The 144,179-nt window shown below is 44.0% G+C and overlaps 2 protein-coding genes across 2 annotated transcripts; both read right to left on the bottom strand.

Annotated features, from left to right (window-relative positions):
• Window positions 1–1,224: 1,224 nt before the first annotated feature.
• On the bottom strand, window positions 1,225–18,535 carry LOC146185194 (uncharacterized). The gene is made up of 5 exons (XM_084605490.1): window positions 18,198–18,535; window positions 17,086–17,454; window positions 4,318–4,608; window positions 3,915–4,042; window positions 1,225–1,765 (listed from the first exon to the last, which is right to left on the bottom strand). The coding sequence occupies exons 1-5, from the start codon at window positions 18,502–18,504 to the stop codon at window positions 1,571–1,573; spliced, it is 1,290 nt and encodes a 429-aa protein (XP_084461616.1). The 5' UTR covers window positions 18,505–18,535; the 3' UTR covers window positions 1,225–1,570.
• Window positions 18,536–23,035: 4,500 nt separating this feature from the next.
• LOC146185195 (limbic system-associated membrane protein-like) lies at window positions 23,036–65,110 on the bottom strand. Its single transcript, XM_084607768.1, has 6 exons — window positions 65,095–65,110; window positions 64,622–64,987; window positions 45,072–45,182; window positions 32,492–32,698; window positions 24,349–24,645; window positions 23,036–23,088 (listed from the first exon to the last, which is right to left on the bottom strand). The coding sequence occupies exons 1-6, from the start codon at window positions 65,108–65,110 to the stop codon at window positions 23,036–23,038; spliced, it is 1,050 nt and encodes a 349-aa protein (XP_084463894.1).
• Between the last annotated feature and the right edge of the window lie 79,069 nt (window positions 65,111–144,179).

The raw sequence follows: 144,179 nt of genomic DNA on the forward strand, positions 1-144,179 counted from the left end.
AGTTTTTTCATCCGCGGCCCCTTTATGAAGACAAATAATGCTTGAATGTTCTCATATTTAATATTTCCACCCGAACGGTATTCATGCATTCTGGGTCTAGCATTTCAGCTAAGCCTGCTACAGAGCCAGTTGAGTTGAAGCCTACCGTACGCATCGGTTCTAGAAATAAAACTGCAATATAATTATTACAACGTACACGTTAAGGTAAACTTTACGCTGACAGTTAGTTCGTAACCCTTAAGTTGTGTTCTGTGTCTGTGTGATACATGCCAATTTACCTGTTCATTGGAAGACATAAGTTTTTCACGGCTTCAGGCAACAACTGTAATCCATCGTATGCTTAACGGTATAAATGTACAGCCAACGTCATTGTTCTAGAGCGACGACGAAAAATGTGATTTTAGAAATGAAGTTCTGCGCTAATTTCCCTTTCATTTCTAGTATTGTTATTTAGTGTCAAGCTATTGCTGGGCTTTCTGGAACTCAGCGCTGACAAAACTGTTCTTGTGCTCCAGAGTCGGGGACACTTGCGCCTCTTCCGATTCTACTGAAATGAGAGGAAACCTTTCAGAAATATGAAAAGCCTGCAAGGCATTCGCATTAGGGAGTACATATAAAGAGAAAACTCTTCGGCAGTCAAAGTACGAGCAACATTTTGCGATGCGACAGTATCTGCTAACTCAGAACGTTCAAATTAACTGTCGTTGAAATAGAAATCAGGGACTAAATACTGAATAACATCTTCCCTAGAGCAGCCATACTGCTGCAAAAGAAAAGCTTTCTCCAAAACTTCGTAGTTAAAGAAATATTCTTCCTCCTCAACCTTGACCATCATCATCATTAGCCTGACTATACCCACTGCAGGGCAAAGGACTCTACCATATTTCTCCAATTAACCCGGTTCTGTGCTAGCTACATCCACTTGACCTCATCCGCCCACCTAACTTCCTCCCGCCCCCTGCTACGCTTTCCTTCCCTTGGAATCCAGTTTGTTACCCTAAGCGACCATCGGTTATCCTCCCTTCGCACTACATGTCCTGCCCATGTTCATTTCTTCTTCTTGATTTTCACTAGAATATCAGGAATCAACCTTGATGCATTCTCCTAAACACTGGACTATCATCAACAGCAGCGCAATCTTATGAACCGAGTTCTTTTTCTCTTCTTTTTGCATTTCAAGACAACAAAGTTTTTACAAAATAATAGTTTATTTACAAAGTTCCACGCTTTCCACAGAAGATCACAAAGTGAAATGCAAAGAGAATAATGGTCCGTCGATACGCTGGAGACATTAACCACTCGACGACATTGGCCCAGTACTTTTGTCAGTTTTAGTCTGTCGCACCACACTTATTCTTCGGAAACCTTAAAGTGCGAGTTCATCACTTGACTACAGCGGAGCCCGAGTCTTAGCCTTGGGAACTGGGGCGGCCAGCAAAAGCGGTACCCCTGGAACCAAGTTAGTCCGCTCGCGATTCATTCCGCGGCTGCAACTTGCAACATGGGTAAGAGAGGTCAGGAAAGAAGTGGGCAGGGACGGAGACTTGCTGATCCGGCTCAGTGACTCAGCTCACAGCACACTTCCGTAGCACTGAAGTGGGAGCTTCTCCGAGATGTCATGATGGTAGTGAGCGACCACTTCCACAGCGGGGCTGATGTCGTCTCGTTTGCAGTCCACCTTGGTCTGCGCTCCTAGAGGGATGGAAAACATCTCGGCTTTCTCGGCACGGCTAGGAGCGGCGTTCTCTTCGGGCTCGGGTTTCTCCTGCGTTCGTGAAACAAAGTCATGTTGTCAGTTTAGTAATCCAGGGTATAAAGGGAGAAAGATAACGGTTGCACAGTGTGAAATAACAGGGAACATGGATTGAGGTGGAGTCTCAGATCGCAAGCCGAGGAAACGTTTCAACAAGGGGACTTCTCTTAGTTTGGGCCAGACGAAGACAACTCCCCTTGTCGAAACGTTGGCTCGGCTTCAGAGGGAGACAACTCAATTTGGTGTTATTTACACAGGCTTAGGTCAGAAGGAAGAAGTTTGGTAGAGCTAAGACTAGTGGTTGAGTGCATTATTCAGCGTGAGCAGATTAGAATTTTCCGCCGAAATCAGTAGAGTGGTAGAGTACAGCGTATCTTGGCCGGGAACGCAAAGGGCAGGCTTTATTTTCTATATCCATCCTTTTCCATGCAAACAAAGAGTATTCCGAATAGCTTAATTTGTAGTGGCATTGCTTGTGTGTGTGCAGCATTCTGCCCTGTGGTAATTTGTCATTTGTATCTTAGTAATTTGCATAACTTTCTCGTGCAAAAACAATTAATATCACGGTGAAAAAAACCAGCTCCAGCGATGGCCTAATATCATCCGATATAGGAGCCATGGAAGCTCACCTGCCCGCCTTGCTGTAGTGTCGAACAATGTTCGCAGCACTGCGCTATGTATTCTTCCGTTATGTGCTTTATTTATTGTGCACTCATCACGTAGTGCATGGCGCAAACCTCTGACTAGAGCAGAACGGCTACAGCGCCTGTAGGGTTCATAAAGTACATTCTCTGGTGCGTGAACTTTTGTTATACGCAAGTTCTAAAATATTTCAGACGAGCCCGCAGGCTACAACAGGTAGTCTTCGCCCTTATTCGTCGCACCCGCGCAGAACACGCAACGGGGAATATTATAGGGGCTTCACTGCACCAGTTCTCACTGGTTTCTAGAGGAGAGCGTCATCTAAACCGTAACAGCTTGCACTGCAAATCGAGGGGCGAAGCAGGTGCAAGGTAGGCGATTATTATAGGCAAGAATTGAGGACAAGCCTTTAAAATCGGAGATCAGGTATTTACTCGTTGCACATGCGTATAGAGCATTTCAAAACTCACGCGAAAGGACAAATAGAAAGCGAGTAGGATACATTGAGGATACATTGAATTTGGCCTTTGATAGCTAACCGCATACCACTGGCGCTTGTAACAGCGGTCTTAAGAGCTAGAAGAGAACAGTAAATGAAATACGCAACTGTTGCTCCCAATGGCCGGTTTCGCAAGTAAAATGTGGTGCTTGCATAGAAACTTCGTCATTCTTTCCAAAAGGGTGGAGACAGACTTTTGGACAGACGTCGGGAATTTAAATCTCGGGGCGGCAAAGGTTTTTTTTTTTATTTTTTGCGCATAAAAAGCTTTTTCTACTGCCGCACAAACGTCAGCGTAGTCAGATGAAGTCACACGATTAGTTCGCACAAAGAACTGTCATTTGATTAAGTTATCCTCAGTGTTCCCTTAAATGGGTCCGTCTCCTGCATATATAAGTGCTAACGAATCAGAGAACCCTAGCCCCTTTAGAGAGAGGATTGTTCGCAATGAAAAGCTGATGTAGTAAAGAAGCAATGCAGGTCGAGGCGTTGCTACATCCTGCTGTATGCGTCCAATGAGACGCAAACATTTCATTGCAACCTTGCTTCATGGATTAACTAACTCTTCCTTGATTGATTCATTGATTTATTGAGAACGTATATTAATAGGATGCGTCACTCGTGCTTGACATGTGCCTTGTACTCTCGTCCTGTCTGTTCTAATAAGCCTTATGCATTGCGTAAACTACGGGCCTTGCTTACAGCAGGCGATCTTCCTACGAAGGCAAAGCCAACAATTTACTGAGGTGGGCGTTTCACTGCTCCCCAACATGAATGAAGCCCCAATACGTAGAGTAACCACGCAAATAACCATTAAGACCGCCTCATACCTTGTTAAATTTTTCACTTTCAATAATTTAGCCATACTAAAAATTGCAGAAGTGCTCCACAAAGTGGCTGCAGCTTGGGCATACTTTCTTCTAACCGAGATGCCACCATTTTCGTAGCTCCGTCTTTCAAGGAACGTGAGACCGTAATTCGTGGTATCTGCCGTGAGCAGAAAATTTGACAGTGCCCTACCTTTCGCCTGTGATGCTTCTTGCAGAAGCATGCTATGCAAACAGCTGCTCCAAGGACAACGATGCTTCCAGCCAGGGGTCCAAGGATGGCTCCTAGGCTCAGTTGAGACAGCGCTCCTTCTTTTTCTGCTGTGAAGAAATACCGAATTTCAGTACGATTAGAATGTTTATTTTCAAACAAAACTATTCCTGCTGAAATTTAACATATAAGATTTAATAGATTTCTGCTATGACTGTTTAACAGTGGTAACGGCAACACATAAAAGGGCATCTTTATTCGGGGATTTTTGACAAGATTTGAGCACATTAAATTCGTTGTCAGAACCATGTGCCGAGACCACATTAGTCTGCGAGGTAAACTAAAAACGCGTCACTTTGAAAGCGTAAAGAGATTATTAACCGACCTGTCTTAGCCATGGCGGCCTGAGTGGACGATATAGAGATGTTGAGGGTGCGGCTGGTCTCAACGCCGTTGGTGGTGTACACGAGGATGGTGTAGTACGTAGTGGGGTGCAGCTCGCTCAGCTGGAAACGAGGCGTGGCGGAGGTGACCCGGCGCACGAGCAGGTTACTGCTGGCGTCATGCAGCTCCATCACAAACGTATGGTGGTCGTCACTGCGCCGCTGGCACTCGATCAGCAGCGATGTCAGTGTCTTGTTCAGTAGCTGGCACTCTCGAACATGACTGGGTGCCTCTGCAAAAGCGCCAGAAGCCAATGAATGTGGGTTTTCTTCCACGATACATTTATTTTTATTTCAGCGTAATTCTAAATTGCGATGCATGCAAAGTCCGACAACAGTGTTTTAAGGCGTGTCTTTTTTTTTTTTTTTTTTTTTTTTTTGCTTCCAGGACGACATGCGAAATTCCTTGTCTTTCTTACTATTACAGCCTTACGCGGAAAGAGCATGGGGTAGTAGGCCAGCCTTCGTGCAGGGTGAATTACAATACCGGGAACACGGCTTCGCATGGCAGTGCACCTGTGGAGCGTCACTGAACATAACTCGGTAAGTAGTCAATGCAGTGGCACACGAGAAGAGATGGTGCTTCATGTTGTATGTCACGCACTTTGCACGAGTTTGCTACCGGTTTGGGTGTGGTGGTGATTCGCATGTGAGCAGCCACGGGAAGCCGCATTCCCACTAAGTGTGATTGACACTGTACACTATGTGCCCCTTTGTTAAGCCATCTACAAGAAATGGACCCAAATGGTATACATGTTCGGCTCTATCCGTCGCAGTGGTTTTTGCAATGTTAGTTCACGTTAACGAGTGACCGTTTGTCAAAAGTAATCTGAGACCCTCGACTACCGTGCCTTCCGTGTGCAGTGTCGGAACGTCAGACACAACACGTTTTAAACATGAACACGTATGTGACGTGCAGGAGGCATTTGCATTAGGCACATTCTCACATGTTCTGTACAGGTGATATGAAAGTTTGTCCCGCTCATCGCGAGCATATAAACGACATTTGACGTGGTGTGCACAACCTTTGTGAAAGTTTATGGCCTAGGTCATTTGGGCTTTCTTCTAAGCCTAGCGGTGGGTGTCTTGCAGCATCCGTAGAACTGTGAACATTACAGTGAAGCGAACCTAAGTTCCGCTGAGAGATAAGCGATTTTTAACGATGGGGATTCACAACGACCCACACAGCGGGGGACAGAGGAAAACACCCTCTGGTTCTAAACTATTTGTGAAAGGAGTACTTTTGCAAGTGAAGCCCTACGATGATTTTTTTTTTTTTTTTGTCGGCGAAGCAAGCACGACATTGATATACCAATGGCTGCATCTGCGGCCCCACACTTTAAAGACGTGTTCTTTTTCAATCAGGGACGTGTACAATAAATTGAAAGTTTTATGCACTTATTGACCTGTTACACTGATTAGGCTAAGTGCAGTGCGCAAATGTTATAGGGTGAAACACGCAACCATTGTCAAACGGTAACTGTGGGCGTACCTAAGTGTTTTCTACATGTTAAACCAATCAATTAATCAATTCATCAATAAAAAAAAATGAATAAATCAAATGACCCTCTGCTCAGAAGAGTCGAACATATGATTGCATGTAAAACAGCCTCAAATAATTCACAGCCAACGAGAACGGTAAACAGAAAACAGTAAGAGGAAACTTATGAATAAATATTTTGTCCTTTTCGAGCCCCGTAGTACGTACAGATAGGGTATTTGCCCGAATGATTCCACGCGCAAAATGACTTCGTAGCGAAGCCCGGTTTATAGCCTGAGGCGAATTCCTTCTTTCCAGTGCTGCTGTCTGTTTCTGTTTACCGTGACTGATTGCTGTTACCGTTGTTTATATACAAACGGTTCAGTTCACTGCGCTTCATATAGAATTGTTTCCACATTATTTTTCTTCCTAGCTTTGTCACGGGAATTTGCAGCAGCAGAAGCGAACAATAGAAAAGTGACAGATATTTAGGCAAAAAAATAAAGATAGGGTGGCACTCAATGACTATCTAATTGCAACATTTGTGTGCATCAGTTTTCTTTTTGTGGTATATAACCAGATTTAGGCATTTCCGTGAGATTGTCTTGGAGTCCTTCAGTCCGTTTTTTGCACCTAAATTTCTTTCTTTTATAGTATCTTGGCTTCTGCTGAAAAATTATACGATATATCACGCTCAAGATAACATGTTAGTGTTGACGATGACATATTATTTGCAAAGCAAAAAGAAAAGCGATTTTCCAAAATTGAAATAAAAAAAATAGTAGACTGAAAACTGAAAACATGCAAACAATATTTGCAGGAACACGCTGCCTGCCCAGGCGGACATAACTTGCTGCAAAACATCTCTAAATATGGGTGTAATTACCAAAATTTCAATGATTAATTTTTAGTTATCATAATTGGACGCTTAATTCCAATGGGCAGCTTGATGCCGTGCACGAGGTGATGTCAAATCAGTTTTTGAAACTAAGAAAAAATCATTTTCAAGAGCCATGCAGCTTGATGAAATTCGGCGTTTGTTTCCACACGCAACCGAAACTGAGCGCACGAGGAGCGCCGGAAGTATGGCGCAAGTGCAACGTCCGCTAGTGACGTGTCGTGATGGGTGCAGCGTGTAATTCGAAACACGTGTGCTAATTTCCCTAGCTAGGGAGCCTATGCGCTTAAGCTTAGACAGCGTCCGGCGTCATCGCCTACTTCGTCGATCAGCGTAAGAAAAGGATAGTCATCGTCAGCCGGATATCGGTTTTGAAAGCCGCGGTGGGCTGAGCCGCCGTTTTATTTTTGTATATTTGCCAATTCTATTATGACTGCCTGGCGAGCGCGATTTGAGTCGTCATTCTTCATTTACTTATTAGGTTGAGCTTCCAGTTTCCTATAATCGCTGCATATGGGGTGAAGGTGTCCGAAAAAAAATGTATGTCCGTGTAAGCAAGGGGGGTTTGAGCGGCAGTGGCTGTATGCTATCGGGCTGTTCTTGCGGTTGTTCTAAGCATGAATTAGCTCGTTGCTCAAAAGGCCCACATGTTTGCATTTGATATGCCATATGGCATCCTCGAGGCGCTGCAGATGAAATTATGTGATGTTAGGAAGATAGCGAGAGACCGGAAAGCGTGGCGTGATATGGTCCATAGGGTCACGAAGAGTCGGACACGACTGAACGACTGAACTGCACTGATGCCTTTTTTAGGTGTGGATTTGACAAGGCCATTGCAGTGCAAGTGTTTCAAATCACTTCAATGTGTGGAAATGCCACCTGCCACCAGGCCAACGCAACTCCGATACTCCACAGCCGAGAAGGTGGACATTGTGATCGCTCATTCAGCGCAGTAATGTACGCGGAGCTGGCATCCATACTGTATGCTGCCCAACAACCTAATCGCTATGTGCCGACCCTTCGCCCTTTGATATCGATATTCAATCGATTTAAGACTACTGCATCAGCCGATGTTCAGAAAAAAACAAAGACCAACGGGTGGAATGGACGACTTCGATGTCCTCGAAACATTGCTCTCAGGCCGAGAGCAAGTGTTAGGCAAGTTGCCAACGCGTACGGAGCCAGCCCGGCTCCACTGTGGTCATTTCCAAGACACAGCTGCAAACCCTAATTTCAAACGTCGCCATCTCTGAATTTGCATCTGAACTATCAGTGGTCGTGTAGAATAAAATAATGGTTTTAGTCTCAGCATGAAATCGAATCGGGCGCTGCATTCATTACGACACGTCACCAGCGGACGTTGCGCTTGCGTCACGCTTTAGCCGCTTCTCGTGCGCTCTGCTTCGGTTGCGTGCGGAAAAAAACGTCGGATTTCCTTGCACTGCAGGGCTCTCGAAAAGGAGTTTTTCTTCGTTTCAAAAACTGATACGGCTTTGTATCATTCTTGACATCAATTTCTTGGGACTAGTCACCCAAATGCAATAATAAAAACGTTAGGTTTGGTTTGGTTTGGTTTGTGGGGTTAATTAGTGGGATTTTGTTAATTACATGAATACCTACCGAGGTTTTGCAGAACATTATCTGGACCAGGGCAGGGAGTGTGTTTCCGGAAATATTGCGTTTGTATTGTCTACCGACTATTTTTTAAAATTACTTAGTCTTCCTTGTAACACCCTATTTGCTTGGCACTTCAGGCTGCCTCCCCTACAATAATTTGATTACGCTGGAGATCAAGGACTGAGTCGCGTAAGTAGTTTTTTATTGTGCCAAAATAAACCTTCATTCGTCCACGCTGAATGCATAAACCGACGAAAGCTTTGTCTCTGTTTGAACAGAAAGGATGCTTCCTGTCAAGGCGTTTCTAAATCCGTGCCATCGTAAAGCCCGATTTGCAACACCACAGCGGCATCTGTTTTGTCATCGTTTTGTTGTCTCTTGCCGATCACATGTTTCGGCATGGGGCAAGAGTGAAAGGATGCGCGCACGCGAAGACATGTTTTCTGTTACGAATGTGACATCGGAGAAAGCTGTCATGTAGAAACTGGGCCGGCTTGCACGATAAAGTCCGAACTAAGTCCAGACTTAAATAGTGTCTTTAGAAAGACCAAGCTTATTTAAGACGGCTCGTGTTCCGAACGTCGAACGCTTCGGGTTCATGTTCACCAGAGTGGCTTCCCAGAACGGCCTCAGCAACCACTCGGGGCATTTTTCCTCGTAACACAATCTTATGCCGCAAAAAGCAATAGCACGTATTATACAAAACGCAAAATTGACGGAATATGTACATCTTAAAGCAGGGACAGTGCCAGCGCATCCCTGTTTTTCCCTAATTTCTCTACTTAGATACCTGGCGTCCTTGTGTCTTAACCAAGACAGCACTAGAGTCGTAATCATACAAGCGACTTATTCAAGTCAGGACTGAAGCCCAGTCTTTACTCCAGTCTTAAGCCGCCATGCTAGTGGCCTATTCTTTAGACTCCAGTTAAGTCTGGACTTAGCTAAGACAGTCTTAAGATTGCTTTGTGCAAGCGGGCCCAGGACTGCACCTTAGACTCTGTAGATATGTTTACAAGTCAGGCAGTACATTGTGTTGCTGGTAAAGCTTACGACATCTTCTCATCACAGCGGACGTCATCATTTTTAGCCCTACTCTAAGCTAAATGAGCCATTCTTGACAAGCAGTGGCTTCAACTGAAACTTTGCACGCAAAGAAACATATGGCAGCCCGGCATTATTTAATGAACAAAAAATATTGACACATAGCGTTAAAGGCCTCGTTCTCAATGTTCTCAGGCAAAAAGCAATGTTGGAGGATAAACATGCGGAGCGGCCTTTTACCGCTATGGCGTTGCCAATTTGTAATGCATTTAGGGTGGCCCCTAAATGTTTCTTCTAATCTGGAAACCGCGTCAACTTCATAGTTTGAAAGTCGTGGATCTTCACATAACATTAACTATTTCATAACGAGTGGAGTAAGCTTATTCGTCGCACGAAATATCACCCTGCATTTTTAATAGAATCCCCGAATACTTTGGAGAGTCTACTAGGAAAATAGAACAGCTAAAAAAAGGCGCAGGGCAAGAGAAAACACAACCAAACACAGTTCCTAGTAGACATAAAGCAACTGGCCAAGCAATTCACTCTTCTGAAATTTTGACAGTGCTCGGGAATAATAACGCACGGTTCTTCAACAGCTGTTGCGTACACTTAACGAGGACGAGGTTGCAGGTTTGATGGATATGTTCCCTCAGAGACGACGTTCGAGGCCATCCACACATCAACGCAGCGCACATAAGCATAGGTGGAGAGTTTATTTGAAGTCTACACTAAAGCCCCTAGCTTTCCGTTGTATTATCTTTAGCATGTACTCAGTGGTAGCATCGTGTTTGGCACAGCACTATGCACACATGTTTCAGGTGATAATTATCAGAACATGTTCGAAACATTTCTACCACGTGAAGCGTTTCGTTGTAGAATATTCGTTGTATCTCGATTCCTGGAATCTTTCTTTTTGCACTTTCACAATGACGAAAGTGAAGGGGAGGGAGAATACTTATATTCTAAATATATAAAATACTCACCTATTCCCCCTCCCCCTCTTTTATTTATTTTTGCGTCGATAACGTGAAGAGGCGGACGCAAAAATAACACTTTATTTGGCATATAAACTTAGCGAATATCTTCGACAAAGTCTATTACACTGCGTCTGTACATCAAGCTGTGGCGGCCCTCTTCAAACTCAGTCAGACTTCCATTACAGCTGTCGAACAGCTGAGTCCACGATACCTACGACACCTTCTGATCTCCGTCGAATGGTCGCCGATTCCAGTTCCCTTTGACAACACGCTGATAGAATTATTGTCGTTGCTTTCGGACGGCTTTTGGCTTTCTGTGCGGCCAGCTGGCATGTAGTGTCAGGGCGCACCAACACAAGCCGAAGGTAGCGCCGTGGACGCCTCGCTACTCCAACGTCCCTAGCTCCGAGCAGCAAATAACCTGGCAGGCTTGTCTACACTCTTTACCACAGGAGGGGAGAGGAGGGGGGGGGGGGGGGGGGGGGGTTAAATTTCGCGTGCAAGAAACTTTCTATTTTGTTCAGGAAATTGGCGGGAGTCCTTAGAATCGGGAGGTGACTAAAATCGCGCAAACATGGTAAATCTCAGCCTAGGCACGTTCAAATTAAAGCGATGATTGAGAGGTGTGTTGCGGCTTCAAATATAAAATTAAAAAAACAAAGCATAGCATTCGCTGTCAAGTTCTGAGGTTAGTTGATACAGGAAGCACCGTCAACTGTTCGCTATTGAACACACATAGTAGTAAAAAGGAAAACACGAAGCTACCCTACAAAGAGTAAAATTACTCTAGTTATGAAAACGTTCGTCGTGCGCCTAAATAGCTTCACGCTAAGCTCCGCTAAGACTAACAGTCCCACAAAGCTATCAGAGGAAATGTTTATCGAAACCCTTGGTCACCAGAATAAGATACCGTTAAGCGAACCTTCTTTTCACATGAAAGCTCTCTAATGCAGCTGGCTAATTGCGACAAAGGCGTATCACTAGAGCTGGTAAATAGGTAAGTAGCCGCGTATATATATGGTGCTCTGCAGATAATGGGTAATAACAAGGACGAGTGGTTAAGTGTTCTTTCCCTGCCTTCCCCTCGTACGGCAAAGTAGTTATCGGATTGTAGTGAAATAGAATGCGCGGTCTAATCGAAGAACGGTGTCAGGGAGGCTTGTGCAAGGAAAAGATTAGGCGATGCGGCACCATTGAGTTACTGCAATAAAACTTCGTTTGGGCCCAGTTAGTTCATGATTTTCTACTGAACTGAAGAGCGAAAACAGAAGACAATCCACAGAGAAGAAGAGAACACAAGTACAGGCGCTATTTTTATTCTTCATGGCATCAGCGCATATATAGATTTGAGGCCACACTTGTGCAAGCAGACAAGGATCCGGCAAGTCATTTGATCCAAGTTAATACCGTCGCACGCACAGGAACGTATATTCAGCTTCATATAAAGAGACAGAAGTATCGCTAATACAGTAATGACTTGCGGATCCTTGTCTGCTTGCACAAGTGTGGCCTCAGGTCTATATATGCGTTGTTGCCATGAAGAATAAAGTAGTAGTCAGTTAGCGCCTGTCCTTGTGTTCTCTTCTTCTTCTCTGTGTATTGTATTCTGTTTGCGCCCTTCAGTTTCGTAGAAAACCATTGAGGCAGGGCTGTTTTCTTGTGTTGACTGTGAAATTATGTGCTTCGGAGATCGGGAGCATAAGCACTTGCATTGTTAAGATCTTGTTGCAATCACACTTATACGTGCACCTGGAATAAGAGCAACCTTTCAAAATATGCATATCATGGCATATCGCGACTTCACGTCACCAAAATGCGTTCCTGATTACATTACACTCGATTCTACGAATGTAGGGAGCCCTAAACTTTATTGGTTCAGCGGTTCGCACAGGCGTGTGTGCACTTTTTGGCTAGAAATCATCATCATCAGCCGGACTTTACCCACTGCAGGGCGAAGGCCTCTCATGTTTCCTCCAAGTAATCTGGTCCTGTGCTAGCTACATCCACTTGACCTCTGTGAAATGCTTAATCTCTTCAGCCACCTAATTTTCTGCGTTCCCCTGCTACGCTGTCCTTTTTGAATCCAATTGGTTACTCATTTCAGTTGATTACTCTCTCTTCGCACTAGATGTCCTGGCCATGCTCTTTTCTCCTTCTTTATTTCGACTAGAATAACAGTAACCCGATTTATTTATCTGACCCATTCTGCAGATCTCGTATCTCTTAACGTTGCACCTACCATTTTCCGTTCCGTAGCTCTCTGCGTTGTCCACAACTTAAGTAGCACCCTTTTCGTAAACCTCTATGTTCTTTTTTTTTTTTTTTAATAACGTCATTTTTTGCCTAAGGGCATAATGTGATATGTAAAAAATACAGGGGGTACTAAATGAAAGAAAAAAGTTAGCTGTTCGAATAAAGTTCAAGAGAGAGTGATGAATAGGCCCTTGAGTCCGTGCAATCTATGAAGATGGGTTGTTCGGCGAAAGGCCCACTGCCGTCAGGTGCCGAATTCTCGTCGGCTTCAGTGTCGGGCAAACCCCCAACAAGTGGTGAATATCTGCCTCGTGATCTGGTGACTTGCAGACAGGACATCCTGGACGTTGATATAAATATCGATATTGCGGCCTTGTTCGTGTCACCTCTATGTTTCAGCCCCATATTTGAGTCGTGGTAAGATGAAACTTTTATATACTTTTCTTTGAGCTATACCGGTAAGCTGTTAGTCATAACATGCGAGTACGTCCCAAATGCGCTCCATCCCAATCTTATTCTCCTAGTTATTTCTCTTTAGTGGTCTCGATCTGCAGTTACTACCTGTCCTAAGTAGACATATTAGCCTACCAATTACAGAGCTTCGCTACCTATTTTAAACAGCTGTTGCTTTTCCAGGCTGGTCAGCCTTACCTTAGACTTCTGCATATTAATATTTAGGCATACATTTCTGCTTCTGCTCTCTAGGTCATTAATCATTTGTTGCAACTGTTCTCCGGAGTTGTTTAGCAAGGCAACTTTGTCAGTAGAGGCAGCATAAGTTGTTCTGCAAGTATATCTTGTTTTATTGATTATAAGCAGGCTAAAATTTACATCTAGCTGCAGTGTTCCCCAAATTTTTTCTTCTTTTTCGTTTTGGAGTGGCTTGCAAGGTTATATCACTAGTCGTGATGCCTTTGGCTGAATTGCAGAAGCTTTATGACCTCCTGCTGGCGTTTATAATCCTAGCAGTTTGACAGCCGTTCCGCCTCCAAGCAGTTATGAAGTTAAGCAATACTTACAGTAACCTAAACTAGCTGTGGAATATGACTCTTTTGTATAAGGTAATAATTACTCTGTCTTGCATGACCATCAGATGGATTCGGCTCGGAACTAATAGAGTCATTTAGCCCAACGCATACATACTAGAATAAGCGTATACCTGTTTGCCGGACGCCCATTGCGTACACATAGTGTCAGGGGTGGGGGAGAGCATAGTGTCTCCGCATGGAGACGTCCGGTAACCCGGTACACGGCTATACGTCTACGCTAGTTCTTCTCCACTGTGGTTACAGCCTCTAATTTTATCTAACAAATGCAGGAAGGATAAGAGGCACCGTCATGCGACACATAAGAAAGCAATCTAGAGCCGTTGAAGTAAAGCCTAGAATTTTATTTTCTGCCAGTGAATGTGAAGAAATAATTAATCGTAGAATAGGCTGTAAAGTAGAAAAAATAATCATCTTCCGCCGGTGGGTTCTCTACCCGTGATCTACGAATTCAGAGTCCGGTGATCTACAACCGAGCTACGGCGACGACTGTTTAATCTTGTTCATTCTCAGGTATTTATGTTGCGTGTAACCTATTTTTGTGAGTGTTCGCCAGTGTTGGCTCCTTCGTTATGTAATCGTAACGAAGCCTTTCACCTTTCTCGTTTTTGTTTGATGATTAGGTTAGCGAGGGCTTCGTATGTGGTGGCCTTGGCGTCATAGGCAGCGTAAGAGGGCTGTCGCATCTCCTGTCCTCCCCGTCAGATCACGTTATACGTGGCACTCACTGTATCAGAGAACTTTAGGCATCCGCTGCTATAGCGGAGAATGGCGCTGGCAAACACTCTCAATAATAGCTTACACGAAAAGTAAATACACAGGGAAGTGAAAGGTTTAACAGCCGTCGCCGTAGCTCAGTGGTGGAGTACCGAAACCGGAGTTAGGAGGTCGCGGGTTCGGATTCCACCTGCGGCATCTGGCTTTTTTTTCTACTTTCTAGCCTACTACTCTAACAATTAATTATTATTTCACGTTCATCAACACCAAAAAGGAAATTCGCTGACGCTGTTTTCCTTTTCGCCAGTCGCTCGCTGTTGGCTCCTTTCTTGTGCATCTAACGGCATCTGGTGCATATTAGGAGACATGCGAGACCAGCAAGAATAAAATATCTTTTTGTGATAGCATTCTCGTCACAGAGAAAACTATGTACCCCCAAAAAATGGGAATACCAGTTCACGGCAGCAGCTACGGCTTAGTGACAAGAGGAATCTAGGAAAGGATCCTATAAGGTAGGAGGATAGTATAATAGTGGGTCGCAAGTTCACATGCGCTGAACGTTACCGTTTCTTTGTTCTTTACGTGTTTTTTTTTTTTTTTAGTAAACGCTAAACCAAAACTGATGAAAAAACATGATCACTAAAGATGAGATAAGGTCGGGCAGAATTACGGCGTCCGTTGAAGCGGGGCCGATCGTCTCATTATCAGTGATCTTTGCCGCTTCTCTGAGTGTGGTGTTCGCTGCGAATGAACTGTCAACCAAGCTTTTTATGTAATTCCCGCACTATTCTAGCAATGAAACGCATCGAATTTAGTTTTTAAAGACATCTGCATTTTACAGCTGCCGTAGGTCTAGCTTGGTCGCCACGAGGGACGCAAGTTTTCGAGAGCGCGGGACGTTCAGAGTTTCCCGTTGGCAAGAAAAGCGGTCGCCCATTATTGAATTTTGCGTGATACGTTACTTTTATTCTTTATTACTGCTATGTTAGGCTGGGTTCAGTGAAACTGAAAATTAAGTAAATATGTAAAATGTTTCAACCTTTTCAAAATTTTTCAACGCAATCCAGACGAGGCTGGCCTCCTAGTCTAACGCTCTCGCGAGTATGGATTAAATACTGATTGATCGGGCTATTGATTGATTGAGTGATGGATTGATTGATTGATTTATCGATCGATCAGTCGACTGCCTGACTGATTGATCGATCGATCGATCGTATTGCCTCCTAGACAAGGTGCCGGAAGAACGCCTTTGAGCACCGCGTAGGGGGGCCGCTCAGTCTGTTTCGCCAATTTTAATATGCTCTAATGTTTGTTACATAGCATCCTGTTTTGCACTGCCTTGCCGCTATAGTTAAGGTGAGAGATCGTTACTTGTCTCATTAGCAGCGGAGTCCGGCGGAGTTGAGTGCAAGCGATGCTATTAAAACCTCAGATCGGGCAAGAAGGACTGTGACATCCTAACTTCTGATGCCAGTTAGCAACCAGTACCAAATTCAAAAGGAAGAAGTAAAACCGAATGTTTACAGTTGTATAAACGTCAATTAAAGTGAACTACGTTAGACTAAAGACATATTTCGTTGGGTAATGAGGGAATCTATCGATTTTGGTGGGCTGTGTGAATTAATAGCGCAATTTGTGTTATTGATTTCAATTAAGCTTGTTTGCGTTGAATTGAGGGTTTATTTTGTTGGATTCAGGTATATTGTTGATTCTGATATCATGTTGATGATTAAGCGTGGATTCTTGTAAGTTCCGGTAGATTGAGTAAATTACTTAAAAAAAATACGAGGGACTTTAGCGACCAAAGTAGTGAAAAGCGAAAGCCTGAGTGCCACATTCTGCTTCGCAACTGTTGCGCATGTAGCGATGAATGCTGCTACGAGTAAAGTGAGTCAACTGTTTCACATTCTGCTAGTGCATTGAGCTGTCAAGCGGTGACGAGTTTCGAGAATATTCCAAGCATTGTCTACACAACGTCTAGTACCGTCTAATTTTAGATCTATAATTAGTCATTTATTAATTAATCGGTCATTAATTAGTAATTAATATTTGGTCACTAGTCATGAATAATTATTCATTGATTAGAATTGATCTTTAGTCATTCACAATTGGTAACTATAACATTAATTAGCCGTTAATTAGGTACTGAATAAATTAATTAGTCATTATTTAGTCACCACTTTTACTGTTCCAGATCGTCAGTAGATTTTAGAGGACTCAGTAATTTTAACACGATAACGTTACACGCCCTGTTCACCAGAAAATCTGGCGTCTGCGTAGAGAGCAAATAATCACAATCATAGCGATGAAAGCGGTGTCTGGCAGCTGACATGGTCGCGCATTGACTGACTAGCCTGACGTTAGTTTGACAAGAGCTGCCAACTCAGGCGGCACCATTTATGTAGGGGGGTAGCATCAGAATGAGCCTGCAGGACCCTTGTATTCTGAGTGAGGCACATTACCCCCACGTCAAGCAGGAACGTTCATGCGGCTTGGTTAAAGCCGGCCTTTATATGTCTGGTGGCATCCTACGCTATTGCGTCCTATCATTAAAATAGTTTCTTGAGTGCCCACCATAATTCTCTTAACCTATTTTCAATTCTATGGAACCAGAACAGCACCGTCTTTCTCCCTCTGAGAGCAAAGAAAGGTGTTCGGTCTTTGCCACAAAACGGTCTTACCTTTAGGAACAAGTCGGAAGAGGCACGGCTTCTTCTGGATGCCTACGGGGTTCTTGGCCCAGCACTGAAAGGTCGAGTGCAGTTCCTCGGGCAGGGGGACGAACGTGAGCACGCTGCGAGAAGCGAAAGCGCGCGCCATGCCGTCGAAGTCACGCGCAAATGCCGTCTCGCGCATTGCCGCGTCGCCCGGCGATGCCGATGCTGTAGCAATGGCGGCTCCTCGGTGGCTCTCTTTCATGGACCAACGGAAGGTAAGATTGGTGCTCGGGTCCGCCTCCACATCGCACGACAGGGACACCTCCTCGAAGGGAGCCGTGTACACAACCTTGGCACGGTGCTGCTGCTGTGGGTTCTGGCACCTGGGTGAGTCTGCGAGACGAACAGGAGAGAAGAAAGAAAGGAGCGACCTTGATGGTTTCAAAGTATCTCGATACGGTCTTCGTTTAAGGTTTGTTGGGAAAATTGGAAAAAATTGGAATTGGAAATGAAATATTGGTAAGTGACAGGGTCGAAATAAACGTGTGGAGTAAGATAAAACGCTGATTTCGTGGCGCAGCTGAGTCTGGCGATCAACTTTTGCTTTTCCTCTATGTTCCAGCTGAGCATCGCGTATTAAAAAGGTCATGCAGATCACATGCATTCACATTATTACTCGTACAACTAAATCTTCCCTAGCTCCTGACAAAGCTGCGTACAGTGGTACAGCGCCGCTGCAGTAAGAGCAATGAGCATGCTTAAGACGGCATACTAACGATAACAAATTCTCTCTCGATATTTTTGAGCCTTACTGCCACCAAATTATGACGAACATACCACAATATTGTCATTCAGGTGACGCTGATAATTTTTAAAGCTTTATTTCATAGGCGTGCTCATGAATAGTTCCGTGAGCATAATAGTTATGAATACCAACAGCTGAAATATCGTTAGAGAACGATACTCTTATAATTTATATATTGATTTTCTATCTCCGCCGTCTGCAACATTGTTACCTGATATTGAGTCATTTCTATCGTAAATTTTTCTATTGGCTATTAAAGGGTAACATGGCGATAAAATCTTTAAAATAGCAAAGACACGGTTGTAGAATCGAGCGCCAAATTTAAACTCACGCTGTATGCGAATCTGAAGCGTCTTGGATGTGGTCACTCCCTCCGGGTTGGTAACGGTGCACGAGTAATTGCCGGAGTCGGACGACTGAACATTCCGTAGAACTAGGTAGCGCTGGTTGACAATCAGCGGGCCCCGCGCCATTGGCAATGCGGGGGTGATGTTGGCCGCGTGCTGAAGCTGCGACTGGTAGTCGTGCTGCTGCTGGTCTTCTAGTGGGACTCCGTTCAGTTTCCACACTACGTCGGTGATGCTCGGGTAGGCCGAAGCGTTGCACACGAAGAAAATGTCGTGGCCCTCGTAAATCATCGACTCCTTGAGTCCAGCGCCAAACTCCAGCGTAACCTGCGGCTTGTCTGGCGACGTTTCAAAATGGTAAGTTAAACACGCTTAAGAAGAGCACGCGAATAAGTTGAATGGAGCTCTGAACAGCGAAATATTACTCGAGAAAAGATATTACTCCCAGCATGAACAAAACAGTTCAAAGCGCAGAGTGAACATAGTACGTATCAACAAACATCACATTAAGGGTCTTCCTAAGAAGAGGCCGCAACTGAGTTCTTGATTTTATGAAGAGCGGATACCATAATGAGCGTGCTTGTTCGCACTCGCTTGCTATAGCATAACGGTTGTAACGTTTCTTAACACATAGCCATAATCAGTGTTTGCACAAATAGTCCACGCGTCCTATACAATGCACTGGCTCAACTAATGTAAAATAGAGATGTGATCATAGCACTTGTAGTCAGGGTGTCACCAATATGTGTGAAAGGTAAGAGTTTCTAAAACCGTCAACGCTTTTCTGTGTACAATTAGACTGCCGGAAAATACGGGCATAAAAGCTACCTACTGCTCATCTTCTGGGACAGCGATCGCTTCATCGAAAGATCTCCAAGGACTCTTTCACGGCCGAAAATCATCCGCCCTAAAATTGAACACAATTCTTGTTGTTTGAACGTACTCAGAACTTTTATTGTCCATCTTTCTCATCACTTTTCTACTCAGCCGCCAAGATACAAATCTAGGCTAAGTGAATCATAGTTCAGTAAAAAGCAGGGCGATAAAAACAAAAAAGGCGGACACAGGAATAAACAAACAAAAAGTTCGATTTGACTGTTATGTTCTTTAGATCGATTCTTCGTGTGCTTTCCTTTATTCTAGAATTAAAATTCTGTATTGGTGTTATCGCCGCTGTGACAATTCTAGACGTAAACACAGCTGATGAAGACCGCTGCACAAAAGAAACAAAACGCACACAGAAAAATATTATTCTTGGTTTAGCTCCGATTAACAATAGTTGAATTGCGAAAGCAACGGCGGAAGCTTCTTTTGCTTGCTACATTATTCCATATCAGCCCTATCAGTGTAAGGTGCTACATTATAGGGACACAAGCTCATCTTTAAGGGCATGACGCGAGAGGCTAAGCTACCAGCCCTCATATGAAGTCACGCTTCAACCAAGCGGTATAGATGTGCCTGCGTGTCATAGGAGTAACTGAGAGTGCAAAAGGTTCTGGCAGGCTGATTCTTATATCACCCTCCCATATGAAAAGAGCGACTCGAGTTGGCAGCTCATGTCCGTGGCATATGGGTAACGTGAATTCAAATGCCCTGGCAGGCTGCGTTCTAATGAGAAGACCGTACCTGCGCCACTTCACGGCGTAGCTGCACCCCACCTGAGCTCTTGCTTTGGCTGTCGTAGTAATGCTTTCGCAACAAAATGTATTTTAAAACTTGTGCCCTTTAGCGATGAAAAAGATTTAAGCACCGGTCGGAACGAATATTCTCGAAACACAGAAGTTTCGGAAGGCAATGTTCACATGCACATGTATTAGTGAGAAAGCAGTTGAGCGGATTAACGGAAAGAAGAGATGAACTCCACATCTATGATGAATATGTGTTCTCTGCTGTCGTAATTATATAAAAGCTCTACTTTCTTGTTGCTGAAGTTATTTGAGAAAACCTATCACGTTTAAATATATCGATCACTCATACAAATCTCGTTTCCTCTTTACTATTCCACTTTTCCTGATTTATAAGCATGTTTATTGTAGTATTTCTCATCCTCACATATACTTATTATGGTGTGATAGCCGCGTCAAACTTCGCAAGCAGTTCCGAATCCCCAAAAGGTATGTATTTTTTCCTATAAAGAACGGGCACAAAATCGTAATGAATATTTGACAAATGAGAAGGGTTAATCAGGAATAAGCCTGATCGGAAATAACGTTGATGCAAAAGTACATATAGAACTTAGCAAAGACCTTGCTATAGGCTCAGGCTGCAGGAAAGTATTTTTGAAATATTACTGCAGCATAAGAATTAAATTTGCATCAACAGACGCCAAGTAGAAAAACGGTTTTCGAACTCATAGTGGTGCGCGCGTCTCGCTAACGGGAACGTAGCTCTTGCGCTGCAGTTGTGCCTAAAGATTGCTTCAAACAAAGCGCTAATTCCGCAGCTCGAATAGTGCCTTCTGCCGTGACCAAATGGCGTAGGCGTCGCGCTATTCTGAGCGCGCAGTCGTGAGTTCGACTGCTGCCGTGATGACGGCCTTTCGTTGGCGAGGAAACGGTCAACCATCTCTTAGTGCTCTGTTGAGCACAGCGAAAAAACAAAACAAAACAAAGTCTCTCGAATTATTCCGGAGGTCTGATTCATTGGACTTGTTTCATTTCCCAAAGTGCCTCTTCGGCGCGTATAAAATTCGCAAATCATTCATTATCGTCAAAGTTATTTTTCTTAACTCTTATTTGTAATTTTATTTTCATTTTCAACTTCATATTTCATCTTCATTTATTTAGTACGCACAGGCTGAATATTTACTAGACAAATTTGAACGTCTTTAAATTCTATAATATCTATAACAGTAAGATATTCGTGCGAGTAATGTAAGAACACAATGCAAATGTCTGCTCACAGCAAGGTATTTTCTTTTTGCTCGAGTTGGAACAGTGTAGCAAATGCGACCATTTAGACGAATTGCAAACAGTGCGAAAACGTGAGAAAGATACATGCCGCCCCACTTTCAGTGATTTACAGCAAGCAGCGCGGAACACGTTTCAGCCGTGATGCACCGCCGTCTGCAATTACTCTGCCTGCGCATTACGTATACATGACTGCAAGGCAGCGTGAAGTATCTAGCTCTTCGGTATGCATATTTAACGAGTTAGGCGAGGGGCACATTCTTTCTTTACTGCTGCTAAAAGAGCATAAACCATGCACCGATACGACTCGTCAGTGTGGGACGCGTGGAACCGAAACGTATCCCTCGTCGGAAGGCGAAGCCACGTGGAACCAATTCAGCGAGGCATAGGGCGGCATTACATGGTAACTTGTGGCTAACGCAGAGAGATAGAATACCCGCTAGCGACGAGTTGCGGCATTGCCATGCAATCAAAGCAAAAGCCTACAAAATGGTTAGCACATACCGAAACTCCAGCCGCCGTGAACGAAGGCAAATTGAAATATTCTAGAGCGCACTATACTCGGGCTGCAACGTCGAACGGAAACGCACGGAAGCACTGCCCAGAATAGGTTGGTCAGGACAGCGACTGACAAAAGAGAGGAAAGTGCGTGGGTTGGAAAGCGATAGACATTGCCCCGGTGAGGTAGGTCACGGCACAGCCGCTGCCCTGGTGCCAAGCTAGCTACGGCCTTGCGGTGGGAGAGCTTGCGCCGCCCGCTTCGAATCAAAGCAAGTGGCGCTGCGCGGCCACTAAGCTCGTCGTGCATCGTTGCTTATTTCGTGACTCATTAGAAGACGAGGCGGAGGCTACGGCCGCATTTGCCGCGGGGTCCGCCCCTCCCCCCCCCCCCCCCCCCTCCCTTCCATATAGTGCGTGCCACTGGCGCGGTGTCATCAAAATAGCGATGCAAGCGAGTAAAACGAAGACGTGTGTATGTGGTGCGGGAAGAAGAATGATAGGTTGGGAGATGCTTTTTCCGATATTTTATTAACGTCGCACGCGCCGCTTGGGTGAAGCACGCATATTTATGGCGAACGCCCCGTAATGAGCTTAGCCATGTGAAACCTCACTGCTCGATGAGGAGCGCATAACTTGATGAGATTTGTTCGCTGCGCGGTCGTGCTGCTGAAGAAAAGTGAGAAAAACTGTTTCTCTCTTCACTACGTGTCGGTTAGGCAGCATTAGAAGAAAACAGATTACCAGACAAAGTAGGAAAAAACTTAAAACAAGCTGCCTTGTTTATTATTGGAAGCCCATATTATTTATAGTCTGTGTTTCCGCAAGACAAATTGAACAGGCTCGCGTTTAAGCAGCACGGCGTACAGCAAGCAACGTCCTCGCTGAAATGGAAAGAGTGAGAAATTTTGTAGGCAGTAGAGTAATTTTTTTTTTAATTTATTCAGAATGCTAGTGATATGAATCAATTTTTTTCATTATTATCAATCGTTACAGACATACTGCTCATAAATGCTCCTTTTTCTACTTAGAGTAAGCGCAGTCAATATATTTATTCCCGATATTGCTTAAACATAAAGACTAAAATATAGACGACTTGCAAAAGCATCACTATTCTCATCAAATTCGAAGTAAAAATTCTTCTTGAAGCCTACGCCATATATATGGTATTGGTGTTTCCATATTCAGTGTATGTGCCTAAATGTTTCCTTTTCACATATGTTATGCCCCTTCTTTGTACCGCCTTTTTGCACGTCAATTTATATTTGTGCTTTGAAACAGGACAAGAGTTCTCTGTCGCATTCTGTTTTATGTACCCATTATTGGCATTGGCTCGCAATCATTGTTTAGCCGTCAATATCGCGCTCTCTGTCCCATGGTATACTGGTTTGTTTCATATTTAGCCAAAGTCTTCTTTAATCTCCATTGTACTCCCCTTCCTCTCTTTTCCTCTTGTTATTATCTTTCCCTGCGGTGAAAATATCTTGAAATAAATATTTTTAATCTTTTCTACTGCAAAAATAGGAAGCAAAACAGAACTTCATGTCATTCAAGCAGTCGCAATGAAAGAAACGCTCGCTTGTCAATTTTTCAACCCTTTTATGTATACGCTTTGTGTATGGAAGCCCTTGGTAATTGAAAGCAAATTAGTGGGATGGCAGAACTCTAATCCTTTCGTCCTTGCTATGCAGCCAATTATCTCGTCTTTACTTCTGAATAGACGCAAAGCTACCAATTAGTGGAACTGTTCATGGTAGTGTGAAAGAAAAGCTTATTTTAAGATGTAGTGCACACAAATGTATCCAATAAATTCGACATGTTTCCGCTACAAATGCTGAGGTTTCAGCAGTACCAATTTTTCTAAAAGCTCGCAACAGTAATTGGATCCATTTTTCATTAAAAAAAGTATGTGCACTGAGATTTTTCATTGTGAGCAGCTTAGAAAACAGGAAGCTTATATTTGCTCAGCGTTCTTCGCAGCATTCAGGACTACAAGGAACATAAAATCTTTTTCGAAGCTCTAGAGGAGCCCTGCGTAATTCTCAAGGACCCAATATATTTTTTCTTTTTGCATTAATTCTATTATCGCACAAGTATTAAAAGACTTGAGGTAGAGTCGGCACTAAATAAAGCATCCCAGAAATTATTCATAAATTAGTAATGAATTCACGGTGTATGGCAACGAGCATGTCTTCTTCTCCCTAGGTTAAAGGCATATGAAGCCTAAATTGTATTCAACGGTCTTCATGAGCAGAGCACGCGCCCTGAGTAAAAAGTTCGATGACTGTACTCATTGCGTTCTTGTAAAACAGTGACTTCCCTACTATAATGCAGAAACGTCCGCCATCATTTTGGGGTTTATCGAGTGCCAAGTTGAGAAGAGCAGCGGACTTGCTAGCACTCTTGCAAGGTGGAAGAAGGAAGTCTTACATATCGGGCTCTCATATCAGTGCAATCGGATCAAACCTTTAAAACAGTGATTGATAGCATTGGAAATATTTAAGTTAAAAAGTCGGAAATAATCAATTAAGCTTTTCGCTGCGCCAGAAAAAAAAAAAGCATAACTTAAAAAACGACAGCAAACACCGAGAATGAATGTGCCTGTTTATTTGTATTCCTTTTCGAATTAAATATTATTTCTTCATTTGCTTTCTTTTAATCTTCATTAAGCGACATGTTGAAACTGTACTGAGCAAAGGCTGGCAATTTGAGGAAATGGTGCACTCACATTTAATCTCGAGCAATGTCTCCGACGAGAGTTCAGCGCCTCGGAGACTCTTGTTGTAGGCCACACATTTTAGACGCTCTCCGTTACGCTCCTTGGTGGGGGTGACCAGCACGAAACTAGTGGTGACGTTCCCGTCGGTCGTCGTTCGGTAGAGGAGGGGCTCTACCGGCGTCGAACCCAAGAACCACCGAATTTCGGCAGCAGGGCGTGATCCACGACTAGTGCACACGAATTCGGCTGGCTCTTCGAAGTACAGCTCTGTGTGGCTCGCCGTGATCACCGTGCTGGCTGGAGGCACTGCACATGTGGCAAATGAGAGCACTCGCTTTCAGTTCGCATCTTTGTGAGGAACGTTTTTCACACGACTGTCGTTGAAGCCATCAAAGACTGGGATTGATAAGCTTCATATTACGTTTTTTTAAATCTTTGCCTCTGGCAGAGTGCCTGGTAAACCGCGGAGAGCTGTAGCGTTAGTGTGATGTACTGGTTCCAGACTTTTACTTGTGGTGGGCTAGTATAGGGCTCAAAATAGAGCATAAGAAAGGCGTTTCAAGGAGCTCATTGAGTACTTTGACGTGTTATATGCATATGCGAACGACAGTAGGGGCCCCGTGCTCTCAAAAGGCCCCTTACGGCTCGTAAGGCAGCTACGAAAAGCAGCTACAATACCATGCACAGGTAAACGACAAAGGCTCGCAGTTGCGTAGCGCCCTTGCAATTTGAGCACTAAGTAAAATTAATGACTCGTTGAATTTTAAAACGTCAAGTCTATCTTAACCTACATTAAACAAATTTTAAAGTATGGATGCCCGTCACTGCTCTGTGCCGGTAGGCGCGAACAGTAGCTGTAGTTCAGCTCGTTCAGGTTTTCCTCTAACAAAGAAATTATTCGGGAATAGCAGGAGCCTAAATCCAGATAGTTTTACATTTGATGTCTAATTTAATCTCCGCCGGGAAGACCTGTGCTTGCGCCTGCGGCCTTTTTCCGTGTCTATTTAAAATTGCAAGCAAAACACGGTAAATATTATTTGCCTAACATTCCTTAAATATAGTATATTTCCGATCACTCTGAACAGCACAACTTTATTTTTCTTTGTTTATTTTGTAAGGAGCTTTTGCTGTGTTTTCTGAAACGAGGTATCCGCCGCTTCAAAAAGCCCACAATTTGCGCAACAGTTTTTGCTCAGGAAGGACTTCAAAAACTTAAAATTGTTCGTTTATTGCTGACACTGCATGGCAGATAATAAAACCGGCATGTTATTGTACTGTTTCCGCTGGCACCATTCTAGGTCACTTACATACAGTCTGCCATAGCCACTAGGGAAAGCCCTTGAGGTTGCGCCCTAGTAAGAGTGTCGTATTAAGTTATATGCAAATAAAAAGGCAAAGCATGTGAAAATGCGCAATGCAAGTGAACTTTGCAGCAATGACAGGTATTTAATAAAAGGCGGTACTATCAAAGCCTGCATTATTTTTTACAGTGGCTGAAATCTGGAAAAATATACGTCTTTCTTTCTTGTTCCTTTTCTTTCGGGAGAACAAGGAATTAAACTATCCCAAAGTAAGAAAACAACCTAACAAGTCCAGTTATTACAAAAACCTGAGCGTCGTGGCCTTCAGAAAGCAGCACCTCCAGGTCACCGAAAGGGGTCACATAAAATGTGCAGTGCAAGCTAATGAAGCACTTTAGAAGCCACACTCGCCTCAACTGATTCGTTTTTCTTCTTTTCAGCAGGGCCGCGTGCCTGGGAACCGCATGAGTCAGCGCTCAACATTACAACATTGCCGTCTCGTGGGGCGTGTTAGAGCATCGTTGACACGGCAGATTCCAATGTTGCTCAAAGAGCCTGTACAGCGTCGCCTTGTTGACACTGGCCAAACCGTTCCAGCCAGACCATCGGTTTAAGCGCCACAAGACACTCATTTACAGCGTCCGGTGCTCTACGTTTGTCTTTGTTATTGTTCTGTAATCTTCGTTGAGGGCGTATGTACTAGGCCTGGATAAAACCGTGCATTCAGCTGCCAGCGAAAGCATGCGCCACCTAAAGAGCGACTGAGTAGCCAAGCGCTTGAAACAGGAATAGAGTTCCTGGCAGCTTGGCACTTCGCCCTTTTCCGTCTATTTTGATTGGTGAGCACATGCGCTTTAGTCAATCGCAAGCCGTCTCTGTATGGGAGCACCCTTGCCAACTTTGCATGGACATCTGTAGTGACTCTCAGCATAATGCACGGTATTTCGAAGACAGCATTTTGCAAGGCAAGTGCGAGGAGAAGTCACGTGTACAGGTCACATCATTGTGAGGTTGCCAGCTCGACTTCGTGAGTTGTCCTTGAAAGGCTGGTTTGCTGTTTTTTGTGTATGAAATAAACGACTACTTGTTACCTTGACAATACGCAACATCGAGGGGATTACTGAAAACACTTTGAAAAGACAACTGATCGCTGCAGCTCGAGCCTGCGCCATATCCTGAGGGTTTAAGAGGAACCTTATACACTAGTTAAGTTTACGCAGACAAAATGAAAACAAGTTTGCCATTTTAGAAAACTGTTTTCCAATTGCCTTTTTGCGAATTTAGGGATGACAGCGCCTCGTGTGCAAGAATTAATATGCGCAACCACAAGTTGCCAGTGGAGTCAAACTCATGCCCATGTAATCCCGTGTTCACACCTCTACGGCGGCATTTGATTATTTTTTATCTACTTTTCAATCATTTATTTTCTGTATTATTTGCATATTTCCTGTTTTTCAACAGCAAAAAAAAAAAAAAAAAGAAATACCGCTATGCTTTACTTGTTGCTAGTGGCTTTTGACTCTATCTTTATGTATCTCATAACGAGCGCGTCACTTTTCCTACGACTACTTGCTGATAAGCTTAATCAGGATCTCGAACGTGATCGCCTTGATGTCACAGGTACCATCACACAGCTTCTAACTTCACCGTTTAGTCATGTTCTACGCGACACTTACGGTGACAATAAACATTCAAAGTCGTCCACTCCACTATGGACAAGGGTGATTCTGCTTAACTCTCAAGTAGATGTTGATTGCAACATAAATACCTAAGTAAGTAGACGGCGAATAGCCATCGCAGTAGTTCAGTCGGCAAAGCACCGGACACGAAAATCGAAGGTTGTGGGTTCAGGTGCCACCTGCGGCATGTGGTCGTGTTTTCTTCTGCCTTTTGTTCGTTTATCTCCACGGTTACATTATTCCTTCGCATTGAAACAATATATAACAAAAATCGATATGATTCTTTTAATGTCAGCTGCTGTTGGGTTTCTTTGTATATTGTTAGAAATGCGGTGTGTATTAGTAGTACTCAGCTCTACTCAAATGGCCGCAATAGTTTGACCTCTCAATCTAACCTAATATCACACAGATGTAGGACAGGTTTCAAGCCTTATTTACCGCGGGAAGCATTGCTTTTTAGGCGGTATTTCAACGCACTTCGGTATTTTGCGATTTTTAACGCTGGAGAAAATTAGAAACATGTTTACGTGGAACAGTTTGCTAGCTTTATATAAGCTGTGACAAAATAGAGATTGTTTTTACGTAACTCTGGGTCGGGTAGGATTCCGTTCGCTGAAAAGGCACAAGCTTCCTGCCCCAAAAAGATTAAGAACATTTTATTTGCAGTGTCTTGCCCCCCCCCCCCCCCCCCCACCTAATGCCCTGTAATGAAAAACGTTTTCCTCATGGCCTCGAATACCTTCGCCTAAGGTACGCGACTGCCTTATCTGTTTGTGAGTTATTAAACCCAACAGAACAAAGACAACAATGCCTTGATCTTTTACACTGCACATGCATTTTGTTCACATAAGCTGACTTATGCAATATTCCAATGTTCGAGCACGACATTTATTTGCAAAGCATTTAGGTACGCTTCCACAGAAAACTATGATTATTATATATTGCCTCAGCGCACACGTTCCACTTCGCGCTGCTAAAACCAAAAACCATTGCATGGCCTTTGATATGAAATTCGCGTGCGAGATTTCTATATCAAGGTATTTTGCGGCGATTGTATCTAGGTATTATAACTCGGCTTTCATAGTGCTTCAGGGCATGATCTTAGGCTATTTTTGTTTTGGGTTTTCAATTGTTTTTTGTGGATAACTTGTATAGACATGACTTTGCGTCCTCACTGAAAAGATATGCGCATGGACTGATAACTCGTTTCAAGATATTTACGCTTCATTTGATTTAATTTATCCATCCACTGTGCTGCCATACTGCAGCTCCGCACGGTGCGGCATCGCAAGCGTGCCTTTGAAGAAACCGAAAAATAAAGAGCAAAAGCGCAAGACCGCGACCACTTCCCCAAACTGCAGATGGTACTGTAATTTACAGAGTCTTATGGTACCTTAGGCGACAAATTACAATAGCTGATAGAAATTTAAAACTTGCAAGTAGGCATGCTTTTTCTAGGCTAAAATGAAGGTTACTTATTCGAAGCTTTTACTAATATATGAGCAAGTGCAGACCTCGGGCCCCAGAGAAAGCTACATGACAAGTTGCAACAAGGTGCCTAACTGCAAACAATCATTTTACTGTTTAATGTCCGGTGTTGACATTAGGTTTTCTTTTCCGTGAAGGAAAGAACATTTTGTCACAAGGCGTCCAGGATCGTCATCCCAGTCCGCAAGAAATGAATGAACGTCTCCATGGGACAGTGATTTTCAGGCGTGAATTCCAATCTCGGGGTCATTATAAGTACAGTCAGTGACATGCAAATCTACTCGTATATTCAATAATGGGGCTGGAGGGAGGGGGAACGTCGACATGCAAGTAGCAAGAAAGCTCCGTACAGTCGTAGGAACATGAGCCATCATGAATCGCTAACGAGATAAGCACCAGTAAGATAGTGCCGCCAATGTCCAGTTTTGAACGGAGTAACCTTGAGGTGATAACGCTACAAATGGAACATTTGGAAAACGAAGTAAAGAAAGAAAACAATAAAAAAAGTGTATGAGTATAGAAATCACTCAAGGCTAGTTTGCCGAGGTAATACATTAAGGTGCAACCAGGACACTGTCATCTTATCACCTAACACCACGGTAGAGCGATTATGATTACCCATGCGTGCAAACTATGCCAATCAAATGTCAACAGTTCACAGATGGTCTTAACGGATCAAAGCATTGCGCTTTTTAAGAACTTGGTTACATTTAGCGGGGGCCGCTGATATATATTACATTCAGTAGTACTTCTAGCACAAGCTAAGCTCGTAATACAGTATCACTATTTTCACACCACCAATCATCGATAAGCGTTACCAACAAAACGTCCGTAAAAAGTTACGGGAATTCCTTTCGCGCATAGGGTTGGTACTATTATTGTCTTATCTTCAAAATGTGCAATGGGAGTTCCGTGCAGCCATGAGAAGGTGAGTCAAGAATGAGATAAATATCAATGCTTCAGTGTACTGTCAAAGTGTCATTTTGAGAAGGGTAATCCTGTAGCGATAAAGCCTCCGAAAACACATTTGGAAAAGTAAATAAGAAGCAAAATAAGGAAAAAAAAAAGATTCGAGATTGGAAACCATTCATGAAGGCTTTGCAGAAGTAATACAACAAGGTGGAAGAGAAACATGCCCATCTTTTCGCCTAATACTACAGTAACAATTATGATTATCCAGGCTCGCTTGTATGCGGCCTTGTTCAGGCGTTCATCTCTTAGCTGTTTGTATTTCTCTTACTGCATGGTGCCATGGGTGGGTGTTGCTCGTCGCTTCGTATGTCAGGTTGGTTTGTTGATTTTATACACACAAGGCTGTAGTGCTTCGCCGGAGGTATAATTTCATTCCAGGGAGTGCTTTCCGGCATATTCATATCGTGCACCACTTCTATGGCGCCCAGAACGCACCTACCGGGACGAGCTTAAAACATTGTCTGCGAGGGTATCCTGCCTGTTGCAGTTCTTTTTTCGTTTCTCTTTTTTTTTTACTGGATTTTTAATATTGAACCCGAGGATAAACGAAAATAGGAAGATAACATCGTGTGTCCGGATTGTGCTCTTATTTGCGCAAAATAAATGTTGACAGAGTCTTGCAGTTTAGTTTCTGTAATATCAGTAAGTTAAGTATAGTTAGTTTGGTTTATAGAGTTTAAAATGTCCCAAAGCGGCTCAGGCTATGAGATACGCCGTAGTGGAAGACTCCAGAAATGTCAACCACCTGGGGTTCCGTAACGTGCACTGACATCGTAAAGCCCACAGGCACCTTGCTTTCGCCTCCATCGAAAAGCGGCCGCCGCGGCCAAGTTTAGATCCCATATCCTTGGGCACAGTAGTCAAGCGCCATTACCACTGCACCACCACGGCGGGAGGTGAAGTACGTTTGTACTCGTATGATCACAAAATAGCTCAAGATATTCATGTGCCAGGGCCTTTTTTTTCCTTTATTGAAATCAGTGCTGCAGTAGGCTACCGGTTAATAATCTTCGACATAATTTAAGCTCGCGGAAATTCATTATTGAATTAAGCTGTAGGAAATCACCAGTGTCAGTAGGACTGCCGCGGCAGTCGATAAAGAGCGGGCCTGTCTCCATTGATCTCTTTTAACTTATAGGTCAATCCCAAATCCCGCCGATACCTGATCTAGTTATGCTGACAAAATACGCACGCTGACAGAAACCACCGCTCTGTTTCTAAAATAAAAGTCCAATAAACTGGTATAGTTCGTATCTTTCAGAGCGTTGAATAAGAGTCATGGTGGTACCAATGAATAGCCATTGGACGTTGTTCCATATAACTAATTTATCCCTGCTGGCAGGACTTTCAAGCAGGTAGGTTGCGCTTAATGGTGAAGGGGAGGGAGAGAGCGAGGTTATGCCGGTACTAAGCATCTGGGTATATTTGGGTCTCCTAAGAAAAATCATTGACCACAGTCGTTAGTTCAACAGTCACGTTATCTCAGCTGTGTGCACGCAACTGCTGCAAATACGTCACTCTGAGAATACATCTACATAACTCTATAACCATCGGTACGCTGCTGTAGATGAATCTTCTTTGTTATGATATATCACTTGCTTCAGTGACCTATTTCAGTAGGTCTTATGAATACAGTTGAAACAGAAAAATAAAATCCTGGAACATACTGTACATTACGGTGGATGGAGTTTCCGCGAACGATTGTGCTATCTATACAGCTTACCATTCAAAAATTTTATTTACCCAGTTTGATGGTTTGTGTCAGTGTGTCAGTTGGTAGCTCGAAGCCGTGAACAATACGATTCGAAACTCCTTTTTAAACCAAAGTAAACTCATTCTTTAGAGCTTTCTAGCGCAACAAAATGTCGAGAATTTTTCCGAAAGAAACAAAGCAGAGTGCATTCAATGCGCATGAATTTTGGTGAGGTCGTAATGGCCGCTGATGGCGTGTTCCTCTGACTATGGCAGAGCAGAACAACCAAGAAGACGACACTCGCACGAGCAAAAATATTACGCCTACACGCTCATTCCCTCTCCCGATTCCGCTTTGTTTGGGCTCTGGGCCGTTGCACCAGGAAGTCGGCGTTCTCTCCGTAGTGGTAAATAATTTGCCGGGTGCACAAGTGCCTGCGAGCTCTTTCGCTCGAACTGTCTCGCAAACAAATCAAATTTGATGAAGACGACGGTATTTAGAGCATAGCGCTAGAGGCTGATCTGTGCAGCCCAGTTCGTGGCTGGTCCCGCTGTGTGGGTATGTGCCATCAAATTAGAGGAGAACCACAACAAGAACAGAGCACAACAGCAACAAATTTGCAATCGAACAGAATCACTGTAGGGATGGCAGAGTAATTCGAAGCAGCAGCAAACGAATTTGATCTGTTCATGCCGTGGCAGGTTTGGCTTGTGATTATCAAGGCCATAAGTCTGGTAAGTATTTTTTGTTTTGTTCCTTCCTTTTTATCAGCTCCTCATAAGATGAAAGACGCTAGCAGTCTTTCAGTACGTGGGGTGGTTGTAACGCTAACGAAATAAAATACAATATTTGCCATTGTGCTCAATAAGCTGTCTTGCGCGCGAGCAGGCATCTCGTCTGCTATGACTTTTCTTTTCAACGACATCTAGGGCGTTCAGCCGAACAAAAAGCTTCAAGTAAGTCGACTACAATAAGCGGCGGAGCGTGACTATCATGCTGCGAGGTAGGTAGATACTCACAGTGAAGCAGCACATGGACAGACAGGGACTTGCTAAAGAGCCCGTCTAAGATAGATGCAGTGCAGGTAGCATTCAGTCCCCAGTGGTGTCGGCGGAGCGGTTCGATCCGCAAAAAGGTACGATGAACATCATCCTCCTCTACAACACTGCTGACGTTTGCAGCAGCACCCAGGTTGTTCTGCCAGGTGGTCAGGAATCGTGGTTTTCCTGCAAGATGGGACGAGGCATAAGCTTAACCTCAAACGCCACTAGCACCATCTTGATCATTTTTGTGGACTGCACAAGTAGATATGTGTTCAATTTGTCTTCTCTTCAGCATATTCAAGCCCACTACTTTGTGCCTTCATTAGGAGGAGCAACAACTCTGCATATAAATGAGCCTTCAGCAAATTAGAGCTGGTTATATTTTCGTGACCCGCATCATACAGTTGCTGAAACAATAGTGCTGCAATTTATTAAAAAATGGCTTTATACTTGATATTGATGAAGCAATAAGAAATATACTATTCAGTTTGGGTGCATCACATGTAACCAGAAGTCCCGCCGTGGTTGTGCAGGGGTTACAACGCTCGACTGCTGTATCAAAGCACTCGGGAGCGAGCCCCAGCCGCGGCAGCCGCTTTTCGTTGGAGGCCCAAAGCAAGGAATTTTTGTGCTGTGGGATGTCAGTGCACGTTAAACAACCCCAGGTTGTCGAACTTTCCTGAGACCTCCATTACGGTGTATGCATAGCCTGAGTAACTTTGGGACGTTAAACCCCATAAACTAAGCCTAAGTAAACCTGTTATATACCTATACTCAACAAGTTTTTTGGTAAATTAATTGTGTAAAAACTAGGAAAATAATTCATACTCGAGAACCTGCAAAGTGCCGCAGCGAGGAAATCAACTAGGCAGGAAACAGCGTTTAGGTTGTTAGCTAAATTATGTTGTATAGAGAACATAATATCATTGAAATATTTGTCCATGCACAGCGGTTATTTGTAGTCTTTTAGTTTGTAAGAAGAGCTTGCACCTAGCATCCTCAGATAAATTACTGAACTATGTTGGTCAAGGAAACAATGCAATTAGCAAATTCGGTCATTCGTTGAACACTGATGCGGAACAAAATAACTAATCTATTACTATTAGACATTCCTGTTTTGCAGATGTTGCAAAAGAAAACAGCACTATGTGTGCTAAAACGCTTTTCCTGTCCCAAAGTGAAATAGCCTCAAGCCCGCTCACAATGTAGTCTACTCCATATCAGTCACAGAAGTGCTCACTGCGAACTTCTCCACAAGAGCGCACTTCAAGAAACAGGCATTTTGCGGCAGAGACCACACATCAGTACAACTGCCACCTATTTAAAATATATATATATATATATATATATATATCGTTACGAAGCGGCAAGCCGATGAAAGCAGGAGAACAGAGGAAGAGAGAAGATGTTCGTTGGCAGTGAGATGACGTTTATTGAATGTTGCCGGGCCTAGCGCGAGCACTTCTGTCCGCGCCATTGCCCGCTTCAACTTCCTCGCTCGTCCGTAACATGATCCGGGGCCACCGAGCGATCGCCCCGATCGTGGACGAGGAAGTTTACCGATGTTGATGATTCCATGGCATGATGATTGCTTCGGGTTGCCGTAGGATTATGATGGTCGCTGATTGAGGTCTGTACCCTCACAGGAGGACTGCACCTGGTGCATCCTCCCTTCCATCTGACAAGGCAAGGAAGAATAGAACGGCTGCCGGCACGATGATTCCTGATGAACCTTGGCCCAGGACACTCTCGGGCCACACGTTGGCACGAATCCATGGCGGAGGCCAAGGCTCGCACCACATGGCATAGGCAAGGGAGGATGCCTTGACGTGTAGCGGTGTCTTGAGTCGTGGGGTCTTTGGTCGGCACATCTGGTCAGTGGGGTCACATATGATCGTTCAGGTCTCTTCTTGTGTCTTGTGGTCATGTGTGGCGTCTCGGGTTAGTTTCTCCTTCCTCGTGTCTTATGGTTGGGGCGGAGGGACGAGGCGGAGGAACGGCAAGGTCTTGCTGCGTCCAGCAGGCTGGGGAGCAGCCATGTGATGCCTCCTAACCTTCAGCCGACGGCGCAAGATGCCGCAGGGCGCCGAAGCTTCGGACCAGGATGAGGGGGTGATGATGAAGTACCCCGCACCTCCAACCATATATATTTCGTAACACTTGCTTGGAGGTGCGGGGCACCTCATCATCACCCCTCATCCTGGTATGTATGTATGTATGTATGTATGTATGTATGTATGTATGTATGTATGTATGTATGTATGTATGTATGTATGTATGTATGTATGTATGTATGTATGTATGTATGTATGTATGTATGTATGTATGTATGTATGTATGTATGTATGTATGTATGTATGTATGTATGTATGTATGTATGTATGTATGTATGTATGTATGTATGTATGTATGTATGTATGTATGTATGTATGTATGTATGTATGTATGTATGTATGTATGTATGTATGTATGTATGTGTGGTGCTTTCTCTTTGTGTTGTGTTTTATGACACATAGGCAACTATGGCCATCATGCGCCAAAAGCAAGGTTTAAAATCTCTTCTTCATGAAAGGGATTTAAAAAGGTATTGGGACTCTATAGCTTGTTTAAGCACTTTGCTTTCTTTAGGAACGAAAAAAACCCAAGATATTGCAACCAGTGACTTTTCCCCTAAAATTAAGCAGTTTAAGGGGATGTATTTGTTATAAACGTATGGAAAGTAATTTTTTCTTCGTTCTTCGAGGTTTGTTGATGCATTTAGGATGTGGTTAATGGCGACAATCTTTGTAGTAAATAGTACAAAATGATATATTTTATCAATAACGGAGATAAAAGCATATCAACAAGAGGACCTGAAGTAAACAAAGCGTTTCCTCGGTAGGTTTTAGGAAAACATCAAACATTTTGCAACGCGAGAAAACTCGACATTTGAAAGCTACCGAATATTAGCAACATTCCTTACCATAACTGATATCCCATATTGCCGCGAAACCTTCAAAACTGTATTTGTTGTTTTTTAACAGCCGCCGGCATGTGGCCTTATCACTCTGATTCTGGATCGCGTATCAGTTTTGTATTCTTTGTTTGTTAATGCTCGACGTCGCGCATCTTTATCAATTTTATTTTAGCGCAAGATGCACCGAGATCTGTCTCGAAGATTCCGGCCACTCGTGTGTCTTTCTACAATGTTCCAGCTTGTGCTTGTAGCAGTTGCGACGTTATCTAGATTGTTCTGAGCAGCCTTTAAATTGAGCGTTGACGAGTGCGGCGGGTATTCTTTGTTCGACGATCGACGGGCACGTTTGTTGCTATCGCCGCCGCCGAGTTGCTTCGTTCTGTTGCGGGCGCAAGTTAGCCCAATAAAGCGTTTCTTCAGTGAAATCACCGACTCTTCATTTGTGTTATCGACCTTGTCACCACCACGTGACGATATTTCGCAAATACGCGGTTCTCGGGTACTTTTCGAAGAATCATGCATATGCTCTACAGCTCTCGTGGGACGTGTGATTATTGGGTATCAGCACGCTTGGCTATATTGCCGACATGTAATCAGTAATCTAGAGTAAATAATAACGTCAGTGAAATTTCCAGTTGCATAATCCTACTTAGATTTAAGGTATATAATAAAGCTGTGATTAGTTTGCTTGAATTGGGAAAAATATTCTGTGACTATAAGCTTGCTAAGAGAACTAATGTGGATAATATTATTTTTTGACAAAACCTGCTAACAAAACATGATTCGGGGTTGGTCTAATTATTTTGCAATAATTTTAAACACATTTTGTTCATCCTTCCTCCTAACCAGCAAACATGGTGTGTATAACGGGTCGCGTTCGTTATGGAGTACTTCGTGGGCGAGACTCAGAAAAAGATATTTTTTTTTTTGTTTGCATATACGACAACCGGAACTTCTGTCACACACAGGCATGCAGAGAAGAGCAACCGCTGTCATTCCATTATAGTGACAGCTTTCTTGGCGATCTTTGTATCCGGCACCGCAAGGACGGTGTTTGAAAGGATGTTGAACCAAAGATTTTACCTGTCAGAAAATGAACTGAAGATGTTCAAGACCAGTTTCAGAACTTCTGTCCGGATTTTTAACTTTTCCGAGCGCAAAAACCTAATGCACTAAAACCGAAAGCACTAATGCAAAACCCGCTCTTCGATGCGCTCACAGTCAGACGTGTTGCGCTTTGCGTTTCACGCTGAAAATTGTGCCGCTTTTTTTCTGACATACAGGGAAGACCACAGAAAAGCAAGATGACTACCCTTAGAGCAAAGCCTTGACAATTTGGGAGCGGCGCTGTCACAAAACGGTCAAGATCAGCCCGAGGGCAGTTCACCGCATTCTTGTTAAAGTTTCATTTTGGTTGACACTGCATTAGAGACTCGGCGTCGAAATGAGCGATATTGAGTTTCAGCGTCTCTGTGAATCTCTCCGACACGCGAATAAATGGTAAATTAGTTTCAGACCAGCCTTTGAAATTCTGGAGAGTGTTTCGTTTTAACCGCTGGCAGCGCGAGACAGGGATCTAGAAACTTAACGCCAAGTGTTCTGTCTGCGGCTCATGGCAATGCAGTGCGATATTTAAACTTCAGGTATCTTGATATTTTTAGTAAACACTGTAGTCTTCCTATCATGTTTACTATTGTCGAGAACAATAAACGTAGTTATGTTTCCTCACTCTTCGTCGTTCTAAATTACTTCTCCATTCTCTGGAATTTTATTAACCGTTAGTCTTAAAATTAGTCGTTATCAACGCATTTCGTTTCGTCATCGTGATTTCTGGCGCCACTGCGCAACACGCGTACTTCATTCCACATATAAGGGAGTTTTGAAAAGATGCATATGTCGTGTTGTTTTCTTTTTTCAATTCACTTAATCCAAGAAGCTCATATTTCAAAGCAAATATCTAGCAATGATAGTTTTGTCAATTTTTCACAAATTGCCGGAACTATTGTCAAGATATGTCATTGCGTGTCCATTGGGACCCCGAGGCGACCTCTGACATCGCAGACTTTCGCCCTTGTGGAAACGATTTCGCTTACCAGCGTTTTTGTGTTGGGCACAGTTTATACATCTGAGAACTTGAGATTGCGAGTTAAGTGTCTTCGAATTGTTTCGCTGTTTAGGCGCCAGCACAAAAAGCTGCAATTGTGCTCAGAACCCCTTCGATTCAGCTACTAATGTGTTCGATGTCTGCCTGTGTGCTTTCTTCTTAGCCGCATTGTTGTAGAACGCTACCACAATTGTTTAACGTCCGCTTCAGTTCTCTGTCTGATTGTGCACAATTCGCCACCAAGCATCACAATATTGTAATCATTCTTCACTCCATCAAAAACGTCTCTACAAGCCGCTATTACTCCCAGGGCTTAAAGTTATTTTGCCTAGAAGTACCTCTCATGTTATTAGCGTCTCCATCACCGCAGAAAGCCGCGAGGAGTATCGAACATGAATGATGCTTAGGAAAACACCTCTTTCTTTGGCTGTCGTACGGATACATAGAGAGCTTCGCGCATACCCAATCCCCACGCACGATACACTTTGAATTTCTTTGATAACGCCTTAGCAGCAGTGACTGTGGTATTTTCTTAATATTGTAACTCTGAATCTTGCCCCCCCCCCCCCTCTTTTTTTTTTTCTTTTTGAAGTGATGGTGGATTATGCTGCATGGTCTTGAGAGGAGCCTTGAAACATTAAAGAAAAGTTGGGGTATGAATTGAGCTCTGGATTTCTACGGAAATCATCTCCATGGAAAATATGGATGATTTCGTTCTTTGCTTGTAGAATCACTGGGAATCAAAAGTTTACCTTCGCACTCTCCGCACTCTTGTACGTTATTCCGAGGTTCTTTATGTTCTGGAAGCTAGACGGGTCCACATCGACCACATGTAGTGAAACGTCATCGAAGTAATCGTGATATTTCTCGCTTCGCGTATTTGTCTTGTTTAGTAGTTCCGCCCTCTTTATTCCTGTAATAGCCACATTGCTTGCTTACCAATGGGACTCATTAGACGCTACTTTCGTTTACTCGTCCAGATATGGCGCTCCGACTATAGGGCGCTCTGGGTGACGTCTCAGCTAGGGCTTCTGTTCATGGGGCGCCGCATCGCGAAGAAATGGAGAACAATTTCTTGTACTTAGATTTCATGCGTTATACAATCTTTGTTGCTCTTTCTCATCGCACGTGTGAAGCACACCCGGAGGCTTAAGATGGCTGCATTGTGTTCCTGCTGAATTTAAAAGTATCTAAAGCAAATCAAATGTCGTTTACCAATCGCTCCGCCCGAATTCGCACATCCTACCTCCTGCATAACGCTAGATTAGAGCTGGCAAATTACCTTCGCGATCGTTTTGAATTTGAATTTTATTGCATTGCCATATTAACAACGCTTCAGCATCAGCTATCTGCGCTCTTGATCTTAGGCTAAGCTCATGCACGTGCCCTCACACCTAGAAAAAGATATTAGCCGTGGCTTAGCTTGAGGGTAAACCTGGAGTTACGTGAAAGCAATCAACATGGCTACACTTAGGTTCAGATTTAAAGTAAAGACACGGCTTTAGCGCACAGTATTTTACTCCAAGATTTCAGATTTATTTATGCCATAGGGGAATCAGTTCACGTATGAGCACCCCTTGCATCTCTTCGTTGACCATGCTCATTCGCGTGCAGAAGACTTCTAGTGGTACGACATCGTCTCTACGTTGAACTCCGGGGCACGCCGCCGTTTCAATGTTCGAATGAACCTTCTGTCCTAGCTACTCGCCGTTGTCGTTAGCCTCTATCAACTACAGAGGTCGCCTTCTTCTTCTTCTTTATCATCATCTTCTTCATCAACATCATCATCTTCTTCCTCGCCTTCTTCTTCTTCTTTATCATCATCTTCTTCATCAACATCATCATCTTCTTCCTCGCATTCTTCTTCTTCTTCCTCGCATTCTTCTTCTTCTTCTTCTTCTTCTTCTTCTTCTTCTTCTTCTTCTTCTTCTTCTTCTTCTTCTTCTTCTTCTTCTTCTTCTTCTTCTTCTTCTTCTTCTTCTTCTTCTTCTTCTTCTCCTTCTTCTTCTTCTTCTTCTTCTTCTTCTTCTTCTTCTTCTTCTTCTTCTTCTTCTTCTTCTTCTTCTTCTTCTTCTTCTTCTTCTTCTTCTTCTTCTTCTTCTTCTCCTTCTTCGCTTAGGGAGCTGCATTTGTTACTTCCATACGCAACAATGGGCAATGTCGCGCAATATTTCTGAACCGTTGTTACATTACAACATGTATTGCCATTTTGTTCGAATGAAATTGAAATTTTTATTGGCCTCATAGTGGGTATTTAGTGATTAGGTCACTCGACCTGAAATCGCGAGATCGCATCCCGGCCTCGGCTGCAGCTTTTCAGCGGAGGCGAAAAGCAAGGTGCCTGTGTACTGCGCAATCAGTATGCTTTAAAGAACCCTCGATAGTGGAAATTTCCGAGGTCCTCAACTACGGATTTCTTCAAATCCCAAGTCGCTTTGTTATATTACACCTCATAAACCAAACCAAAGTAAACCAAGATTTTTTTCTCAAGTAATTGCAATTTGTAGAAAAACACTGCTTCCACTCCTCCCAGAATTAGCTATCGAAACAGGCAATGAGCAATAAAAGTTTGCAGGCAGTAGAAGAAAATGTTGTTTTCGCACTTCATTACAAACCTGCTAATAGCTCGAAAAAGGCAGAAAAAATTAGTATCGATCCCTCAAGCGGAGCTGTTTCGTCGATGCAGAGCTTTTACACGCAGTAAAAGGGTGTATTGAAGGATAGCGGGAGCGTTGATTTCAAAATGCTGGCAAGGTCTCGGTAAACAACTCTGCGGTCTTAATTAAGGCTTATCTCTCATCAGCCTACATTCATTTTAGGGACATTTTGTGCGTCCAAAGGAATAAAATTTGCATAGGCTCTTGCATAGCTCTTATACTTAGACCTTTTCGACTCGTTTCTACAAGGCTGTCGCAGCCATGAAAAAGGTAAGAAAAATACAAGCCTGTTGCAAAACGTTTTTGCTACGTGGATGATTTTATTGTGTTTGTGAATGCTGATGATGAGAGCAAGTAGGTTAAAACATAATTTTACAATTTTCAGCGAATATTTAAATAAACTTATTTTCACACGGGAAGTACCGTTGAAGGGGTGCCATCAGCTTGTAGAGCTACGTATGTGGCTTTAGAAACTGGTGACAATTGTTGGACGTATAAGCCACGCACAAAAATGACGTTTAGGCATATAATTCGGCCCATTAGAAAATAATGAAGAGTGGTATTGCCAAACATTGCCAGCATGGTCCTTTCGAGAGGTCGTGCCAATATATAATTGAGGTGAGTTTTCAGGCGTAAGTGTAACGATTGCCATACGCCGGTTTCAGTGGAACGCTGGGTAAAGGAATGAGTGCAGATAGCTGTCCTGTCATGGGAGTCAATAAAGTCTCCAAACTTCTAGGCGAGCATTCATAACATACGTACTTCAGCTATCACAGCGGCTAAATGAAGGTTGGTGGAAAGAACAACGCACGATTTTTTTTTTTTCATTGCCCCCGAAACGTTAGCGCGCATGTACAAAGTCGTCATTGAGGAAAAGCACCAGCCTGCCCCATAAAATATTAATGCTAATTCTTACCATGCAAAACTGATATCTTGTACTGCATACTACACTTACGCAGCAAAATGTTGCGCGGAACAATCGGGTCGCAGTACAAACAAACTGCTACGAGAGCAGCATGCGCTGATTGATCCTTTAGCCCGGTGCGGTATTTCGCCCAAGCACTGTAAGCGTTACGGGAGTGTTTGAAGTCAGTAGTTCAACGGAAACTCGTCTGGTTGGGATGGACTAAGAGGAATTATAAACGGCGCTAACCAAACAAATTATGAAATGACCTTCCGGCTCCTACACGGGAACGTTGTTTACAACAAAAGTGCAGCGAAGAACTCGTGCCATCAATATGGCGCATAATCGATCCTAAACGACTTGTGTATACTGGGCGAAAGATGCCATCATAGCGGCTCTGCTTATTTAATTTCATTTGAATAATCAACGACTCGAAAAAATAGAGCAGCGAAGCTTTTTTTTTTTTTTTCATTTGTGGTTGCATGTACCTCTCGTCAGTCGATACTGCGGCTAAGAGATGCCTTGATTCCTTCGTTGCGTCGCTACCATGTCGAAAAGAATTTTCACCAGACGGGACGGCAGGGCTGCTGACTCGTTTCACATATGTCACGATTTGTCTGCTTGTGGCCACTCTGGACATTTTATTGACTCTGTACAAACATTTTATTGACTCGGCTGCCCTGCGCTGCATCGGACCCTGGGCACTCTGAAGTGGGCGGCGATTTCGTATGTGGAAGTTTCAGTGAATATCTGGTACGTATATCGCGTCGTTACTTTCGGCGTGCTGAGTATGTAGCCCGCAGGCTGAGAAGTAAATTCGTGCAAGTGAAAGACAGGTTCGAAAAATAAAATTTTTCAGGCTTCGCGTACGCAGTCCCCTGTACCGAGTGCTCAGCTGTCTACATTGGCGAGTCGGGAGATCTGGAAGAAGATTCCTAGAGTGCCAGAATTAAGTGCGGAATCGGTGAGTGGCTTCAAACGTGCTTTCCGAATATTTTCTATCTGCCAGCCGCAGTATAAACTGGGCACAGGCAAGTGCTATCGCGAAAGGAAAGAAGAAAGCATCACAGAATCAATATTAAAAGGACCGCAAATGCTCTAAACTGCAGTGATATAAGCTCGCAGTATACGCTAGGTGTCTAAGATCGATCATGCGCCTTAATTAATGCCTGATTTCTTCATTTCGCCTTTATTGTGAACAAGGGTCTGGTGTGACAGTCGAAACTTCATTTCTTCATTTCTTTACTCGATGTCGTTTATTTTCCTCATCCCCCTCCTTACTTTTGCGAGTGCATTTGCATTTGGTGCCACCTATGTTCTTATCTTAGTAGGGGAGTCACGACGATACAATGCCACATTAAATTTTCAAGTCATGTTTATCGCTCGTTCTACCTCGTTCTATTTCTTCGTCCCTGTCCCATCTAGGGATGTAAAATTTCAGGAAATTTTGAAGGTTGGAAAAAAGCAAGGAAAGAAACTTGTTCTTTTTCCTGAAATTTTGGAAAATTTTGAAAAATTTTGAAAAATATCAATTGTTTGCATTAATCAAGAAGTGTGGCTGCATTAAACCAGCAAAGAGCCTTTTTTTTTTGTGCAGCTTCTCGTGCAAATGTCGCGCCGCTTTTAGGCGGTTAAAGATAGACAAATGACACCTTGGTCCGGGTTCTAGAAGACCGCTGCCATGTGTGTTGCAGCCTATACTACTGCGTGCCAGAAGTGGTCATATTTAGTAGTAAGGTTGAAAGTTGGGCGAGTTGAATCTGGTTCATTTTGTAGGTAGCGCGAAAAGCGAGGACCAAGAGTAGAAGGACAGGTAAGAGTCGTAGGTTCTACTACAACTTAAAGAGAGTTGAACTGATTGCGAATAGAGAAAACCCGCAGGAATGTTACAGGTTGAGCTGGTACAATAGTGTCTTCCTCCACCGCAAATGCTCCAGCATCATGTGTCGAGGCCTCCACAAGAGCCGAAGGTAGTGAAGCATTCAAAGCAAACTCTCCCGTACGTCTAAATTTGCGCCACACTTGCAGGAAATCAATCCCAAGAATCACATCATGCGTTGACCGAGGCAGCACTGCCGATTCTTTTCTAAATGGTAGGCGACCAATAACAACATCAGGAGCACACACACCAAGTGGAACAAAAGGTTCACCATCGACATCGTGGAATAATACTGCACGGTCAACACTAAACATTACTTTCCTACCTAAGCAGTTCTTAAAACTCAAACTCATTACAGATACTGCAGCTCTAGTGTCCACAGGGGTCATTGTTTTCACACCATCAATAAACACTTCTAATGTATGCTTTAACATAAACATGGGTAGAGGTATGGACGTCAGCGACTCGCCGGTGCCCTAGCCTTTATCGGCCACGCCTCCTAGTTTCCCGGAGGCTTAGGGGAAGAGCGACGTCGAGGGGAAGGTGGCAATATGTTTCCGTCGTCTTTGCGATTTTCGCAAGTGGGCTTCTTGCTCTAAGCTGGAGATAGCGTGTCAGTGTCTTCAGACGTTGGCCATTTGCATCACGTTGCCGCCAGTATTGTCACTTTCGCAGAAGTAATATCGACCGATCTTATGTCGCTACGAACGGGAGAACATGCAGAAATTTCACGACTATCTCGATGGCTAAATGCGCCTTGGTACAACCCTTTGTCGATAACTTTCCGCCTGATTAACCTCGAAAAGAAAACGGCTCTTCAATGCTCGTATGATACAAGGTATAATGCCTAAAAGCGTTGAAACCTACATCTGTTATTTTCATTTATATTTAGTCATATGTTCCTGTATTTGGAACGCTTTGTTCAGCGTCTCATTAAAACCCGAAATGCGCACTATTTAAACCGATTCTCCTTTTCGGTGTAAAAAGCATGCATTAGGAAGAAGCTGTCATGCTTGTTGATGCAATGATTTAACATTGTAGTGCGTAAATGTTATTTTACGAAAATAAAATATTCTTAGGCGATCGTAACCACAGCTTTGATATAAAAGAAAGGTGGGGGCTTATAGATAGAATAACGAAGACAAAAGCACTAACTACATATTGAACCATATATATTTCTTAAGAGCCTAATACCATGTATACGCCGCTAACAGGAGTAAACAGTCGGGTCCCACTGCAGATATATGAATGCTGAAAGTCTTTGCCGAATATATTTAGTTTCTGCTATCCCTAATACATGCTCATTAAGATGTCACTGAATCTGGATGGCGTAGGGCAACTAATAAGCTTACTTTTAAGCATAATGCTAGTCTTGCGTCTGTATATCTCTGTCTGTCAAACACTCTTCAATATAATCAATTATAGTTGTTCCGTACGTTATCAGCGGTTGAAGTCCCACTGAGCTTCAAGGTTATCAACCCCTCATTGTTGACGCAGAAATGCGGCAAAATAGATGCTCTTGTTGCTGCACCGGTAAGTATTGCTGTACGTTGACAACAGGCTGTAGCACCGAGAAAGTCGTGCACTCGTGATATTTGGAATCCCATAACTGCTTCTAAAAACTTGATGTCATTTTTACAAATAATAACGAGGTATTTCTGTTCATGACATATCATTCTCAGGTCTTTTTCCTGCTTCCTGTGCATGTCATCATGCGAGCAATCTCTGGCATTTTTTTTAACAATGAGCTATTTGGCTACTAAACCCTTGTATAGATATTATATTTAGTGTCCTGAAATGGGTGTGATATACGCAGAAAACTAGCTAACTTGCTTTTATACGATTTGCTTATTCGCAACGTAGTGTCAAGGCCGTAAATACAGGCGCTGAAAAAATCTCTTATTGGTAAGCGGATAAAAGGCGGCTGAGACAGAGCGGCATCAGCTGGCCTCTGATGAACACGCCCTTGTTGCAGCAGATATAAGCCACCACATGCAACCATGAATTGCTGATATCCTGCAAAATCATTCAATAATTACGCTGCTCGATCACTCACCCCCAATGATCTCGCACACCAGGAAGAGGTTGTCACCCTCCGTATAGGGGCCGACAGAGTCTCGCACAACTTTATTGCTGGTGTCCTTGATGACAAATTCTGTGGGGGGCACTGAAAAGAAAAGAAGACGGGAACAGTATCAGCAAGTCATTTGATCATAACTTGTTAAAAAAGATCAAGCATACATCGTATCGTCGCTTTTACGAGTGTCATATTAAGATATTTCTCTACTGATTTCTCTACTGCTTCAAAACACCGTTGAAAACATATGTTCTGAAGGCATGTTCAAGGATACGGTATCTAATCACGGCTGTGGCGGCTGCTTTTCGGTGGTGTCAAGAAGCAAGGCAATATAGTACTCTGTGGTGTCGGTGTACGTTAAGGACCCCAGGTGGCCAAAATTTCGGGAGCGCTCCACACCGGTGTCTCTCATAGCCTAAGTCGCTGTGGGATGTTAAAGCCCCATAATCTAAACTAATCTGAAAGACTTCCTGAAAGTTGTAATTCTGTAGATTGTATAGTGCTGAAGTGTTTTGAGCCTACAGATGTCGTTGCTGTTTATTTTGCTCTTTTTTTGTATCAGTTTGGTCTATATATGGCAACAATGTGTAGGCCACGAAAAGAAGCTGTTAAGAATTAGGCGCTTCTCTGCGCATTTTTTCCCGGAAAAGGCGCATAAATTCACGCTATATATAATATCCGTCCCTTTATGATCAGCCCAGAAAGTGAGACATGAAATTGGTGGTGGTACGAAGTTGCCAATTACACAGAGAAGACCATAAACTTCGAAGAAAGTCGGGAATGTTGTACAGAGCTGGAGCCACTTGTCTATACACAGCTTGAGCGTTGTTGTGCGGAGAAAGTAGAGCGCTATTAAAAGGCTAGTGGTGATTCTACGAGGAATACTTGGGCTCTAATGCACTAAAAAAGCCAGGCGAATCGCATACCTGCAAGTGCGCTGCTCCAGCAACTGCGTTAAGATTCGACCTGTTTGGAAGCTAGCACATCACTCGAACGCTCTATGCAAGTTTGATTAATTTGATTGACTTTGATTTTGTATAGGGCCGTCTCCGCAGCAGATCAAAATACAACTCAAGAAGCGCCTTACGCGTACGGAATATAACTAAATTAAATATTGGATGCGTCATTTCTTCGAAAGCAAGCCTGATTTTCGGTATGACACGAATATCTTCTATGACTGTGCTAACATGCCTGTTTATACTTGTAACTATCATAATGTAAAAGAAATTTCGGGCCTGCTTCTATGGCCCAGTGGTTACGGCGTTTGGCTACTTAGCCGGAAAACCTCGTTTTCAACTCGTTATTGGCTGCAGCGTCCGATGGAGGTAAAACGCGTAAGACGCACCTGTGTTATGTAACGTACATGCGCGTAAAGAACTCCCGGCAGTCTAAATTCGTCCAGAACCCTCAACTACAACATCCACACACATGAATAAGACAAACAGTCAGGCTGCTTGCTACGGCATCATTTTCCTCTAGCGTGCGTCGTAAACAAGGAGATACCACGGAAACACTGCGACACATAACCGTTCTAACTTTTTCGTTTTCACGACATGAAGCACGACATAAATATTCATGAAAAGCACTTATTAGGATATAGACGATTTATGCAAGTGGAGAGTGGAAAGAGGGTACGACACACAAAGCAGAAAGATAGGAGGCATCACGAACAGCTCCTCCCGGATGCTGTACAGGTGCAGAAAGTAAGCCAAGCGCAAATATTCCTAACAAATAGCAACAAGAAATGAGATAATGATGGTTGGAAAGATAAGAGAAACTTGTAAGGTTGTACGATATTCTTCGCATCAGCCTTTATCGCTTATTGAAGCGGTTTGTTAATGACAGATGGGCCTGGTTTTTTTTCTGTATAAGTTTAGGATCTTACCGAGCAATAGCCCTACATATATCTTGTTTTTTTTTTTCGATTGTGTTTGTGCTACGTGCTTTCGCCAAATGTGTAGACCTTCTGCTCTACTGACGTTTTCTTCTGGTATTTACGGCACAGTCTTGTAACATTCTTAAAGGAAGCTGAGTGAAGTTTAGTGCTTGTGTCATTTAATATCACCGTGCTCCTTTCTTGTGATGCTGTTCACTGGTAATAAAACCAGTCATAAATAGCCCAAATCGTCTCAGGACGTTCAGGTTTTCTTCACTCGTCGTAGTAGTGAATATTGGGTTGTATATATATCTACATTTTTCGAAGTCATTTCCCTTATGCTTTAGAGCTGAAGCCAGATTTTGGATGTTTTTATAACAGGCAAAGAAAGGCGTATATTCTCGCTTTGGTGCGGGACAGAAATTTGTTGCTCCGATGCGCCACGCCACCTGTAAAAACCCAAAAACTATTCGCTGAAATCCTGACATCTACTGGCAGCTTACACACCACATATCGGCGAAAGCGGGGGAAAAAGACTTCGCTAATTTTGCCCAATACATGTCGGGTTCTTATTTTAGGAGCACTAATTTTTATCTTGGTTTACTTTGTTTTATTCGGTTTAATGTCCTAATGTGACATTGGCTATGAGGGTCACCCGGGGAACAATTTCTTAATGTCCGCTGGCGTCGCACAGTGCAGCTTTGATCTTCGCCTCCATCAAAAAGCGGCCACCGTGGTCAGCATTTGATCCCACGTCACTAGGTTAAGCTATCAAGCGCACTATACCACTGAGCAACCAGAGCTAAGTTATTTATATCTTGCGTCGGTGTGTGTTGCGTTCTCTGCTGATATTATTAGTCTCCCACCTACTACCCTTTCAGCTGTTTGAAGTGAGCAATACCCGACCAGAGGCTTTGACGTTAGGTTGTTTGGCGCTGCAAAGCACGAGCGCATTTGTCGTCGCATGCTTGAATTCAGCTCATTTTGCGGACTCTTCCAATGTTTCATATTTAGTAGAATCACGAAGATGTGCAATCTATGCTGATGCGCATGTGCTTGTGTCAGGCAAGGCACACATATTCAGAGGGTATAGATCTTGCATGTGCACCGCAGAAATCGGAGCTCCTAGTCATCAAGCCTTCCTCACGTGCCCCAACCATCACCATGGCTCCCTTGACAACGCTCCAATTCTTGAAGTACCATGGCTCCGACTGCTGGGTCTCACATTAAACAGAACACTAGCGCCACTCACGCCATACACCTCCTCCAGCGCCAAATCAACCAGATCACACATCTCATTCTTCGCATTTCAAGCCGCAATCATGGCCTCAAGTAAAAAGACACTTTAAGACTCGTAGACGCCCTTATCGTTAGTCGATTAGCCTACCACCTCCGCTACCACAACATCACCAAAACCCAACTCAGTAAACTTAACGTCCGGCACCACTCAGCCGTTAAGCTGCCCTCCATTTACCTCGTCATACCAGAACGATTCGGCTCTTTCAATTAGGCATACATAACAATGTTGAAGAGATCATAGAGGCGCACCTCTCCAGCCAACAACGTCGACTCCGCACAACGTCTACAGGCACTCATATCTTGCGCTCAATGGGCTATAATACCCCTGATCCCTCACCTCATATTCATATAGCCATCCCTCCGCATCTGCGGAGCCTCCTCGAGCTCAAACCCCTTCCACGAAATATGAATCCCGAACACCACAAAGGCCGTCGCGCAGCCCGTGCCTCATATTTTTCCAAACAGTACTCAACACGCCACGACATCATCTACACGGATGCTGCACACAATCCGGACATTCCTCACATCTGCACTGCTGTGTTCATCGACATTCACCGCTCAACGTTCAATGCCGCCTCCATCCAATGCACTAGCATTGCCAAGGCCGAATGCTTGCACACATCAGTCAGTTGCATACTCAGCACGCCACGATATGTACAGACTCCCAACAGTATACAGATATCTAATGCAATGAACCTTCCCACACTCATCTACTAAAATATTATCTACTTTACCTACCCCTCCTGATCCCATCACCATCACATGAGTACCTGGGTCGAGGAAATCCTCCGAAATGAGCACGCTCATGCGTTTGCCCGAGAACTAAGCTTCACGACGCCGGTGGATGGCCTCCCCAAACATTCATTACACACCCCGATCGAACCTCTTGACTACACTACATTTGTTCACTACTATCGCTGTTGCCGTGGCACGTACCCGCCACCACATCACACGCTTTCTCACATCGACAGCACGTATTGCCGACAACTCCAAACACATTCATTCCCATCTCCTCAATTTGCCCCCATCTTTCCCCCCACGGATTTCCCACCATACTGCACCACATGCAACGCCACCCCACCCACCCTCTACCATTACTTATGGGAATGCCCCCATCCCATCCGCGTTCCTCCCGTCAAACTCCCCATCCCTTCCTCCTGGGAGGCTGCCCTTGTAGCCACGCAACCTGCAGATCAGTTGCAGCTGGCCGAGCAGGCTAAGTTAGAAAGAACAGCCAGAAGGCTCCTGGACAAAGAGGTCCTCCTGGGAGTGTTTACATTTTTTTTTGAAGTTTTTCCTCATCTTCCTCCTCAGGCAAGTACTTCCTTTACACGTTCGTTTTATTTTCTTATTCGCTGTTTTGGACCACACCAAGGCGCAGCTTTTAGAAAGCTATCGCCAAGCCGGTATTTTTTCGTGCAGCCACGTAAAGCTTGGTGGTTCGGCATAGTGGGAATATTGTGAAGCGTTAGCGTTACAGCTTATGTCTCAGTCCCAGAAAAGCCGGCTTCAGCGTTTTTGGCATCTTTCTCGATGGGGAAAAACTACGGGAACTGCTCTGCCAGGTGGTAGATGGAGGCTCGCATGGCTGGCCAATGATTGGACGTACGGCTGCTTGACGTCATCGGATCTCAAGCCGTGGCTGATTTTTCATGAGCTGCCAACATTGCCCTTTCTTTCAGAAGGGAGGGTGAGATCACGACCAGCCTTCCGGTGCCCTTGCACTCTCAAAAGCTACCCTAGGTCACGCAGCCACGTTCGCACGACTTGGTTAGGCGGAAGGTCATATCGGGTGAAATTTCGCATACGACTATAGGATAAAGAGTACATGTGAGACATTTGATGAAAGAATTAGGGGATCGCTAATTGGATGAGTATCAATGCCTATGTGCGTAAGCAAGGATTCGTAAGGAGTCTTGGCAAACCGGAACCATTATCTCTATCGCGTCATACCCTTGAAGGTGGAGCGTAAGTGTCCCCACAAATTTTTTCGCTTACGTTTGATTCACAAATAGATCTCGTTGCTGTCATTGAAACAATGTAAGACAAACATTAAGTAAGCTTCAAATTGGTATTCAGCCGAATTCAATGCTCAATTAAATGCGCTTCATCCTTCGCAGTTAATTATGTCTTAAACAGTCGAGGACAGTGAGCATGGTAATGATAATTTCGCTTGTATAACAGTGTTTTTCAGAATCTTTAATAAGATATCGTTCATAAAATAAAGCTCCTAATTTCAAATAACACAATAATGTCCGCAATTTTGCAACTGCTCAACATTTTGACTTAGCTTCTACCACTGACGACATATTTTTGTCGCCGGTGGCTCTTGATGACAATAACGGCGCACTGCATTGGTGATAACAAAGTATGTGCAGCGCAAGTGCTCTTTAGCCTTGTTAAACGTTTATGCTTTACAGGGCCACACATGATGTGTAATGGGTATGAGGCAGAATAAGCTGCAAAAGATTTCAAAATTACTTGCACTTTTATATGAAGCGATAATTTGTCACCTCTGACAAAGCTTTAGAGAAACAATAAGCGTTTTTATTTTTGTCGGGTTATTCTTACTTCGTTTTATATTATCTACACTGAGTGTGTTTTCATTGTCGGCTACATTTGTATATCGTTACTAGTGCCTTATTGCGATATTTATACCTGGTGTGATCTTCACTGCTTACTGATTGTTCTTTTTGAAGCTATGAGGGCTGCCTTGGTGCAGTATTTGCAAGGGTACTTTACAGCAATAAATATATTGTGTACTTATAGAGAATAATGATTAGATGGTTATATGTCTAAAATTTAAAAATCGCTTGTCTTGTACTTTTTATTGTAATGGGAAGAACTAAATTGCAATATTGAAGGTCGTCTCCTCAGGAACCTGTATGAAGGACAAGAGGCCACAGTCAGAACTGGGCATGGTCTTACTGTTTGGTTTCCGATTGAGAAAGGAGTGAGGCAAGGCTGCATACTATCGCCCTGCCTATTTAACCTATATGCAGAGTGCATCATGAGGAAGGCCGGTCTGGACGAGTCTTCAGCTGGAGTGAAGATTGCTGGAAAACTTATCAACAACCTTAGATATGCGGATGATACCACATTAATGGCAGAAAGTGAAGTGGAACTCAAGAGACTTCTGATGCGCGTACAAGAAGAGAGTGAGAAATTTGGGCTTAAACTGAACATTAAAAAGACAAAGATCATGGCGTCTTGCCCTATCAAGTCCTGGAGCATCAATGGACAAGAAGTGGAAGCTGTGACAGATTTTCTCTTCTTGGGCTCCAAGATTACCTCGGAGGGAGACTGCAGCCATGAAACTAGGAGACGCCTGCTTCTGGGAAAGAGAGCAATGGTTAGCCTTGACCGCCTAGTAAAGAGCAGAGACATTAGTCTGCCAACCAAGATCCGTATAACTCGTGCTATGGTCTTTCCAGTTGTGATGTATGGATGCGAGAGTTGGACTGTGAAAAAGGCTGACCGCCGAAGAATTGACGCGTTTGAATTGTGGTGCTGGCGAAGACTCTTGAGAGTTCCTTGGACTGCCAGAAGATCAAATCAATCGATATTGTCGACCATAAACCCTGACTGCTCATTGGAGGGTCAAACTCTAAAGTTAAAGCTCAGCTACTTTGGTCATCTGATGAGAAGAGAGGAGTCGCTGGAGAAAGATTTGATGTTGCGAAAGGTTGAGGGTCGCCGGAGAAGGGGTAGGCAGCGAACGCGATGGTTAGATGGCATCCTCGAGGCACTGCAGATGAAGTTATGTGATGTTAGGAAGATAGTGAGAGACCGGAAAGCGTGGCGTGACATGGTCCATAGGGTCACGAAGAGTCGGACACGACTGAACGACTGAACTGTACTGAATATCAATAGGGAGCTCCGTATTAAATTCCTAAAGTATTATTCTTTATTTCCCCTTTCTTGAGAATATCTGGCGTCGGCATTGATTGACACTCACTTCTCACCGGCTTGAACAATATCAGGAGACCACGAAAAATTACTGAGCTGGGAAGCGCTGCCAAATCGGGTTTCGCCAATGAGTTGAACAGCGCGATCTAACTCAAGCCTTCTGGAAACAAAAAACAAACAAAAAAAAAACAATCACTAACGTTTGCTTTTGACTGGTAGACTGTCAGCTCCTTTAAGCTTTGAATCCAGAGTTAGACATGCCACTCATCGGTAACACAGGTCACACTACTTGGTTCAAACGTAGATTTACATCTTTTCTGGCTGTCGTTAACAGAATTTGGTAAAACACGACTGTATGCTAGGTAGTATATGCCGGATAATAAAAACACAAATAAAATATTTAAAATATTACTGATTAAGCGAATCGCCAACCGTATGTACGGGGACGAGGAATCGCAAGGGACGCCGACAAACGAGAACATTAAACAATGTCGCGTCGGCGGAGCCTTATGATACTACAATTTTCTTACTTGGCAATATGGCTTGCAATATCGAACGTCGTAAATATGCATCTGAGAGCTCGTTCGGGTGGATTTGACGCGGTTCACATTTTTAAATAACCTTACTTGCATTTTGATGCATGCGTACGCTTGATGACTGAGATGGAGCTAACGTAACTTTGGCGACAGCACGCTCAGCAATACCATTTTCTATGTGTGTCGTGAGCGGAAGCCAAAATAGTGAGTTTTTTAGAGGCATATTTTTGACGTTCTATATTTCTAGCCGCACTACCGAGTAAGGGAACTTAAACGAGGTACTAAACTTTTATGTATACGGCTTTTTTTTTGTAATTCAATATTTTTCCTAAAGCCAAAAATAAAAAAGTGCTTGAATTCTCACTTTATCGTCCGATCGTTAAGCTCTTTACGTCCTACTTGCTGTAAACTCCCCCCGTAATGACCACACTGAGGTATCTCGACCAACCCTAACCGTAGGAAAAAGCAGCTACTGTCGCTCTGGAAGCTTTTAATGCACACATTCGCCGAAATAGCCGTACTAGCTCAAATTCACGCAGACATAATGCAAAATCTGTGGAGAATACGCGAACCACAAACACATCTTCTGGACGTTCAATAAGAGCCCTTTCGTCTATGTATATAGCTAAATTGGAGCAGTGGGAATACAAGTATGCATGGCTCGGAGAGGTGGCAACAAAACTGGCTCAGAGACAATGGTGTGGCCAGCTTACTTTCATTCAAGAAATAAGGGCCCCTCCGCAACAGCGCATGCCTCCACTAGAAATGAGCGTTCCCTTTTGAAGGCTCAAATTAGTGCTCTTCTCTCTCTCTCTCTTCTGGTGTCTGGTGTTTGAGAGCAACTCTTAGATGCCCGCTCTCGACTTGAGCGCATCGGCGTAACCTGCGGGCAGGTAACTGAAGGCCCAGGGATCCACCCTGTTCCAGTTAGCACTGGTCAGCCTAGGGCGCAATATTCTCTTCAGCCTTCTCGGAGCACAGACATCTCAGGCAATATGGTTAACGGCAGAATAGGAATACCGAGAGACGCCTTAACGCTATCGCATCGTATGCCTTTAAAAGCAAAGCATCGTACAAAATTTTGATGCAAGCTGAAGAGAATATCGTGCTGAGTAAGAAAAAGAAAGACACAAAGAAAGAACGAAAGGAAGGAAGAGAGAGAAAAATGGGTTTGAACTGTCATTTTTCGCATTCGAAAATGTTGAGCTAATATATTGCGCCACGCAATCAATCGGAATGTAGCGCGTTTAATTGCTCATTAGTTCATTTTGATAATATTTGCTCTAGTCACCACTGCTAGCTGCCGCTGCTCAACCCGAAGAAGCGGGAATTTCGCTACATTTTGAGTTCATAACACTTCTCCAATTGACTGAAAGATGACGCTGCATAAAGCGTACTACTGTGAACAGTGGGATTTACCGACTCACAGAACGGATGCATGCGTCTCGCTCACGATACTGACGACGAAGATGCCAGGTTTCCTGTGAAGCATCGTAATTTTCGCTTTCATTATTTGAGACACACAAATATGTGAACAGTAAAAGCGTCGTACGAAGTATATAATGATGCCTGCTATCGTTTCTCGCATATTGATCCTTGGTCTATACTCTTTTGCACTTGTAATATTTTTTTTTCACTGTGGTAGTTTTCATGACATTCTAAATTATCCTAAATTGAGCTTGTTTTGTTCGTTGTAATTCTTTCTTATTGGCCTATGAACCTGAGCATTTTGATCGAAGCACAGCGCAAGAAACAAAAAAGAACTCCCGAGACAGCTGAAGCCAACAAAGACGTCTCGCACGTTTAAAGCGCGAGCTTTCTAGTCCCATCGGCTATGTTGCCATTTTCGCGGTACCAACAACCAGCTGACGCCAACAGTAGTACGGAGACAGTGCGTGCATCTGGAAAGGGATAGATGTGGCCTAGCCGTATGGCTAGACGGTGTTTCAAAGCGTCTCAGGTGTAACCCGAGCAAAATGCGCGAAATCCGGACAAGTCGATTGACTCGAATCTTCTGTGACCGGCTGACTGCCGCCCATGCTTCTCCTCTTCCTCACGTTGTGTGCAAGCCGTTGCGCTTTTTTCGACTGAGGCGGCGCAACCTCCAGAACAGTTGAAAGTTGACAGTTGACAGCCGTGTGGTGCGGACGCGTGTTCTATCGCTCCTCCGATTGCACGTGGCTACCGGAAACGGACGGACTGGCGACAGCGGGAGCTTCCGAAGCGTCAAATAGATGAGTTCTTTCTTGTATTAACTTTATTTCGTTTCAGCTAGTTAGGTTAGGTGCAGCCTAATGAATAGATTTTAGCTCTTTGTCCTAGCGGCCTGGTTTTTCGTGCCGGCAGCTAGGTTTTCTTGGCGTTCATTCTTTAACTATCTTGTTTAGATAAATACTTTTTTTTCTAGGCTATTGGCATTCGCAGAATTGGTTTTTAACGCGTGTTTGCTAGTCGTTTCTTGTGTCTTCTTTTGGCAATTTGTATATTCTGAGAATTCGTAATAGATATAGTTCAGTCGATGCATGCTTAAGATGTGCAATCAAAAGAAGGTAAAGTGTACTCAGTGTGAGGCGCAGATTAATCTCAAGGAAACGCGTTTTGACCCTGTAAGTGAAGCGGAAGGCAGCGACTTTTTGTGTCGGTGTTGCGTACTGAGTGCGCGTCTAGATAGATTTGATGAAGAAAGGGGCAGTTTAGTGTCTCGTGTGGATGATTTAGAAAATGAAGTACGTTTGTTAAGGGCGGAAAATCAGAAACTGCCTGGGCAGCTTCCTCAAATTGAAAAAAAGGGGCCGACTTTATCCTTGGAACCAACGAAGACAAACATTCCAGTGCGGGCCACGTGGCTGGGGCAAGCACTGGCATGGAAGGCATAAGCAAAGTAGGTCAGGCGGATCCGAACCGTCAGAGTTTTTTATAATCAGCTACTAAGAAGCCGGAAAAAAAGGAAAAAGTAAGGAAGAATGAAAATCCCAGAGATAAGGACACAGATAACGGAAAGCAGGAGCCAACAGTTGGGAGAGGGAGAGAGAAGGCCCAGGTCCTTATCGTTGGAGGTTCTAACATGAACAGGTGCGAGAGAGATATCTTGGAACGTGTAAAGGGTGATAAGAGAGTGTTGGAGCCTTCCCAGGGAACGCAATGAGGGCAGTGCTGAAAGATGGTAAAAATAGGCTGTTGAAGAATTCCGCAAAGCGCAGTATGGTAATAGTAGCCGCGGGGCTAAACGATGTCCTAAATGGTGACGCTGCAGGAGTGGTGGAAAGTTTAGCTAAGGGAGTTGACGAGATCATGGATATAGCACAGCAAACGCAGATAGTTGTATGCACAGCAACAGAGGTGCTAGGATTGAACGGAAAGCTGGAAAAGGACGTGGTGACAGTTAATAAGGACATAATAAAGTTAAGCCTGGAGAAGCGTTTCGAAGTGATTGAGGTAAACACGGAGGTGCATAAAGCAGGTTTTGGTAGGGCTTTTCAGCGAGATGGCATTCATTTTAACAGAAGGGTGGGAGCAGAGATCGGATGGCGCCTGGCAGGCAGAGCTGCAGCTTTTTTAGGGAATCCGCGAGGACTCCGTGCACAGAGGTAGTTAGAAGTGAAGCAGAAGAAAGTGTAATAACGGAGGCTGGGACCCAAAAAATGGCAAAGAGTAGGGCGAGAAAGAAAAGTACAAAAAAGAAATTTAACACTAGGATCAGCTACATAAACATGCAAGGAGGTAGAAAAAGACCGAAATGGCTAGATATAGAATAGCAGTTGAAGGATGCCAAAATAGGTGTGTACGCTCTTTGCGAGACTCATCTCAGGGATCTAGAAGATCCGCCGTTTATAGAAGGCTACGTCTGGGAAGGGTGCAACAGAACGAGAACGGAAAAAAAGGGTGGAGGGGTAGGTATGTTGATACATCAGGGAACAAATTGGCAAAGAATTAAATCATCTTGCAAAGAACATATCTGGGTTTCAGGAAGAATTGCAGGCATAAGGACATAGCTAGGGGTAGTTTATTTAGGAACAGGACATCAATGCAGGCAAGAAAACAAGGATCTTGTTGAATGTCTCAGTGACGATATAAACCAGTTTAGAAACGGGGCCAATATTATTCTACTGGGGGGCATGAACGGCCACATCGACGATCTGGATGGATACACGGATTGTAACGGGAAGCTAATGCTAGATTTCTGTGAGCCACACGATCTAGTTATAGTAAATAGAAAAACAAAATGTGAAGGCCAAATCACGTGGGATATTCCGCAACAGGCAGACGACCATTGACTATTGTCTAATGTCGCAGGAAATTTATAGCAAGGTCAGAAAAATGGAAAGAGACGAAGAAGGGGAGTGTAGTCTGGGAAGTGATCATAAACGTATTAGTTTGCAGATGGGGCCCTTGATGAAAAGAGAAATGGAACTTAGACAAACCGTAAACGCAAAATTAAACGACGATCAAATAGCGCAAATAGCAGCAGACATAGAGGAAGCAATGGAGAAAAGCCCCATGGAAGACTGGGATTATGAGCAGGTAGAACTAGGTTGGTTTGGTTGGTTTGTTGGGTTTAACGTCCCAAAGCGACTCAGGCTATGAGAGACGCCGTAGTGGAGGACTCTGGAAATTTCGACCACCTGGGGTTGTTTAGCAGGTAGAACTACTCATAAGGAGGAAAATTAAGGAGGTTAAAGTAGCAAACCGCTGGAATGGAAAGAGGAAGCCACGGAGCTGGTGGAATAATGAAATCAGGGAAGCTATTGAACAACGACGGGCTGCAGCTTCAAGGGAACACCGAATGGCAAAGAAAGCACAGGTATCTCAGGAGGAAAACGACCAAAAATGGGAATCATAACGACCAACGAAACTTGAGGTGCAGGCCCTCGTCCAAAGTAAAGTAAGGCAGTCCACCGATCGCTGGATGGCTGACATACACGATGCCTCTAGAGGCGGAGCAAGAAAATTCTGGAACCATATAAGCTGGCTAGGGAAGAAGAATCAAAGAAAGCAGGATCGCATTCAAATTGAGAGAAATTGTTTAAAGGGAGACAACGCAGTGAACTACATTACATCAGTTATAGCCGAGTCATTTAAGAAAGACGATAGGGTAATCTCCGCAAATCAGAAAGCAACACAAGGTAGCAGAATACAAAGCAGCTTAGAACTGACCCATCTAAACTGGAAAAAGGCACGAAAAATATTCCTGAAAACACGTCTACAGGAATAGATGGAATTCCGATCAAGCTGATTAATGAACTCGGTCCAAAAAGTAAGGAAACGTTGTTAAAAGCTCTGGAAACAGTCATAACGAATAAGCGAATTCCGGACAGCTGGCGGCAGAGTAAAATGAATTTGACTTATAAAGGAAAAGAAGACAGGATGCACATAAAATCCTACAGGCCGATTATCATAACATCTGTTATGTACAGGTTAGCCATGCAGGCGGTGAAATTAAAGGTACAAGCATGGGTAGAAAATAACAAGATACTCGGAGAACTTCAGAACGGCTTTGGAAATGGTAGGCGCTTAGATGATAGCCTGTTCGTGCTTACCCAATGCATCGAAATATCTAGAGTGGAAAATAGAGCTTTGTATTTGGCCTTCCTGGACATAAACGGGGTGTACGACAACGTAAGCAGGGAACTCCTTTGGAACATATTAAAAGAAAAAGGTATCGGTTTTGAGATAATAGAGTTCCTACAAGAAATATACCGGGATAACAAAGTAGAAATTACGTGGGAGGGGATAAGGAGTACGGAAGATGTCGAAGTATGCAAAGGATTAAGACAAGGCTGCGGTGCTGCTCATGCTTTATATGATAAACTTGGAACGGAGGATACAAGACAGTAACCTAGGTTTTAACCTGTCATATAGATTAGGTGGAAAGGCGGTAGAGCAGATCCTCCCCGGTTTTATGTATGCAGACGATATTGTGCTGCTAGCTGAGAGTCTGGAAGAATTGCAAACTCTAGTTAAGTATTGCGGAGACGAAGGCGACGCTCTAGGCTTCAGTTTCAGCGCAGTTAAGTCGGGTCTGATGATTTTCAACGGCTGAACTGATCAGGGTCTTAAAATAAAGGCCATGAAATACCTAGAGTAGCAGAATATAAATATCTCGGGTATGGGTAAACGAAGGATTGGCATACATTGGAAAGCATGAGCAATCACTTAAGGCCAAAGGGTGGAGAAATGCCGGGATAACGAAGCATAGGAAATTGTGGGGATACAACAGGTATGAGGTTTTGAGGGGTATTTGGAAAGGAATTATGGTGCCCGGACTTACTTTCGGAAATGCGGTTTTGTGCCTAAACTCAGAGGTACAGTCGACATTAGAAATAAATCAGAGATCCGTTGGACGATTAGTACTAGGTACCCACGGCAAAACTACAAATGAGGCGGTACAGGGAGATATGGGCTGGGCTTCTTTCGAAGTACGGGAAGCTCAGAGTAAATTATTATATGAGGAACGCTTGAGAAAATTGGACAGTAACGGATGGGCGGCTGAAGTATTATATACCTGTACCTAAAAAGCGTCGACTCACAATGGAGGAAAAGAACTAGGAAACTAACTAGTAAGTATGCTAGTCACAAGGACGGAGAAATAAAGAGCATTAAGCAACAAGTGAAAAACACAGAAGGTAAAAATTGGATAAATTCGATGGAAATGAAACAGTGTGGAATTGTACCGAAAGTAGAAAATTGCAGATCAGGAAAGAAGATTTCTTTGATAACTCAAGAGGCAGTGCCCTACTTTTTCAAGCTAGATCAGGGTGCCTTAGAACACGCAGCTACAAAAAGAAATTTAACAATGGAGTGACGCAGGTGCCATATGTGGTAACTCCAGTGAAACAATTGACCATATTATACTCGAATGTCATGGTAGCCATCCGGAAGTTGATGCAGGCGCAATCACTGGGGTTTAGAGATAACAGTGGCCGGGTGAATAAACTGGCGGTGGAAACTAGCAAAAAACGACTGGAAGATTGGTGGCTTAAAAGCAGAGAAGTGACATAATGTTAGTAATGTAGGAACAAAAACTTAATAAATAGAATGATGGTTTAGTTAACCATTCTAAATAAATAATTAAGATATAGGGAGAAAAATGAGCATGATAGCTACTGCTACCACCCTGTTTCAAAGGGGACGCTCCTATGTTCCATCCATCCATCCAACACCAAATTGACATATGCGATGTTTTAAATAGCAAGAAAAAAAAAAAACAGCGCTTTTTAGAGTAAGTCTCGATTCCATCGGTAACAAGATAGCAACCGATGAAGTCCGGTTCGAAGTATCTCTCAGTACACGACCCGAGTGTTACGCGCAAATGAACTAGCTATGAGAGTGGATTCCAGCATGTGAGTGCTTGCAAAGCACGGAAATGGTGGCCCTTCTGGTGCTGTAGAGTGCGATATGAAGAAGATCCTGTGACCTCAGTGGTCATGTCCATGATTTTGCATCACCACATCTTAAGCAGTCTTAAACGTCTGTACCAATTTGGTTGCTCTATCCTTCTATCAAATTGAACCAGAATCAAAATGCCCAGCTTTTGCCCTGCATTAGTAAACTGGTTCATGCGTGTTCTATATTTTGCAGCTGTTTTTGCAGTCCAAAATTACTTGGTGTATTGTACACTGGTAACGTACCCTCCATTCCCAGATTAAATTTGATCGCGAAAGCCGTCAAAATCAAAGCTTTACTTTTTTCCGTGGCGCTTAGGTTTTAGTTATTTTTGATAACCAGCATAAAGGAATAACTTGAGGGGCATGAAAACAATTCTTTTAACGAAATTATAATGATCTAAGAGTAAATAGTTTATTGCAAACTGCGCGAGGCCTAAGTCTATACCAGAATGAAATTATTTGTTTTCTAGAATGAGTGCAGACTTGCTTGCGTGCTCAGCACTTAATTTGGGCGATTAAAATCTGAACGGAAACTTCCAACTTTACAACAGTCGAAGGGAACGCAAACAAAACTTCCATATTTAACTATTCATATCATTCACTATTATCAAATAATCAATCGCGAGCAAGCTTAATTATGGAAACAATGGTAAACACTCGGTAACAGTTTGCCTCAGTGATAAGAGGGATTGTAAGAAAGAATATTGTTATGCGCTAAAATATGGATTTCCTGCGTTTATTTGCAAGACTTGATTTTTTTACATGCTAAGGAAGGCATCTCAGGAATTTCTTTGTCTTATTCTTCGAAAAAGCGCATTATTAATGCTGCGTAGTATGTTGTTTTTGGTTAGTCACTTTTTCAAAATATAAACCTAAAAGCGGAGTACAGTTAACTATGTAAGGTCTTTAGGCTCATAAGAAACTGTGGCTGCTATACACGAAACGCAACACAAACGAGTTAAAAGCGTCATATTGATTGTTGTGACAGGGATGTATTGATTACATTGCTGTATAGATTTTATAGGCTGTGTGATTTCATGGCTGTGCCATCGTGAATAAAAAAGCTTCCCCACAAAACTTCGTCACGCTTTTTGCTACAAGCTACAAATTCCTAAAGTCGCAGAAGCGTTATTTCCAACCAAAATTACGAAATATTGAACAAATAAATATAATGGAAGATGAAATTGTTTTGGCCCAGATAGGGTCTGTTAACCGCCCCGGATTCTCAAACCGTCAACATACAATACAGTAAAATATATGTCAAACTGTTTCTGGAGCTAGACGAGAGTTGAAGGAGATAAGGGATGAGTACGACTGCTGCAATGAAAATGCTCAGTCTTTTTGCGACGATTCTCAGTCATGTGTTTCAATTTCACTTCAAAACATCATAAGACAGTTTGTGGTGCAACTCATTCCCTCCGACAGAACTTTGAGTTCCGCTATCATTCGCCTCGATGTGTACATTTAATTCAGAAAACATTCACTGCAAGGAAGTCATCAAGGAGGAAAAGCAAAAAGTCGAATCTTCATCAGTACAGCTTTGAATCAGGCCGATGCGAAGCTCACAGCTAAAATTTTAGAGTTTGTGTGACTGTTCTTGCTTTCTCGGGACGGAAATCATGAAAGATGAACATATTATGCAGCTCGCTCGCTACGAGACATAGGAAACCACTCACTCGGCTGCGCAGAGTTCTCCCGAGCGTTCAACCTCTGGGACCCACATGTGCGCAAACATACAAGCATAGGCAGGCTGAGAAGCAGTCGAATACAGTAGAGGGGTAGACTACTCAGCCGTTATGAAGAATTGCTTTCTGGCACTGTTGTGCTACTTTTGCGCAAGCCAAAGTGCAACTAAATGCAATCATGTTCCAGATCTTCCAAGTATGCACCCAATCAAGAAAGCTGCGTCGCAAAGATTCAGTCAAACAAAGGAAGAAATGTGGGGAAATGCCTCGAATCCATCTCGCGAATGCGACCTGGGTCAGAGGCCGCAGATCAGTGAAGTCGCTCGAACGTAAGATAAATAGAGGGTGGCCTGTTCACAGACCTACTCCCTGTGGCGGCTCGTTGTTTCGGAAACCGGGCTTCCGTTGTGCTCTGTTTTACTGACTCGCAGTTTCTCCTCTTTACTATTTTTCAACTTCCGATATTTGGCGTGCGATTACGGAGTCGTGTAGTTCATGCCGAGAAAAGCAGTTTTGTTTCGAACATGCGCGGCAGCAAAACCCTGTTTACCGAATGAGCTGAAACGAAAACAAATCGGCTAAAAGTGCGAATGATGCGGCGTGCACCGAAAACATGACGTTTCAATGAAAGAGTGGCATATTTTCGTCATGAGAAACAACAAACCTGAAGTCTCACTCAGATAAAAAAAAAAAAACAACAACTGAAGAGCCGCTCAAGTTTCCCTTAGATCTGAAGCGATAAAACTGGCAAACGAGTATTATCGTTATTTCTAAGTGATGTTCATATTTAGTTGCTAATTATTTTCCCGTATTACCAAAGCATTATAATTAGGAGCAGTAAGTAACAATGCTACTGTAGCAGGGTTACCTAGTAGTGCTTGCTTTTAGTGCTAAACGAAGTATTTGCTTTAACCATGCCTTGCTGTAAGTGCGGCTGCTGTCTCTTTATGGTATCAGGCAATTGCACAGTACCTCTATTCTATCCCACTAAACAAGCGTTCCCTCGCAGAACAGAAACAGATTGTCGTGATTCAAAGGACAGCGGTTTATTTCCGTGTGTCCAATCTTTTCTCTCTCTCTCTTTTTTTTTTACGCTGTTTGGCTGAAATTGTAACCCTGTATGTGGTGTCAGAATCATCCAGAAACCTGCGATGCCACCTGCAAACTGTGAACTGTCAGACCATCCTCCCGCTCGACTGTACAGCTCCCTGGTTTCTCGAGAGATTTATGACGAAGCTCATCTGACCTGCAGAAGTTGTAATTGATTAGCGTGGTGAGTGACGTCATGAAGCTACATGGCTCCTCTCTGCCGATTAAGGAATTTTGTGGCACAGAGCGACGCAGTTTTTTTTTTTTTTTTCTGAATGTGGACGCTCACGCTATGGCATTGAAAGAAAGAACGTACAGCCTACGGAAAAAATAACTAGGGTACATTAATTCACTTCTCACCCCTAAAGTGACGCTTCTATAGTTTCTTTAAACATTAAAGTATTTTCGAAGGTGAGGACGGCTATTGTCCTAATGCAGAGGTATATAGCGGGAGCGGTGCCACAGTGTTAGGTTAGGTTACACGACTGCGGAATAAACCGCGTAGCCTGGTTACTTTGGCTAAAAATGGTATTTCGTCGGTTATTACGCGATTCCGTGACTACCAATGAAGACGCACGGGAGTGCGATGTTTTTTTGGAGTGCTGATTACCCTGGCAGGCTGCTTAACCGAAATAACGCGTGGTGCTTGACAAGCGAGAACACTTTATATGCATGATTCAGATGTTTTGTTGGTAACAACAGCTTTCTTGCAGTTTCTCAATATTGTTTTGTATTTAACGGCGTGACAAAGATAGGCGGCCGAAATTAAAGCTGAAGTTTATTATGTCTAGTAACGTCCTACTACAACTATCACAATATGCACTTATTATTCGGCATACTGGTAGGACTGGAAATCAACGTAGGTTTCAAAGGTTTGTGATGCTGGCACGAAAAACCCCTCAAACTACCTTCGGTATCTTGAAGAAGGGAAACCTTTCAGAGAAATAACGCTTGCATACGGCGAAGGTGCAGTCTTAGTGCAACACAGAATTACAGTTTCGCTTAGTAATAACTAATAGAGTATAAATCCAAGAAAACACACACACACACACACACACACATATATATATATATATATATATATATATATATATATATATATATATTCCGGGGACAGATCTTCCTTCTTGCCACAACGAATTAAGTGCCTTTGCCTTTTTCTTAATCGAGGAAAATATTTCTGATGAAGCCAGGTGCGTTTCAGTAGGCACTGCGTTGAGACGAGCAAAGCAGAATGGCTTGATAACACAGCAAGCTAACGCGCAAGCGGCCTTCGCTACTAAGCGGTGTTCACTCACTCAGAACAGAGACACGCAACAGCGCAGTTCCGAATGCGTCTCTTGGGAGCGCCAGATATACACCAACCTCCCTGGCAGTGGCAATCACTGGATCGTCTCCGTACTTAAGCTATTGGCGCTTGCGTAAGTTTCCTTGCCGCGCTCACCTATAAATCTGTAGCTCTTGCTTTTTGCCCGTTTTATTCATTCTCTCCTATCTACTGCACTCCCAACAACGGGACTTTGGATTTATTTCTACGAGTCGTGTTCTTACCAAGCAGCGCTGGTTGGGTGGTTCTGTTTTTTTTTTTTTTTTTTTTTTTTTTTTTTTTTTTTTTTTTTTTTTAGTGTTTGCTTGGCATTGAGATTACACCACGTCGCGAACGCGGGTCATCACCTTAAGCAGAAAATCGGCGGCCAGATATCCAGGCCCGTAGAGAAGGCAGTGATACAAGAAAGCACTGAGGGCTTACCGAACACGGCCAAGGCTACAGCTGCGCTGTAGCGTCTTCCGCTGGCGTAGAGAAGGTCGCAAACGTAGGTTCCTCTGTCGGCGTAGTCGACGCGGTTCACTTTAAGGCTAGGCGGCTCCTGTAGCACAGAGAAGAAAGAACGCCCTTTCCACGCTTCTCCGCGCGTGTGGTGTCCCTTGGAGAGGCCACCCCTCCGCGACCGGGCGTCCAGGCTATAGAAGGGCTCGGAGCTGTTGTCGCCCGTTCGGAACCAGCGCACCAGCACGGCCGAGTCATTGCGGCTGTCGACTCGAAGCTTAGCCAGACACGGGATCACCGCGCGGCCCCCATCGGTCGCTAGCACCGTCGTGCCCCGCGGATCAGCTGCTGCAATCGTCAAAGAAAACAGAACACATTAGCTGCTTGAGTGTGTGCGTACGCAAGATAGAGTAACGTTTTTATTATTTATTTATTAATTCATTACAAATACCTACAGTTCCCATTGGGCATTATCGTTGGTGGTTAGTTGTAAACATAAAGCAAACAGAAAAGCTGAAGTGAAAGAATACAATCAGTTCTAAAAAGAAAACAAAAACGTTTTAACAAAAAGAATGAAAGCACATTCAATGCCAAGAGTAAAAGGCACACTCAACAAACATTTTTGACTCAGTTTCACTATAATGTACACTGCCTGTAATGTAACACCAATTCGTATAATGCTCTCGATGGCTAGTGAAAAATTGGGCCCTGATACGACCTCATCCGGGAGTAAATTCCAATCTGAAATTGAGCACGGAAAGAATGAAAACTTAGCGCATTTGTGCGACTTTGATATGGCCTGAGTTTTTGGAATTGCCTTGTCTCTTAGACTAATACTGAGGTTGTTTTAAATATGGGTTCCTATCAATTCCTGTGTTACTTACTATTGTTAATGTTGTTCAAAAGCTTTAACCGGAAGATTTTCCTGCGTGCGGAGAGCAGTTTCCAACCTAGACTTTCCCTGATTTGTATGGATGTTAACCTTCGCAGGGGCAGAATGAATGATGAAATAAATTGACTCATAATTATTTTGCATCCATCAGTTGAGCATCAAATTAGCGACCGGTGATGTATTGTTCATTGACTAGTTTTTCATCCTACTTGGTCTTCCCGTTGACTTCCTGATAAATAAATTTGTTTATGTTGTATTTAATCTTCAATCAGTTGATGAATAGATGAATAAATTTTACAATAATGTTTTCGCAGTAAAGTTGTTATGCTGTATCTTTGTCGAGTTTTCTGAAGAACAAGATGTTTGATGTTGAAACATTCATGATACACGAGCAGTGATTCCAGAGAAGTCCTCAACTCAAGTTGATCGCCTAAGCGACAGATGACCTAGGTTTGATTGATTTGTAGCCTTTAACATCCAAACGTGACTTAGGATATAGTTTACACTACAAGGTAAGGTTTCGGAGATTTTAATCAGCTGGGGTTCTTTGATGCGCGCGACATCGCACAGTAGATGGCCGGCATAGTTTTCTCCTCCGTTGAAAATCGGCCGCTGCGGCCGGGTTTGGACCCGCCACCCTAGAGTCATCATTCGAGCTCCCTGACCACTGAGGGCAACTGTACTACTTCACTCGCGTGTACTACTTTTTGGAACCATAGGTGGGAGCGTACATCTCCCTTCCTATGCAATGAGGGTTGTGCAAGTAGTCAAGAGATCGGAACTCAGTCGCCACTGCACCGCTTTAACTGCGGTGGCACTTGAGGCGAGATTTCTTTCATTTATTCGAAGGCTTACTATCTGGCATATAATCGGGCTGTTTTAACCTTAAAGTAAGTTAGTTCGTTGAGTTTGCTGGGAAGACTATAGGAGCTACAAATAACTCAACATTTTAACAAGAACGCCACAGTGTTCTACAGATCCGTAGTGAAGCACCGTGTGCCAATAACAACCTGTGTTACTGACACGGTTACATACAATCGATTGTTTACTCCGCACCGACAGGTCCTCAAGTACATGCGTGCGCGAGCTTATATGTGTGCATCGCGTGCGTGTATGTACTGCACTTTCGCAACTCCGACATTGACAGTGCACTATTTTATCTTTTCTACCGATAGAGTCTGCGCCGAGAAGCCACGAAATCTCATCTACGTGGCTAAGGACTGCCGCTAATCAAAATACAAATGTTCAAATCACAGAATTCTCCCAGTTGTAGCTTCAAGTTAAATAGCCGGGAGGAAAGAGCGGTAGCGACAAGAGTCACAGCTCGATGAATCAACAGAAGTAAAAGAAAACAAAAAGAAAGAAAACAAACGAATCCAGTTTTCGCAGCGGCCCCAAATTTAGCCTCTTGAACAAAATATAATAAAGTCGATCTCCAGTTGCTCTAGTAATGAGGCTCTCAAATGCCGTAGTCAAGAGTACTTCCTCAGCGCCGGTTACTTGAAAATTTCCTATCGCAACAAGTGACGCTCCTAGGGGACTCTGTATTCAAGAGGACAAAGAGAGTCAGGTGCTTTCCCTTCCCCGAGAGAGAAGCGTTTCTTATACGATGGAAAGGCATGTTTTATGGCCAAGCTGTTTGTTTTCTATTTTGGCCATGCTGTTAGCCTCTGTGAACTACATTTCTAATTTAGGCTGCACGCTTCATAACAAAAAAAAAAAAAAGAAAAATGCGCCCAGCCCCTGTACACATTATCCGGAAAGCATCTGAAGTATGCGTATCACTAGCAGCGAGGGCGTCTTACCGAGGTTCTGCACTCCGGAAGCGCCTTTTGCTGGTATTCTTAGTGCGACTAAAGACATGAATTTGCATCAAATTGCGTTACAGGGATGGTATACAAATTGTGACAAGTAGCAACCCATAAAGAGTAGAAAACCACACCTCCATAGTCAGGACGCACGGCTTTACACGTTAAAGGAGGAAGTCAGCAACGCACATGCCCCTCCTAAAAAAGATACTAATAAAGGAGTTAATGTCAACCACAAATATTGTAAGAACAAGTTTACACCAAGGAGTAGAATTCATACCACAGTAGCAGTGCCTATGAGCTGCATACCCGGGTCAAGGAAAACAGCTGTGAGCGATTATATCAGAAACAAGAAAAAAAAAAACATTCAGCATTTTTAGGCCTAGGAGCGGCTTAGTTGTAAAAGTTAACGAAAAGGAAGTAGGGTGAGGGAAGGGTCGAGTTTTGCGGAGCTAAAAAATGAGGTCCTATTTCTGAAACTCATCGCACTTTTAAATGGCAAGATGGCTATCCCTGTGGTACCGTAACATTCACTAATTAACACCTTGCCGCCGCTGTGTACCACACAAATGTTCGTAGGACAAGCCCTTGAACCGTCTGCTTTCATATATTTCTTTGCGAACAGTGCAATTGCTATCTTCACCACACAATAGGGTGATCTGCAGTAAGGCAGCCGGGATAAGTGCAATTGAAAACACATCTTTCTTTAGGAAGTTGGGAAAGTTTAGTCATGCGTTCTAAGGAATTATTTAGGAGTGCAAACGCTGTCGAATGTAGAGCACAACGCTTTTGGAGTTTCAAATCAAGATGCTGACTGATATGTTACAAGATCGCCTACATCTACTGTAACATGGTCACTTGTTCCAAAGCAACAATACGTCTGGCGCTGGTGCATATCGAAGCAAAACGACACATGCACATGTGAACCAGAAGCAGTGACTGTGTTGTAGCTAGAATTGGGCGAACCTGGATATCAACTTCAGACAAAATCACCCCCTCTCCCTCTTGCACACACACACGCACACATTCAAACAAACACCGCAATCCGGGAGGCATCGTTTCTAAACTGGATGTACAGTTCAGCCTTTACAAGAAACATTATACCCGCCCACAAATTTGCCATGTTCGGCGGACGCGGCTTTAAGACAATAGCAGCTCCGTTTAAAACGATAGTAACATGCCAATCTCGAAACCATAGCACCATCCGCTAGCCTAAGTACAGAAGTAATATTTTGTTTTTCTCTATTGTCTCGTCTTCAATAGTCATTCACTTCCCGCGTACGAAAAACAATATAGAGTTGCATGCCTCGCACTGGTTAATACTACAGAGAACTGAAGGTTTACTTAAATTTGAAGTATTCATATGAGCGAATCCAAATCACCGGTGCCCTTAGTGTCAACTGGGCGTTGTAAGCTTGCAAATGTGGCGTCCAAAAACACGGCCCACAGGAGTGGTCTCTAACACCTGATGCATCAAACACTTTCTTCATGGCCTGACTCAACATTTTCACCTAAAACGTTTTGCAACACTCCTGCAAAAAAAAAAAATAAACTAATTCACTCCGCACACAGAAAATAATCCGGTTGGGAACCTCTAACCTTCACTAAGTTTGTTCCTGCAACGTTTGCAGGAGGAGCTAATAAAAGCAAGGCAAACATGTTGGAGGCACTTCTTTCACTCAAGTGGTCACCATGTCTCTCTAACATATCTGAATTAAAAAAGAAAAAGAAAACTTGAGGACATTCTTTCGCAATCATTCGCTTTGGTATACGCATGATCCTGGCATAGCAGGAAAAGAGGGCGAACAAGCGTCGTATGCCCTCCAGTATCCGATAGGATGTTGAATGAAAAGGCGTGCAATATCGGAAGTTACAATGGAAACATCCGAGCGTGCAAGGAGTCCAGAAAGAACAATGATTGCTCGTCGAGCATACGAGAAAGCTATCTTTGTATGCAGCGTCTACGATTTGCTCTCTCCCCTGGGGCGTAAGTTTTCGAGAAGCGCCATGATTTCTACTATATTTCTGTAGACAAAAGAGAGGCCAGGCCCGAGAAAGATTTCCAGAGAAGTAGCACGCGTTGCAGCAGCGGGTCGTGGCTGTACAATAGAGGGGGGGAGGAGTGCTTGACACTGGAAAAGGCTGCAGCATGAAAGTGTAGCAAGCCAAAACAGAACGCACATATATATGTATATATAATACATTTCATTTCTTTCGAGCCGAAGTCGCTGAAGTTGGCGAACGGATTTCCTTCGTTTCTCAATGCTCCGTGTCCGCCGTGTCTTTTTGTCTTCACCGTGTCCGCTTTACGGCTAATTTTTTTCCTAGCAAGTGGAGCCAGCGTTCAAGTGCAATGGTGCAATATGGTGGTGGGCTGTGGCTGCTTTGATATGCATGTTTTTGTGTGCGTGTGTGCGTGTGTGCGTGTGCGCGTGTGCGTGTGCGCGTGTGCGCGTGTGCGTGTGCGTGTGCGCGTGTGCGCGTGTGCGTGTGCGCGTGTGCGTGCGCGCGTGCGTGCGCGTGTGCGTGCGCGCGTGCGTGCGCGTATGCGCGTGTGCCCGTGTGCGTGCGCGTGTGCGCGCGTGCGCGTGTGCGTGCGCGTGTGCGCGCGTGCGTGCGCGTGTGCGCGTGTGCGCGCGTGCGCGCGTGCGTGCGCGTGTGCGCGTGTGCGCGTGTGCGCGTGTGCGCGTGCGTGCGCGTGTGCGCGTGTGCGCGTGCGTGCGCGTGTGCGCGTGTGCGTGTGCGTGCGCGTGCGTGCGTGTGCGCGCGCGTGCGTGTGCGTGTGCGCGCGCGTGCGTGCGCGTGTGTGTGCGCGTGTGCGTGTGCGCGTGTGCGCGTGTGCGCGTGTGTGTGTGTGTGTGTGTGTGTGTGTGTGTGTGTGTGTGTGTGTGTGTGTGTGTGTGTGTGTGTGTGTGTGTGTGTGTGTGTGTGTGTGTGTGTGTGTGTGTGTGTGTGTGTGTATGTGTGTGTGTGTGTGTGTGTGTGTGTGTGTGTGTGTGTGTGTGTGTGTGTGTGTGTGTGTGTGTGTGTGTGTGTGTGTGCGTGCGTGCGTGCGTGCGTGTGCGTGTGCGTGCGTGCGTGTGCGTGTGTGTGTGTGTGTGTGTGTGTGTGTGTGTGTGTGTGTGTGTGTGTGTGTGTGTGTGTGTGTGTGTGTGTGTGTGTGTGTGTGTGTGTGTGTGTGTGTGTGTGTGTGTGTGTGTGTGTGTGTGTGTGTGTGTGTGTGTGTGTGTGTGTGTGTGTGTGTGTGTGTGTGTGTGTGTGTGTGTGTGTGGTTTTGCGATATATTGTAATTTGTGGTTTTTTAAATTTCTTGCACGCAGACGATTCCCATCATTTCGTTTTGGCCATCTATCTTAATTCGTCATTCACTTTGGCAAAACAAGTTCAGGGTGAAGCTATACATAAGGCCGAATATGGCGACTCTTCTCCACCCCTATTAGTACAACATATATATTGAAAATATTACCAGTAGAGCTGTAGCTCCTATAACACAATGGCAGCTTATAAAGAACCTTCCTGTGCTTGTTTTCTAGTAAATATATTCGCCCGGTTGGAGCATGAAATCGCGCACGCGAAAAAGATTTAAAAAAAAAAAAAACTACCTTCTTTAAACTAGACTTCTTGTTTTCAACTCCACTGCTAGTCGGCGGTATAACGACACATCTTCAACAATCAAAGCAGAATCCTTGGTTCATTCCAACCGGAAGTTATAGAGAAAGGTCTTTCAGAGACTAGTTTCTCGGCAAGCTTGGTTCAGTGACTTAAACACTGGTGACTACGACTACCACCACAGAAAAATAATGTTATTTTCTCAAAGATCTCTAATAGCGTCAACTTAAGTTAAAACGCCCGAAGACAGCCCTGTTTTGATATTTTTGCTAACGTACCGGTATCTGTTTCGATCTCTTGGGTCTGTAGTAACGAGTCGCTCGAAATTAAACTCATTTCTATAGCACACCGCGAGCAGCATTGTATGCGTCTTTTCAAAGTAGACTGCTATGCTAATGCAACAAGTAAAAAAAAAAAAAATAAGCGTTGTGGGCCTCACGAACAAAAAGTGGTCTCCATTCGCTCGCCTTTTTCCTATAATACTTTCCGCTGCAGGAAAAACAGCGCTGATATCTGAAAGTCACCCACAAAAATAGGTGCCAGACGCAATTCGGCTAATGGGTATGGTCTGAAAACTGAGCTTAGTTTTCGAAAACAACAAATTAAGTGGACTAGGAGTCAGACATTCTGGCAGTGCTACGTTATGGCATGGATTCTTTTTACACGCAAACTTTTCGCAACAACATGCGAGTTCTTATCACCCGCTGGGAAAAAACAGCTAATTTTGTTTGAATTTAAACTCCCTTCGTAAAAATCAAGTCAGAAGCCCAAACCTTATTGGTTCTGCTTTCACCTCGATTTCACGCGTCTCCGTCTGCAGGGTCCGGTTATATGCAATGCCGCTTCAAGCTACTTGCTCATTGATTTTTCCGCTTTTTTATGCACTCAGGTAGAAACACCTGCACCAGCGTAGTGTAGCTGCATGATACTTATTTTGTCAAGTTAGGTTTACCTGAGGTCTGTCGCTTTGGTTCTAGATTTTTTTATATAATCTCGCGAGTACCGACTTATGTTTGGCACATCATTGGCGTTTCCTTGCGACTATCATTTCCCAGTGTTTTCTCTGCTTCGCTATGTCAATCGTACCTGGCAAATCTGGGTATGTACGCGTGCCTTGGTCATTCGCACATGGACAGCTTTCTTATAAACTGCGTGGCTGCATTTGTGGTCGTGGATTTTGATTTAGTGACATTTGGGTTTCTAGTTATTTGCTTATGGCACAACTTTGTAAAATATACCAAGCACGTGTGCTACATTTAATTTGTGCACTGCTGGTTTTTTGACTCTTTGCAATATATATGCACATACACCGGTAACACTGTGCTCGAAGCTTTAATTTAGAGCTCAAAGACAAGGTTTATAACACGGAAATTGAGCATGCTGTAAAGAACGGGGGAAGCCTTAAAGCGATGAAGAAATTGGGCTTAGGCAAACATCAAATGTATGCGCTAAGGGACAAGACGGGCAATGTCATCACGAATATGGACAAGATAGTCAAAGTAGCTGAGGAGTTCTATACTGATGTCTACAGCAGCCAACGAAGTCACGACTATGATGAGATTGGAGGTAGGGAAATGCAGTCAGACGTTCCGCCAGTGACGAATGACGAAGTTAAGAAAGCATTAGAAACTATGAAAAGGGGAAAAGCAGCTGGAGGGGATCAGGCAACGATAGATTTGTTGAAGGACGGGGGGGGGGGGGGGGGAGGGGGGATATCATGCTAGAAAAACTGGCCACCCTATATACGCAATGTCTGGTGTCATCGACGGTACCGGAACCATGAAAGAACGCAAACATTATCCTAATTCTTAACAAAGGGGACGCTAATGACTTGCAAATTGCAGACCAATTAGCTTACTGTCCGTTACGTATAACGTATTTACCAAAGTAATCGCTAATAGAATCAGGGCAACTTTAGACTGCAACCAAGCAAAATATCGTGCAGGTTTTGGGAAAAGATACTCTACTATCGACCATATCGTTACCATCAACCAGGTGATAGAAAAATGCTCGGAATATAACCAGTCCTTATGCATAGCATTCATTGATTACGAAAAAGCATTTGACTGAGTAGAAATCTCGGCGGTCATACAGGCATTACAAAAACTGGGTGTAGGCGAACCGTACGTGAAAGTGCTGGACGATATATATATATATAGAGGATGCACAGTAACCATAGTTCTGCATAAAGAAAGTAACAAATTCCTATAACGAAAGGTGGTAGGCAAGGAGACACGATCTCCCCAGTGCTATTCACAGCTTGCTTAGAAGAAGTATTCAGTTTTGGAATAGGAGCAGTTAGGGATACGAGTAGATGGAGAATACCTCAGTAATCTACGATTTGCTGATGACGTCGCCTTGCTAAGTAACTAAGGGCATGAATTGCAAAGAATGACTGATGACCTAGACAGGAAAAGTAAAAACGTAGGCTTGAAAATCAATATGCAGAAGACAAAGGTTATTCAATAGTCTAGGGAAGAACAGCAGTTTACGTTAGGTAGCGAAGCACTGGAAGTAGTAGGCGAATATATCTATTTAGGACAGTTAGTAACCGCAGATCCGGACCATGAAAGGGAAATAACAAGAAGAATAAGACTGGGATGGAGCGCATTTGGCAAGCAGCTTACCGGTATCGCTTAAGAGGAAAGTATATAACAGGTGCATCTTACCTATACTTAACTATGGGGCTGAAACGGGGAAGCTAACAAAGAGGGTTCTACTTAAGTTGAGGACAACGCAGAGGGCTATGGAAATAAAATGATAGGGATAACGTTAAGAAATAGGAAACGCGCAGAGTGGGTCAGAGAAATAACTCAGGTCACTGACATTCTAATGGCAATCAAGAAGAATAAATGCGCATGGGCAGGACATGTAGCGCGAGGAAAGGATAACTGGTGGTCGCTTAGGGCAAAAAAATGGGATTCCAAGGAAAGAAAAGCGTAGCAGGGAGCGGCAGAAAACTGGGTGGGCGGATTAGGTTAAAAGGTTCGCAAGGGTCAAGTGGATGCAGCTCGCGCAGGACCGGGTTAATTGGAGGAATATGGGAGAGGCCTTCGCCCTGCAGTGAGTATAGTTAGATTGAGGATTATTATTATTATTATTATTATTATTATTATTATTATTATTATTATTATTATTATTATTATTATTATTATTATTATTATTATTATTATTATTATTATTATTATTATTATTATTAATATTATTATTATTATTATTATTATTATTATTATGCCCCAGAAAATTCCTAGGGCTAACGGTTAAGAGACATATATATCTTGGGCATGACAAAATGCAGCCATAATCTCAATCCTCATTACAACAAATTTGGTGTAATATATAATTCATGCTCTAGATAAAAAAAGACGCCGCAAACATTCTTACATTTTTATGTGTTTATGAATATCTGTATAAAATTAAATACAGTCCACCAGTGATATTTATTTGAGCTTGCATAGTTGTTCCCACCAACGACAAACGCCATAGAGGGCAACATTTAGGGATTTATTTTGAGCGCTGCTAACAATTGTGCTCTTCACTTTAGACAGTATGGTGTTCCGCCAAAAGAAGCACCTAAAATTAATGCCGTGAATTTGTCCCAATAAAATTAGTTTGCTCCGGCATCGATAAAACGGCGTTATTTTGTTGCTCGCAAAAGCGCGCCAATTTTTTTTAAACAAAAAATGCTCGAAACCACTCTAATGTTAACTCCAAAACGATTTCCTTAATCCAATATCTTTTTAGAAAATAAAGACAGTGACGCAGAATTACAGAAAAAAAAACATGCATCTTGTTGCAATTTTTCTCCGCAGTTCTACACTCTGCTACTCCACCCATCTTTCCTTAGAGATTAAGAGCACCCTATAGAGCACTGCACTCTGGTGGAAGGAAGAAGAGCTGTGCAGCTGAAGTTTCAGCCACGTCATCTTGACAGCAGCGATGATAAATATACAAAGTGAAGAAAAATTCTCAAGCGGAAGCAGAATTCTGAAACGAAAGGTAGATTTCACACTCCTACTTTTGTTTGCGTGGTGTAGTCAAATTCCGAAACAGCCAAAGGTCACTCCGCCCCCCTCCTTCTGGTTCTGGGTTTTCTGTAACAGAAGGCGTCACTACAACAGCGTCGGCAAATGAGGAACGGTATTGCACGGATTTGAAGGGAGCGTGCTTCACACGATGTGCGTCAATTTAGGAAAAAGGCGAAGGGGAGGGGGTGGGGAGAACGACAGGAGCAGTTGGAAATAGGGCACACCGACAAGACAGGCCGCTAAGGCGCCAGCTGAACACAGACGACGTGTTTTCCGTCGCGCTTTAGGCATCAGCATTGCTGGATAACTTGCAGTTTATTTTTTTCTTGTTGACCGGGCTGTAAGGACCTAAAAGCGGGTGTACTCTGCGCTGGCGGTAAGCTTGCTCCAGGTTGCGCTTGAGCCGTTTCGTACGTATGCAAATGACGTGGAGCATTGTTGAAACGTCCGTTCGTGTTTTCAGCCATGGTATTTTTTCAACTGTTTTTGCAACTTCCATACTTGCTCTTAAACTCGCAGCGAGCTTCATTTCGAGCAAGTCCGCATCTTAGCATCACATGTGGGCTTTAAATATCAAAGAGCACTTTTTAAGCGTTTTTCTTTGCATACAATTGTGCGTGAATATTTCCTCAGGAGGTGAATTCATTTATTCGACAGGATAAATTTGGAAAATTCAAAAGCTTCGCAAAGTCCTGTACTAGCGGCGAAGGGAGATACGACGGTTTTGATCAGTGTACCTGAGCGTTTCCCTCAATGCTTCTTCTTTAATGAGTACAGCGCACTATTATTGTACCGGATCGGTACACAAAGGCACAAAACCGCGAAGAATCAGTGCTGTGGTAAAAACTGTTGCAATGAGGCGACTGCTATATAATTTCATTTCATTTCATTTTATTTTCCTTAAAGACCCCCTTGTTGGGGGTTTTACATAAGGGGTGGGGTTAACATGAGAAAGCAAAACATTTATTTCATGATGATAGGTGGGATGTAACTTTATCTAGGAAGGTTGTTGGGCAGGTTATGGCTGCAATTTCATGGGGAAGGTCGTTCCAGTCGTGTTTTCCGAGACCATATATAGTAAATGCGAGACCATATATGTAACGATTCCCTTTTGCGTTAAAAATAAACCCTTACGAATATTATTTTGAAGGTCTCTTCGATGATGAGCCTTCTGTTTGTTTTTTTCCTAAGCAATTACTATCATCGATTATTCTATTAATAGGACTGTCTCTTCAGAACCTACGATTACTCGAAACTGCTTTATGGCGCTCTCTACGCCCCGGTCACGATTTCAGCAGCGTACAGAATGCTGTAAGGCACAAAGAAATGAATGAATGAATGAATGAATGAATGAATGAATGAATGAATGAATGAATGAATGAATGAATGAATGAATGAATGAATGAATGAATGAATGAATGAATGAATGAATGAATGAATGAATGGACGGACGGAGAGACGAGCTATGCTTTCTGAACATTTTTTGCACTCTATTACTTTGACAACAATCAAACATTTTAGAAGCATAATTACGAGAAAGCATGGCCCATTGAAGCTTAAATATTACTTTGCACAAAACACAGAGATCTTTTAATAACTGTATAATGACTGCCCTCAGTGGGAATAGAGTGGATGGAAACCATGGCGAGGAATACACAAACGTATTAAAATGTTGCTCGTAATCCTCGGTCCTGAGTTGCCATGCGTGCGTGGTTACTGAGCACAGCAAAAAAAAGAAAGAAAAATACCGAAAGCATAGCTTATGAATAGTATTCTCTTTTGCATTTTCGCTGACGCTAGACCTGTGCTCCGAACAATTTTTCTGAAATTTAAGGTGCCTTATTTTAACCGCGGCATAACGCTGAAAGGCTATAAAAGAGAAGAGAAAAAAAGAATAGAGACAACATTTGGGCCCACGACATGAGGACAGATATTTAAGTTTTGATTGCAGGATACCGCCTTTAGTTTCTTGCTGCTCTCGGTATAGTGCAGAAGGTGCATCTCGGTATTCCTGGTTATGTGTTTACGCATGTAAAAGCACCTTGTTTCTAACCTCTGAGACCTTCTTAGAAATAAAAAGACATATTTGTTATGTCTGACCCATTGTTGCCCGTATTTCTTTCTGAAACTTGCTATTAACAAAGCTCACTCTGACCGCCTGACAGCTTATGCACCATGCTCAGAAAGAAATATCCTATTTATATTCTTTATTTTTTTTATTTTAGGTTCCAGCTGTATAGCCTCATTCCTTATAAATCCTGTTTGCTTCAGCGCAAGTGCGGTCGTTTCTGTTTGGGTGTTGAAAAGTATGCGCGACGTTTTTTTTTCTGTCGCTTCACAGAAAACCGGCTGTTAGAAGCCAAAGTAAACATATGAATGCGTCTCGTTTCACATGCACTAGATGCAACCTTCTTGATAAACGCTGTTCTTTTTCAAGGAACGTAGACGGCATGGCGAATTCTCCTTTGAGCGCTGCTTACAACGTCGCATTGGCAGGTCGACGTGAAGCCTAAAGCATTATGGGGGGGGGGGGATGGGGAAGGTCTAAAGCAACGGCCCCAGCAGTGCTTCCCAAGGTGACCCTATTTCAGCATCTCCAAAAACACGCGCCTCCTGCGGGACTGCGAAAGCTTAGGGAGGAAATCCAAGGATATGACATCAATTCTCGCGTGAATTGCACTTTCCTAGAGCGCCCTGAGAGCATCTCAAAACATTGCTTTTCATTTTCACGAACAGAAGAATTTGAAGCTTTGTCAGGGGTATGATCGGGTGAGGACTTTTATTCCGGTATGCACAAGACGTTCTCCCGTGCTTAAAGTGAGAACCACTTTGCTTCCACTTATGCTTTTGCTTCGTCTAGTCACCAGATTGTAAATCATGTTTTTTGAAAGAATCCTTTTCTCATACTGAAACGAAGGAAGCCTATGTTACAAGATTGCATTCTTTAATAATACATTTTTGCAATGTACCTGCTAAATGAGTTCAGCAGCTTTCTATTTTGCATCACAGAGATTTCTCAGCCAACAAGAGAACGACTATGTAACATTAAAAAACTTATAATGCTTAGCGATCATGCGGTCACTGTGCTTTCCATCTCAATAAGACCGCACATGCCATTTCAAAGCTTGAAGTGAAAACCAAGAATAAAAAAGTAAACGACACATCTAAACGATCAACCAGATGATATACTAGACTGTAAAGGAAAGGCGCCACCGAGCTGAATTCCTCAGAGACTCCGAAAACAGAATGAAAGATACAGCTCATACAGTTGATATAAATAAAATTATAAACACACAGCTACGAGCGCAAGGAAATTTTAATGCTTCCTTGGAGGCGCTAAGTAAAAAAAAAAATGTCTTGAAAGTGGAGCAAAATAAGAAAGCGGCGGCAGGCCGCAAATGCAGCTTGAAGAAAACGTCAAACAGAAAGAATCTTCGTCAGAATACTTTCACTTCTATTAGTGAGGCTGATCAGAACATTTCTCTCCGACCGGAAAGAGAGCCCAATAGGAGTGGAAGAGCAAATCTCTGGAGACCGTAAGTCGGAGCCAATTGAAGGAAAGTGGTGAGGGCATGGACGTGAGAGCTGAGTGCAGAAGCGGTAGATAACCAAAGATGCGGATACCAGCAACATCAATTCTACAGTCACGTTAATCTTGTTTGCTCACCTTTGCGGAATCAATACCGAAACTACAAAGAACACTGCGTGCGCCACTTAGCCCATTATTTTGGGACGTGTCTATCTGTGCATTGCAAATACAGGCGGGTATGTTATCGAGAAGAATGTGGTAGGCTTGGCTGAAACATATAATAGTATGCTCAAGGGCAGAGATAACGGCCCAGAGTAATGTAACTGATAAAGTTGACGGCACTAGCCTTTGAGGTAAAAATAATTGCGAAGTTTGGGAGTTCGTAAAAACAGATGACAAGAACAATTTAAAAAGTTGAGATGTTCACTTCCTTATAAGGCATTTGACAAAAACTGTTTCCGCAACATGTCTGAATGATGAATCCAAAAATAAAATCTAGAAAGACCTCGCATGCCATCACGCCCTCGCAGGAGACGAAAAAAAAATTGAAAAGCTAACGATGGGTCTATATAAGTCGAACGAGACAGAGCGTGGGGACTACGTTCTTGAAATACCATGTAGTCATGTCCTGAGGAGGATCAAACGGGGCCGACGCGGAAACTATTAAATGTTCTTCAAGACGAGATCAGTTAGCCTGTGCAAGAAGAGACTGTGGTTCACGGAAGGGAGGAGGCGAGCCTCACGGAGCGCATAGAGTCAGTTCACATGTACAAGTAAGAAGGGGACATTGGGCAAGCACGTACACTTGACCTCTATGCGGTACACGCCCGGTGAAAAAGAGCGCGGGCGAACACTCGGGAGGCGTGCCCGGGTCAAACTAAACATAGAGATCGATGAAGATAGATAGAGGCAGCTAGCAGGAAAGTAGAAAGAGGCACGGTCATCGATATTGCTAATGACGCGTGTCTCGAGGGCTTCATCGCTACGAGACGGCAGTTGGTCTGGGAGGTGCGTTTTAAGCAGAGAGTAACGAAAGGCAGCTGCATGTCCCTTTTCTAGATAGGGTCGGGTCTCTGCTCTCTTTTCTTTTTTATTCCTTCTCTCTGTGCTGTCCCGTGCTTCATAAAAGAAAACAGCATTATGCGATTTCCGGCTGCCGTTGGCAGGCTCTTTGTTTCTGTTTATATTTTCCTTTATGTTTTGCTCGTGTGGCACGTCGGAAGCCGACGCTCCAAGTCGTTTCCGTCAAGCGAGGGCGTGTGGGTGTTAAACGCACAGCTGGTTCGCACGTGAAGGCTGAGACCAAAGGGGCGTGCATCACAGCTCAGGGGAAACGAGGAAGAGGGGCGTTGTAGCCCACATACTCCTAAAACGATAGCCGTCCCTAATGACCGCCAGGACATTGCGCGGGTTTTTGACACAGCCTTCGCTCAAGAAAACGCCTGAGCAATGGTTTACTGTGCAAGTTCAGCCCCTGAGAGCAAACCGATAAAAGATCCATGTGCCTAGAGCCTAAATGAACGCCAGCAAATCGAATGTATTGTGGGTGCTTCGTAGCGCTCAGCCCGTTAGAGAAGCGTAGCATCTAAAACTTTCGCCCCTCGTTTTGTCCTGCCTGCATCCCTCTCTCCGCTTCCTTTCTTGATGAATGCCTCGTTGCTGTCGGCTGGCGGCGTGAATGTGATTCTGGCAGGGCGGCTGAAGCTTGCCTCTGAATGACGTCACTGGCCGTTGTCGGGCGCACCCGCCGGCCTTCTTTGACTGTGGGAGCGTCATTTGCGGGCAACGAGCAGCGTGGCTACGGAGAGAAGGGAAGCTGCTTCCACTCTGGAGGCACGAACCGAGCCCTAATGTGCTTCCTGTATGCACAGCCGGTTTTCCGACGCATGATACCGGGAAGAATTAGGTGCGCACACTTGGTTAAGGTGAACCGAGGCGAAAACAGAGTTAACAATACGGGAAAAGGGTATTTCTTCAGGGGCAGCTGTGGGCGCCCAGCACAGCTACTGGAAAGCCGCCAAATGAACAGCGTGTTCTTCTGACTACTCTTCTCAGCCGTTTCGGCGCCTTCTAAGCTTAGGATACTGTGCGAACACACTGGGACGTTGCGCTAAACATAAAAACCGCATGAAGAAATAGTGTGTCGCGATATTTTGTTTTATACTGTTTTTTGACAAGGCAGCAAAACAGTGCGGTCAAGAAATAAATGCGCACTGCGCTCATTCCTTCTTTCACATGCCTCAAATCTTCCTTTTCTAAAGAAGTGTTCAAGAAGCGTAAAATCTGAGAGATAAGGAGACATCAAGCATTGTCTGAATGAAAAGGAACAAAGAAACTTAATTAGGACACACAAGCAACTTTGACATACAAAAACGTGGTTATACGTGGAAAGCATTTAAACATGCTCCTAGAAGTTTACCGGGCCAAGTTTCCATTTGCCAGCGTCCGTGACATGATGCGTCGGTAATCTAAGCCGGGTAGCGTCTAGCAAAAAACTTAAAGTGCGCACAACATAGTATGACCGTCGAATGCATGACATAAAGACAAAGATTTTTTTTAATTATTTCTATAATTCCTCAAAAAGCGCGTTAAGTGCATTCTAGCCTTAGGTCCAACTGCCGTAACATTTTAAGAATTAAGTAGTTTGAAAAAACCGGGGGGCATATAAAGGCCTATCTGTGTTGCTACATAGAATAAAAGGATCCATAAACGATGAGGCTAAAATGTTAGCCCAGTGACGTTTATCCTCCTTTATACTCGTTTCTATATTTACTTTGATGCACATTTGAGTGCATGCGGCATAAATAACTCGAAGAGCAGAATTTTTAGTTTGTTAATGTCGTCAGGTTTATTAATGTAACAGTAGTGGAATGCGCAGCGTTATACCGGGTGGACGCCTTAAGAGGAGGCAGCGTCAGAGGTGAATTTCATGTAAGGGTAGAAGTTTAAAAGAGGGCTGAACCTGTAATTTTTCAACACCTCCGAGAAATATAAATAGGTGTTTTTTGTTCTCCACCCGCCAATGCACGAAGTTAAAATTAAACTGAAGTGTTAATGCTCCTGTGGCATAGGCTCATCTGCGCTTCTAAATTTATGCCTCCGTGGGGAAATGTACAAATGCCTGATTTCAGCAAAACATTTCCTGAAATTTATTAAGAACTGCAACGTTATAAAAGTAGCGCATACAGTAATGGTCTCCATTACGTGATTCGTGTAAAAGTGACAGCAATGCCCCAAGATCAAATAGTAGAGCATATGGCTGGAAACAGTGGCAGGCAACAATTGTTTAGTTTCAGCATCTTTATGTACAAAGCGAGTACTCACAGTTGCGAAGAAAAAAAAAAGGTCTTAAACGACGGAAACGAGATAGCGCACTAGCATAATCTAATTGGTTTACGCCCATTGCTGGGAAGCAATAATAAGTAAAACTTAAAGTCTAGTACGTAGCATACATAAGGAAAGAAGCAATGGCGTTAATGTAACGCCTAAATAACAAACTCAATCTGCGCATCGAGTTCGTTTTGATATCGTAGTGTAAGATTTTACTTCGTCACGCGAAGGTCAACGAGCGGAATGAGCGGCTTCTCAGAAGACAATGAATGTATGTCTAAATTAAGTCAACACGAAAGAAAAGAACAAAAAAAAAAAAACAAGAGCATCGCAATGATCGTGACTCGTCAGTTTTCCATGCTTAAGCTAATGACCACCCCCCCCCCCCCCTCCCCCGGCTTGTGTCTATTTTGGCCTGCACAATGGCGCGGTACAGAACAATCAGCTTACACTGGCAGGCCCTCTGTCCGCATATCGGCACGAGATCCAGGCAGCAACGCATACATTGTCGAGATCATAAGCGTAATATATCGTTGCAGCAACTAGGCAAAATGTGATATGATGCCGAACATTTCAAGTTTCCGCAAGTATACGAGTTCACATAGAAAGGAACGTCCTCTTCAGTGTTTTTTTTTTTTTTTCTCGTTAATACTTTCAAGCTGAATTTAATCTTCAATGGGCTCATGTGTGGATAACATGGATCAGAAGCGATTATTTCTTTTATTTATTGTCTGCTTCTCTCATTGTTAATTCGAAAGCATTAGTAGGCAGCGCTGTGTCCGCAAAACCTTTCTTCAAAATGTGTCGCCAGATACTGAACCTTTCCCATCCTGTAAACCAATTACTAACCTTAAAAAATCAGTAGGCAATGTAAGAAAAAATATATTTAGTGACAATAATCATCATATAGTATTAGTAATAAAATAACTAATATTAAGGATAATTAATGACAGTGGTTAATAAAAGCAATGAAATAAAAGTAACATATACGCGAATCAAAGTAAAATACGCGAATCAAAGTAAAATAGCAAATGATAAATAATTGTAAAAATTAAAATAAAGAAATAAAACATTAAAATGAGGGAACATATTAAAAGTAAAAAAAATATATATACTGTAGTGAACTCTGCGAAAATATTATGAAGACGAAGATGAACCAGGCGAGGATATCACGATCACAAGGAGAAGAACGACGAAGTGCCGCTGCGCTGCTCGAGCTCGCTTGTGGAGGCCTAGACTGGCTGTGCTCTTGTGTGGTTCTCTGTGAAACTTGGAGAGAGCTATTACCCCTTTTAAAGGACAGTAAACACCCCCTTTCAATACAAAAAGTTTGACAGCATTCGTACCTTCCAAAACAGTTTTCGATTGACCTCTAAGTTTTTGAGTAATCCTATGGGGAAGCGGGATATGGTATGGTATGGTATGGTATGGTATGGTATGGTATGGTATGGTATGGTATGGTATGGTATGGTATGGTATGGTATGGTATGGTATGGTGTGGTGTGGTGTGGTGTGGTGTGGTGTGGTGTGGTGTGGTATGGTATGGTATGGTATGGTATGGTATGGTATGGTATGGTATGGTATGGTATGGTATGGTATGGTATGGTATGGTATGGTATGGTATGGTATGGTATGGTATGGTATGGTATGGTATGGTGTCGTACGGTATGGTCAGGCATGGTATGGTATGATATTGCATGATATAGCATATCATGGTATGATATCGTATTGTATGGTATTATATGGTATGATATCGTGTGGTATGGTATGGCGTGGCATGGTAAGGTAAGGTATGGCATGATATGGCTTGGTACGTTATTGTCTTGCATGTTACGCTATAAAGTGTTAAAGTCCCGAAACAGAACATGGGATTTGTGGTGCCCTGTAGAGGTTGCCTTAGGACTATTTTCGATCGCCTGAAGTCCTTTATTGTTATCTAACATCGCACAGTGCACGGGCTCTTTCCATTTTGCCACTGGTACAATGTGTCCTCTGCGGTTAGGGCTAAATCTCTTTTCGGCTCAGTATTCGACCTCTGTAAAACTGCTGTTGGCACAATCAAACGGCAGTACTGAAGACTCCTAGCTTGCAGCACACCTATTACTTCCTCGTTTCACCTATAGCCCGAATCGTTATGATTGCAGCGAATTATATGGTCGGTATGCGGGAAAAAAAAAATTCTCACGCAACATCGAGGCTTCGGACATGTCACACACAAAGCTCAAAGGCGCATTGAACAAAGGTCACCAAACTGCGTACAGCTGTCGGCAGTCATCGCTCATCTTCTGTAAATTACTCCGCAAAGATCTCCATGATGCATAGTTTGCAGTCATGTACTGTCACCACTGTCTCAAATACGCGTATACTATATACAACAGGCTTCTCTACACGTACAAAGTACCTATTCCCGCCCCTTAGGTAGACATGCTGACACATGTCAACTGTTGAAATGAATGATAAAAAACCCAGTCACTGTTTTGGTCATAGGTTTTGAAAAAGTACAGCGCAGATCGTCGTGTCCAGGCACAGAAGAACGCTGCTAGTCTCATCCAGATTGTCAACTGCAATCGGGAACACCGAAACGAAAATATTCACCACATCGATTCCTTTACTATGTCTTTTTTTTTATTATTCTTATTACTTCATATGACTGTCGTTCAGGTCTTAATACACGTGCACTCAGTGTACTCAGTTCCACCTGTACTAAAGATGCGGCTGACTAGACACACATAGACATACAAGGTGCACATGGAAACAAGATTCGCTTCAATGAAGATTCACCAGTCATACCGCTCATCGCTCTCTTTTCCAGTCAGTTACAGCGGCTATTCCGCAACAGTGACACCGCCAAAGTGTACGCAACGGAAGGACAGCCAAATGAATAAGCTCACCACAAAAAGCCCGCATCAGGCGGCAGTTGTGGACGGTACAAGCATGAGTAGCCGTAGCAGCACCGGTAGCGAAAAAAGGCTGGGAATAATACTGGTGCTACAAGGCTGGCAAGGAAGAGAAGTAAACCGAACCATCGGCTTGCGAGCTGACTTTGCCGTAAGAGGGCGGCAGTAGTGGCAACAGCCCTGCCGCTCGCCTGTACGTGAAAGAAGGAGGCCGAACACAGGAAGCAACTAAAGGGCGCAGTAGACCGGCGGCACGAACAAGCCGTCCATTATCCGCTCGGAACGCCCCCGCTATCCGAACAACCCTGCGTTGGAAAGCAGGAGAGCGGACAAAAAGAACACATGCAGAAAAAAGCTCCTGCAGCAGAGCTAGACCGACAACAAGGAAGAACGCGCAGCCGACCGAGGTCACAGTGACTTTGGGGAAATCCAGAACCACCGCTGCCAGAGTCGAACACTGAACCCGAGAGGGGATAGTAGTGTGACGCCCAATTTGTCTTGCACGGGTCTTGGCTATGGTAAATACGGCTTTCTGAGATTGCTAGTTCATTGCTGAGTTGCAAAAGGGTTAAAAAATTTGTTTAAGAAAGTATTTGATGCTTTTATTTTTTTATGCATGGCCGGTAAGGTCCTGCGAAGCATCTCAAAAAATTGCTTGGAGTGTCAATGAAAGTAAAACTAAAATTTGGTTTGCAGCATTCACTTCAAAATTTGCGAAACAAACTTCACACGAAATTATAGATTTAGCCTTGTAGTTTGTTCTCAAACACATCTAGGTTAATTATTTCGCAAAACCTCGAATTTCAGCTGCAGTACTTCTGCGTTCAACCGCTCAGCGCCAGCAATTCTTCAGCGGTGCACAAGATATCGGGAGTCCGAAGACGTCTGTCAAAGAAGCGTTTAAGCTGAAAAGTGTGAAAGTTCGGCATTGTCGCATCATGGAGACGGAAGGTGCGCAAGCATAGATCCACGAGGCAAATATACGACGTGACCCGTCCAACCCGACGCAGATTGCAAGGCCCCTGTCTCCTCGCCCGCAACGTCGGAGCCTAACGGGAGAAAGGGACAGTATTTCTACGCGATTCTCCCCGCACGTTGCCCGATAAGAAGGAATGCGCCGCCGGTCCCCGACCGGCGGCGGAATGCAGCGGCGCTGTTGTCGCTGTCGCCTGGTCTCTATATTTCCCCTCACAACTCTTCCTATTCCCTCTGTTTCCTCGCCTTTATACCGGCTTTTACACGGCGCGTCCCCACCCCACCCTTCTTCCGTTTTTTGCTCTTTCATACAACCCCCTGCTTGCGCTGCGCATCGCAGCACTGTCGGTGGAACCGTGCCGCAGGCAGAAAGCGCTCGGCTTTGCTCGGCTTGGCGCACCGGGGGATCTCTCTTCGACGGATGAAAAGGAAAAGGGGACGAGATAAACCTGCGTCAGGGCGCGTCGCCGGTCGGCCCCGAAATTGACGACTCTGTTCGACTGCCGCAGATCGGGGAGCAGATGGAAAACGTCTCGTCTTTTAGCGGCACTTTGCCCCACGTCGGGACACAGTATGATGTTTAGAGCTTTGTTCTGCCTCAAAATCTCACGCCGAGATTGCCAGTAGCTGGCGCAAATTTTTTAGATAGCGACGATTCCCGCTTGGTATACGGGTGTGATGCAAATCCTCAACAATGTTCAGTGCCATAGCTGCCATGTTCTGAGTACTACGTTTTCCTGTGGTCGCGTACAGTTAATTTGCACAGGTATTTACTCCCTTTCTTTATAAAGTATACAAGTTTTTATCTGAATAAAGCGTATATTTCGTATCATAAAGTGTATATTTTGGATCGTTGTGGCAGGAATCAAATAATGTGACCAGAGTCATACTTCAAGTCATTCGACTTGGAGAAAACGGTTAGTTTTTATTCAGATGCGCGATAATTCCCCCCTCCCATTGTTATGAAGTAAATCTTCAACCCCTGTTCACTGCCCAGATGCCACTTTCTGAGAACGACATTTATGCTATACTCGCGTCCACTTCATTTGCACAGACAGTTCAACCTGTTCGGCTTGAATGTGTGAGAAATATAAAAAATGTAAAAACACGCGGAAATCTTTGATGACTTCCAGTTTTGTGTCGGGGTTTTCTGAATTAGAGCAATTTTTACCGAGAACATGCATTTATTTCTCCTGAGTCGCTTTGGGACGTTAAACCCCACAAACCAAACCAAACCATTTATTCGCTATGTTTCTTATGGAGCACATTTCGAAAATTCGATGCACATTTTTTTCGCCTGCTTTTTCATTGAAAACTTTCTTTACTTAAGCCAAAGACTTCAAAAAAAGATAATCACTGAGATAATAGCAATATTCATCTCTAGGACCATCCTTTGCATTCCCTTTGGGTAAGAAGCTACTCGAGCGAAAGATGAAGTGCTCTATGGTGTGGCATCGGGGTGGAGCGGTTCCGCAAAGTCCACTGTATTTCAAGAAATTTGTATGCGTATTTCGTTTCGTGGCACTGCAGTTTGAAGCGATTTCCCCGATGCACCGTGCATCAATGACGTATGTCTCGGAAAATCGAGCCGTCCATTTACTCTTTTTTTTTTATGTGTAAGCGCTCATCTCATTAACGTGTACATTTTGAACAATGAACGTATCTTTCCTTGTGGCAACAATCAAATATTGTGACCTAAGATATCCTTCAAGTCCCTTACCATAGAGGAAATTGTTAGTTGCTATTTAGTATGATGTGACTGTGACGCAGGAATTTATGTTTTAATTTGTTGCCAAGGTCATGGTATTATTTGCCTTATTTGAAATTACCACTTTCATGGTGTACCAACAGAGCCATCCTCTCTCGACTGGAGCACCAGCTTAGGGCTGTTGGCTCCGTAGGCCTAGCTACCTGATTCGTGTCCGACTTTCGGGAACACGGGAATCCTTTCAAGGGTGAACTGCGGAAAGCCTGGCCGATGCTGTTAGCGCCACGAAAGCTCCCTGGACCCTGATTTGTGCGTGCGTGCATCTAAGGTAGAAGGCGACAGGACATGCTGCATCACTTCGACCCTTGGAGGGCGGTAATTAAAAAAATACATTTGGGATGGGTCTTTTTTTTTTTTTTGTAGCTCCTGTCTCAGTTCAAAAAGCGTTTACTTCAGTAACCGCTCTTGCACCCGTGAAAGCACAGAATGATGTTTTGTGAAGCTTGATAACGGATTTGGAAGTAGAACTGTTTCTTGGTTTCTTCATTACCAGGAATAAAATCGTAAGCTACTACAGGATATGCGGTCACTGTTAACCAACGCCCTAAAAGACGGCATGCTCTCTTTAAAACTCGTGAGAGCATCTTGGTGTTATAAGTAGAAAATTTAAGATCCGACTTTTGAGCTGCTATTAAATAACAAACACTGCAGAAAACGTATTCACAACACACATATACACAAAATTAAATAGCTAAAACAATGCGCTGTCATAATACTAAATTTTGGGAAAATAATTAACAGACACTGAAATACGAAAACGTCAGTCAATGTGTTTCATTTGCCGGTGAGCTGAAAGTGTGATGAAATTTTGACTCAGTAGTCATAGCCTTCGGTTCTGAGCAAGAGGTTGGCCTACTGCGGGTGCTGAAAATACGGAACTCGAACAGTTTCCATTCTTCCACCACTGGTGCTGAAATTATATGAACATAATTCGTTCCATATAGTAGCCTAGAGTTTTTGTCTCCCGAAAATTTTGATACACCACGCTCCCTATTATATGTTTCAGAGTAATAAATAATATTGTCTTATTTTTTGATTTGGTATTTCTTTTACGAATCCTGCATCTTTTCTTTGTAACACACATACGCGCGCGCGCACGCACACACACACACACACACACACACACACACACACACACACACACACACACACACACACACACACACACACACACACACACACACACACACACACACACACACACACACACACACACACACACACACACACACACACACACACACACACACACACACACACACACACACACACACACACACACACACACACACACACACACACACACACACACACACACACACACACACACACACACACACACACACACACACACACACACACACACACACACACACACACACACACGCGCACACGCGCACACGCGCACACGCACACACACGCGCACGCACACACGCACGCACGCACACACACACACACACACACACACACACACACACACACACACACACACACACACACACACACACACACACACACACACACACACATATCCTGAGCATCAGACTCTCGCCCCAAGTTCTCCCCGAAGGAATATCTCTTGCTACCTTGTCTCCTCTCACAGACTGCACCACTCACTCCAGGTCCCCCTTCAAGCGACCTTCAAACACCCAGATTCCTCGCCACAATTACCGACCCTATTTCCGCGATGATTGCCTCTGACCTCAGCCCCGAACACGCTCACGTGCTGCACAACCTTTTGTTGTCCTTCACCGACATTTTTTACTTTGCTGCCGGTTCTCTGGGCCAAACATCAGTTGTGACTCACCGCATTGACACCGGCGATGAAAAACCTGTACATCGGAGGCCTTATCTTGTGTCCCTTTCTGATCGCCAAGTCATTCAGCAGGAGGTCGACAAGACGTTGGCCAATGATATCATCGAACCTTCTAACAGCCCCTGGGCATCTCCTGCCGTGCTCGTCGAAAGAAAGACAACAGTTGGCGCTTTTGCGTCGACTATCGACATCTGAACAAGATTACAAGGAAAGATGTTTACCCGCTTCCACGAATAGACGATGCCTTGGATTGTTTGCATGGAGCCAGCTACTTTTTTTCCATCGAACTTCTTAGCGGCTGCTGGCAATTCTCTGTTGACGAACAAGACCGCGAAAAGACAGCTTTCGTCAGACCTGATGGACTTTACCAATTTAAGGTTATGCCTTTTGGATTTTGTAACGCCCCTGCCATGTTTGAACGGATAATGGACTCCTTACTCCGCGGCTTCAAATGACCCACATGTGTATGCTACTTGAATGACGGGATTGTCTTTTCGCCTTGGTTCAAAAGCCACCTTCGTCGCCTTTCTTTCACCTTGGCACTTTTCTGCCGTGCCGCACTTCACCTGAACTCAAACATGTGCAGTTTTGATCGCCACGAACTTAAAGTGCTTGGCCATTTAGTGAATGCCACCGGCGTGCAATATGATCCCGACAAAGTTCGCGCTGTCGGTGCTTTTCCATCTCCCCGTTCACCCCGTGATGTCCGCAGCTTTATAGGACTGTGTTCTTATTTTCGCTGGTTCACATCAAACTTTGCCGCGGTTGCTCCTCCTGTCACCAACCTGCTGAAGAAAGGCGTTCTTTTCTCTTGGGGACCAGACCAGGCTAACGCATTCTTCACCCTCATCGCTGTTCTATTACAGAACTAATCTATTACAGAACGGGAGTGGCAGGCTCTCGTTTGGGCCATTGGAAAATTCCGACCCTACTTGTTTGGCCGACCTTTCACTGCCATTACCGATCACCAAGCCTTATGTTGGCCCTCTTCCCTCAAGGATCCTGCTGGCCGCTTCGACCGCTGGGAACTGCGCTTGCAGGAGTATATCCTTTCCGTTGTATACTAATCCGGCCGGCTCCACCAGGATGCAGACTGTCTCTACCAGGAATGCTTTACGTACACTCCCTAAGAATATATAGCTACTGTTTTTTCTGCCACTCTTTATTCTTACACCATTTTGCATCCTTAGCCTCGAGGCCTCCCTGTGTACTATGTAGGTGCATTATGTGAATAAATAAAATAAGGTAAATCTTTTCGAACACCTTCGTATCTGTATGAAGGGCAAACTAGTCACATGAGCACGTTTCACTGCAAGCGTTTACTGCGCATTTTACAAATATTATCATTAAGAAACTAAAATAATTATTCCTACAGAAAGAAATGTCCTTTATTATAAAAAATAAAACCTGCTTTAGAAGTCTGTGTCAATAAATTAACTTCTTTTAATTACGTTTCCAACACACTGCACTGTATATGCTTGATTTCGTCTGACATGAACAGAGATACAAGCAGTGGCTAATTTCACCTCGCCAAATAGTGCGCGCTGTGAATGAACGCTCCGTGTATGCTATTTCGGACAGTAACGGCCGATCGCCCACGACGGCCGTCAGTGTTTTGTACAGTGTGCAAGTGCGTGCGTAGTGAACAGTTGCCTGGACGCGGAGCTATTGCGGAGGCCCGCCCGATGTGCCGAGTGCTCAGTGACCTAAGACATTTGCGGGTGGGCCTCGAGCGAACTACTGTATACTGTACCATAGTGTATATATTTCTTTCATTTCTACCTACCCTTTTCTTTCTCCCTATCGCTCACCTCTTTGCTTTCCTCTACCTTTTCCTCGCTAACCCTTTATTTCCGCCGCCCCAGTTCAGGTGCTTCAGATATCAGATAGCAGATACCGGGGCTGACAAACATCTTTTCTTTCCTTTTGTATATACAATAAATAACCACCACCACCACCATAGCTTTAGATTTTGTGCTGTGTTTCACTCTTTTATTATTGCGCTATTTCTTGGCCATCATGTTCGCTGTGAGATATGAGTGAACTTTGAAGACCCACAAGTGGTTGAAATTGATTCGAAGCCGTCTATTTTTGGGCTCCATTTGAACACGACAGCGTCAAGGATTGGTTCTCTAGAAAAATCGGGCGTTTACACTTTGTGCGACAAATTACGACTATTCCCTAGCAGGAGGCAGCTGGCATGTCCGTGTAGTGATTCCTCATCGAGCTGCATGGCCTCGCGGCACAACATGGCAGCGCCGAATTGGCAACAGCTGCCTGCTCGGGCTACTACATTTAAATGAGATAGGGAGATGGGACTTGAATCGTCCCAGGAATTTTGGTCCCGAGTAAAAAAAGCTACCGGTAAGCCCCGCAGGCACGTTAGTATTGATTGGTTAAAGTGGGGCTTTGTACCTATGCCGGGTATTGCTTCCTAAATGTGGTACCTAAGGACTGCATGCTAATTAGTATTATCGTTATTAGGGGGGCAAAGGCAAAGTAAACACTGTAAAGGAGTTGCAAAATGCAAGTATGCGAACAAAGGTCTGCAAAAAAAGGGCACAGAGGAGAGTTATTAACGTTGTCGTGTCGCGCCCGTGAAGACTGTTCTTAAGTTACTCTCAATTGTTTTGAGCTGTCTTCTATGTACATGCACTCGCTCTCTTCCCTTGGGCCGTGGTTCAGATATTCGCTGATAATGAAAGGCAACTCCTACTCTGCGCTTTCCTTACTCAACATGCGCCCACTCCAAATTTCTCCTTGGGAAAGCAGTGTCACGTAAAAAAGCAAAATACCTGGCGTTGGTCTGCATTTCTGGAGAATAAAAACTGTTCGCTCTAGAAACCCCGACCAGCACCAAAGTGCCCCGCGTATCTACCATCTATAGGGAGCGGCCCAACCCTCCATTTCACCGCATGTCCACCTCCTTACTCGTTTGCAGCCCTTCCTCACTTTCTAGAGGCATCTTGGGTCACGCACTCAACCGACTCTATCCACCAGGTGCACCACCCACCAGCAGCTCCTAAATCTTCATGGCCCATACGACTTTCAGCACTTTTAGGCATGTGCACCCCTGGAACAAATGGGAAGCCACGAAATCTTATCCATGGATGCGATAAGATAACCAGCTTTCCTCACACCTCTGCTTTTCTTCACCCTAGAGAAAAAAATATATCACATGTGTAACAACCTTTTGATAAAGCATTCATTTCCTTAGATCATCATAAAGCAATTGAAAAAATCAACTGAGGCAGGTGTAGGTGCAACTGCTTTTGGAAAATTATCGCATGAGCAACCCGATCATCTAGTAATTTCTTCTCATTTTCTTTAACCTAATTTCATTCCACTGTCACTGTTAACTAGTGTTTTAGTTTTCTGTGCATGAAACGAGAAAAGAATTAAGCGCATGGTAAACGTATTTGCGTCAACATAGTAATCCCCGGTTGAAAAATCGTGTATTGTGCCGAATCAGTTTTCCCGGCCATATGTTTCCTCATAAATCTCATACAAGTGTGATTCGCCCTGTATAAACATCAAACAGATTTATACCACACCAATGTAAAGCTGAAACAACACAAACCAGTTGATATGGAGCTCATAACGGACAATCTATGTCCCTTACGAAGGTCAAAACGGAGAGAATGTGTCCGATATGCAGGTCCAACCCGACGGCCTATGTCTAGTATAGATCTGAGACCAGGCGCACTAGGCCGATATGGAGCTCCTTCCAGACCGACCATATCCTATCCGGACCTCCAGCCAGAGGAATCTATCTTCAATGGAGCTCATACCGGACAGAGTATCTCTGTTTTGAAACTCAAACCAGACCATGCGATGAAGCTCAACGCGAATGACATGCCAGAACTTGCCAGCGCTCTCATAAGCATGAAAATATGCTCACAATAGATCGCAACCTATCTGTCTACGTGAAGTGGGCGCGAATATTTTTTCACAGAGATCTAGAATATACAAGACCATCGCAATGTACCCTAGTTGCCGTATGAACTTATCGCGTCGCTGCTTGCGCGTTCTTTCCTACGAGCGTATGCGTTCACTACAAACCACAATCACTGCAGCTCGTTCAATCTTTCCTTGCACTTCGTATCTGCGCCTGAAGAAGAGCCCGCAACGTCAAAATGCAAGCAAGAACGAAGACTTTCGGCATTGATGTAAAATTATTATTTAGCATAATTGAAAGACATCGCTTACCTCCCAAGCGTGCATTATTATATGCATTTGAGAAGCTGGGTCACCATTGGAGCAGTCTACTTAGCATTTGATTGTGAAGGGTGTCGAAGACACTTAGTACGCATATGCAATAGCCTTTCCCTGAAGACGAATAGTCTTCAATGTTTTCGTTTTACATTAAGGGATGCATTTTATACTGCGGGCACAGCCGCTTGATGAAAACGCCGATCGAGCGGCCATGCTGCAGGCCACAAGGGAAGAAATCGCCAGGAGATGGAAAAAATATATATCGCCGCGGGAACATCTACATTTCTTGCTGCAAAAACTCGTCTCCGCACGCACTTTTGAAAGCCAACGCTAAATAACTCTCAGTCGCACTCTTATAGGCGGCGCACTGGCCGCCTACATGTGCTACCAGCACTGGCCCTACGGTAACAAAATAGGTGCAACTTCGGCGCTACCGGAATCAACCTAACGGTAATGCTCTAGTATGCCTGTAAAGCGTGCTTCCTGTTTGACAGTAGTGTCTGGGGAAAAAAACACATATAACAACTTGCTCTCGCTTTTGATTTTGATTCTTTGCGAAATAAATCCTTAGATTACATTCTGCACTTTATTCTTAAAGTTCAGCCTTTCATCATCTTACAATGGCGTATTTCGGGCGCGAAATAGAATAATTTATTTATTATTATACATTTTTTTTGCAAGAAACCCAGGTAATGAAGAAAGTTGAGAACGAAAAGGTGGTATTTTCAGCTACACATTATAAAATCACGCCGCAGCATTTTGTTGTATCAGATAATTGTTTTATTCGACTCTACCAGCTACATCTAAGCACCAAGAATTAATAATTCTACTTCTCGTAGTGCACATAGATGGTCCAGAACTCTCCACTGCAATTTTCTTGTAGCCTATACTTAGGAGGTCATGGTAAACACTGAAGCAATCGTAAACATTTCGTAATAGTTTAAGGAACATTAAACTAAATTTTTAGAATATCAAATTGATTGCAAAAAGTACATTTATTGGCAATAGTACGTAATGGCTTGTGGCAGTCTAAGTTATTAAATTACGGATTAACTTACCATGTACCGCAGAGAAGAGGCAGGTCTGTAGAAATATTGAAAATTGGATTCAAATATATGCGCACCATTTCAAATGGCTGGAAGCCATAACATTTTTGCCCCTTTTTATCTACCTGAAAGTGGTGCCAATTCAGTACAAATGAGAGCACTGGGCTCGTAGTTGGCAGCGAAGAATATCTATTTTTAGAACTTCAGGCAGCAAACATTTTAACGAATATACGAATGGTACGTTTCATTAAAACGAAGTCAAACTGACATAATAATCTGAACAGCATGCTTCTTCAAACCGTAGAAATGATGAATTTGAATGAAAATAATAATGATATATCTCTGCTCACCCGCCTGGCAGTTTTTAATGCATAAGAATTATGTGGGTATGTTTCCAAGGTCGTGTCACCAGGCAGGGCTGTAGAAACATAGCAAATTAGATTCAAATGTATGTGCACAATTTCAAATAGCTGGAAGCCATCAATTGCTTGTCCCTTTATCTAGGTGAAAGTGGTGCCAGTTCAGTACCAAATGAGAGCACTGAACAGGTAGTTGGCAGCAAAGAATATCTAACTTTAAAACTTCAGGCAGGAAATATTTAAAATAATATACGAAAGGTACGTTTTAATAAAATGAATTCAAGCTGATATAAAAAACTGAACAGCATGCTTTTTCAAACCATAGAAATGTTGAATTTGAATAACAATAATAATTATCGATCCATGATCACCATGAAAAGTACGAAAGCAGTTCATTTTGTCAGTTTTTAATGCGTAAGCATTAAGTGGGTATATTTCCAAGGTTGTGTCACCAGACGTTTGCCGACAGGATTACGTTCAAACGAAATGAGTGTTAAGAAAACGAATTGTTGCATTAGATAGAGAAGAACCAAGTCTAAATAGCGGTCACATTAGTGTTGACCTTTATTTAGACCTTGGTTTCAATGTCCGCCTTGTTAAAAATTTGTTCAGGTACGTTAATGACTTTTTAGTGGTTTTAAACTCTGACTCGTCCTACCAAGACACGATTCATGAAGTTTTAGATGATTTTAAGCAACATGCGGACAAGGCCTTGTTCTTACTCACGAGCTTACCTACAAGGGTGTTTTGCAGGTTTTGGACCTTAGCCTCGAGCTCTAAGAAAGTCACGTGTGTTGGGAATATCAGCCTCGCGCAAGAAGGAACTTCTGTCTTTTACGTCTGCACACTCTAAAATTGTTAAAACAGGCATCGCGTCTTCATGCATAGAATCGTCCCTCAGAAAATACTTTGTGCAAGCACGTTTTGATAATCAGGTGCGCCGGCTTTTGGCGGCGGATTTCCCTTTGGCGCTCTTGACAGCCGTTGCCGAGATATAGATCCCAGAAGCAAAAAAAAAAAAGAAAAATACAGAACTTCAAGGCAGTGGGCGGCCGGACGTGAAACGTTCAGGCCAGTGGTAATGCCCTATCTTCATAAGGTGTCTCACCACTTCTCGAAAGTTGCCACCAGGCATCGTGTGCTTCTGGCATCATCTGCCCCTAACAAGCTGCCCAAGCTGTGCTACCACACGTGCGGTGATGCAAGGCATGGCTGTCAAATCAGGCACGAGACCAACTACGTCCCTTGCTTTATTGGAGTGATTTATGCCATTCTTCTTACACGCGGAAAGACCTACATCGGGCAGACAGGCCGCGGTAATAATGAGCGACTCAGGGAACGTGCGCGAAATGTAAAAAACTGAAGATGACAAAGGTTTACATCTCGTGTCGCACACTCTTGATTGCAGATGTGCACCGCGATTTTCTGATACGTCAATTCTGGGCAGAAGCACAAATGATCGCGCAAGGTTGGCACTGGAAGCCTTTCACATAAAGAAAAACGCGGAAGACTCAATTCGTGATACTTCTACTTCACATTACGCAGCCGAATATAAGTTCATGTGTCCGTGGCGTTGTTGACTTGCATTGAATGACTTGTTATCCTGCAATGAATGAGTTGTCGATTTGTGCTTGTTTTGCTCTGCTTGTGTCATGGTGGCTGAGGGCATACATGTGCGTTATCATGAAGAATAAAGCAGTTGTTAGCGCCCGTCCTTGTGTTTTCCTCTTCTTTGTGGACCGTCTTTCGTTCGCGCTTCAATTTACCTTATGAAGGCGTTTTACTCATGCCACTAATTAGGCGTCACCCACTGGAGCAAGGGTTCGGTAGCCAGTTTGAGCGCCGACGGCTTACTTATTTTCCGCACTGTAGTAGTCGGCCTGCCCCTGTTCAGCACTCGGTCTGCCGTAGATTCTGAGCGGGATTTTTAATGTGCGGCTTTGCAGTGAGAACGGTGTCTAAGCTTGGAGTCCCTGATGCGGGCCGGGAACTTAATGGAGCAGAAAACAATAAAATAAGGTCAAATGTTTACGTGAGAGCAGAGACAATATATAAACCCGGCTTATGAGCCACTGCACTGGATAGTCTCGTTCGAAAGGACAAATGAGAACTACTGCTCCATACCTGACGGCCTCTGTCCCAGTCCGCTATTACCGTTCAGCTTTCGCTGATTAATGCGATAACTTGGTGAGCTGAGCTGCAGTATTTTTTCTTCAAGCATAGTCATAGCAAACTTACAGGTAATAAATGATTGCTGTTTGAGACAGGCTGCTCTTCTTAGGTCCTCTAAGAGCTCTCAAATGTTTATTCTCGAACAGTGCATTTCACGTGGTTTCTCCTGCAATACAGCTTAACGCCTTACATTTTTATATTCTTTATCAGTGCTTCCAATAACGAAGGATCATGTCCGTGCTATACATAGGAACTGATGCAGGGGCTAAGTGCTATGTTGCTCTCAATTCCTTTTGTATTCTTACTTTTAACGCTCGCTCAGAAGTGAAATGCACTACACCAACCGTCAATAACCTGCTGTAATGGCCTAAAGCACTGTCCGCATAGCGCTGAGTAAACAGATCAAGGCGTGCTATTCCCCCGCTGACAGTTGAGCCGAAAAGCAATGTATTTCTTGTCGCCAAACCTGACGAATCATATTTAATCCTAAGTAAACGAATAAAAATAAAGAACTTAGTGGTGCTCTAGTTGAAGTAAGTAGTTTCTTGAGAGACGTCTCTGTGAACACAAAGCGAAATAAAATGAGCACTAAAGCATTTGCTTTTCAGAAGGGACAAGCCGGCAGTCTAGCCATCCTGTAAAAGCTTCGTAGTAGGAGAACAATATGGACAAATACAAAAGCGTTAAGCCAATACCTTCCAAAATCTGCACCGCTAAATCGTAAGAACTGCTTCTGGCGAGCGTAAGGGGTGCTCTGCAGCGCTCATAAAAATGTTGCGCCTGAGGTTTGCTAGATGTACTCACTACGTCATTTTGTTTTCGCATTGCCTTATTTATATATTTCTATACAGGAAGCACGCTTGGCCAAATATTTATGGTACCTTGCTGTATACAGTCATTTGATATACCGTATCGGCTCGATTTAAAACAGCCCATTTTTTCTAAGATCGCAATAATGAAAATACAAGGAGTGCTAAAAATCTCCCCATTGTTTTCGCTACAATACCTTGACAAGACGAGCGGTAAAAACAACATTGTGTTTGCTAAAAACCTTTGCAAACATGTTCGGCAAAAGCGATTACAACTGGCTTGAGATTCTAGTTGTGAAAGCTCTTTTCATACTCATCCTGAATTTTGTTACGGCTATAAAACAGCTGACACTAAACAAAGCAACACGGGCCCGCGATGTCTGCGAAACCTGCCGGACTCCACCGAGCAGCCGCCGATTTGAGGTTCACTTCCTAGAGGTATCGCGGTCGCTGTCGGCCGGCTTTTGACGTTCTGCACCGCCTGCTGTCGTGAGTGTTGGAACGTAGCAATACAAGTGTGAGATCGCGCCGTGGACGCCGCGTCAATCGGGACTGAGACGGCCTGGCTCTACGACTGAATGAGCAAGAAGTTGGCAACCTTGTATACGCGCTTTTCCTCAATATAAAGGGGCTACTTAGATGGGGATATAAACGTATTTCAATTTTGCTTAAGGAATTAGAGGAGGTCCTTAACAGAGGAGATGCTGGTGCGCTCCCACTCTCGATAGCAGGAGGCCTACTCGCTCACAGAGAGAACTTCTACCCTGTGACAGCGGGTCGCGCGGGCGTCGCGCTTAAAATGCGTCTCTGTGTGCGAGTGTTCTTGAAATGTGTCGTTAACGCGCTCTATCACCTACGAACGTAGGTTTGTACCGGGCATTGCTACTTCTACTTTTCGCGACGGCAAAGAGTTGTACAGCTATTTGAAGCTCATTGCTCATTTTCTGGCGTGATGTCCATGCGTAGTCCACTAGGCATGTTGGGAACTGGAAATCATAGTTTATAGGCATATTGATGCACCGGTGTTTTAATTGTATGCCTGTTCTTCACACATGCTAAGTGTATAAGCGTTTTTCCTTTACCGTTTGATTTTTTGCATGAATGTAAATTTTTTTGTATCAATTGATGATGGCAGCTGCAGGATTTATCGAGGTTGTCGGGATTCGGCCTGAAGAATGTTTAGGCGAAACGCGTGTTATCGGTCTTCTGCTTTCTTTTACGGTTCTGGTACGAAAATTTAAGTACGACCGCCATAGAGGCCAGGGGGAAGAGGGCGCGGAAAGCGGCTGAGCATAGTATCTTTGCCTTCTAGCGTCTTCTTGAGACGTAGGAAAATAAACACGATTCCATTCAATTCTGTGACACCGGCCGAAACGGCTACGCGACGTATTAACGCGTACTAAGCGTTTCGAAGTTATACTTATATTTTGGCTCGCGCAACCCAAGAGAGCTGGCTTCTAAGTTAATATTTATTCGTGTATACAAAATATCAAAACTCCTTTCATCCCACGGCGGAGGCTCAGTTTTGAGGCACTCAAGTGCTTACCCGCGGAGGAGTGTTCGAGGGCGGTGTGACAGACGCATTTCAATGGAAACAAACTGAAAGGTTCCTGTCTACTGCGTGATGTCAGTGAACATTAAAGAACCCTAGGACGTCAAAATTTCTGGAAACCCCCACTACCTCGTGTATGATAGCGGAGGACGCTTTAGCAAGCTAAATTGTTCACATAAAATGAAAACCGATTTCATATGCTCCAGCTAGCACTGTTTTCTGCTGTTCTTTTAACATGAGCGATACCTTATGCGCAGAATTTAAAAGTATATATCATGCGATGACACGCAGGCGCAACACTTTGATTGGAACTAGATTTTAAACATAAAAATAACAAATTCCTATAAAGTGGTGTTCATAAATAAAGCGTAGTAAGATATACCTCTGTTAGCTGCGGAATATAAATGAACACCGAAAGGTAATTAGTGGTTTTGACGGGCGCACCACTGCTCTGGCGATAAGAGAAACTAATTTATCTGTTTCGCTGTGGATGGCAGGAAGCTTAAAGACTGCAATAAAATTCGGTTTATATGTGAGCCGCAAGCAAAAAAGCAATGTTTAAAATTGTTAAAATACGTTTCTAGGCTGTAGGATATCAAAAAGTCAGATTTAGCAAGACTACGTTCTAAGATACTATACGTGCACAGCGTGAATGTTTACAGCAATCTCGTAACTAACGCGTTGGTCTTAAATATGTGACAGAACAAATATCATTTCTCCGGCACAACTGTGCGTTTCACATAAACATTCTTCAGCCCAATGCTGGTTGGTTGTTTTATGGGTTTTACGTGAGGAGGATAAAGAAAAATTAGACTCCCCCGGGTCTTTATTGCCCATTGACATCGCGTAGTACCTTATAGACAAGCGTCAGCCCGTGACGTCAGCGGATACACGGAAGGTCTGGCGACGGCAGGGACTTTCATGGTGTAGGTGAACGTCCGGGCTGTCTGCATTGGATGTGTGGCACTCGAAGTGCTTTCGAACATCATCATCATCATCAGCCTGATTATACCCACTGCAGGGCGAAGGCCTCTCCCATATTTCTCCACTTAACCCGGTTCTGAGCTAGCTGCATCCACTTGACCCCTGCAAACTTCTTAATCTCATCCGCCCACCTAACTTTCTGCCGCCCCCTGCTACGCTTTCCTTCCCTTGGAATCCAGTTTGTTACCCTGAGCGACCATCGGTTATCCTCTCGTCGCACTACATGTCCTGCACATGCCCATTTCTTCTTCTTAATTTCCACTAGAATGTCGGTAACTTGAGTTATTTCTCTGGCCCACTCTGCACGCTTTCTATCTCTTAATGTTACCCCTACCATTTTTCGTTCCATAGCCCTCTGGGTTGTCCTCAACTTAAGTAGAACTCTCTTGGTCAGCCTCCACGTTTCAGCCCCATAGGTGTGTACAGGCAAGATGCAACTGTTGTATACTTTCCTCTTGAGCGATACCGGTAAGCTGGTAGTCATAATCTGCGAGTGCTTGCCAAATGCGCTCCATCCCAATCGTATTCTTCTTGTTATTTCCTTTTCATGGTCCGGATCAGCGGTTACCACCTGTCCTAAGTAGACATACTCCCCTACTCCGATATTCCGGCAACCTACGGCGTGATGAGTCGCGAGGCCCAAGAACGAAAACGCCACCAATTTTCACAAGTTTCTTGTGGTCGGGAAGATAAGACAGCCAAGGGCAGCGGCGTGGAGCGTGACAAGCAGGCCCTACCTTGATCGCTTTCTCGGCTAACGCGCGTTGCATTTCTACACTGAAACTTGATCAGCTCGTTCGCGGCTCTTAATCTTTGTGGTTACTTTTCGGTCACGCGATGCGTAGCGCAAGTACGAGCGCTTTCAGACCGTGTTTTGTTTCAAACGTAAATTTAGTCGGTATGTCAACTGCACAGAAGCCGCGCTCTCAAATCGAATTCACCCGCATTACTGCCTGAGCATCTCTTCGTACAGAGGAGGACATCAAAACTGTCGTCATTTACTTTTTTCGCTCACATCGAGTCGCTAAGCGCGATGTTCCCAAAAAAGCAAGGGAGTTGAGGAGCATCGCACTTCTTTTGTTTTCAATTTAGCGAGTTTTAACAAGTGACTCGTCAGCGGTCGTAGAAAGCAAGTAAAAGTCGAGTGGATCTCGGCAAAGTCACATCTCGTTATTTTCCAGATTACCTGAATTTTCTTTTAAAGGTCGTTCAGAACATGACGAACAGCAAATATCTACGCGCCACACACGTTCTGATTAAGCAGGATAAGTCTAGTACGTAAGATACGTATATCGATTTTAAAATCTCAACGTGAAATCGGCTGAGAAGAATGCAGAATAACAAGGATAAATGACGTGTGTCCGAGTAGAAAACAATAGTCAAAGTATACTAAAACGGTTCAGCAGAGTGAGCGTAATTCGTAGGAAGCTGGTGGAAAACGTCTGCATTTGCCTTGATGAATCTTTCTTATAAAGCCAAGAGAGCAAAATAATAGTATCTATAATGGACCTCGATGTATACATTATCCTGTGAATGGCCTTGCCCTGTCACTCAGTTGTCTGTTTCATCGCCCAAAAAAAGAAAGGTTGGCAGCACAATAGGCAAAGCTACCAAAAACCAAAATATCAAGTCTTATTCAAATAAATTGTATGACTCAGGTTGCCGGTAATAATCTACGTTGTGATAGAGTGGAAGGGCTTGGATTGAGTAGCAGAGTCTATCAGAAGGTTTATCATATGGAAATAAAGATGTTTCCAACCGATTGTGAGGTCGTGTTTTTTCTTACATGCCCTAGCACTTGGCATGGAAGTTGAGTGTATATGACCAGTATTTGCATAGCGTGCGCCTTCTCGTTTTCATTTCATTTAATCAGTCACTATTACAGTCGCCCATCTCAGCTGCTCTGCTACTCTGCAGGTATAAGCCGAAAGATTACATAACGCGAAACACGTACATGCTTTGATTGATTCGCACGCGCGATTTGGCTCAGAAGGCAGAGTCGCTTGGCGTAGTGTAGGCATGCTGCGTTTTTGCCTACACCCTAGTCGCTGCCGAATGCTGCGCTACCTTTGTTAACGAACATGACGTTTGTTTATGGTATCGTATGGTATGATATGGGGGTATGGTATGGTATGGTATGGTATGGTATGGTATGGTATGGTATGGTATGGTATGGTATGGTATGGTATGGTATGTTGTGTAGTGGTGTGTGGTGTGGTGTGGTGTGGGGTGGGGTGCTATGACATGCTGTTTGGTTTAGGAGATTAACGTTCGAAAGCGACTCAGGCTATGAAAGACGCAGTGTGGACGACGACGAAAATTTTAGACAACCTGGGGTAATTAATGTGCATTGACATATCGCGCAGCACGTTTTTCTTTATGGTATTGTAAGGTCGGGGGTGGTATGGCATGGTATGGCATGGTATTGTATGGTATGGTATGGTATGGTATGGTATGGTATGGTATGGTATGGTATGGTATGGTATGGTATGGTATGGTATGGTATGGATGGTATGGTATGGTATGGTATGGATGGTATGGTATGGTACGGTACGGTACGGTACGGTACGGTATGGCATGGTATGGTATGGTATGGTATGGTATGGTATGGTATGGTACGGTACGGTACGGTACGGTACGGTATGGTATGGTATGGTATGGTATGGTATGGTATGGTATGGTATGGTATGGTACGGTACGGTACGGTACGGTACGGTACGGTATGGTATGGTATGGTATGGTATGGTATGGTATGGTATGGTATGGTATGGTATGGTATGGTTGGTTGGTTTGTGGGGTTTTACGTCCCAAAGCGGCTCAGACTACGCGAGACGCCGTAGCTGAGGACTCCGGAAATTTCGACTACCTGGGGTTCTTAACGTGCACTGACATCGCACAGCACACAGGCGCCTTGCCTTTCGCCGCCATCGAAAAGCGGCCACCAAGGCCGGGATTATGGCATGGTATGATATGGAACGGTAAGGTACGGTACGGTATGATATGGTTGGTATGGTATGTAGGGTTCGCCGTCCTAAAGCCACGTCGAGTGTAGCGAACGCCGCAGGAGAAGGCACCGGTAATTTCGGGCATCTGCAGTTCTTTATCCGGGAACTGACATCTTACAGTTCATGGACACATTGCGCTTCTGTTCCAATTAAATGCGACCGCTGGAACCAGACCCATGTTACCGGTATCAGAAGTCAAGTTGCCTAAAGACTGGCCCACCATGACAGGGCTAATTAATACATCCAGGTAAAAGTTTTACCCTGCGTCTCTCTAGCAGTCAGTGTAGTGGAACCATTATGTAAAACGGTAAATATACTAGGATTAATGTACAAAATATCAGGAGCCTCAGAATTGAGGACGATTTAGTAAGGCACTCGGTGCTATAAATTGCAATGGCAATATTTTTAACAACTTGAAGCTGGCAGATCCTGCAGTGAGTTGGCACATTCTTACAAAAATGAAGAAGGTAGGCCAGTAAATGTCGACTGTCTGCCCAAAACGTTCCTGTGCCAGTAAGATTTTTCATATTCCCTCATCAAAGTGGCAGGAACAAACGCAAAAAAAACATACCTGTAAAACATTCAAGCCGAATTCAAATTATTTAATGACGGGAACTTTTTAGCCGTTCTTACTGAATTTTCTAGCCTTTCCCTTATCAACAAAGCATTTGTTGAGCTTGTAAAACCTTAACGTACTGCTGTTAAGAAGAATGCGGCAATCGCTTTTATGTGAAAATATTAGACTAGACTTCTGCAAGGTGACTATAAGATCATGTTGTCAGACTACTAAAAACAGAAGTAGCACATATGGCACCTACGTACCAGTGAGATTTATTTACAGCGCTAAGCACAGGAGTTATGTGGCTTATACTGAAAATTGAAATGCTTCCTACTGACACATTACTTAGGATTACCGTTGGCGATGTGTTTCACTTTTACAAGCACTCACTGCTGATGTCCAACGAATGGATTTATAATGTCCCGCGGGTGAGCCCTAGTTGCAACCTCTTTGATTTTCTGACCTGGTCCAAGATCATAAATCGTTGTTCGTCCAACATGGGTAAGATAGAAGTCTATAATTGAGAAGTGCCAACATAAAATACGTCATTCTGTAGTCAACCGGCATTCTTTTTGTTTTTTTCAGTGATTTCAATTTCAAATCTAGAAGTCAGTTTATACACTTGCAAAAGCACGCCGAAGATGTGAAATGCATTTCTGCAGAACATACGGTACCCTTTGTAGCAATAAAGAATTGGGCCTGTGTTTCCTCTGAGGAGAGGCACGATTTTTCATACTACATTTTTCAACTTGCCTATAAAATTTCACGCTATTCTATGCTACAGAAGCTGTATTTCTTGGAGAGCTCTCAGCGACTGCTTTGCAATAGACAGCAAATAATATATTGGCAATATCGCATCTGAGCAAGACTTCGGGCGCCTCTGCTCAAGAGGCTTTTAGAGACCCCCTCTGTCAACATTTTAGAAGCGGCAATAAGTCAAGAGGAAGTAGAAATCGCTATCGGCGCACTCTGTCATCCTCGTGATGCGTTTCACTTCGCGCTTACAACAAATATAAAAATAAATAAATACTGCTTTAAAGGTGTTCCTAGGACATTTTTATTTGTTTCATTTCAGAAAGCATTTTGCAGAGCGAAACATCAAAGCAGAAGAGGTTATTTTATCTTGAAGCCGAGAACGGTTGTCAGGAAATGTAAACAATGCATCTGAGCGTCTTTTTTGTTTTTAGTTGAAATGAGAGCACAGTTCATTGAGACCTTGATTCAGGCTATTTGCATACTCGCCAACATATCGGAGATTCCCCAATATGTGCACATTCTGGTCCGCCTCAATATCTTACAAAATTTGCCTTAAATGTCTCGGGCAAAAGGATTAATTTTATTTGCCAAAAGACTTTGAAATTTTAATAAAACCCTCCTGCTGCTGATGTTAACTTTTGTCATAACGAGTGGTAACGTTATCAACGCCGCACACCCGTAAAGAGGTTCAATACCGACATATATGATGCTATCAGAACTAAATATTAGTCTTTTTCTCAAAGGATGAAAGACTAATATATTGACTTTCGCTAGCATCAGTTGCATGGAGAAGGCGCGATCCAAACTTTTCCCGCTGGGTTTTAGAAGTGCATTATCTGGATTTTTTTCTTTCCCGAAAATACATGTTGTTTGCATGACCGAGGAAAACAAATTCAAATAATATTGCATCTCAGAGTGAGCAGTGGGTCAGCGTTATTTTTGCATCTAAGAATGCCAGGTGGTCGAAATTTCCGACCACGCCCCAATTGCGTCTCTAATAATCTGAATCGCTTTGGGACGCTACATGCAATCAACCAAAACAAAACAAACTTGATTCCTGTTCTGTAAATGCAAACACGAAGCGATTACTGTCGACTTTGGAGGAAATGTTGGACATCATTACAACGTATGAAGTTAAAAAAAGCTTACATTTGAGACATGTCCCTTCTAGATTCCTTATGAGAGCACCTTTTGAGCGAAAGCTTTACTCCTCAGAATAAAAGTTCAGATTTGTGTCACCGTATATAAACGACCTTGACATTTGACCTTTGATTTAAATTCTCATCGCTTCCCTTGTGACGCTTCACAAGTGTCCACGGAGATCTGCGGCAAATGTAATCCGCCGTTTCTTTTTATAAATTGATCTACAGATTAGGTGTAGGTACCCACAAAATATGAGAAAGATACTGCACCTTCGTTTTCCCAAAACCAAGCGCAGTGGCGAAGCGGTGAAGATACTCTAATGTGTAACAGAGTAACCCGTTTCAAACCCGACCACTGGAGGCTGCAATCCGATGTAGGTTAAATGGAGAGGACACCGTGTGCTGTGCGAAGTCGGTGCCGCCAAAGATCCTTAGGTGGTCGAAATTACACCGCAGCTCACCTCTACGGCAACTTTTTCTTTCCTCCTTTCTTCCCAACTTCCTTCCCTCCTTCCTTTTCTTACAGCATGTTCTCAGTGTCCACGAAGAAAGTGTGACAGATAATACTCCTGTCCTTTCCTGTTAACAAAACAAATGATTTAAAAGATTTCGCCATATGAAGAGGCGGTCCTAAAGGTTCCGTGGTTTGGTTTGGTTTGTGGGGTTTAACGTCCCAAAGCGACTCAGGCTATGAGAGACGCTGTAGTGGAGGACTCCGGAAATTTCGACCACCTGAGGTTCTTTAATGTTCACTGACATATCACAGAAGACAGGCACTTTGTTTTTCGCCTCCATCGAAAAGCGGCCGCCGTGGCCGGGATTCGATTCCACATCTTTGGGCTGAGCACTCGAGCGCCCTAACCACAGCGCCAACATGGCGAGGCAAAAAAAGCGCTATGGCCTAATTTGTTTAAAAAAGCTTCCCCTCATTCAAAAGGTCAAACCGTGTGCAACCTCACTGGTGTGCAAAACCATGCTTAACGGCGTTTTCATGCGAAAAACTATGTTTAAGGAATGTTTAAATCCCCAAAGATTTTCCCAAATTTCTCTGTTTAGCGAGGTATAAAATATTGCGCGCTTCTCTTATATTTACTGTCTCGCAGTTATATTCCCCCTTCATGGATCACTGCCTTGTCGTGGCGGAGGGGCTTGCGAAACTCGATGAAGTCGTGAGCTCTGCTGTGTAGGGCCACCCAAGATAGACAGGTCACGGCAGAGAGTTCTGACAAAATGTGATTCACTGGAGAAGGTAATGGCAACCCACTCCAGTATTTCCTGCCAAGAAAACAATATGGCCAGTCACAATACCATTATCGATATGGCGCCGGAAGATGAGCCCTCCAGGTTGGAAGGCGTCCCACATGTTACTGGGGATGAACAAAGGGCGATTCCTAGTAGCTCCAGGACGAATGAAGCGGCTGGGCTAAAGCCAAAAGGACGCTCAGTTGTGGATGTGTCGGGAAGTGACCGGAAAGTCCGATGTTGAAAGGAGATATATCACATAGCAACATGGAACGTAAGATCTATGACGCAAGGTAAACTGGATATTGTCAAGCGAGAAATGGACAGATTGAACATTGATATCTTGGGTATCGGCGAGCTCAAGTGGACCGGAATGGGAGAATTTAACTCCGGCGACCATTATGTCTTTTATTGTGGGCACGAATCCAAGAGAAGGAATGGGGTCGCTCTCATAGTAAACAGAAGAATGGGCAAAGCAGTGCTAGGGTACAACCCCAAAAACGACCGAATGATTTCACTTCGGATCCAAGGTCACCCTTTCAACATAACAGTTATCCAAGTCTATGCACCCACCACTGCTGCTGAAGACGCTGACGTTGAGAGATTTTATGCGGACCTACAATGCCTTTTAGACCGCCCCCCATCATCAGACGTCGTTTTTCTCATAGGAGACTGGAATGCTAAGGTCGGGAGTGAAGAAATATCCGGAATTACAGGCAAGTTCGGTCTTGGTGAGCCAAATGAAGCTGGGCAGAGGCTAGTAGAGTTCTGATAAGAAAACAACCTGACCATAGCGAATACTCATTTTCAACAGCACAAGAGGCGCCTGTACACATGGATTTCACCGGGCGGTCTGTACAGGAATCAGATCGATTATATTATTTGCCGGCAGAGATGGAGAAGCGCTATACAAGCAGTAAAAACAAGGCCTGGGGCCGATTGTGGCACCGATCATCAGCTTCTTGTTGCCAAAATTAAGCTTCGATTGAGGAAAACGCAGAAAACTAGAAGGCCTTTCAGGTATGATCTGGATCAGATTCCATTAGAATATGCTGTGGAAGTGAGGAATCGATTTCAAGAATTAGATCTAGAAGACAAAGAGCCCGAAGAGATGTGGACCGATGTTCGTGATATAATACAAGAAGTTGCTACTAAGGTAGTTCCAAAGCAAAAGAAATGCAAAAAAGCAAACTGGTTATCTGAAGAGGCTTTGCAAATAGCTGAGGAAAGGAGGATGGCAAAAGGTATGGGGGAAAGAGAAAGATACAAGGTTCTCAATGCGGATTTTCAGAAAATAGCAAGGAGAGATAAGAATGCCTTCCTGAACATACAGTGTCAAACAGTTGAGGACAACAGCCAATTAAGGAACACAAGAGCTCTGTATAAGACAATCAAAGATATGAAAGGAAGCTTCTGTGCTAAGCTGGGCGTGATAAAGGACAAACGAGGCAAGGACCTCACTGAAGCCTCAGAGATAAAGAAGAGGTGGCAGGAATACACAGAAGAACTGTACGAGAAGGACCCGGATGCGCAAACCCAACATAGGACGGTTGTGATTACTGATCTCGAGCAGGGCATCCTGAAGAGTGAAGTTGAATGGGCCTTAGCCAGCCTTGCTAAGAACAAAGCTAGCGGAATTGATGGTATTCCAGCTGAGTTGCTTCAAAACCTCAACCACGACGCTGTTAACACACTGCATACATTATGTCAAAAGATTTGGACAACCCTGCAGTGGCCACAGGATTGGAGGAGGTCAGTTTACATCCCCATTCCAAAGAAAGGCAGTGCCAAAGATTGTTCCAACTACCGCACGATCGCGCTTATTTCGCATGCTAGCAAGGTGATGTTAAAAATCCTGCAAGGTAGGCTGCAGCAGTATGTGGATCGGGTGCTTCCGGACGTGCAAGCTGGGTTTCGCAAGGGCAGAGGAACTAGAGACCAAATTGCCAACCTTCGCTGGATCATGGAAAAAGCAAGAGAGTTCCAGAAACCCATTTACTTCTGCTTTATTGATTATGCGAAAGCGTTTAACTGCGTAGATCACAGCAGATTGTGGCAAGCTCTCCAAGAGATGGGAGTTCCAATTCACCTCATCTGTCTCCTCAGGAACCTTTATGAAGGGCAAGAGGCCACAGTCAGAACTGGGCATGGTCTTACTGATTGGTTTCCGATTGAGAAAGGGGTGAGGCAAGGCTGCATACTGTCGCCCTGCCTATTTAACCTATATGCAGAGTGCATCATGAGAAAGGCCGGTCTGGACGAGTCTTCAGCTGGAGTGAAGATTGCTGGAAAACGTATCAACAACCTTAGATATGCCAGTGGTAAGACGCCCGACTACTGTGCCGGAGTTCCTGAGATCGAATCCCGGCCTCGGCGGCTGCGTTTCGATGGAGGCGAAACGAAGTGGCGTCCGTGTGCTGTGCGATGTCAGCGCACGTTAAAGATCCCCAGGTGGTCGAAATTACTCCGTAGCCCTTCACTACGGCCCCCCTTTCTCTCTATCCACTTTCACTCCCACCTTCATCCCTTCCCTTACGGCGCGGTTCAGGTGTCCATAGAGCAAGTGGGACAGATACTGCGCCTTTCCCTTCCTATGAACCAACCAACCAACCTTAGATATGCGGATGATACCACTTTAATGGCAGAAAGTGAAGTGGAACTCAAGAGACTTCTGATGCGCGTACGAGAAGAGAGTGAGAAGTTTGGGCTTAAACTGAACATTAAAAAGACGAAGATCATGGCGTCTTGCCCTATCAAGTCCTGGAGCATCAATGGACAAGAAGTGGAAGCTGTGACAGATTTTCTGTTCTTGGGCGCCAAGATTACCTCGGAAGGAGACTGCAGCCATGAAATTAGGAGACGCCTGCTTCTGGGAAAAAGAACAATGGTTAGCCTTGACCGCCTAGTAAAGAGCAGAGACATTAGTCTGCCAACCAAGATCCGTATAACCCGTGTATGGTCTTTCCAGTTGTGATGTATGGATGCGAGAGTTGGACTGTGAGAAAGGCTGACCGCCGAAGAATTGACGCGTTTGAATTGTGGTGCTGGCGAAGACTCTTAAGAGTTCCTTGGACTGCCAGACGATCAAATCAGTCGATATTGTCGACCATAAACCCTGACTGCTCATTGGAGGGTCAAATTCTATAGTTAAAGCTCAGCTACTTTGGTCATCTGATGAGAAGAGAGGAGTCGCTGGAGAAAGATTTGATGTTGGGAAAGGTTGAGGGTCGCCGGAGAAGGGGTAGGCAGCGAACGCGATGGTTAGATGGCATTCTCGAGGCATTGCAGATGAAGCTATGTGATGTTAAGAAGATAGTGAGAGACCGGAAAGCGTGGCGTGACATGGTCCATAGGGTTACGAAGAGTCGGACACGACTGAACGCCTGAACTGAACTGAACTGAACTGAGTTATATTCCAGTTCTTTGCGAGTCCAAATTAGGCGGAGTGAATTTCGTGTTAACCTTGGAACCTTTAATAGTGTAACTATATTTTTGCCCGCCAGTGGAACCCTAGAGCACCGACATCTAGTATTGTTATATATTTAAATCTTTATTATCTTTTTCTTTTACCTTATTGTATTGATATCGTTATTATTATATATTTGATTAATGATTCCTCTTTCTTTCTCTCTCTCTCTCTCCGCAACCTTACACAAATAAATCTACTTCTTTCTCTGAAGTTGGAGGCCTCTTTTTTTAATCCATTAATTTTTTCGTGGGTTCAAGGGAACCACAAGAACGAAATTTTGGCCACTGACCTCAGCGACGAATTTAGTGTTTTAAATCACTGTTTTTTTCTTCAAAATTATAGACTGAGATCCAGCCGTCGATTCCAAATGAGACCATTTTGTTTTCAACTTACGCAATTTATTCGAAAGAACTGTCATTGTCGCTTTGGCCCCTCCAAGTAACTTTCGGCGTTGAAGCTATGTCTTGAAAGCGTCATTTGCTGTCTTTTTCCATGACTTCCTTCTGTTCTTTCTCAGTAAAGCTCCAGTTCCAGCGGTTTTATCGACCTTGCCCTTTTGTATTGCACCAACCAGCACTTTAAGCCTGGTAGTTCTTTGCTCCCGTGTTCCTGGAGAGGACATTTTTTGGCACTTCTCTCAATGTAGTCCAGCCACTTCTTTGAGCTATGCATTGCAACTATTTTATTGCGGTTCCTAAACTTTACGTATCATAAAATTGTATTGTATTTACTTCCTTTTCCACCTCTATCGGCAGCAGCAGGTCAAGCGAAGGCTATCATTTCCACGGCCACTCGCGTTAGCGTGAAATTTGCCGGTCTTTCCACACTACTTGCCGAAGCATGAGGGGAAGGAAACGTCAGAACTAACAGATATATCTACGTCAACCGCTAGCAGTATCATAAAGCATAAGCACGTTTATAGCCCTAATAGACGTCGGTGGAGAGAATTGCGAAAGGGGATCAGGGTTAAAGCCTGTGCCGATAGCATATTTCGCCAATAACATACCAGTAGGAAAGCGCATTCTTAATTTCACAGCGCAACTGGAAGCGAGAGATGAATTCAGATTTAACGAAGAGTCACCGGTGTTTTCTCAGTGATTTGAAATAAAGTGACGGCGTTACCGAAAGCGATTTTAATTTACGACAATATCCGCTTCCTTCACTCCAGCACAGGCAACCATTCTATCCGTCTTCTCACTTATTAGATTTCTGACGATTGAGTTCAGTCAGTGGTAGCGCGAGGATAGAGAGGGGATCGAAATTAAACATTCCCGCGACAACGCTTAGTGCAAAACTTGTGCTATGGACGAAAAATGATGAAATGTGAACTTAATCAGGCCCTGACAATCCCTCTCCTTTCAATTGAAACCCCCTGGGAACCTGACTGATGCCATTTCTTGTTCTTGCTTATGGAAAATTTGTTACGTCACGCCCTTGATATCCAGTTCATATTTTTTTCCCCATCTAAATATCTATTTTCACTTTCATGCTCTAGATTTGCTTGTATTCATCTATTTTGCGTCATTAGCATGAAACTGTCAGAATTGCCTTCGGCTAGCACACAACAGCTAGCACACGTAGATTATAGGAAAATCACTATAAATATTATTGCCTAAGAACAGGACCCCAAATTTCGAATTTCTTTAAACCCAAAGCTGGCAGATACCGTCATCCTCAGAGATATCTCATCATTTCCTCAAGATACTACGTCACACCTGCTTTTTTTTTTTTACGACATGGTATTCATTCCGAGACCTCGAAACCGCAAAGATATATATATATATATATATATATATATATATATATATATATATATATATATATATATATATATATATATATATATATATATATATATAATTACAATACTGATGAAAAAATCATTTTTAACCACATAAAAACTATCCTGATGGGCTACGGACGTCCTATAGTTAAAAGGTAAAATATAGGAACTGGTGGATTATATTTGAGTGGCCGTCATTAAGTGTCCAAATATTTACGAGCATTAATTCTTAATTCATAGTAAGTCAGTTACGAGACTGTCTAGGTGTAGGGCGCTGTCGCAGAACAGTCGAGGAGCTGTACAGATAAATAAAAGCAAAAATATAGCAAATTTGCGCACTAAAATAGTAGAGCAAGCACACCCGGAGAGGTTGAGCATTAACTGAGTATGTCTTGTAAGTTGCCTTGCGAACCCGCATGAAGGTATACAGGGAACCGAACGAATCAGCGGAGCTAACATATGCGCACCTCTGAGATGTAGTTTAACGCTGTCAATGAAAATACATCTATTGAATGTACCTTCACAACTGACGGCTTAAAAAAGCACATACGATAAGAGGCATTCAGAACTCCACAAGTTTAAGCACGCTTCAAATTCCTGCACCCTCGGTATAAACTCGTGTGAATTTTTTGTTTCCAGCATCGCACGTTTTCAAGTTATTTTTGCTTTTTATGCCATAGCGTAAGTGGTCTCAAGAATCAGAAAAATCGGCATCGCCGTCTTTGGCGTAGTCTGCAGTGAGCGAAAAATACTGATTGATCGAGAGGTTCATGGCGGTGACCTGACCTCACGCAAGAATTTCAAATATCGATCGCAAAGCATTCACGTCGAACGTCACGTCGCATTGGCAATGAATGTGAATAAAAGACTACATATCTACGAAATAATGATCGGCGCAAAACTGAATAATGGCACAAGTTCGAAAGTGTTTGGTTTCACCTAAAATCATTTTCGGATTTAGGTATTATTAGAAACCACAACCTCTGGATTCCAAGCCAGACACGTTGCCGACTGGGCCATGCAAGGAATGTCATTTTTTTTTCTTCATTTTCCGCACAAGAAAAGTTTGTACGCCTTGGGAAAGCGAGGTTTAACGTGTGTCGTGCAGTATTTCCCGAAAAGAAGTGCCTTACGATTCTGCACTAATAAGTATGTGTGTATTTAGAGGAAGGCACAGACTGCTCTGTCATACCTTATAAGCGGAGCCTTAGCGTCGTCTTTTTTTATTTTCGTTTTTCTTGCTTCCTAACCTTTTCGTCCACTTCGGGCAAACCAGCTTAGGTGGGCAAGCCCTTATTGTGGTGATATCTATGCTTTGTCCTTCGCAGCTCTTCCCATTTCAATCAAAATGCAAGCAATCAATGTCAATAACAGAACCGCATCATAGTGTTCATCATGTGCACCAGGCCTAGTTGATTGCATTTTGCTTAGAACTAAAGTAGCAGCAGTGCGCAAAAGTTAAAAGCCAAAGTACGCGTGTTATATACAAAAATAATTTATACGCTACAATACAAAAACAACGAATATATTTTAAAAGCTGTAGAGCATCGAGCTGGAAAAAGGTATTGTCTTTGCAGCCGCCAGCAGTGGAGCGTCGCTTAAGATCGTATCAATCAAATCAATAATACGCATATAAAAAGAATACAAACATGTTTATGACCAAATCAATGCCTAGCTCAGGCTCAAACCTCATAAGTGAACTAAGAACGATATGAAGAGCAAAGATCTCCTTGACAGTGATGAAAAATAAAGCGCAAACATGCGCGAAGCACGACCGCTGCTCTGGGCAGTGAAAATCGATGCAGGCTGTAAAGCTACGATACTAGCTTGCGATACAAGTGCTCTTTTGAGGGGTCCGTCATGCAAGCCGATTATTATGGCTGGGGTCCTTAATACTATTTTGCTAATCGCATTCTCTATGAACATTATATTCCTTACAAACACGATACAATTCACGGCATGCATACACCTCTTTCAATAAAAGTTCATAGCAGTGCAGGTCCTACACCTGGTAGAGCTATAGGAGAGCTTTGTATTCAACGTGGCAAGTGGACAGGGGCACATGGGTCACAACGGCGCCTACACTGCTGAAAGTATAATTGAATTTCCTCGCTTCGTTTCAAGTGGTGTTTTATTTTTTTTTTTCCTTGTAGCAAGCTGGCAGATGAGATCCTACTTTCTTGCCACACAAGTATTATATTTTTCGGCCTCGTAATAATCACGAAATCTGTGCTGGGCTAAAAACTGCATTTACACAGAATAATTGTATGAAAATGTGAAGACTAGAGCCCCTTCACGCTCGAGTTGCTATGTCATGGGTGGATATTTCAAAATTTGCACTATTTTATCGAGCACGCTTTGATTGCATGGCGAAGCTTTTCATCGTACCACATGATTGCTTATGCTGTTCCTTGCGGATTTTCTTGAGTGCATCACTTCACTTCTTTCAAAGCATTGGTAGTGTTCAAGTAGTTCATAAAACAATTTCATGTGTTTTAGGCGATTAAATCCACTCGTGAATTCAAAGCCAGCAAATCGACATGGTCACCGAACCTAAAAGACATACCGTAAACCGCGCATATTTGCATAAAAAACAATATTATGTATTCCTCTCAAAAGCTGGGTCTGATATATTTCTTTGTAAAAGCGACCAAATTGCAATACATAATATGGCCTTCTAGTTTCGTGAATGTTACCCTTGTATACAAGAATTTGTTTGCGTTTTTATTGCATTGGCAAATTATGTACCTACAACCTGAAGGGATACAACCATTCTCTGGAAAGCTTTCGGTAAAGCCCACCACTAATTTACAATAAGAAAGAAGGTTTTTTGATGTATCAAGGCAGCTTCTGCAGCACAGTCGCACCGATGCGGGCGGACATTCGATAACAGGTGAGTTACAATCATCGTTAAGGTGGTTAATTAATTCCGCAAAATCAACTTTTTAAGCGTTACACTTATGTATGTGGTGGCATTTAGAGGTTGATAGGGTTTGTGACCAGTTATAAGTAAAAACCATATCAGTTTCAGCGTATCACAATCACAGCCTCGTCGATGTGATTAAAAAAAAGGTTGCTTCTTCGCGCTAAAAGAAGCGCTGTTTCAAAGAAAAAAAAGAAACTGTTGGATTTTAAAGTAAATATTTTTAACTTCGTTTATTGTCAGAAGAGATAAAGAGAGTTGGAGAGGTGAAAATAAAAGGCAGGAATAAATACCTAAACAAATATTAAGCCAAGTACACGTGCGAAAACATATGTGTAGCGTTTTCGGCTAATGGAATAGTTTGCGCACAGAAGTTGTTGAAACTAAACGACATGCAATGCACAGCGCGAGAGAGTGGTAGTTAAACACGCGGGGTGGTCGATTGCTGCTTGGGAAACGTTTAATAAAGACGTTCGTGGCAAAACTATTGAGACTTGTTCAGTGAGGCCTGATTTTAAATATGACGAAGAACAAGGGTCTTTATAATTTTGACGAACTTCAATGCGAAGCTTCTAGCTAGTACACAGAGGAAATCTGCAATAAAGCGACACCTTCAAAAATTTGAAGCAGTGCGCTTTGACCCTGCCCGTGTGAGATCTTATACTAATCGCGTTTTACAATCTCGGGAACCAACTAGACAGTATGACATACAGGTTTACAGTATGAACGTCGCCACTCGGCTGCCAAACGAGTCTGTGAATTTTTATTGTGTTGGTATTTTGCTCACTAACTCAAATTTAATATTAGCGAGTTTGCTAATCATTATGCCTCTTTCTTTTTTTCTGCCATTGAAAGCACTGCTGATGATGCTCATGTTGAACTTATGTGAATAAACCGCTTTCTGGGGACGAGCGCAAGGCTATAAGCTCCCCCTTATCCTTAGCTGAAGTGAAAGATGCAATTGATCGTTTTCTGCTCTCCAAAACACAGGGACCTGGTGGAATTTCAGGCGAATTTTACCAGAATTTTAGTTTCGTTTTATCACCTCTCCTCTCACACTAAACCTCCTAGACCAGTATTTATCTGGTAATTCTACCACACTCAAGCACAAAAAGTCACATTGTGTTAATATAAAAAAGTGATGATAAGAGGAAACTACGATTTGTAGACGGCTACAGACCTACCACACTTTCGAATGTTTATTATAACATTTTCGCTAAAGTCCACTGAAATTGGCTGCAGTTTTGATAGGTTAGTTCTATAGGAGCTCTTCAGACATGTGGTTTGAGGGGCCGGTCGGTGAATGCAATCTAACCTACACGTGGCGCGTACAGCTTTACAGTATTGCAGTGATGCAATTGACCTGGTAGAAACAGTTGGTCGAGTGTTTCATTCCTTCTTTTCGCTCTTAGATAGTATAAATCTTGATTCAGTTGTTTCTACTGTGATACGTCTTTGCTTCAAAGAACGTCCAGCACTCTTAATTGTAAATGGATGCCTCTAGCCAGCAGTCCCCATCCATTTCTTTTTTGTAAAATAAAAGTGTCCGCTGTCCTCGCTATTGTTCGCTTTATACTTGTACACCTGTAGCCACTTTGTTAAGCACTACAGCCGTCAATGGTAATCGCATAATGAGTCGCAAACTAAGGGTATTAGCTTACGTAGATGACCCCGCGTTTTTCTGAGCAGGCAAGCCAAACATAGATGAGATTATTCGTTTAGCGGTGGACTTTTGTTCACTTGAAGGTGCTCAGGTTAATCATTCCAAGAATTCTGGTCCCATGTTTAGTATGTGAGGATCAAAATCTGCTCAATATGCTAGTGCGATATGGACATCAAGGCCGCCCAAGTACCTTTGAGTCTCTCGGAATGCCTAGTAAGGAGCGTAGTATTCATAACTGGTATACCAACTCTTCACAGCGACACTCAAACGTTCATCCGCCATTATTTCTTTATTACTGGCAGGGCGACTGTTTTATTGCGCACTCCAAATGATTCACTGCGCATGACTTTGCATCCAGCGGTTCCTTAGGGTTCGTTACTTTCGTGTGGGATTCGTTTTCTGCTGATATGAGGTGTGATAACCTTTTTGGGCTTTTAAGCGCAGTTGAATTTGGTCTACTCCCCTTGTATATCTGCCAATTCCAAGTTTCATGTTTTCCGTCCCTCTTCCAAACTAATAGTACGTGCGCTTTTCCAAGAAAATTTAGTCCATTTTTTTTCCAAATCTCATTGTATTCTAACCTTTTTGATAGTCCGTGTTTACGGAGTGTAATGCAAGATGTGTACTTGCTGCTCGAGTCCTACTTGTTCGTTTTTCTCCTGAGTTTCTATGTTCAGCGTCGATGAAAAGTTTTTACAAGAATTTAATTTCCATGCTCTCCCCTCCATCCATGTACTGGTCCATGCCTTTTGGTGTGCCGGGAAATGATTACTCTACACTGTGCGAAAAATGTATCTCTTGCTGCTTTGAAAAGGAAGGTAAATGAAAGGAACAGGGTGACGTTAAAGAGTAAATAGTCAGCATTTGGGATAAAGGAACAAACAGCTCTCCATGATGTCAAAGCTGAGATAAAGAAACGCTGAGCGCCGATCCTTAAGAGCAGCGGAGTGGATTCCTGGGGAAGACAGGAAAATAGAGCAATGGGCAACAGGGATCCAGATAGATAAAGAGGGGCGGAAAATGTGCCGGGCCAAGTTGGGCGACGCTGGTGCAAGTTTAGGATCGTTGAAAATTGGTGGATGGCGTCTTATTAACGTAGAGGAATAGGTTGCCACGATCATAACTATGCTTTATTTCAATGATACGGCTGGTGATGGAGGCCACGATGGAGAAAATGATGTTTCTCAGACAACGATATATGACGTTAAGCGTGCTGCACGCGAACTCAACTATACTCCGTTCCAGACAACCTGGGCTGTGAAGTTTGGCGGTCGATATAGCATGGTGATTGACTTCGTTCCTGGTACTGTATTCTTGGCTGTTTCAGAGAAACACCTAATACATTTATGTCTAACTTCAGTTGTTCACTAATTTATTGGGTCATGCCACAAAAACTATTTTCTGTAGACAGCTGACGTGCGAGGAATGCTTGCGGTTAATTATAAATAGCGCCCGTAACAAAAAAAAAAAAAAAAAGAATGCATAGTGAGCATGAAGACTGTAAACCAATGTTTTGTTTATACTTTAGAAGTCATAAATTCTAATCTAAGCAAGAACAATAATATTGTCTTACGTGTCGACTATATTATTTAAGGTATAATTACCATCTCTTAACAATTACAGATTACATAATATAAGGGAGGGGGAGGGGGCCAGAAGAGGCAATGAAAGAAGTATTGTGATCTGATCCCCACGCTATACCTGGACTGGCGTACTGCAGCAATGCATGCGTGTAGTTCAGAATTGTGGTATCATGCATATCTAAGGAAGAGAATATAGATGGGTGTGACTAAAGAAACCGTTGTCCACTCATGGTTCAGAAGCGATAATCTTGCGCGTAGGACACAAAATCCTAGACGGTTATCAGCGTCTTGACGCAAGCGTTGTTTTTTTTTTTAATCTTTTTTTTTTTTTACGATCCAACTGCGCTAATCTTCCCGGTGAGCTACATCTTGCGCATGCAAGCAACGAAGATGATGTAGGTTTGGCAGAGACCTATCTCGCGCACATTATAAGCATGCAGGTCAACTAGCCGAACGGGCAACCAAAAAAAAAATCGCACAGCAAGGAAAGAAACACGACCACTTCAAGCACTCATTAGCGCGGGCAAGAACACAAGCGCCTACGAGCGCGTCCTTGAACGCAACCGAGAAGACATTGTAGTGACTCTACGCGATTACAAATTGACAGCAGGCAAACATTTTAGAGGAGTCACTTTTCGGGTATGTCGCCAAAATATTGCGAATTCAGAATGGAGAAAAATTCTTTCCGTATGGCGTCACTTTTATTAACGTTTCCTTAAGAGCTAAATACGCCTGTGCAAAAGGTTCTATTTCAATGTCATATTACATCGCCGAGTCCATTCTTATTAGCTTTAACTTCCACGAATTCATGAATCATCGGGTGCCCATCTCTCACTCTGAATGCTGTGGATTCGATTGCCAAAGTGCCTAAAGTAACAAAATTTTCTTGTCTCCTCGATTTCTTTAATTTGGTTACAGGAACTGGACAGGAAAATTTAGTGCCAATGTGAATGATCTTTACACATTCCAGAAATTATATGGTACAGTTAACCATTTCCTTAAGGTGTAGACAGAGGGACCGATGGATGTACAAACGAAAAAAGAAAAGTGAAAATGTAGTAGTTGAATGTAATCGTGCATTAAAAATATCCCTTCGTTTCCAGTAGTAGGTGAACAAGTTGAACACTTTTTGGAGTCTCGAAGAGCCACTTATCACTTACAAAGAATTCGTACAAAAGCATTAATCTTGTACACATTTTGCCCGCCCAATTCTCGCAGATGACACGAATAAATGGGTATGCTGTCGACAATGAGAATATTTTTCTTATGCGTATTCGCTTAATCTCGGAAACGGCTAGTGAGCAAAACTAAAGCGGCCACCTTAAGCGATGGTAATTCGTGTCGCATTTCGTGAAGCGATGAGAAGTTTCCTCTCCCACGCAGTGCCCAGAGGAAAGAAACCAGCTTACTTGTTGCCGTGAGCCGCTTAACTGAACCCTTGTGGATCCCTTGACTGAAGTAATTAATTCAGAAGAGACGACATGGTACGGGGGATCCAGTATTTGCTTTCTTTTGCGAGTTTAAATTATTACTCACTGTACGCTACCTGAAAAGCGTAGCATGTGGCTCGCTAGGGAATATTCATCATTTTGAACCGAGAGATTTGGAGGCACCTTAATACAAACAGGTTTCAGTGTTTTCCGGATGCCTCACCGTCAGTTTCCATCCTTTTATCTTTAATCTGGTTTGGTGAAGACTCAGGTAAATTGCATTAACAAATGTAGGTGCTTAAGCTAAGTATATTCTTTTCAAAATTAATTAGTCGCTATCGTGCCTTTGTTACTCGAGAAAAATCATTCTGCCATAAAAGTCGTGAGTGTAAATTTTAGGAAAGCTTTATTAGTTGTTGAATTTTGCAAGACCATGGCGTTTTATACCCACGGTGCTGACATACCAAAAGGTGTTTATTTCCTGTTTTCATCTAATTAATAACGGCCAGAAAGTGAAAATGCGGGCACGTAACAGGTGTCGATCTTTATTGCCATGCTATGTCTCTCCTTTCCCTTGCAATTAGATACTGAGTTTCAGATATGCTGCGTTTTATACTGAAGCTTCTGATGCTGCAATGCCTCCATCTACTCGCATCTATATACGAGCGTGTTATGGCGTATATCCGCAAGCAGTTAGAAGTTATTTGCAAGCTTGTTTTTAAAGTCTACGAGCTCCAGTGGTTTGTTCTTGTCAAACGTGTATCGTTACCACCTTAGCACACAAGGCAACGCTTGCAACGACTGGCCGACAGCTCAGCAGAACACGTCAGCCGCTTGTTTCTAGCGATAACCTTCTCGTTAAGCTGTGAAGCTTGCCACAAAATATTCGTCCATGGCCGAAAAACATCAGCAATAAATATGGCATTGCCTTCGTCCCTCCCCATGGTTGATCAAGTGCCTTTATGTACTGACGACCTGGAACTGAAATGGATCGTGCGCTACATAATCAGTATTCAGAAGTTTACGGCCTAGCTCCAGCGATGCTCGAAAAGGATCAATTACCATTCCAACTATTCGGCTCCTTAAAAGCATCCCTCAGCGAAATTCCGAAAGGACATGTCAGTTACATTTATTGACATAACTCAGAGGCTTCACGGTTATTGTTGATTGTTTTGAAATAGGAACGGGGAAGAAGGGGAATAAATTTGATGAGGTGTTTTAAGACTGTTTGTAGAAAATTCGCCTCAGAAGTAATGCCGGAAAAATTTGTTTGCAGTCTTGTAACCAGGTGCGTTTTACATTAATGCTGGACATTAGAGCAAAATTTTTCTAGTTTTTGTTTCCTTTTATTTTTATTTCTGACAGTTTCTTAAAGTACTGCAGATGAAGTTATGTGATGTTAGGAAGATAGTGAGAGACCGGAAGGCGTGGCATGACATGGTCCATAGGGTCACGAAGAGTCGGACACGACTGAACGACTAAACTGAACTGAACTGTTTCTTAAAGTATGCTGGGAGCCTATTCCTGAAAGTTTGAGCTCAAGGGCGGTTGTATGAGTAGCCGAGAGAGGCTCTATATACGAGCATTTTCAGGGATTAATCAAATTGTTGAATTATTATGAATTTTTTTCTTTTACGATGCTTAATATGTACTAGTAATGAATGTTGCTTCTGCACATTAAAATACAGACTGACTCAGGCTATTGAATTGAGTCCTCACTTTGTAAATTGATTGAATTCATTCGAAGGCTTTGGTTGCTTGAGAATTATATTTTATATTGTCACAGAAGCCAGTGAAACTGGTTCAGCAGGTTTACTTAGGATTAAGTAAAAGCACCGGCAAGATCAGGCACGGAACCGACTGGCGGGCGAGCACCGAGAGCGAAGAAGACGAGCGAGTGCCAGTCTCCCGAGCTCGCCACATGGCGGCGCCAGTACGATAACATTGCGGCATTGCCCCTCCCGGTAGAAAAGGCATCGTCCCGATGCCGAGTGGCGAGGTTGAGGATAACCGTAGTCGGCGAGGATGCGCGTTCACATCAAGTAGTTAAAGGGAAACAAGGCAAAAAAAAAAACACATGTAGCTGGACCTAGCGGGAGTAGAAGGGCTTCATCCTGGCGACATGTACGACTTCCGATTGTGCTTGCCGTCGGGATGAGCGAACAGTTCCTTGCGGGGTCACTTCGTAGGTGACGTCGCTGAGTTTGCGTTGTACTTCGTACGGGCCGAAGTAGCGGCGCAGAAGCTTCTCGGAGCGACCCCGCTGGCGAACAGGTGTCCACACCCAAACCTGATCGCCAGGGTTGTAAATTACTTCCCTGTGACGAAGGTTATACCGTCGAGCATCTTTACCTTGCTGTGTCCGGACTCTCAGTCTAGCCAGCTGGCGAGCGGCCTCGGCATGCTGGACGAATTGGTCGGCACCGGCAATCGATGGTTGGGCAACATCTGGCAGTAGCATTGCATCCAGCATGGTAACAGCTTCGCGACCATACACCAAACGAAACGGCGTAAAGCGGGTCGTTTCCTGGACGGCGGTGTTATAAGCAAATGTTGCATACGGTAGTATTTGGTCCCAGTTCTTATGATCTTCGTTGACGTACATAGAAAGCATATCGGCGATGGTCTTATTGAGTCGCTCAGTAAGGCCATTCGTCTGAGGGTGGTAAGCTGTTGTTCTGCGATGACAAGTGCCACTGAGCCGCATCACTTCCTGGGTTAGAGCTGAAGTAAATGCCGTGCCTCTGTCAGTTAAAACGATCGTAGGGGCACCGTGACGAAGGACCAGATTAAAGATGAAAAAGTTCGCAATATCAGTAGACGTGCCGCTGGGAAGAGCTTTCGTCTCACAATAGCGGGTTAAATAATCTGTGGCGACTATAATGTACCTGTTGCCCAATGATGACGTAGGAAATGGCCCGAGCAAGTCCATACCGACTTGGTGAAAAGGTACTCGCGGAGGAACAATAGGCTGCAGCATGCCGGCCGGCTTGACAGGTGGTATCTTCCGACGTTGGCAATCACGGCACGTCCTAACATAGCGCTGAACCATAGCGGCAAGCTTGGGCCAGTAGTACTTTCGTCGTACTCGTGCCAAGGTGCGCGAAAAACCGAGATTTCCGGCAGAAAGCTAGTCGTGACATGCCTGCAAAACGTCGGTACGGAGCGGCGTTAGGACAACCAGCAGATACTGAATGTCTGTGGAAGCGTAGTTTTTCTTGTAGAGGACGCCGTCACGCAAGCAGAATGATGACAGGCCACGCGTGAAAAGGCGAGGCGGCGATGAGGCGATTCCTTCGAGGTAAGCGATGAGGGGCCGCAGTTCGGTGTCGTCTCGCTGCTGTTGAGCGAGATCTGGCGTCGAGAGAGCGCCGAGAAAGACGGAGTCATCTGTTTCACTTGAAGAGCACGGGATAGGGTTTCGGGATAGGCAGTCAGCGTCACTGTGTTTCTTGCCGGACTTGTACACAATAGTGACGTCGAACTCCTGTAAGCGGAGACTCCAGCGGGCTAACCTGCCTGAAGGATCTTTAAGGTTCGCTAACCAACAGAGTGAGTGGTGGTCGCTGACCACTCTAAACGGCCGACCATACAAATACGGCCGAAATTTTGTTACCGCCCACACAACTGCAAGGCACTCCTTTTCGGTAGTAGAATAATTCGCTTCGGAACGAGACAGGGTGCGGCTGGCGTAAGCAATCACCCCCTCAACGCCTTCTTGCCACTGAACGAGAACTGCACCGAGGCCAACGTTACTGGCGTCGGTATGCAATTCTGTGTCGGCCTCCTCGTCGAAGTGGCCAAGTACGGGCGTTGTTTGAAGGCGCTTGCGAAGCTCCTCGAAGGCCCTTTGCTGCTCGTCGGCCCAGATGAAAGGCTGGTCATCCTTTGTTAGACGAGTCAATGGTTCCGCTATTCGGGAGAAGTCGTGCACAAATCTCCTGTAATATGCACAGAGGCCCAAAAACCGACGCACGGAACTTTTATCAGTGGGGGTCGGGAAAGCAGCTACGGCAGCCGTCTTCTCTGGATCAGGGCTAATTCCCTCAGCACTCACGACGTGACCCAGGAACTTGAGCTCTTGAAATGCAAAGTGGCATTTTTCTGGTTTTAGTGAGAGTCCGGCCCCGCGGATGGCATTTAGCACGGCTATCAATCGTTTGAGGTGCTCTTCGTAAGTCGCAGAGAAAATGACAACGTCGTCAAGGTAGACGAGGCACGTCTGCCATTTCAGGCCGGCTAGGACAGTGTCCATCATTCTTTGAAAGGTTGCGGGAGCGGAACACAAACCGAATGGAAGCACCTTAAATTCGTACAGTCCGTCAGGAGTAATGAATGCGGTTTTCTCTCGATCCCGTTCATCGACTTCGATCTGCCAGTACCCGCTGCGTAGATCGAGCGATGAAAAGTATCGGGCGTGGCGAAGTCGGTCGAACGAGTCATCGATTCGAGGCAATGGGTAGACGTCCTTTTTCGTAATTTTGTTAAGCCTCCTATAGTCGACGCAGAATCTGAGTGCTCCGTCCTTTTTAGCGACCAGCACAACTGGTGAGGCCCATGGACTTGTGGACGGCTGGATGACATCATCGCGGAGCATTTCATCAACTTGCGCCCGAATAGCATCTCGTTCTTTCGGCGATACTCGGTAGGGGTGTTGGCGGATAGGGCGCTCGGTGGGATCAACTATAATTCGATGTTTCGTTACTGACGTCTGCTTCACTTTGGAAGTGACGGCAAAGCAGTCACGGTAAGTGTCCAGAATTGCTTGAAGGCGGCGTTTCTGGGTAAGAGACAAAGCTGGGTTCACGTCAGTTTGAACAGTATGTCCAGTGCTCTCGGGAGGGTTCTCGTTGGCCAGCGAAAGGGCGCAATGGGCGGATGGTGCACTGACTTCGTCAAAATAAGCGATATCTGTACCTTGCGGTAAATGGCGGTATTCGGCACTAAAGTTCGTTAAAAGCAGTTCAGTTCGTTTATTTCTCAAGGCAAAGATCCCCCGAGCGACGCAGACTTGTAGGCTCAACAATAAATTCACGTTCGTTTCCGCGAGGCCTTGCAAGGCGGGAGGGTTGTCGCACTGCACTGTAACAAACAAGCTGGTGCGTGGAGGTAGAGTGACATGGTCGTCGCACACTCGCAAAACTGGCCTGTCTGTGTAGTCGTCGTTGTGCTGTCTGTACTCGTCGGAAATTGCGCGGTGAGTGGAAAACGTCACCATGAAGTCACGGAGGTCGACGATTGCTTCGTTTTCTCTAAGAAAATCAAGGCCGAGAATCAGGTCCTTGGAGCACTCTGCTAGCACAACAAAGCAGCACGAGAAAGTTACGTGGTGAATCTCGACGCGAGCGGTGCACACTCCGAGCGGCGTTACCACGTGCCCTCCGGCTGTCTTTAACGGGGCTCCGTGTCAAGGAGTCAGGACTTTTCGCAGAATGGTAGCAAGGCCATGACTCATAACGCAAAAATCAGCGCCGGTATCTACAAGGGCAGTCGTGTTGTGGTTATCAACGACGATCGGTATTTCGGCGGAATGTAGCTCACCGTCGACAAAGTGCGGCGTGTCAGGGATCGTCGGGCTGACGGGTCGTTCGTTGCGTCGAATTACGGCGTCGAAGGTAAGCTTCTGTGATCGTCGGGAGGTCGTCGGACTCGTTGGTCGTGCGGTGCGTCGATTGGGGGCGTCGGAGGAAAACCGGCGATCGTCGAAAAGTGGTCGGACTGTTGGTCGGAGCGAAGGGTCGGAGGTCGGTCTGTGTGATCGAATCGGTGAGCGGAGGATGTTGGTCGTAGTGTCCATCGACGGCGGCCCTACCCCCGAGGGTCGCCGTCTTCAGTTTTCCCGGTGCGTACTTGGGAACTGCCTGAGGAAAGAACGGCGGCTGGTGGAAAACTGTCTCGGCGGTGGTGACCTGGACTGGCGTCGCTGGAGGGACGCAGGTGGGACGTGGTCACTGAGGTATTGGTCGATATCCCGAGGTCGTTCGCCATAGCGCGGTCGAGGGGCATCCGGGGAAAATCCGCGCAAGCCCATCCGACGGTATGGGCAGTGGCGCAGAACATGACCGGCTTCGCCGCAGTGGAAGCACAAAGGCAGATTGTTCGGCGTGCGCCACGCGTGTGCTTTGCGAACGGGTGGTCGAGGTTCAGGCACACCAGTCGAAACTGGATATTGCGGTGGAGGACGTGCGGGAGGAGCAGGGTTGCTGGGTGCCAATTGTTCAGGCGCAGGGGTACGCAACACGTCGCTGTAAGTCATGATCTGTGGCGCAGGCGGCTGGGGTGATGGTATTGATGGCACTGATGGCACTGCTTGGCGGAGCTCTTCGCGCACAATATCCAAGATGCCCCCAACACATGGATGTTATTCGAGAGAGGGCAGCTTTTGCAGCTCTTCGCGCACGATGCTTCGGATAAGCTCGCGAAGGGCTTCCCTGTCGTTTCCGGCCATTGGCAAGCGGAAGTCTACAGCAGCAATGTTCGCAGAGCGATCGAAATGTACAAATCGCTGATTCAAGGCACGCTCGATGCTTGTTGCTTCTTTCGTAAAATCAGCAACAGTACGTGGAGGATCACGTACAAGGCCAACGAACAGCTGCTCCTTGACGCCTTGCATAAGGTAGCGCACCTTCTTTACCTCCGACATGGATGGGTCCGCCCGGTTGAAAAGCCGAGTCATTTCTTCCACAAACATAGCGACGCTTTCCTTAGGCCGCTGTGCTCGGGACTGTAGAGCGAGTTCGGCCATCTCTTTTCTTGCATCGTTGCCAAATGTTCCAAGCAGCTGCCGCCGGAAATCCTGCCACGTGGAAATGGTAGCCTCATGGTTTTCGAACCACATCTTGGCGGCGTCTTCTAGTGCGAAATAATCATTCTGCAATTTTCGCTCTTCGTCCCACGCATTAAACACAGCGACCCGGTCGTAGCTGGTCAGCCAGTCCTCAACGTCTTCGAACTTGTCGCCATGAAACGGCGTGGGCATACGTGGAGTATGGCAGATCAGCTGCTGGGAACTCACGGGAAACTGAGTGGTGGTCTGAATTGCCGCTGTAGTCATCGTGGTTCGCGGTGGGAAAACAAGAGGACCACACTCGGGTGCTAAGCCTCTCAAGCGACGGCTCGCCTTGTGCACAGGTGTCGTGTCCACGGTGTGTAGATGGGCGTAGGGGGCAGCCAGAGGCTCTTCGTACATGGGATCTACCCAGCACCTCCACCAAAAGTGTCACAGAAGCCAGTGAAACTGGTTCAGCAGGTTTACTTAGGACTAAGTAAAAGCACCGGCAAGATCAGGCACGGAACCGACTGGCGGGCGAGCACCGAGAGCGAAGAAGACGAGCGCGTGCCAGTCTCCCGAGCTCGCCACATGGCGGCGCCAGTACGATAACATTGCGGCAATATCAAAATTAGGGCAAATAAACCTCCCAAATAATATTTTCAGATTATAGATAAAGCATCTAAGAACATGCATCTTTCTGCTCGGAATGAACGCCGTATGAAAAATTAAAACGGTATCTTGAAATTCGCGAATATTAAAGTGTAATACGCTTCCTGAAAGCTGCAAGAATCTTCTATAAGAAGAGCGCAAGATTTGAAAAAAATAATTATATTGAGAAAACGAAGGGTCACATCACATTAATTTTTAATGATTTTGAATAATAACTAACTTTAGTGTAATAATTAGATTTGCTAGACTTGTTATGCAGCCAATTACAGTAGGCAATGCAATACAGTTTGCTTGCTCCATCAACGGCGCTGATAAAGACATTGGGCATAAAGAAATGTTCTAATACAATCCCCATTGTATGCCATACGACAAGAAGCACCCCTCTAAAAATAGCAAAAAAAAGCAGAGCACGACTGCTGCCCATCCCGTTAGTGGGAGCGCGCAAGGCAAGAAAACATCCAAATTAGGAGACGAATGGGTCTCCTGCGGCGCGTCGTTGTCTGTGGCCGTAACGCAGCCTTAAATCCCGTTTTTGTCATAGTTGAGTAAAAAATTCTTTCGTACCACCAATAAAAACATTTTTGATTTTACGATTGCGTCGAGGAAGAGAAAAACTTTAAAACCGTTGCATGAGCCTCCCCTGAATGTGAAACATCATCCAAGCCAAGAGAAATCTCTCTCGTTGTTTTACTTTTTCGTAAGCAGTACCCGCTCCCTGCGGAGTCAGTAACTTAATTTGTGGTGAGGTGCGGTGCGGTACGCTGATTTCAGATTGGAGCAGTGGAGCATCTTTTTCGAATTTGATTACGTATTGAGAACAACAGCGAAAAGGGATGTCGAGAGGCTTTCGAGAAGCAGTCCCCTGTGCTCTGCGTTCCCTTCTGCACTTGCTCCCTCCGCCACGGAAGGTTCGTAAAAGCCTCAAAAACTAAATTCCGTGGTTACAGTTTTGTACTTATTTTTGAATACGGCGAATGCAATCGAAAAAAAAAATCATTCAGCAAACAAGAGCGTTCATTCATGAAAAGCACCTAATATGCATCCTGCCTATGCTGGATTCATTATTTCATCAACGGTGTCAGCTACAAGAGGAACAGCAAGCAATGCTACTTCATAGACAGCTAAATGCAGTGAGTTCATAATTAGAAAGCGTAAATATTGCACTGCTCATTCAATCAGGATATAAAATGAGAAATGAGGAAAACTGTGCCAGTAATTGTTAGATATACCCGCTATAAATTCATATTAAGCTTAATTTTCGGCTGGTATCGGTTTCGGCGTTTTACTAGCGGATATAGCTGTTTTCAAACTTCCATGAAAGTTTCTTTTCTTTAATAAATATAGCAGTGGCAGCAGCAAAAACGCGCGAGCGTGATGCCCTTCAAGTACTATACCTCACGTCTTGTTCTTATCTTCGTTCCTCAATCACTTTTTCCACACAACTTGTGTTATTGTTTTGGCGATGCCGCTAATGCAGCATAGAGCCAATTGAGAAGTCCCACACGCGTCTGCTTTCTAATCTACTAATATAATGTAATCAATAAACAATGATTTTTTTTCTACCCATGCTTCAGTATCCCTTCATTAAAATTTTCATACTTTTATTGCTGGCGCTAAGGCAGCATATTTAGAACCAATTGAGAAGGCCGACAGATCTACTTCCTAATCCAATAATAAAATGTAATCAATAAGCAACGCTCGTTTATTTATTTATTTATTTATTTATTTATTTATTTATTTATTTATTTATTTATTTATTTATTTATTTATTTATTTATTTATTTATTTATTTATTTATTTATTTATTTATTTATTTATTTATTTATTCACGGAAGCGCCAATGCTGGTGAAGGCAGCGTTCCGTTCATGCAGCATGATGAGCCGCACGTATAGCTCTTTAATCGGAATGAGATTAGTAACAGCAACAATGGCTGAAAATAAAAAAGGAGTAGTGTGTGTTCGTATTCGTGTATGAGTATTATTTCCATGACATTTGACAGATCCCACAATTTACTCGACTGTCGACTGAAAGCAGACTAACGTAGAATTCCGAGTCCCTATTGATGGAAATAACGTTTCAGTACAATCCACCGAAAGTTGCCCCGTGATTCAAGTTAAAAGGCGAGACTATCAGCTTGTATTGCGGTGTTGTAATAGGTCATATTAAAATATTAAACGTTGCAATATTATAAACAACAGGTGGCTGACTGTAAGCGCAGGTTTTTAAGCTAACCGCAACATTCTTTTTTTTTTTTGTTCTTGTATTAAATATAGAAGCGAAACATTCCACGTTGCGTCACGATAGCCGTTATGCAGCTTTGTGTTGAATTCTTTGAGCTTTTTGTTATCGCCGTTAGGGTGTGAAAGCTCACAACGCCGGTAAGTATGGAGGTAAATTACCTGGCATAAGGAATGGCGTAGAAGCAGTGGAAATCATTTGGTAATGTTTGTGCTTCCACTCACTCGTCCTATGTTCTTGACTATCTTGAGTTTAGAAGTGAGCGATGACAATGTAACTTACAGTGGAAGAACTTAATGCGATGGATACCGTTTGTAGCTGCACCTCGCCAGGCTCTTTGTGAAGTCCAATTGTGTACGCGGAGGGTAGCGTCCCCAGATTCCTGCTCACTGATGCAGCTGTCAGCCGGATGAACCACGACTCGACGTGACGTCTTTTGAAAGGGTTGGTCTCCACATCAAGTACGCTCACCTCCTCAAAGGCGATTTTGCGGTCGGCGCATTCGCAGAGCGGGGCGAGGGGGTTGCTTTCCGAGTTCAATTGTCGGGCGTAATGTTTGTGCTGTAAAATCCGCCGACTGAGGTTTTTCGTTTCGCCAATATACGAAGCCGGGCCCTCGGAGCACGGAATTTTATAAACAATACCTGGTTGTTTTTCTTCGTCACGTGTTGCACAATTAAACTTCGCCACGTGTTAAGAAAGGGGAAGCGTAGGCCACTGGCTGCTACTGCGGGCCTCGAACTTTAGTCGCCCCAGAGGAATGGACCGAGTTGATCCCGAAACGTCGGGTTCTGATAAATAATTTGGTTGGTGATAAGCGTTTCTAAAGCTTTTGTTTTAAGCTCACCTTTAATATGCGCACAGTGAGCAGCCTCGACCCAATGCGACCTTTTGCACCACCTGCCACTACATCGTGCTAACACCGCTAAGCGTCCTTCCCTCTGCTGAATTCAAAAGATTTTAACCCGGTATCGTTAAGGATGAACTGTCGCCAAACTCCTGCGTCGTCTTTGTAGATGATCATGAGCGAAAGATCTCATCGGACAAAGCAAATTCTGAGAGATCGAAATATTCGCATTGACGCCAAGTTTCTTAACCAGGTCCGTGTAAACAAAGGAAGTAACGGAGAGGAAAAGAAAGTTGAGTTAGTTCTGGTCGGAGTGGGAATCGAATCAAGGACCACAAAACGATGGCTATTTGGTTCAAAACCAATAAAAGGGGACCTAGTGCATGTGCAATGCGAACGAAACCCGACAGCGCAATCGCGTTCTGCATTTGAAAGCGAAACCTAAATGAGCGCCCCAATGTTTTAAGTCTAAGTCTTCCCACGAAATTGACCACTTCGACATGCAAGACCGTGCAGATGACACCTTTCATAGTGCGTAAAGTTGTAAAGGAATAAAGATCAATAAACGAGTGGTTACTACCATCAGTAAGCAAGTAAAAAAAAATGTTCGCAGAAACGACTCTTAACAAGCAACGTAGATGTTGTTAAATGTATCTTGCGCGCGCTCGGAGCAGCGTGTTTTATTCGTTAAGTGTTACAACTCACGCCCATCAGCTCTACATTTACTTTGGACACAAAGCCGATGAAAGAGCTCTAAGAAATAAGAGCCCCCATACACAGTTGAATTATTACACGAGTATGCTGTAATAGACATACCTTGTTGCCTATAGCGAAGCGCGAATATCAACGAACGCTGAAATATTCATACCAACACGCCGTATAGGTTCAAGTACTTATACAACGAAAGATAAACCGAGAACAACCAAGGACTCACGGCGAAATGCGCTCAAAAATTGAGCTTTTGGTCGTGTTCCTGTCGAGCTAGGAAAATGTGACAATAAAATACGATCGCTACTGAGTTTTTGTGCGTATTTTAGAGTTTTTAAATTTACCCCCCCCCCCCCCCCTTATAAGAATCGATTTATACAGATGTTTTGAACGCAAACACCACGTGATTACGATTTCGTGATACGACTACTGCATAGGAATACACGGTTAGCAGACAGCCCGTATGCAAATGTACTTATCAAACCAACCATCTGCGGTGCGACCGTAGTTTGGCACGCCGCCTGTAAATCTTCCTTGTATAGAAATAGCGATAAAGCAATATTTGTTATTATGGCTTTTGTTTAAACTGTATTTCCTTTCCTGCGTCTCTCAAAAATCCGCAATATAAGAATGGTATCCATTCACAGAAGGCGTGGTTGTTTCATAGCCCTGCTTAAACGCCTGCTCTGGGACTGTGAGTTTGCTAAAAGGAAGCGATACCTAAGAAATTGTCGCATTGAAAAAAAAAAAAGGGAAAAGAACATAAATACGAGTAAATGGTAAAGAGGTTTAATGTATCTCATTGAAAATATCTATTCCACATATTAGCTCACACAAATCCTTGGCAGATTTGTTATACTGCAAAAGTAAGCGTTATGTATACATTTTGCGCACCTCACGTGATAAGCTACTTTCTGCGACTTGAACATACTAGCCAACATCGTCTACGCCAAACTACCAAGAAGGGTGCAGTGAAAGATTTGTTTACGCCGACTTTAATATTATCTAGAACGCACAGCATCGAGCGAGGAAATTCGTTGAAATGAAATAGCCTTCGTTGCACCCGGTTGAAAAGATATTGCGCATTTTTAAATGTGGTCTACGGTTACTCTAGTGAAGGCACGACTGAGGAAAACCTTGAAAGCATATAACCTCGGAAGATGATGCGGCTATAACAAAACATTTCGACACAAGTGCAAAACAGGGATTTATATGTTTCTTCAAACTTTAGGACCCAGGTACTCTGCTAATAACACAGGATATCCGGGTTCGAACCTGGCCTCCGTGAAAGCGTTTCCATGGAGAAAAAGGCGCCTGTGGGCAGCCCGATGTCAGTGCAGGTTTATGGGGGGCCCAGGTGGTCGAACGTATTCTCGGAGCCAACATACGGTGTCCCTACAACCCTGAGCCGCTTAAGGACGCTACCATCCCCCCTGCTGCCACCACTGTTAACTCTGGCAAAACCTGAAAATTATAGGGGAACGCTGCAGTTTACAGGCAATATTATTTTGAAAACTCAACAAAATATTATACTGATAAAACGTTGTTCGTTCATGTGCAATCTTAGCGCAATATGTTTACTTCAAGGCATAGGGAAGCTTTCGTTAAAAAGTTTGACTATGTTTCCACGTGTTATCATGTTCTAAAGGACCTACAACACCGCTCAACCTAAATATAGGGCTTCGTTTTCTCTCTGTGCAAACTAAGTTACGCAGTAACCCTTGTTTTGTTTTATAATTTTGCGCTTTCAAAGCAAAACATCTCAGTTAAGCAATACCGGTTATTATAAATTATCCTAGGATGCATCCCGCGCATTTTTCAAAAGTTCAAGACTTATAATAAGCGTCTTATGTCGCCTGTGCATTTAGAAAAGCAGGCGTCGAAGCTGTGGAAGTTTCTCTGAAAACATCTTGTGGGAGAGGAAATTGGGAAATTAGGGAAAGTGAAGCAATCCTCCAATGCTAGTAAGCATATTTAAAAAAAAACAGAACAGCGGTAACTTGCTTATGAAACTTGGCAGTTATTTGTTCTGAACTGTTATTTTATTTTCGTATTTGTGTGTATGGCTCAAAGACAGCGTATAACATCGTCCATTCGCTTTGAAAGCAGCAGCGTACAATTAGATGAATTCATCCCGGCGCTTGAATTTATGCAACGCATGGCAAAATCTACAAAATGGCGTGCTTGAAGATGCGACAAATATTTCCGAGGATGACATCTTTTCGTTAACAGATAAAAATATCACAGTGTAAAATAAAAATGAAGAAACATTTTTATTTCAAGTTACTTTGCAAGGTAAAGTTTCTTGGGAGCCGACAAACGAAGAAAAGGGCCTAAATTTCGAAACTTGTTTCGTGCCAACTTCAAGAAAAAAACAAAACATCCAGCACGATACAAAGTATTCGCATGCACAGTAAACAGCTTTGGAAACTCACCCCGGGAAAAGTGGTCGTCTCCGAAGCAGTATCCCGGCCTCTGCGCCAAGCTCACGACGATCACGACGACCCGCACGAGGGCGCAGGTCACTTCCGTACCTCCTTTCGGCCGACTCTGCAGAGAAGTCGCCCTCGACAGCTGCACTGATGCCGACGATGGCTCAGCCCTTCGCCAGCAAGGCATGACGCAGCTGTTAGCGCAAGTTACAGAGACTAAGACGAAGACAGGGAAAGTCAATAGAAAAGCCTTTGCTTGGACAGAATTAGATTCAGCTGTTTTGTTTGTTCTTTTTTTTCATCAGGACGGGACGAGGCTGATTAATGAGACGAGTGGGAAATGCAAGGGCGCGAAGGAAGTTTTTCTCAAGAAAAACTAGCGGAGAAGGAACTGGGGCATTCGTGTGCCAGTCGGCGCTCGGCAGGCGGATTCCGCGAGGGAGCGACTTGCGCCGGCGCGTCCCGAGGAGCGACTGAACGCGCGCGCGCGCGCGCGCTCTAGTCGCTGCGCCGTAGGAGCGCTGGCGGCGGCGGCGGCAACGTCGGTGGCACAGCGGCCAACGAACGGCACCTCCACGCTTGCTCGCGTGGTCCAGGGCGGTGAGCGGCACCCGCCGTCGTCGAGTGGTGCTGCCGCTCCGCAAAGCGGCTATTCGCCATCGATCGCTGCCACAGCCGCGGTGCGGATGTACTGGCGAACGAAAAAGCGGCGAGAGCATAGGAGTACGCTGGGCATAGCTATAGCTAGATCTACTCGCGTCGCCGTTGACGTTGGTGTGTCGTACTGGCATCCCCTCCTCCCACCTCTCTCCCCCACTGTCCTTTCTTCCCTAAAAATATTTCCGAATACACTACTCTTTATGTCTTGTATTCGATCTTTTTTTTTTTTTTTTTACCATTCGTGGGTTCCCTGTGCAAGGGTGAAGGGAGAGGAGGGGGCGTAAGAGGGAGTGGTGCCCTGCCAAATACGTCGCCTGCAATTGACAGCACACTTTTACACCCCTCCCTTTTCCGTTCCTTCTCCTCGCTTAGATACTTCTCCGCACTTTCTTGGCATCTATACTTCCGACAGTCTATTTTGAGGTGTTTTTTGTTCTTAATCTCAGCAGGGCTTTCCTCCTGCCTCCGGCGATCTTTGACGAATTACTGTTTGGATTCACGTAGAGAGTGCGGTGGGAGTTCCGCTGCTGCAAAGTCGGGAAACAGTCGCTGGTCTCTTGGCAACGCACGCAGGCGTGGGGCGAACCAAAAGATAAAAGGTTCGTTTGCGAGGAACTGCGTGCGCGAGACGGGCAGGCGTTATTGATGAGCCGTTTGGCTGAATTTCGTGGGCGCGCTGCGTCTTGAAGCTTTGTACCGAATATATTCATAAATAGACGAGAATAACAAATAAGGAGAGAAAAAGCCTTTGATCCTTCATTGCGGATGTTCTTTCTGGTTTAGACGTGCAAGATCCGAAACTAAACAGAAAATATAGAAAACTGTCTGCGTGATATTGAGCAGAGCAGATGTATATAAATAATAAGAAAATAAATAAATTCACTTTTTCGGAGCATAAACTTCATTCCGATGCCGTCACCTATGCCTCTAAGTGAAATACTACTGTCCATCAATTCTCAAAAATTGTATACTGCTTTTTCTTTGTTGGCACTTGCGGCTCACGGATGCTACAATTAATTCGTGGCACTTGATGCAAAAAAATTAGGGGAAATATTGCATTTGTCTTTCTGCCTAATGTTTACGATAAATTTTTTATCCGTTGTCACATTATCATTGGTAGCATACATTTTTGCAAACCCGCTTCGATTTAAGAGGAGCTGTGACAAGAAGCGCAAGGTTTCATGTTGTGAATCCTATGTTATGAATTCGGAAACCCCCAAAAGGCTCACTGCAAGTTGTGTGTAGCAAATTGTGCAGTTTTGTTCACAGCCTCGTATACTGCCGCATGGGGTAACTTAGCTTGATAATAATCTCGTGCGAGTTATACTTCCTAGACAGAATTGCATTGAAAAAAGCAGTTGCCAAATGCCATATGACAATATGGACCGAACGTGAATCGCGCATTGCATCAGACGACGACGCAGCTGGCGATGTCCACAGCGACCGCTTCCAGCTCCAGAGCGTCTGCTAGCGACGGCACCGATGGTGCATGGTCGTCTGCAACTGTGCGCGGGGAGTGTATCGTGCTGCTAACAGTCCCGCAAATCGTCAGACTTTCAGTACTTGTAAGGGAATGTAGCATGTGCTGAAGCAATTTCGTACTACGTGAAAGGCTTGTCGAATTCGAATAAACATTTCTGGACAAACATTTTCGGTCTGCGACGATTCAGTGCAGCCGACAGCAGCACACTAATGCGGCATTTCAGCGCTGCACAAACTTGCTCGTCTGTGACCGCGGCGAGCGACCTTTTGCTGCTCGTGAACCGCGCCGTCTGCTTCAACTCATTTTCGCTTTCACTCACTCGCATTGTTTTCAGTAAACAAATAAGATGCACTGGAAGTATATCCGCAGTTATTGCTTGAACCTGCATGTACATGCTCGAAGACAGTAATTCATAACTTTATTAAAGAAGCCCCTTCAAGAATGCTAAAAGTGAACTTTTCTCATCTTTATTCTTTTTTTCCCTCGTAAGTTGTGAGTAGGCGAGTAGCCAAGAGCGGCTTGACGAATGAACAGCAGGTATAATCGGTTGAAAAAGATGTGGCATAGCAGTTAGCGTAAAGCGATGCGTACTACTTCCACCGAACACAAAAGGCTGAGGCGTCCGAGTGCCCGGACAAGAATCCTACTAGAGATACATATGTATCATAGCAGTTCTGTGCGTGTTACGGACTTCCTGTTATGTACATTAGAGGCATCTGGCGCTGATTTGCTTTCACCTGCAACACAGTTGCAGCCCTCGCCGCTCATCTGTGTGCTGCGCGGCCCGTGGAAATCCCGTTGACGCATCATATGCTACGGGTTGGCGAGCGTTTTTGCGCTTTATGATATTCAGAAGTCAGTGGTTGCGGGCCCGTTTTCGGCTGGAGTGCCCCCAATGCGCGTGCCTACAAACAAATTCGCGCTTATGGTGATCAATCAGCATGCATCTTATGGACACATTTGTCGAGGTTAAGTTTGATAAAGTTGTGCTGCATTACGTACTGTTGTGTAATTATTTCCAGCTGCAAAGCCGCAGGTTACAGTACCGTACATTTAAGCGTATATGCTAGTGAACAATAGTTCCGTTTATTTTATTTTTGTCCAGGATATCGCTAAGGTTCTTTTATATCGTTCTGCGTTTTTTCTGCGGTCTCCTCGTCTTTCTTTTCCTTTCCATACGGAGCAGAACATGCAGCGCGTGCATGGACGTCGGATATATAAGCCTATAAAAATGTTTGCTTACGACTTGCTCACCTCACTGATGTGTCGCGACGCAACTACATATGAATTCATTTAATACTTACGCCTTTACTTAGCTGCGAACGATGTTTTCAGAACAAAACGACTTCATGCCTGTTATTTTGAGTTTCATTCCTCTCAATTTACAAAATGAACCGTGTCTCGATGGCATCATTATCTTACGCGGCTCATACGCGTCGCCAGCACTCGGAATGTTTCTTTTTTCTTCCGCCATGCAACATGATGTAGGAACGTGGTACAAGACGTTCACACAAAAAAAAAAAAAAAAAAATGAAAGAAAAAAGCTGCTTGAGACGGCTCGCTTGCTAGACGTGGGAGTTCGTCTAGACACGTGCCGCACATATTTATTGATTAATATGCTTTACAGAGATTTAAGACGCGAAATGTTGCGTAGATATATTCATGACCCTAAAATAATGCACCAGCTTTTAACAAATGACTGCTTTCGTAGCGCACAGTCAGCTTCTTTGTGAATCGTTTTTTTTTTATATTTATTTCGTATCGGCCGCGCTACCGCAATGCATTTCTAGCGTGCATTCTTGGCAACGAGGGGTTTTAAAAGTAGGTTTCGTCTGCAAGTAAGCAGCATACTTTGTCACACCCTTCTTTTAAGCTCTGGCCAGTGCTTAAAGACCGGCCACTACTCCTGGTGCTCTGTGAAACGAGAAAAATGTTGCGGTAGGTTGTGTTTACATGCGTTTCTACGGGTCACGCTCGCAACTCTTACTCCCATACGTTTCACGATGTTTTAAAATCTCATTGCAAAATGAGATTTCCACTTCAACGATCTGTTCTACGATGTTCACAGTTACTCTGAACCGAATAATGACATCGTAGGTACACGTAGAAAACTGATTTGAAATATTTCGGTTCCAGTGCTCCTATGGGCACTAAGCCTACTTTTCACCCCCAGTCGGCCCAGCCTAGTGGAAGAAGCGCCACCGCGTCGTGCTTACGTCACAGATCGATGTTGGTCTATACCACGCTCAACAGCCATAGCAATGCAAATATTCGAGTTCATTGCAAAAGCTGGGAAGCAAGTGTACAACTTCAAAGCAATTTTTAATATATGCCGGAATTAGATACGTGTTATGTCTGTTGGCCTCCCAAACATTGTCGAGTTAATTTAATTACTTAACAGGATTGCTTCACCAGACCTTTGAGATTGCCCTTCAAAAGGCACAAGAGTTTTAGGATCAAATCTAATAAAGAAGTGAAGGGGACATGAAATGTTCACTAAAATGATATGTTTTGTTTTTCGTTTTTATTTTGTTTAGGATTTTTTGTCAATAAATAGCTTTTGCAGCAGTCAACGTAGTGCAGGATAATACACAGTGATAAATAACTAAATAAAAAAAAAAGAAGAGCCTTCTGTTTCTTTCGTCTCGTCCTCTCTCGGTATTTGTAAGCGCTGGTTTTATACAATGAATCACCACCAAATCGCCCAATCCTCAGTTCTACATATTTGTGATTAAGAGACCATACCACCAAACAACAACCTTGAAGCAATTAGAAGTGTCAAAGTCAATTTCTGCAAACAAATATCAACATAAAGAGTTGGTAGGCGACAGCCATTTAAGCTATCGCGTCACACCGTTAAGGGCGGAGCCTTGTTTGAACCTACGTTGGGTGGTCTTTTGCATAACATAGCAGATTACGAATGCGCACTAATGAATAATTTGAATTATTAGAGCTGCAAATTCAAAGTTTAGTAAATAAGAGAATAGCGAAGTGCATAAACGCCAACCAAGCGAAGATGCGCAAGGGGGGCTGCAAGAGGGAGCCGTCAACGCTTTCGCGTAATACGCTTAAAGGCTAAGCTTGAGTGTCCACCCAGTGTTTTGAAGCTTCACTACACCATGTAAAGCCAAGGTCACCGTGCGGGGCGTAAGCCACAACTGCGCATGCGCCCCATATTCTTCTTCTTCTTCTCCTTCCTCTTTCTCTTCTGCTTCTTCCTTCTTCTCCTTCTTCTTAGAGTCTTCCGAATCTTCTTGCCTTCCGTCTTCTTCTTTGCTTCTGTCTTCGCTTTGGCGTCTTCCGAATCTTCATGCCTAATTTTACCATGTTCTGTAAATAAAGAGCTCCAGCACGTACAACCATTAGTAATGAAGTTTTCGCTTACACACTATGTTTAATCATGCTGACTAGCAGCAGTACTTTTTTTGCTGCTGTTACCTTGCACATGCTCATCAGCATAGAGTGGTAAGGTGGCACACTATAATAGAGATCTCCCTACAGAAAGATAATGACCTGTGTGTCGAAGCAGTAGCGTGTTTGACTTGGGATCCAAGGATCCCGTCTTTGGTTTCTATTTTATAGGAACTGTCGGCGTGGTTAGCTCGTGGCATTTCGATGATACCAATTTTTTCTCCTTCCGTTCGACAGCCCGCCTACCATTTTAGCGTCAGGCCATGTCGTCTGCTGACTATCACCTGCCAGTGGAGTGGTGCTATTTTTCGCTCATAACTCCAACATCATCGAAGCCTGCTTTCGTTGTTGTTGTTGTTGTTTCCTTTTTCTTTTGTTTTTTCGAATGGGGCGTATAGCACTATCGCATTAAAGTAAACAGACTATTCCGTCAGTGTTTTTATGCCAATAGGAGAATTACTACATTGAGGAAGATAGCTATTTAACAGCCTTTTGTGAAGCTGAAAGGTGACGCTTATGTGCGTCTTCTTCGTGTAATAAAGGACACAAAATCGAATTACTACATTAAGGATGGTTTGGTTTAGTTTGTTGGGTTTAACGTCCCAGAGCTACTCAGGCTATGAGAGACTCCGTAGTGGAGGGCTCCGAAAATTTCGACCACCTGGAGCTCTTTAACGTGCACTGAGGATAGCTATTTACCAGCCTTTTGTGAAGCTGAAAGGTGACGCTTGTGTGCATCTTGTTCGTGTAATATCGGACACGAACGCCTGTGGAACGCACTTCCCGCCATTTTGAACTATAATCTCGACGCGAATTTAAGTTTGGTTTGCTTCTCTAGCATAATTGATCGAACGCTACTCAAACCTCCGTATCTATACGTATGGCTTGAAACTACTGCCCGATAAGGAAGCTATGTGCTCTAGTTGATGCTCCCCTGTTCAATAGTCACCGGCAGGGGCGAGCAGTCTTGTGCCGTCGTGTTTAACTCGCAAAGCGATCGCTACCCACGAGACGTTCTTAACTTTAGTTTCATAAGACACAATTGTTCGTTAAACAGCTCTGATGGTGGTAGCCTTCATATGCAGAACGATGCAGATGCGCACGCGACCAAGAAGCGACGCTGGCCTGACAACAAAGTAGGAGAAGCACCGCGTTCGAGTGTTTCCTAAGCGTGTACACAACTGTCTGCGGGTCCAAATGCCCGACCGCGCTTAGAAGGGCTACTGCCTCGACCGACAGCAATACGCGCGACTGTGTGCCAGCGTGGTTCTATCCTAGAGGTGAGTGCGGAAGCTTGAGAGTGAACTCGTCTTATGGATCTCGTTCGGTGCCCGGATGATAGAGAATCGGTGACCGGATGTTGGCTCTAGGTTTTATCTCGATGACCCTTCAAGGGCACCGACAAAAGAAGCTAAAATCATTGAAAGCCACTGTAGAACGGATTTTTCCCTGGCCTCCTGTACACAGTGGTGTATGAATAAAATGAATATTGTGATCTACTCACGTTTACCACCATCACAATCACAGACACTTAATGCGGGAGAGTGTTCCTCGCTCAGAAATACACAGTATCCACTCGATGATGTTATATATTTTTGAACATGCAGTATATATCCTTTACGATGTATGCCAAAGCCACTCAGGATCTCCTTTTAAATCTTAACCAAAACGCATACCAGATAATGGGCTTTTCTTACAGCTGTGCAGCCTGTTTTTTTTTTTTTTTTCATTCCTTGGGACTCTTCGTTTTTTTATTGAAATAATTCTTTCTGGGAAAAGAAGCGACGAGTGAAAGGTTCATCACTTCTTAATACAACTTAAACTTTGGGAGCCCCTTCTTCACTGAGGGAAGCGGAACAATGAAACCGCTTTTGTCTGTTCGGAAAAAGCGCGTTTCATAATTTCCCTTCGCCTGAATGGGATGCAGAGAGCTTTTAGGGAAGTGACATTGTTTCGGTCTATGTTTCCCTAGTTGGAAGCCGCGGGTAAAATGGGGCATCGCAGAGGATACGCATGGCCCGCATTCATAATCCGGGTCCTGCGTCAACGCTATAGCTGTGCCTTCTTCCCCTTCTGCTCAGACTATGAATATCTATGCGCTTAAAATAGCCGGCATAAGGCCTTCGCAGACTTCACCGAGTTCGGTGGCCTCCCTTTCCCGTCATTAACATTACATTTTTTTTTTTTTAAGTGCAACAACAGTGAAGGCAGATCGCGTCCATTGCACAAATGTGCTGTGATATTTAAAATGCGCGCACTAAATGTCGTCCTATAACAACAAATTCAGGCGCTTAGCGAGCGTTGTGATCGCATCGCTTGAGATTTTTTGTTTTTCTTTTCGTTTGTGTCTTATGCAATCGCACTGTGATACATCTTATGATATCTGAAAAACGGCAAGTGCGTAGTCAAAGCACCTCTCTCGCTCTCTCTCTCCATTGTGAGGGTATTTCTGCTCACATGCAGCGCACACAAATTGAGAGGAATACAAATAAAAAGTGGAAACCTAGGTGGAGTGAAAATAGTACTCGCATCGTTATGGTATCACGTTACGATCTTTAGTGGTACCATTGAAGTAAGCCCTATCGTCTTATAAAGGAATGAAATATATTCCTGAGGAAAGACTGAACGGCTCACCAAGGTTGTGCATCGAGCGCTTAGTTTTATCCCGCAAACTTGAGCGCTGCACTAATCAAAGCGAACGAGCAACCGGGATGCTGGCGACCCTATTGTTGCGAGGAAAGACCTCTTTCTCCCGGCTGCCCTCCTCTTCTTCGTACCGCCTTTCCAATGTGCGGCGACGCAACTACAGCGGAGAGTTCCGCATTTCCGTAGCAAACGACGGCCTAATGGCCGAGCGCCGCCCGCGGTTCAATTTTGCCTCGTAGCAAACACCGTTGCTTGTATCCGGTCTTTTGGTCGAACAGTGACGTAAGCTTTGACGTGCAGGAGCGCTTAGAAAAAGAAAAAAAACGAGAGAAAACGACAGAGAGGGGAACTCGAGACCGTATGATGTGTTGAAAAATGCGATAAAAAATGCGAGCCTCGGGATGATTTGGCAGCGCGAAATGCGAGTGATGATGTACTGCTCTCAAAATCTCTGAACTTTGTCTTGGATTGCCGCATCGCCGGTTGCAGAATAAGGCTAAAAAACGGTAGCGTATTTATTTTCAGCTAAATTGGAGCAAGTGACAAAAACTGCTGTCAAAATTGTCATACTATCGTAGACCGAGTTCCTACAGAAATGAAAATTCGTTTCAATTTTTTCTTTCAGTTCACTTTTAAACTTTTTTATATCCAAGGATGAAAGTACACTGTCTACAAAGAATGTCTACAAACTGGAAAATGAAGCAATAAAATTATTTCACAGAATCTACCACTAAAAACTGCAGTGCAGTGAAGTATACACTGTCACCATCAAACTGCAAACGAGGCGGAACGTGCGCAGATATTTTACTTGCAGTAAACTAGTGTGTATTGCAGGGTTGGCAAAATGGTCTGTAAATGTTCAGTACTGTGGTAGCTTGTGCACAACTCCCCATAAAAGCCTAGAAAACATGAAGCGCCTTGAAATCAATGTACAGAATTGTGACGGTATCTTTGTCACTTCTACCGGGTTTTATTGTACTCGCACACATCACGCAGCTCTAGGAGACAAAACACGACAATTTTTAACAGCGTCAGCTGTTACTGCTCACGTTTGTAAAATTTCGGGCAATTGTGTACAGACTACGGCTGCGGCGGTAGGAGTGGCGGCGGAACCGCACAACGTCGCTACTATTTCTTGCTGTGCGCTAGCTACAAAAATGCCCCAAGTAACGCAAAGCTTCGCCCTCGCTCTTACGCGGGAGCTTACCAATTTCACAAAATTCTAGCGCGTGGCTCGGCTGCTCTGCTGTGGACAGTTTTAACTAACTGCAGTGCTCACCATAGTGAGCCGTGGAATGGTGCGGCGTATAGCAAGCTCCGTGTCAAGAGACCTGCGCACCTTGGACCTGCGAGCAAAGAGAACTGAGACAGATGTCTCTTGCCCAATGAGGGCAGCTGTAACGCATCCGGTCAAGGCCGATTCACACAACGGATCATTGGTAAGTAGACCGGACATCACGTGACTTGTTTCCAGTCTAAGCTCGAGGGCTTTTTCACGGAGGGCAAAAAACAGCAGTCTAGTCCGTAGTAGTTATTTCAGAAAGCAATAATTAGTTACGTTCCAGTATTACAATCGTTATTTTGCTCTGTAGTAAAAACCCTGTGAATGCCTCGACACTTTGCGAATACTAAATAAACGGCTTGTTCCAAGCGGAGAACCATAGTGCCGTGCATTTTCCGCCTGGATGTAATTGCCTATATAGGAAGATTTAGGTCTCCAGTGCAAACAGCAGACCGTTTCCGAAGAATGTCGAACCCATTGCGCAGATAGCAGATATATACTGGATAATAGGGAAATAAATAGAAGGTTAACCTCATTCATGAGCTCAACAGCTTTGCGGGGGGGGGGGGGGGGGGGGGGGGGTTCTGTCTCTCAACGCGAAAAGAGCGGCCCCTTGCGTCTTTTGTTGGGAAAATCCGTGTCTTATAGAAATGCGTGAGTGAACAGGCCAGCGATATTAGGAGCAGCGCAAAGCTCATGCTAGCACACGGGTCATATGACGCTGACAAGAACTTCTGTCATTGTTTCTGTAGCATTTAAAATTTTCCTTGCTTCTCTGGAGCAACAAGTTAGCAAGCAAATGAGCATAATGCATCATGGCGTTAGGGTAGACAGAACTCAGGACCTGAATGTAAATCACTCTTTGATATGTGCATCAAGACCCGTGGTGCTTGTTCCGATTATCCGACTGAAATAAACCATTAGGTGCGTTGGACGGCGAAAATATTAAGTAGACGAGTTCTTCAGTGTGAAATAAATATCGTACGTCAGTGCAGAGTCCATATAAATCGCGTTTGCCACTCCGTAACGCAGCGGTTTGATGCCGCT

The sequence above is a fragment of the Amblyomma maculatum genome, chromosome 6 (genome assembly GCF_055883805.1).
Source record: "Amblyomma maculatum isolate TAMU_Amacu chromosome 6, ASM5588380v1, whole genome shotgun sequence".
NCBI classification, from domain to species: domain Eukaryota; kingdom Metazoa; phylum Arthropoda; class Arachnida; order Ixodida; family Ixodidae; genus Amblyomma; species Amblyomma maculatum.

Bases quoted from the DNA above. Each gene is read 5' to 3' on its own strand.
- LOC146185194 (XM_084605490.1), bottom strand. From the start codon at position 18,504: ATGATTTACGAGGGCCACGACATTTTCTTCGTGTGCAACGCTTCGGCC. The intron at 4,609-17,085 runs GTAAGACCGTTT...GCGCTTTTGCAG, and splicing joins CTTCCGACTTGTTCCTAAAG to AGGCACCCAGTCATGTTCGA. The intron at 4,043-4,317 runs GTCGGTTAATAA...ATTTCTTCACAG, and splicing joins GGCCGCCATGGCTAAGACAG to CAGAAAAAGAAGGAGCGCTG.
- LOC146185195 (XM_084607768.1), bottom strand. The intron at 45,183-64,621 runs GTAAGCCCTCAG...TTTTCTTTTCAG, and splicing joins TGTAGCCTTGGCCGTGTTCG to TGCCCCCCACAGAATTTGTC. The intron at 24,646-32,491 runs GTGAGTATCTAC...CCACATGTGCAG, and splicing joins TGTCCATGTGCTGCTTCACT to TGCCTCCAGCCAGCACGGTG.